This window comes from Mustela nigripes, chromosome 16 (genome assembly GCF_022355385.1).
Source record: "Mustela nigripes isolate SB6536 chromosome 16, MUSNIG.SB6536, whole genome shotgun sequence".
In the NCBI taxonomy this organism is placed as follows: domain Eukaryota; kingdom Metazoa; phylum Chordata; class Mammalia; order Carnivora; family Mustelidae; genus Mustela; species Mustela nigripes.
The window spans coordinates 10565888-10710066 of record NC_081572.1 but is presented as its reverse complement, the minus strand read 5'-3'; the positions used below and the strand labels follow the sequence as shown (position 1 = coordinate 10710066).

General features: G+C 36.4%; 1 protein-coding gene across 4 annotated transcripts; it reads right to left on the bottom strand.

Annotated features, from left to right (window-relative positions):
* Window positions 1-65306: 65306 nt before the first annotated feature.
* Window positions 65307-135116, bottom strand: ABCA5 (ATP binding cassette subfamily A member 5). 4 transcript variants are annotated; one of them, XM_059380340.1, is made up of 40 exons: window positions 134907-135116; window positions 124107-124207; window positions 121877-121993; window positions 120628-120832; window positions 118582-118743; window positions 117639-117727; window positions 115605-115834; window positions 113801-113942; window positions 112671-112859; window positions 111058-111205; window positions 108762-108930; window positions 107207-107265; window positions 100669-100779; window positions 99279-99454; window positions 98630-98749; window positions 97377-97515; window positions 96273-96363; window positions 95949-96088; window positions 94904-95023; window positions 92499-92700; window positions 90089-90258; window positions 87708-87835; window positions 87153-87290; window positions 85752-85865; window positions 82939-83109; window positions 81894-82007; window positions 81384-81518; window positions 79842-79916; window positions 79023-79114; window positions 76867-76993; window positions 76478-76595; window positions 76290-76381; window positions 71734-71906; window positions 71288-71363; window positions 71074-71168; window positions 70016-70135; window positions 68583-68732; window positions 68121-68200; window positions 66968-67023; window positions 65307-66283 (listed from the first exon to the last, which is right to left on the bottom strand). In XM_059380340.1, the coding sequence occupies exons 3-40, from the start codon at window positions 121976-121978 to the stop codon at window positions 66176-66178; spliced, it is 4926 nt and encodes a 1641-aa protein (XP_059236323.1). In that variant the 5' UTR covers window positions 121979-121993; window positions 124107-124207; window positions 134907-135116; the 3' UTR covers window positions 65307-66175. The 4 variants fall into 4 exon arrangements, with proteins under 4 accessions (XP_059236323.1, XP_059236322.1, XP_059236324.1 ...); XM_059380339.1 differs by having other exon boundaries at window positions 124107-124204; XM_059380341.1 differs by lacking the exon at window positions 124107-124207.
* Window positions 135117-144179: the final 9063 nt, after the last annotated feature.

Genomic DNA, 144179 nt, shown 5'->3' with positions numbered 1-144179 from the left:
GTTGAAAATAGAGCAACCCTATGACCCAGCAATCGTACTACTGGGTATTTACCCTAAAGATACAAATGTATCTGAAGGGGCATGTGCACCTGAATGTTTATAGCAGCAATGTCCACAATAGCCAAACTATGGAAAGAACCTAGATGTCCATCAACAAATGAATGGATAAAGAAGATGTGGTATATATATATACAATGGAATACTATGCAGCCATCAAAAGAAATGAAATCTTGCCATTTTGACAATGTGGATGGAACTAAAAGGTATTAATGCTAAGTGAAATATGTCTACCAGAGAAAGGCAATTATCATATGATCTCCCTGATATGATGAAGTTGAGAAGCAAAGTGGGGGACTTGGGGGGTAGGGAAGGAAAAAATGAAACAAGATGGGATCGGGAGGGAGACAAACCATAAGAGACTCTTAATCTCACAAAACAAACTGAGGGTTGCTGGGAGGTAGGGGGATAGGGAGAGGATGGTTGGGTTATGGACATTAGGGAAGGTATGTGCTATGGTGTGTGCTGTGAAGTGTGTAAGCCTGATGATTCACAGACCTGTACCCCTGGGGTTAATAATACATGATATGTTAATAAAAAATAAAAAATAAAAAAAATACAAATTCCCTTTGGAATTGTGGAATATCAACATGACGTCAAAAAATAGCACATTTTCACCTCTGTAGTTGATTTAGTATGATTCCCTTTAAAGATGAGGCAAGTGAACATTCGGACCCTTTTGACATCATGATTAACTATTTAATAGAATCTATAATGAGATTAGAGCAACAACGTAATTTATGTGTAAACATATTTTTCTTGAAGAGCGGTCCTGAGTGCATGAAACAATGAAATTCTAACTACTATAAAATCATCTTTCTCCTCTTCCTTCCCCCTCCCCCTCTACCCTCTCTTTCCCCCTCCCCTTCTCCTCTTACTTTGCAATCCCTGATGCTGTTCACGCCAAGGTAAGGAGAAATACAGTTTGCAAGGACCAACAGAAATATGGGTCCATTCAAAGAACCAGTGTCCACCATTAAGACATTCTGGAAGTTCAAAGCACATCTGTAAGCCGTTCAAAATTGTTACATGTCATACAGTCAAACATTAGATATATGTTTGTGAAATAGTGAAAAGTTCAGAATGGAAGTATATAGCAAACAAAGAGAGAAGGAACCATATTTTGTTACCCTTAATAGCAGGTCCCATTCCCAGGAACTACATGATATCAACAGAAACGTTTTAAAAATATCTGAATTTTATAGGCGTGTATTTAGAGCATGTGCAGGTTCTTTCATATTTGCATCAAGTAGTTGTTAAATGAAGACACATGCTTTTTGGAGCTGCACTGATGGTCTCAGAATCTGTCATTTGTTTCAGTTCCCTGTTTCCCAGTAGATGAATTATAGATAACAGCCTTTAAAATTCTAATAGTAATTGCCTTGAAGCTGTTCCTATGTTCTTCTCCCTAGCTATGAGATATAATTAGAGGAGAGCAAGTCTTTCCTGCATAAATAATTCCTCGACTTATAGAAATGTTTAGTCTTTAAGGCATGGAGAGGTCTTACTATAAATCTAAGTTGTTTCCCAGACACGGTAATTTATTACTGTTATAACAATAGGCTAAAAAAAAGAGCACAGAAATTGCCTTATTTCACGTGCAAAAAAATAGAGATGCCATTATATTAATTTCTTACTGTAAAAATTTCATACTGCAAATTCCATTCTCTCTCTCCACTATGCATATATAAATTTCCACAATTTGTCCTTTTTTTAATCTACCATAATTAAACACACCTGTTAGAAATTATCTGAAGGCTGAGAATGGTTATTAAGTTTAGATATGATCAAAAATCGCACTCTATTCCACAAGTAATAGAACATAAAAGAGCCAACACCCAAAAGAACACTTGAGAACTTAAAAAGATAGAGAAAATACTATAGAACTGTTACATAATCATAATATTAGAGTTGGGGCCATACATTCTCATAAATTTCACACACACTCTCCACACTGGCTTTAGTCGATGTATACCACATACTCTACAAATTCCCTAGGAAGATGTGATATACAACTAAGGATTTGCATTTGCAGTTTTGCTAGTGTTCTAGATTGCTAAGCAAATCCATTCATTCACTGATTTCAGCAAATATATATTGGGTAGCTAGGTTATGTGGGAAGAACTAGTTAAGATAGTGAGCCAAACAAAGCCCAAATTGTGGTTCTTTAATAGGTCTATTATTTTCCTCTATCATTTAAAAATTTTCAGTGTCCTTTCGGATCTTGGCCCTTCCCTTTTTTTTTAATATTTTATTTATTTATTTGACAGACAGAGATCACAAGTAGGCAGAGAGGCAGGCAGAGAGAGAGAGAGGAAGGGAAGCAGGCTCCCTGCTGAGCAGAGAGCCCGATGCGGGGCTCCATGCGGGGCTCTATCCCAGGACCCTGAGACCATGACCTGAGCCAAAGGCAGAGGCTTAACCCACTGAGCCACCCAGGCTCCCCGGATCTTGGCCTTTCCAATGTTCTATGTCTTGGGGAGCCATGTATCATTTCTAAAGACAAGAATTTAGACTAGAAGGATGAGGTCAGTGATTAAAACAAGTCTATAGTGTGGTATCAGGTGGTAATAAATGGAAAAATAGATCAGCAGGAAGGATAGAAAGTGATAAGTTATATTTAATTTACTAAGGCAAGACATTTTATTATGTGTTTGTTTTTTTCCATTAAAAATTTGAGATTAGACATAAAACCCCTTGAAAAGTGTCTTGATCTTTCAGTAATAGCAAATATAGACTAAATGCTAACCAACTCTCTTACAAGAATGTACGCTTCACAGAGTGGAACCTTTGTCTATTCTGTTCATACTTTATCCCCAGCCCCGAAAAGTTCCAGGTAGACAAGAAGTATTTGTAGAATGAATGAAAAATGTGTATGTCACGCTCTGTCCTAGGTACTTAGGAAACTGATTTAATCCTCACAACAACCATGTAATGTAGGTACAATTCTATTCCCCATTTTATAGATGCAGAGAGTGAAGCAAGGAATGGCTAAGAGACTTGCTAATAAATAGTAGAAGTGGGATTCAAACTCAGGTGGTAGGCTATAGAGTTCTTGCCCTTTGCCCCTTGCTAAATTATCTCTTACATAAGTCAGTACCATACTTACAAAAGGCAATGTGCTTTGCTCTGTTTTAATAAGTTCTGTAAAATTAAAAATTCCAAGAAGGGCATTGCTAACAATTCCCATAAGAACACGAAAACAATTCATTCTCTTGGTATTACATGCAACTGAAAATCTGTAATCCTTTAAACACAAACACACACATGCAAGTTCCAAATTCTTAAAGTAAATAACTTATTGTGTAATTTATAAATTACCAGAGTGGAATTTAGGGCGAGAGGGAGACTATTAATTTTTCTTTGACACTTCGGCCTTTTTGAATTGTCGAATTATTATAAGAATGTATTATTTTGGTAATCCAAACGACTTATTCTATAAATGACATGGATGAACATTCACTATCATGGGAAGATGTCAAAGATTTAGATCTTATGCGACAGAGAATTATAGGACCCTCTAATACAATTCCAATTCACACAATATATTTTCAAATATAAGATGGCTCTATAAATAGTGAGTTTGTGTTTTTATAAAGGAAAAGGGTGTAGGAAACATTTACCAAACGATTAACAGTTAGAAATATAATACGGAAAAAATAAGAAATAAAATTAGAGGGGTGCCTGGCTCAGTCTGTTAAGTGTCTGCCTTCCTCTCAGGTCATGATTTCAGGGTCCTGGGATCACCACCCTCTTACCCCACTGTCGGGCTTCCTGCTCCATGGACAGTCTGCTTCTCCATCTCTCTCTGCCCCTCGCCCTGCTTGTGCTCGCTCTCTCTCTCTCCCTCAAATAAATAAGTAAAAAAAAGTAGAAATAAATGAGATTAGAGAATTTTACCTTCTATATTACATATTCTAGTAATGTTTGAATTTCTCTATTACACATGTATTTTTTTCTGCTTTACTGAAGTATAACTGACAAACAAAACTATAACATACTTAGAATGAACATCATAATGATTTGACATACACATACATTGTGAAAAGGTTTCTCACATCTAGTTAACATACCCATCCCCTCACATGTATATGTATATGTGTGTGTGCATATTTGTGTATATATGAAAACATTTATGTTCTCCTCAGCAAATTTCAATTATACTATACAGTGTTATCAGCTATAGTCTCTGCATTAGGTCTTTATATTCATCTTATAGCTGAAAGTGCACACCCTTTTACCAGCCTAACCCTATTTCCCCTACCCCCTAGTCCCTGGAAACTACTTTTCTACTCTCTATTTCTAGGAGTTTGACTTTTTTTTTTTCCTTCTTATGAGCGATACCATGCAGTCTTTGCCTTTCTCTGTCTGGTTTATTTAACTAGCATCATGCCCTCAATCCACGTTGTTGCAAAACGTGCATTGCTTTTGCAACAAATAAAATCACTAATAAAAGATGATATCTTTAAGAGAAAACATGCCCTTCAAAAGATTAAAATTTCATACTTTACTCAAAAAGGACTCAAATTATGCTGATATAGAACAGTTGAGGTGCTTTCCTATAGATCTAAACTATCAGAAGGTAGCAAAAGACCATTCATGAGAAAAGAGTACATGGAAGCAAACATACCTTCCAGTCACCAGAAACTATGTTGATCCACTGTAGGAAGGGTCATCTGAGCCATTCCTATTTCTGAAGTCGTCCACTTCTAAATGTATATCCTGACACCTCAGCACCTGAACGAAGTCTTCAATATTTGATCCTCATGTAGTCAATGAAGGAAGGAGCATAACAGCAAGAAAATCAACAACAAAGCTTGAAAATAAGAATTATTTCTTTTCATGTTAAGGAATACGCAGAAGAACATGGTAAAGACCTTCAGTCTCTGAGAATAGGCTGAAATTACTTCCGATGCTGGGACAGGAAATCTGGTCTACCATCTTCAATGGAACAGACTCCTTTCAGAAATATGTTAATACATTTTATAATTCTTATAAGTTAAAGGGTTAGAAGGTTTATTGCAATACTTACAGAAATAAAACTTCTTAGTGATTTTTATGAACTCTGTCAGAATTCTGTTTGTAACTACAATGTTTGTAACTACAAATACTATCTACAAAATACATACCTCATAACCTGGGCTTGTCCTGCTGATACAAATCAGTCCTACTCATTATCTAAACTGCTATGTCTGGTTAACTTTCCAATGATATTTGCTGTCCCAGTAACCCATTCAAAAACCCATTCAAAACCCATTCAAAAACCCATTCAAAAAAACCCATTCAAGAATTTTATGAAATTAAGTTAATTTGATATTTTCCATGATGTTCATTGTTTTTTCTTTTTTTTTTTTTTAATTTATTTGACACACACAGAGAGAGATCACAAGTAGGCAGAGAGGCAGGCAGAGAGAGAGGAAGGGAAGCAGGCTCTCTGCTGAGCAGAGAGCCCAATGCAGGGCTCAATCCCAGGACCCTGAGATCATGACCCAAGCCGAAGGCAGAGGCTTAACCCACTGAGCCACCGTGGCACCTCTACATTATTTTCCTTGATTTGAAAATGTGCCCATCAATTTCCTTAATTTGAAAATGAAGCAAGCTGTGGAATACACACCACTTTCTCCCTCCTAGCATCTCAAGCCGTTTTTAATGTAGGGTTTTGCTGCTCAGGTTTTGTTTCAAAAGGTCTTTGATGATAAAAATCAAAGAGTAAATTGAGTCCCTATTTCTCACCTGTATTATTGATGACTGACAGACTGGTAAAAGGAGCCTGTGAGGATTGTTTCAGAGGAAGGAAATACACATTTGATGAAAACTTCCAACAATGAGTGTAATTAGACACCAGATGCACTATCTTCTTGAAAATGGTGGGGGCAAAAGGAATACCATATACCAGCAACCTAAGTAAAAGAAAATAAATATGCAGGTCTACAACATTTTTCCTCTAAGTCACAAACATGTTATATAAATGCCAACCTATGGAAATTCAACACACAAATATGGCCTTTAGGTACATAAAGTGAAAAATGTGATTAATCTGAAAATGGGCTTGAAATTTTCCATAAATCATTCTCACATTGCAAGATGTCCCAGGATAACAGAGGATCAAAAAGAGAAAGTGAGATCCAAGTGGGTTCTTCTGTGGGTGTGACGGTTGATAGGACAACGGTTTAATGATTTGATGGGAAACCAGGAGCCTCCAACAGCCTGTCTACGTGGTTTTAAAGGAAAAGAAGCCTGATTTCACACTGCCCTCAGATTTGTGATGTGCACAATTTCAAGTAAAATTTTAATTTTCATCGGCCGTTGTTTTTTTTTTAAGTATTTTATTCATTTATTTGACAGAGAGATCACAAGTAGGCAGAGAGGCAGGCAGAGAGAGAGAGAGAGAGAGAGAGAGAAGCAGACTCCCTGCCAAGCAGAGAGCCCAATGCGGGGCTCGATCCCAGGACCTTGGGATCATGACCTGAGCCAAAGGCAGAGGCTTTAACCCACTGAGCCACCCAGGCGCCCCATCAGCCGTTGTTTTATACATACTTTAATTTTCACGAAACTAGAGGACATATTTATGTACTATTTCAGATCTTAGAATTCATTTTTCCAGCTCAGACATGAGTAAAAGTCTTTCAAGTCATCTTTTTGTTTCTCTAATAAGGTTGTGAGTCTTGTCTTTTTGATGACTACTTTCTCATCAGACATCAGGCTCTATCTCCCTCTTCCTCACTCTCAGTCTATTTCACAGGGAAAAAATGAAGTCCATCAGATAGAAACTCCCTCTGTTCTTATCATCCCCGACAAAAACCCCAGAAAACATATCTATCCTATCAGTGTTTCTTTCTGTTGTAACAGATGCTGTCTCTGCTCCCTATCAAAGTCAGTTCTCAATATTGTTCTGGATCCAGACCCTTGTCACCCTCCCCATGACCTTGCTCAGTTAGCTCATCTTCAGTTATTTCGAGCATATCCCATCATCACTGAAGCATGTTCTAATGTCTCTCTTTCATTAAAAAAAAGAAAAAGAAAAAGAAACGTCCTCCTAATTTCAATCTCTCTTTGGCTATTACTGTTCTTTCTACTTCTTTCTGTAGTCAAGCAAAAGAGTTGTCTATTTTCAGAACTTTTCTTCTTAAAACCTTTCATGACTTCCCTTTTGCCAAATACAGTTGATGCTTTCTGCTCTACCCTGGTGTTCTCCCCCTCTTATTTCCTTGGCTCGAATGTGACCATTTCAATGAGGCCAACATTATAATGAACACTTAACTCCCACCAGACTTTCCCATCCCTTTACTCTATTGTGTGTAACTTACTATATAACTTATTTAGTTTTTATATTTGTTATCTGTTACCTTCTCCTCCCAACAGGAGGTAAACACCACAGCACCTAAACAATGCCTAACACATAACAAGCTTCAATAAAGATTTGTGATATAATGAACAATTAACATCTTTAACAATTTAACAATTAACATCTTTATTGGGTAATTATTTCACTGGTATTTTTCTTCCCCAGAAGATGTAAGTTGAAAGGCCTTGTCCACTCTGCTCACTACTGTAGGATAACACTTACAGGCACTACAAAAACTTTGTTAAATGGGTGAAGAAATTAATAGACATATTTCCTTCATATTTAAACATTTTTCCATGTATTGACGAGATTTAAAGTAGTCCGATATTTACAAGGACAAAAGAATTTCCCTTTCATGCCTCAACTGTAAGAAGTGAAGCCTTTCCATGGCCCATGCCTGTTGTTTCCAGAGACTCCCAGTACTGATGGTCTTTCTCAATCCAGACAGAGAACAAGGAGCCTGATGCATTTCAGATTAGTTGCTGTATCTCTTGTTTCATTGACTTTCTCCTGTTTCTGAATGCCAACATCTGCAACCATGTAATAAACCATTATAATGGACTATGTTATTTGCACTTTCTCTCAACAAACTTTGAAAAAAAAAAAAAAAACCAGACTGTTTGTTCTAACAAGTTAAGCTACTAATATCCATAACTCATATTCAAGTCCTTCAGATAACTCTAAATGCAATGAGTGAGTAAATTCATTTTTGAGAAAATACAGAGAAGGAAATGTAATTTACCCATGCGTAATGAATTTTTAGGTAGATATACATTCTTATACAAACATACACATGGTCCTAGTGATGCAAGAAATTTTAAATCTTATGAAAGAGAAAAGAGATGAAAAATAATTTAATTGATTTAAAGGACAAGAGAGCATGGAAATATTTTTATTAGATTATTGTGGCAGCTTTAATATGAAAATATGTTTAGATTTGTCTCTTCTGAGTAATCTTTAGGACTTTGTATTTTAGTGTACTTATTATCAATTTTAATTACATAATCTTATTACTGTCTGCTTTTTAGATCTTTACAGTGACCTTAAGAGGTGTACTGACCAGGGCATAATAAATTATGGTGTTTCCATGACAACTCTCAATGAAATCTTCGTGAACCTAGAAGGCAAATCAACAGTTGATGGGCCAGATATACTGATGTGTGTCTAGCAGACAATTAGAAAAAGAAAATAGAAAATAGAAAATGATGATGTATTAATTCATATTTTGTACATTCTTGTGTGGAACTCTGCCTAGAATGTTTATTAGATATAAAATAAGGTTGCCCACTTTTAAAAGTGTCATAATTGTTTTATATCTAACATAATCAGACCTCGTGCTAGGTAATAATTCTATTACAGCGCCCACTTCCCCATATCATCAATAGCTCTCTGCTAATGCCATGACTTCTGGCTTCCTCTGTTACTTGCCATTTCCTATAAAAATGTACTCTTACTTAGGCAGTAAATTAATTCTATTTGATGTATTCATAAAGAAAAGATCAATAAGATGATATCTTCCCTTAGTTTAGTTGGTAAAACTAATAATTACAAGAATGTAGGAGCTAACTAGGTACCAGTCATTGTGCTCAGCTGTTGGATTATGCGATTCTTAATTCCCATAATAACTTTATTAAGCAGAGAGAAAACTGAGATTTGAAAAAATTGAATGATTAGTCAGAACCATATCAGCTGCTGTGAGGCATATATGGGATTCAAATAGGAGGTCCTTCCTGGACTTTTTATTGTTTAAAACTAGTGTCTTGAAATAGTCACTGGAATGTCAGTCATCAGTGATGAACTAATCCTGTGGAGAAGTTGTGGAGGAAGTGGAGACCTTGTAGAAACTCAGCTGCCACAATAATCTAATAAAAATATTTCCATGCTCTCTTCATTTAATGCTGACATAGAGATCAAATCTGGGTTTTCCTGTGAAATACATTCATGGAAATTTTAGCTGCTATCACATTAAAACCAGGTATCTGATCATTGAAAAACAGGAGGCAGAGGTCCTAGGAATAAATAGTGGCAGGTGAGAAGCTTTAAAATCCAACTGATGGAAAACAGAAAATGCAGTCAGCCTATCATGGACACTTAGCTGTATTCTATGTGATCGTATGGTAAGTTACTGGAAATTTGTTTGTTCTTTCCAAGGGCAAAATATACACATGTTTTTCACTTTCTGCTGTTAAGGTAGCATCAGAAATGTGCTAATGAAGGATATAATTCTTTCTGGATTACACATTTCATTCCTGAAATGTAAACTAACATTTCAAAAAAAAGCATAAATCTTTTGAATTCATCTCCAACAGCACTGTTCATTAAAAGACAGTTTTTTTATTAAGTAATTTGTATTTGTTAGCAGCATCTCTTGTTAATTTCAGTAATCAGTTTCCTAAAAATAAGATGCTCTATTTCCAAGTGTTAAATGGGAGCCTTGTTTGAATTATTTTAAATGGGAAAAAATACAGTGCATTACATGTCAACCCCAAACCCCTAGGCAACTTCCTAAAATGTAACTAAAGTAAGTGGAAATTTCAGTATACATATTATATGGCTATATGGGTAGACAGATAGAGAGCAGTTTATCATGTAAAAACATATATCATGTAAAAACAGTTTATCATGTAAAAACATATATATATAGATAGATTATATATATATATATATATATATATATATATAATAGGATTTAAAGTACATGAAACATTTCTATTGCTTCTGGACCACTAAAAATTAACAAAATTTTTAATAAATGGTTGCTTTCTTGTGGCAAATGGCTTCTATTAATGCCAATAACTCTCCTGTTGATATGCCATGCTTTCTAAATTATCCCTTTTGATATTCTGACATCAGAGTTGATTCTGACATATAAAGTAGATTTGGAATACAATTTCAGAACTTTAGGGCCAATTGTTTTGTTAAAAATTATCAATTGCTTTTTTTTTTTTTTTTTTTTTTTTTTTTTAGAGAGAGAGAGAGAGGTCAAGAGTGGGGAGAGGGGAGGGGCAGAAGAAAAGGGAAAGAGTGAATCTAAAGCAAACTCCACACCCAGCACAGACCCCAAGATAGGACTCAATCTCGCTACCCTGATATCATGACCTGAGCCAAAATCAAGAGTCAGACTTTAAACCAGTGGAGCCACCCAGGCGCCCCATAAATTATCAATTGTTTTTTGTAAACATAATTGTAAATGTTTCTGATATATTAGCCAAAAAATGTTGTATTGAAAGATACACATTTAGAAAGCTACATGTTTAAAACCAAGAGATAAATATCAAGGCACATATTAATGAGGGAGATACCTTGTACCGCTTACTGTACATCAATTTCCACCAAATATTAAGTTGGCTTTCTTATATCTCCAGAGGATTACATGAAATGTCACCCCTTATATTGACATTCGTATTAAAAAGCTACTCCCAGGGGCACCTGCGTGGCTCAGTGGGTCAAAGCCTCTGCCTTCATCTCAGGTCATGATCTCTGGGTCTTGGGATCAAGCCCCGCATCGGGCTCCTTGCTCAGAGGGGACCCTGCTTCCTCCCTCTCTCTCTGCCTGTCTCTCTGCCTACTTGTGATCTCTGTCTATCAAATAAATAAATAAAATCTTTAAAAAAAAAAAAAAAGCTACTCCCAAAAATGAAGGGGTGGGGAATCAGAGGTGGGGGAAATGAACCCTAAGAGACTATGGATTCTGGGAAACAAACTGAGGATTTCAGAGAGGAAGGGGTTGGGGGGATGAGTGAGCCCAATGATGGATATTAAGGAGCACACGTGTTGCACAGAGCACTGGGTATTATACACATACACACACAAAATGAATCATGGAACACTACATCAAAACTAATGGTATGGTAATTAACATAACATTTAAAAAAAAAAAGCTACTCCCAGAATACATTACCTTAAAAGATATCCAATACCGCAATTTTGCTTCAGAAACAAAGATGACCCTGCCCCTTTCAGCTTCCTATAGACAGAAATGCTTTCCTATCTGAACAGAAAGGAAGAAAGAATAAATTATGTGAATTCTTTATATGGGTATATTCTCTGCTCTGGAGATCAAATCACTAAATGAGCTTCTCGGTGTGAATGTAGTCTTGATATAATTGAGTTCCTGGGTGCAGCGCCACCTCCTTTGAAGCAGGACTCAGAAAATCATTGCATCCCTCACAGCTTATCCAATGGCATAAAACATCTCAAGCCCAATTCTTCCCACTCTCCCTTTACCCACATACTTTGCTATGTAACTGCAGTGTTCTCTCACCAGGGGCAAGGAGACCTGCTTCACCCTTTGATATGTGCCTCTACCATATGAGGTCAATGCTTTGGTCAATGGCATGTTAGACAACTTTAGCAAGTAGAGGCTTGAAATGGGCTTATGCACTGGGGCTCAGTCTCTAGACCCTCAGTCATTGCCATGAGAATGTCTGGGCGGTCTGCTGGAAGATGAAATAGACCTAGGCTGTCACCTAACTGGACTTCCCGATGGTCACTCAACTACCAGACATGTAAGCAAATCCAGTCAAAGACATGAAAATCTTTCTAAGTGAATCCACCCTAAATTCCAACCCTCCAACTAATGCACTCAATATATAGTTATTGACTTAAAACATTAAGTTTGGAGATGGCGTTTCGTAGCTTTTGTAAGGCAGGAGGAAACGGACTCAGAGGGGAAGTGTCTTTTACGTCAGATTTCATGAAGGAAACTTAGAATAAGGTTATACAGCACATTAGACAGCAAAAATTTCTCTTCACTGAGTCCATTTCTGACTTCATTTTTTAAAGATTCTGCCATGCATCCATTCCTGACTTACTGAAACTCGTCTTCCCCAGCTGCCACTATATCCTACGCAGAACATATGTTTCATCTCTAATTCTCCAATCTTTCTTGTTCACATTCAACACGTTGCTTAATGAACAAAGGATCCTCCTAAGAGGACAACAAAGGATTTTAAATTTAAAAACAATTTTCCCAGCTTAAAAGTTTTTTCTATCTAACAATAAAAAAAACTATATATGAAATATTGGAGGGGGAACCTGGGTGGCTCAGTCGTTAAGCGTCTGCCTTCGGCTCAGGTTATGATGCCAGGGTCCTGGTATCAAGCCCCACATAGGGCCCTGCATTGGGTCCCACACTGGGCTCCCTGCTCAGCAGGAAGCATGCTTCTCTCTCTCCTACTCCCTCTGCTTATGTTCCCTCTCTCGCTGTGTCTCTCTCTGTCAAATAAGTAAAATCTAAAAAAAAAAAAAAAAAGAAAGAAATATTGGATTTTCAAAAAAATTTTAAATTTACTTGTGATTAATATAGACAGTGAAGAAAGTTACAGACAAGAAGATACATAAAGCATGGGCCTAAGAACTCACTGGGGAATCAGAATTCCTCCAAAGCAAATTTCATCTTTACAAGGCAGTCACTCAAATGGATTACAAACAAGATTCTCTATTTTTTAAAACAGATTATAGAGAATATCTCGAATATTCGATCCTTAAAAAACTATTAGAAGAAAGAAACCAAGAATCATCACCAACGATGTCAGCCTCATCCATGATCTGGGTACTAAGAAGGATTGTGCGGTTTGTTTTATGCTCTTTCAGGAAGGTCTGAACTTGATGCCTTGAAAAAGGATCCAATCCAGCAGTCAGTTCATCCAGTAGCAAAACCTACAGAGCAGGAAGAGTGTGAAAGCATCTTCCACTTCCAAGTAAGGATCTTTAGAAAGTTGCATGGAAGCCCATATGATTTCTAGATTCAAATACAACCCTCCAGTGGATTCCTCAGAGGCTTTCATGGTCCTGTGTTACAAATATTCCCTTATAATTTAGTAATTAGAGTTTGGACTTTAATAATAGCTTGATAGCTTTCAATACAAATTAATCTTAGGGCACCTCAGTAGCTCATCCAGTTAAGCGTCTGCCTTTAGATCAGGTCATGATCTCAAGGTCCTGGGATCAAGCCCTGCATTGTCTGCCTGCTCAACAGGTAGTCTGCTTATCCCTCTCCCGTTACCTCCCTACCTGCCCCTCCCTACTCATGCTCTCACACTCACTCCCTTTCAAGTAAGTAAAATCTTTTAAAATCTTTTTTTAAAAAAGTTAATCTCAAAAAATATTTTTTTCTCTTACCTGAGGATCTCCTAAATTGGCATTTCCAAATGTTAGTTTTCTCTTCTGTCCACCACTTAATTTTTTAGCAATAATATCTTAAATGTTTTGTATGTCCAATTCCATTATAACTCTTTTTATCTATTGAAAAAACTCTACATAATACAAAATATTTTGCTTTAATTAGCTCTTCTAATAATTAGATTCTAAGAACTTCATCTATTAAGCTTTGTTTATGAAAAAATGAAGTAATAGTTTAACAGAAACATGGTCAAGAGCAAAGTATATTATTTTCAAAGGCATGAGTTCTAATATCTTCACCTACCTCTTGTTCTACTTCCTCTGACTGAATCCCTTTTATTCTAGCAGATAGCCAGAGGTTTTCTCTCACAGTAAGAAAGTCAAATTGAATATTGAATTATGGACAAAATCCAAAGTTCTTTCTCATTTCCTCTGCATTAGTATTTCAGAGAGTTGAGTATTACAAATAATGGTTGATCCTGTAAATAGAAATTTTAAAGTATTCAACACCAGGATAGTAACTCTAGAAAGAGTGGTAAGAATAGGGTATTAACTGAAGAAACATCACATTTCATAATTGCATAATTAATACATTGAGAAATTCAGATTATTCTTAACATAAATATCAGGTTCCACAGCAATGCAAAGTGGACATGGAATGACAATAGCAGAGGGAGATACAAGCATTCTCATGAATTTATATAAATATGAAATAAGTAGTTCCTATTCTAAATTTGCTTTAGAGAAGTGTTTTTGTTTTACACAATCTGACTGAGGAACCTGCTTTATCAACCAACTCGCTTCTTTTCTTCTTTTTTTTTTAATGTTACATTAGTCACCATAAAATACATCATTAGTTTTTGATGTAGTTTCCATGATTCATTGTTTGTGTGTAACACCCAGTGCTTCATGCAGTGCGTGCCTTCCTTAATACCCATCACTGGGCTCACCCATCCTCCCACTCTACTCCCCTCTAAAACCCTCAGTTTGATTCCCAGAGTCCATAGTCTCTCATGGTTCATCTCCTCCTCTGATTCCCACCCCCTTTATCTTTCCCTTCCTTCTCCTAATGTTCTCCATGCTACTCCTTATGTTCCACATATAAATGAAACCATATGGTAATTGCCTTTCTCTGTTTCACTTATTTCACTTAGTATAATCCCCCCAGTTCCAACCATGTTGATGCAAATGGTGGATATTCACCCTTTCTGAAGGCTGAATAATATTCCATTGTATATATGGACCACATCTTCTTTATCCATTCATCTGTTGAAGGGCATCTCAGCTCCTTTCACAGTTTTGCTATTGTGGACATTGCTGCTCTGAACATTGGGGTGCATATGGCCCTTCTTTTCACTACATCTGTATCCTTGGAGTAAATACCCAGTAGTGCAATTGCTGGGTCATAGGGTAGCTCTATTGTTAACTTTTTGAGGAACCGTCACACTTTTTTCCAAAGTGGCGGCACCACCTTGCATTCCCACCAACTGTGTAAGAGGGTTCCCCTTTCTCCACAACCTCTCCAACATTTGCTGTTCCTTGTCAATTTTTGCCATTCTAACTGGGGTATAGTAGTATCTCAATGTGATTTTGATTTGAATTTCCCTGATGGTGAATGATGTTGAACATTTTTTCATATGTCTGTTAGCCATTTGTATGTCTTCTTGCTTCTAAAATTATTTTCTTACCTTCTGTAGAACCAGACAACCCACTCAGAATGTTTAGCAGTATCGATTTACCAGCTCTGCTGTGTCCCAGTATTACAGTGATCTGTCCTTCATATATGTCAAGATATAAGCCTGTTTAAGAATGAAATGTGAAAATTAGACTTTAGATTATATTCAGGTGGGATGGACCTTACAAAAGTTTGTAAGAGTCAAAGGTATCCCAGTGCTTCATTTATTGGTATTCTTTTATGTTCCCTCTAAAATTATATATTTGTGTCTATTTATGAAGATGACACTTTAATTTCTCTGGGGAAATTGGATCAAGACTGAGACTATAAATTTTCACCTTCCTCCCTACACAAATCCTATGAATATCAAAGAATATATTAATTGGATGTTAAAGAACAGAGCAAAGACTACAAGGAATAAAGCAGAGTGAGCAGAGTATTTGCTTTCTGAGCAAAGAAAAGCATTTTGCCTGAACAAACAGTCTCCCAGAATCTCCCAGAACTGAGACAGAAGGGCCAGGGATGGAGGCAAAGGGGTTTGTATCCTATATTTGGAGGGAGAGAGCACGGGTTAAGGAGAGGTTAGTAAAATTTCCCCTGGCACTGGTCATTGCTCTGTTTTGTATCACAAAAGTGTGAGCATGGTCTCCAGAGGGTTCTGGGGGACCCAGTACAGGTCACAGGCATTTTTCTATATGCGTGCTCAGGACTTGATCATTTATTTTTCTTGAATATTTGAAACATTATCTAACTCCATGGAGAAACAATAGAGTTCCATTAACAACCTAGAAATTTTAAGAGATTCTCTGAAGATAGACAACATGTGGAATTATATTGTTGGAGAATCAAAAACAAGACCACAGCCCAAAAGAGGTGATGAGAAGTCCTGTGAAAGTAGAACAATTCCAATAATATCACAAACTCAGTCTGACAAATCTACGTCAAAGATTATAAACCAGCATGAGCACTACAACCTTCTTTTTAAAAATGTTGATAATTATATTATCGATGACTCTCCCTCAGAGTAGAAATATGAGTTTTTAAAAATTTTTCTTTTTATCTAGACTCATTCTCTAATTTGCCACTCTGTCTGTAACATCAGAAAACAACCACAACAAAAATTTTTTTTAATTAAAAACAGCATCAAAGCAATGAAGTCTTCTCTTTACCTTGCAATACTTACACTTTTTCAGGATTTCCATCATACTTTTTTGTAACATTTCTGATTCTGAAAGACGATTAAGCAACTTTGAAGTAAGTACATTTTCTAGTAACACAGATTATGTTAACCATCAATATGACACCAATACGACAGTTTGTGATTAATGTTGAACCACACCGGGTAGGGTGTCACCCTCATAATGGGATCCAAGGAGGGCAGAGGTAAAATCTCACACCACTCCCAAAGAGACTTGCACAGACCAGCGCATACCCTTATCAAACCCGGCGTTTCATACATGCCAGCAATTCTTCTCAGTTGGCAAATGAAGAGAGAGCTACCATTGAAAGAAAGGAAGGAAAGAACAGGAAAGAGAGCGAAGGAGAGAGAGAGGCTTTCCCTCAGGTCTGCGCCCCCTCTCTAGCTCTTATTTAATTGTTCTTCTCCTCCACGGGCAACTTTATCAAAATATAGTCTCTCTACTCTCTGTTCCCAATTTTTTTAAGATTTTATTTATTTGTTTGAGAGAGAGTCCATGAGAAGGGGGAGGGGCAGAGGGAGAAGCAGACTCCCTACTGAGCAGAGAAGAAGCCCAAAGACACTGGGATCAATTCCAGGACCCTGGGATCAGGACCTGAGCCAAAGGCAGCCACTCAACCAAATGAGCCATCCAGGTAGCTTTATGTTTCCATTTCTTTATCTCACATTTATTTCCAACCTAAGGCAACATAGCTTCTGACCCTATAACTCCACTGAAGCTATCCTCAGTGAAGACACCAAAGACACTCTACAGAATCCATTGGACACTGACCCTTGCCGGTCATTGTTTAATAGACGCTGTATTAAACAATTGCTAGCTCCTTCCTTCTTGTGAGGCTATATTTCCTTAGCTTCTACCCTCTTTCTTTCTCTTATTATTCTGCTCAGCATACTTTATGGATTCCTTAAACTGGATTCCAAATTTAACCAACTATTTTTCTTCTTCTCAAATCTTTTTTTTTTTTTTTTTTTTGGTAGCAAATCTTTATTGTAAGAGTGCCATCACATAAATGAATTGCAATATAACTTGCACAGAACATTTCCTAGGGTTTATTCTGGGGCGGTATTTTACATATGGAAGCAGGAGGTCTCTGCCTGGGTTGGAAGCCCCTTGCCACAGAGCATCAGGAAAGAAAACCAATTCTTTGTATTTTGCACAAACGTATTAAAATTTATATTTGCTCTGAAATAAAAAGAGATATATTCACCCCATTTTTTAAGAGAAAAAAATTTATTTAATAGCAACACTTATGGTAAAAAGACACATTTTTTTCAGTGTTCCAAGATGCATTGTTTATGCACTACACCACTGCTCCATGCAATACACGCCCTCCTTAATACCCACCACCAGGCTCACCCCACCCCCTATCCTCCTCCCCTTCAAAACCCTCAGTTTGTTTCTCAGTCTTCACAGTCAAATCTTTGCCATATGATATTGCCCACTCTCACTGCTTCAACTCTAACTTAGATTCTAATGATTCCCAAATGTGTATCTTTAGGTTTTTCTTCAAAGTCTCAAATGTACATATTCAGCTTTTTTGCTCTGCATCTGTGAGTAGATACCACCCAGGTCATATTATTTCCCCCTCTAAACCAGTCCTACTTCTGTTCTCTATCTCAGTTGGTATTTTCAACATCTGCCCAGGAATGCCAACTAAATGCCTAAGAAACATTCTTGATCCTTTTCTCTCTCTCTCACCTCAACCTGTGGTCCACAAAATTACTATAATTTAACCTTATGGATTTGTGAATTTAACTTTATGAAATCTCTTTGAATTTATCCCTTTATCACTTGTCTATGACCTTCTAGTCCAGATTCTTATCATTTCTCACCTCAGCCTCTGAATCGGATGCTGTTTTCCCTGTCCATCAACCTAGCCCCTTGTCTCCTGCAATGCAGAGGACATACCAGGAATAAACTTCCCAGAAATCGTTCTCTGTATTGAACTTGGAGAGAACTTGGGCAAGATTTGGAAAGCAGAAGTGAAAAAAGGTCATTTTTCTCTGAAGGTCATGGGGGCAGACACATGCGCAGACTGTAGGTTTGTAGCAGTTTTTCAGATTTCTTGACAAGTCCTGCTTTGCTGCTGGAGATTAAGAAACCTGGTGGGAACTTTCCCAGGGGATCCCAGCAAACTTAGTGAGACCTACCTACTCCTGTGCGTCTGGATAGATTTTCTGGCTACAACTTTCTTGACCTTCCCTCTTGTATTCTTAGTACTTTTATAAATTACTAATTTCCATACCAAATCCCTTTACTTGTACAATATTTCCAGCAACTCACTTGTCCTGACCAAACCCAGACTGACACAACCTTTGGAATGTTGCCATTTCTCCAGTTGTATCTCCTTCAAATCCTTTCCAGAAAGCTATCCAAATGATCTGCCAAAGGACTCGCTGTCTACTTGGCCTCCCTAAAATCACTTGGTGATTCCCCCCACACTATACAGGACAGCCTGTCCTTCTTGGCAAACAAAACCCACATGATCTGATTTGGCCCATATCTCTTAATATTTACCTCTCCCCCCCTTCTAAGCCTTGTGCTTTGAGCTCAGAAATGTCAGCTTCTTGTCATTCTTCAGACATACACAGATTGTTTCTTGCTGTGCTATGCTGGCCACACTGCATTGTCTGTTTGGAGGAACCTTCACATGCCCATCACAATTTACGTGACTTTTTCCTTCCATAAGACTCACCTCAAGAGTCACCTGCTTCTGACCTTTCCTACCACTCTTAGGCTGGGCTGAATGATCCTTCCCTAGGTTTGGTTATTCTCTGCATCATCTCTACCACTCTTTTCACTAATAATCTATTAAAGTGCCTGTTGCCCCCCCACCTTGGCTCTGCCTGTCCTGAGGTTAAAGACTGTCATTCATCTTTGAATCCTAGTTCTGGCAGAGAGAGCCTAATGAATGATGAATAAATGAGGTAACTAATTTGCCAGCAGAAGCAGTCTGGTCCAGAATGGTCCAAGGATCTGGTTTGAGACATATTGGGGTAGCAAGCATAAAGAGGGACTGTCAAGGTAGAGGATAGAATATGCGGGTTTAGATAGGCTAGAGCTGTTCTGTGTCCCTGGGGATACACGCATTTCATGTTAAAGCATCAACAGCAAGTTGGATCTAAGACCACTGAATAGGACGGCTGGTGGCATTCACTTAGGAAAACTGAATGACCACACAACCATACTTGTCTTCATTGCCCAGTGGATGAACGTGAGTGAGGGTTAATGTACAGGCATTTATGGAACCATGTTGCTGAAGGGTGAAGATCTGGACTGACTAATGTGATTTAGTCCTGATTTAGCTTGTTAATTTAACTAAATTTTCTGGTGTCAACGTAGTTACTGTACGTTAATGGTAAGGAACATGGTAAACTGAAATAACTAAGTTGGTTTTTTTTTTTTGTTTTTTTTTTTTTTTTTAGATCTTATTTATTTGACAGAGAAATCAGAACTAGGCAGAGTAGCAGGCGGGTTGAGGGGGAGCAGGCTCCCTGCTGAGCAGGGAGCCCAATGTGGGGCTTGATCCCAGGTTCCTGAGATCATGACCTGAGCCAAAGGCAGAGGCTTAACCCACTGAGCCACCCAGGTGTCCCCTAAGTTTTCACATAGGAGTTAGGGTTTGAAAAACTACCAGAAATGGTAGAATTTGAGAAGTTCCAACTCCAGGGAATAGAGGGTTTCCGCTTATCTTTCTGTATCAGGTTATAGTTTTTTTCCTTCCTCTTTTGTCTCTCTGCTCATTTCCCCTTCTCCCAGATACATTTGCCCATCACATTTGACCTGTTTCAAAATAAGTGAACCGATTTAAGAATATCTGATGGAACTTACCTGGGCTATTCCTCATAGCAAAGAGTTGCTGAATGCCTATTATGGGCTAGGCACTATTCTAAAAGTTTTACTCAAGGTAGCTGATTTACTCATCTTAACAAATGTATTTCCAGTATCATGCTCATTTTTAAGACACAGAAACTGAGACATAGGCAAGTAACTTCGCTGGGATTATACAGTCAACAAGCAGTAAAGCCAGGATTCAAACCAGGTGGTTTAAATCCACAGAGGACATTGTAATCACTACGTTCCATTTTGTTCTCAGAATATACTTCACATAAATGGAATGTCATTTAGGAGTACTTCTCAATAATCTCCTTCAATAAAATAAGCAAACAAGAAGCATGCCCTAAATTATGATGATATTAAGAATTAGGCAGCCATTTTCTATACATCTTCCCGCTTTCCCATAAAACCTTTATCAATGCTTTTCTCTACATTATTTCTTACTTATACCCTTTCAATCAACCACACCCCTACAGATAAAGATTTTTAGAAAAGAAAAAAAAAAGATAACTAACATTTATCCAGTTCCTGTTACCTAACAGGCATATTTAATTATCTCACTGATTCTTTAAATTCCTCAAGAAGAAGTCACTGTACTGTTGAATTATGTTACACCTTTCTTAGAAATGAAGAAAATGATGTTTAGAGATCTCACATGGTTCAGCAAAATGTTACCAAGCTACTAAATAATAGAGAAATCTTTTGACTTCAAAACTTCAATCCATATACTCCCTAAAGGCAGATAATCAAAGAAACGTGTGTCTGTTTTGTATACTACACATGCTTATACTTACATATCATAAAATGTGTGTTTGTATGTATTAGAAGAGAATGCAGAGAGATTATACATGGTCAGGATAGAAAGTAAAAGATGAAGGACAAGAAAATGAATAGGGCTACTAAATTTTGCTGCTGACAATATCAAAAACACTTACTTTTAAAATGATGAACAAAGGGCACCTGGGTGGCTCAGTGAGTTAAGCCTTCAGCTTGGGTCATGATCTCGGGGTCCTGGGATCGAGTCCCACATCGGGCTCTCTGCTCAGCAGGAAGCCTGCTTCCTCCTCTCTCTCTGTCTGACTCTCTGCCTACTTGTGATCTCTGTCAAATAAATGAATAAAATCTTAAAAAAAAAAAAGATGAATGAAAGTTTAGAATGGTGGCAGAAACACCTGAAAGAAAGGAACTTTCAAAAAACACATCATCTATAACATTTGACCTGTGGCTGGCTCTGTTGTCCCTTAGTTTATTGAACTTTTACCTGTAAGTATTCACCATTTGTTAGTTGCCTTATAGCTTCTTTTCCATGGAACTCTGGAGGCCCTGGTTCAAAAGAGTCATCAGAGGAATGCTCAGGATTTATTTCTTCCTCAGAGACTTCATAATGAGTGTTTTGACATTGGGACCACAATGAAGACTTGAGGAAAAACAAGGGCCATCTACATCTGATCAACCAAGACACAGTTAGCTATTGAATCAATCATCTACATTGGTAAAGAATGATATCTGTCCTAGTGTAGCTTGATACCAATTTTTTCTACACAATAATGATTTATTTTTTCCAGTTTTATTCATAAATAATTGGCAACTATAACTGTATACATGGAAGACATGATGGTTTGATTTACATATATTGTAAAATGGTTACTATGATTGGTTCAGCTAACATCCATCATCTCAATAGAAACAATAAAATGAAAAGAATGGAAAGAAAAAAATGTACTCCTTGTGATAAAAACTCTTGGGATTTATGTTCTCAACCACTTTCCCATGTATCACACAGTGGTACTGACTATAGACCTCATGGTGAACATGATATCCTTAGTATTTCTTTACATTATAACTGGAAATCCTTCTTCCAATTCCCCCTTCCTCCAGCTGTAAGTCTGATCTCTTTTTCTATAAGCTTGTTGCTGTTTTTTTTCTGATTTTTTTTTTTTTTTTTTAGATTCTACATATAAGTGAGGTCATACAGTATTTGTCTTTCTTGGTTGGTATCAATTTTGAATTTAAGTTATTTAGTTGGGGAATTACATTTATCACATTAAAAGTCAAGTATTATAAGGATTTTAAAGTTAAGACTGTTTTGGTCTTTGGTGAATTTTCAGCTCTGGTTCATTAAAAAAAAAAAAAAAAGCTTATCAAAGAAGATAAAGTAGTAGCTGTTGGAAATCATACCAAACATTCTCAGGATTTCCAGGAACTTGGGTGGTTAAAAAAGAGAAGTTATACAAGCTGATTTCTGCCACAGTATATGAAGAAATATTATTTTGATAATATAGGAAAATGAACATTGAAAATAATGAGTGTATCAGTCACTATAAATCCAAAGTCAAATTTTTCAAAATCTTAAGGATAAAAGAAAAGCAGACAAAATAGTTATTAAGGACAGAAAGGCAGGCAAAAGACTGGATAAGTTCTGGCATATAGAAAAAGGGGAGAAAAGAAGAAAATTAAGGCTCAGAAGTGAAAGGATGGGACATATTAAAAACCCATTAGGAAAATGAAATAAATACAAATCAAATTGTTTCTGCCATGTCTTCATTTGTTTTATTTTATATAGTTTTTTCAACCAGATGGATTAATCTTTAAAGTTTGGAATGGCCTCATGAAATTATATAGGGATTTTCATCAAGGTAGTTGGCATCACTCCAAGGCCAAATGGGCTGATTAAATATATTAAATATTAAATATATTAAATATAACTGATTAAAAATTATCTAACATTTAAATGGACTTATAGTTTAATGGTAAGAAAGGAGAATACAGCGATAATTAATAGGAAGTTCAGCTGTGGGATCTAAAGAACCAAAGTAAATAAAATGAGATGGCATTTTAATAATGTCTCCACAAAAATGTGAATTTATTAGTGATCAGAGGAGGAAACTTAATAGATTTTTCAGAGAGTATAGGGTAATTTAAACAACTCAGAATCTTCATATGTGATGTCACATGACAAGCCATTGCTGTAGGCTAATAAAAGGGGATAAACTTGGTCCAAGTACCACAGCAAAAGGAGAGCTGAAGAGGAAGAGATACAACAACAGGTCACTTCTAGAAGTATGAAAACAGAAAGTGTTGGTGCCATAAAGAAAAACAGATGGAAAAGGTGTAGCTAGAAAATGAGTGTCTTTGAAAAGAGAAATGAAAAAGACCATGTATTATGGTCCTAGAGATATAATGTGGGAAAGCAGAAATGCTCAGAATGAAAATATGTAGAAACATCAACAGCTGAATTAGCCAGAAAAGGGAATCATACCGTAAAAAAGCAAAGGAAATTTCTTAAGAGAAAGGGTAATTAACACTGAGAAATAAATTCATTTTATTCCTAGAATTCATAGGATTTTTTAAAATATGTCAAAAATTGAATGAATTTTGGACATTCCTGTTTTGCTGCTACTGACCTAGTTAAGTGACATTTTCTCTACCCCCAGTCGCCAAGATCAGAAACAGAAACCATCCTCATCCCCTCTCCTTCTCTCTACCTCCATCTAATATATAACTAACCACCAGGTCACATTGTTTCTAGCTCCTAAGTACCTCCCGAGTCTGTCCTCCCCTCTGTAGTACACTGGTCCTCACTCTGGTCCCCTCCCCTCTCTAACACAGATTATGATGTCAACCTGCGTGGAGCCCATCCTCTAAACAGCTCTCAGAGTGATCTTCCTAACATAAATCTCACCAATGAAAAGTCCTGTATAGATTACATCAATCTGTCTCTCTTTCCTGCACCCATGGTTCTAAGGTTCTTCAATTTCGTGGATGAATAATACTTTTTTAAAATAAATATACTGTGTTCTTTAAGGACAATTAAAAAAAAACCTCCCATCTTGCTATGATCACTACTGCGAAAGAGAGAAAATATTTTCCCAACGAACGTATAGATATGTAAAGGCTATAATCTCACAATATGAAAGACAATTTCCAATGAAAGAATTAAGGTATTTAAGTTTCACATTGTTTTTCTCATTTCAACAAAAACCAGAGAAACCCTTGTCAGGGATCACCACCAATACTGGAACTGACTAGGGGAGAGAATCCCAAATTCTTCACGTGATCCATCAGTGGAGTCAGCAAGTGCAGGCACTTGCAGAGGGACTTAACTGGAGGTGAACCACAGCCCCCTGGGATCTTTACATGCTATATTTCCCTGTACATAGCTGTGCATGATGTGTATTTGGAAAAAAATTTCCCCTTTTAATTTCTTGTTAGCTGCTTATTAATTCCTACATTAGAACCACATCTGACACCCAAACTAGGCACTAGCTCTACCTAATACCTTTTCATTTCCCCTACACTACAGCTGTTTCCCATTACTCGGCACACATGCTATTCCTTTTGACCATAAAATTTTTCGTGCATTCTTGTCCACCAGGTTAACTATTTTTATACTTTAAATGCAGCTGAAATTCTTTCCTTCCACCAACCCAAGGACTTACACTATCATAGAACCTTGTGGTATCTTCTCCTATCACACTTCCTACACTACATTTAATTACTGATTTCTGAAGTGTCTCCAATGCTAATCCTGAAAGCCTTGAAGACACAGACCATTGACCCACATAAATTTAATCAGCAAAGTAATGTATTAGATACATAGATGAAATCTGATATCTAATTGGTATCAATTTTATGGGAAATTTTGATCCAGAAGAAGAATGATAAATGTAAACACATTTAAATATAACCTACTCTTGGGGGGCCTGGGTGGCTCAGTGGGTTAAAGCCTCTGCCTTCGGCTCAGGTCATGATCCCAGGGTCCTGGGATTGGGCCCTGCATGAAGGTCTCTGCTCAGCGGGGAGCCTGCTTCCTCCTCTCTCTCTGCCTACTTGTGATCTCTGTCAAATAAATAAAATCTTTTAAAAAAATAAATAAATATAAGCTACTCTAAAAATGTGGATTTGAAAGATGTTTATAAAAATTTGGGTTAAAGAGTACATATTGTGCCCAAGTAAGGGGAAGTGAGACTTAATCAAACTTGTGGGAAAAAGAAAAAAAGAAAAAAAAAAAACAAGGAGGAAGAGAAGGAGGAGGCAGAGGAAAAAGAGAAGGGGGAGGAGAAGAAGAAGGAAAAGAAGAAATAGATTTTTTTATTTGAAGCTGAGGGAAAAGAAGAGGACATTCTTGTATTCCTTCATCAAATATTTGAGAGCTTCTTTGAGCCAGGTGGTGTCTAGACTGAAAACACATTATATATCCGGAAGAAAGTTCAAATAAGAAAACAAATATATGCATTTATGTAATTCATCAGGAATTTGTTGAGCACCTACTATGTGACAAAGATTGCTCTGGATGCTTGGAGATATCAGTGTAATAAAACACAAGCATCTCTTCCTCAGGGGGACTTACATTCTAGAGACAAAAGACAAGACATAAATAATAAATATAATGAATATCGAATTCAGTGGGGGAAAAAAAACCCAAAAGGGGAGTACTAAGTCAGTTTCAAAGTTTTCACCCAAATTCTGTTAACTGTTCTTAGGCTACTCATATAACCTCTCAGACCACTGCTTTGGCATCTCTAAAATGTGAGGTTTGTACAAAATGCTGAACTAAATACTCATTGGTAAAATTTTCTGATCATATGACTACATAGAAACAGAAAAAAAATTGAATTCCACTTTCCCGGAAATAAATATTATTTACTGTGCCTTCCCGTAGTCGAGGGTGGGAGTTAGGGTAGTATTTGAAAAGTAAGCTAATTATGAATGAATAGAGAACTTAGAAGAAAAAGTGGCTATTTAATCTATTAAAGTACAAATTAAATTTTAGATGGAAATATTGGGAAAAAATGTTAATGCAGAAAAAAACAAAACTTTATAAGAGGGCAAATAGGCAATATAGCACAGAGTTATGACAGGGGAAGATTAATTTTGGAACATTAACTATGCCTTTCTCTACTCCCAAGAAGGAATTTCAGTTTTATCTACTAGATTCTGGGGCCTGATGGGCTAAAACCAAACTGACTTGATTTATATACAAAGGATTATAAACAATGGGTAAAAGAGAAAATAAGAAATTCCAAAAGGAAAAAGATGATGAAAAAGTAGAGAAGACCCTAGCCTCAGTTTAGCTGGGGACACTTTAAAGGGTTCAGCAAAAGGGAACTTTTAAGACTTTTGCTATGTATGTGAACAAGAGAGTGAGCGCATACATCAGGAGATCAGATCTGGGATTTTACTTTCCATTTTGCAGGTTTAAGATGAAAGTAAAATTTTCTAATCAGTTGGACACTAGAGTGCTGATTCTTGTCTATGACCCGTGCCAAGGCATACACATTAACTTGGATTCAGAGGTTACATGTATTATATGCTACTTTTTGTTGAAATAAAAAATTTCATTTAATTTTAAGAAGTTGTTTATTCATGAGAATAATTTTGCAAAGTAATGTTGAAGGCAATTTGCTAAGTGCATAAGAAATGCAATATTTCAGAATGATAGACTATGAAGTTTTAAAATGAAATCATATTAACGGAACGAGTAAGAGGCATAGGGGATAAAATTCTAAAATAACAGTGTAATGGAGATGAAGAACATGAAACAAATAAAGATCTTTAAAAAACTATACATGCTTTAAAAATAGAATACTTGAATTAGAAAACGTTTAAGGAAAGACACCAAAATAATAGGGTTTGAAAAGGACAGACCTATTCAGATTCTGATGCAGGAGAAAGAATTATGTATGAGTACAATTTGTGGATTTTATGTGAGCAGAAAGGAATATAAGTGTATTAGTTCCTGGGACGACATATGCATTCTATATAGGAATTTAACAATAAAACCACTTTTAACTGATTTTATGTAATTTAATGAGTTTATTTTACTAATTTTTATGACACTCTCTAAAACACTCTTGTTAGGCTGATCATCCCATAAAAAGAAAGAGAAGAGGTCATCCATTAACTTTATACTGGTCCCTTCTTCATATTCTTGAGATGCAGAAGAACAAGTTTCCTAGAGCATTTAAATCAAACCTACTCTGCAAAAGAGAGAAAATATTTTCACAACAAGCTGTTTAATGAGCTATTTTGATGTTCATAAGTTCCATTCAAATACTAAAAAGCATCATCGTGTTCAATAGTTGTTAGAGTTGTTTCCTTCTCTCTCCCCACCTGCAACCAACACACACACACACACCCCAGACCTTTATAAAAAATAAAAACCAAAAGAACTACAAGTTATTTTTGTCTAAATTGTTTTTACCAAATAATTCTGGTTAGACCATTAAATAATGAGATGAAAATGCAGAGGTTTTATTAATCTTGAAAACTTTTCCTTTCCTCTGCCACCAGAAATGCTTCTTCAAGGACAAGCAAACAAATAGCAAGCTATTACCTCATAAGAAGCAGAAGGTCTTTAAATTCAACTGCAGCCACACTATGACTTACCAGGCAAAACTCGCTCAAAATATAACGTTAATATCAAATAGGGAAGAGGATCAACTGCCAGGATGAAGAAAGTAATCATCGTTATGTATGACTCTCCAGATGGATTGGGGGAAAATAACGCCAATCAAGGAATAATCCATGAGTAAAATCTGAGATTAAAAAGAATAAAATAACAGAAGATGAACCTATAAGGCTAAAGGTTTTTTTTTTTTTTATTAACTGGTGCTGCTAGACAAATATAGCTCATATTTTAATAGCTTCTTCTTCAAACATTCACAGGGAAGTTGTTAGTAGTAGTGCTGCTTTTCACAAATAAAAATATTGCCGCCGCAAAAATGGGAAATGCTATCTGAGAAAGTAAAAGAATTGAAGAATATAAATTTAAGTGACTAATTGATTACCACATACGTTTTAAAGAAGGGGATTTAGAGAAGTGGTCAAGGAGCCAAAAATAACACTGTAGGAAGAGAAACTCAGAGCAGGCAGTGAAACTAGGAGGACGTGTAAAGGAAATATAAAAATGTTAAGGGTACGATATGGCAGAAACACTCAACTATTAAATAAGTATTGAAGACTTGAAGAGATTCATTTTAAAGATAAGAAAGACAAGAGTTCACATTCCTATAGCATGTGTCAGGAACTGCCCTGGCATTACGGTTACAGAATAACACGGTCAGCCCTCCCATTGACTCCCACTGAGGAGATTCCTACTGCCTTCCCCTTTCTGCAGAAGAAGAAAGGAAGGCGACAGAAATCAAGTGACTTGCCCAAGGCTACCCAGCTGGTACGTGGGCAGAGCGGAGACGGATTCGTGCGTTGTAATTTATTCACTATTACTCGTACCTCCACATTTTACTGCTTCTTTAAATGGAGACATAAATCAGACAAACTGAGGGGTTAGATAATGGACAATTATTTTTCTTCTTTAAATTGTCTAGGCTTTTACAAATGATTTATCTTCTTTGCTTATTACTTTGATGAGAATGCAACCGAACTTCTTAAAATACAAGGTGACTGATCACTAAGTTTCATGAAGTTACCAAACTCTAACTAACTAAATATGAAATGGAAATATAATAACCTCACCTTTAAACTCCCTTATACTAAATTGAAATATCTTCAATAACTTTGAAAATCTACTAAATAAAATTATAAAATCACTGTGTGGAACGCCGGGGTGGCTCAGTGGGTTAAGCCTCTGTCTTTGGCTCAGGTCATGATCTCGGGGTCCTGGGATGGAGCCCCACATCGGGCTCTCTACTCAGTAGGGAGTCTGCTTCCCTCTCTCTCTGCCTGCCTCTCTGCCTATCTGTGACCTCTGTCTGTCAAATAAATAATAAAATAAAATCTTTTAAAAATGAGAGGCTATGGACTCTGAAAAACAATCTGAGGGGTTTGAAGTGGCGGGGGGGTGGGAGGTTGGAGGGTATTATAGAGGGCACGGATTGCATAGAGCACTGGGTGTGGTAAAAAAATAATGAATACTGTTATGCTGAAAATAAGTAAAAAATAAATTAAAAAAAAAATAAAATCACTGTGCTCTTTTCCTGGGTCACTCCAGCAATGAAGACAAAGGGGCTAAAAGACCTAATGTCCATCCCAAAGATGAAGGAAGTTGTCTGTACAATACAGTGACTCCCAGACGTCCCCAAAATATAGTGAGGAGAAACCCAACCAAACTGGTAAGGATAGGTTTCTTTATCAGCACACTCAGGAGGAAAGCCAATGCTATCTGAAGGAAGAAAGAAGAGTTCCAATTGGTATATTTGTTCCTTTCAGAAGCATTTTTAGCAATATTAATCAATTCCTCACACTGTCAAAAACTTTCTCAAAACATATAAAAAACTAGATACCAAATTAATGCCTATGCCATTGCAATATCCTGAAGAAACATCATCTACTCATAGATCTGAGATGTAAAACAAATTAAGAGATATCTTTGTCTAACACACCAAAGACAGGCCATATGGTACAAAGAGTGTGAATATCATCAAGAAGCCAACAATTACTACAGTTTGGATAGATGTTATGATCAGAACCATAACAATGGACAGGATAAATACAAAACCAGCAGGCATTAATCCCCAGGAGAGCCAATGGTGGAAACAAGGTGTTACTTCAGAATGTCACACACAGGTAAATGTCTGGAGAGGCCATATGCAAAAACCGTTAGGAGTACAAGTTCTGAAACAAACAGACCAGAGTCAAATTTACTATAAGACTGTGGCTTTGCACTTTCTAGTCATGCAGTCATAGATAGGACTTTTCCATTCTCACCCTCGTCTGTGAATTGGAATTAATTGACAGTTGTTTTGTTTTAAGATACTGTGTATGAACTCTTTAGCTGAGCTGCTCTTAGAATTACTTTACAATTGTTGAATGAATTTAAAAATTCATATAACTACACATAATCTGATTCTTTCAGTCAAGTGACTAACTAAATATGAAATGGAAATATAATAACCTCACCTTTAAACTCCCTTATACAAAATTGAAATATCTCTGATTAAAACCCTAATTCAAAAACATGTATGTGCCTCCCATGATTATTGCAGCATTATTTACAATAACCAAGACATGGAAGCAACTTATGTCTCTATCAGTGTGAAAGGAAAACAAAAGTGATATAGATATATACACAATGAAATATTACTCAGCCACAGAAAAAAGAAGGAAATTTTGTTATTTGCAATAAAAAGGATTGAGGCCATTATGGGAAGTTAAAACTGACAAAGATTAACACCATATAATCTCACTTATATATAGAATCTAAAGCAAACAAACAAACTCATAGATACGGAGAACAGATTGGTGGTAGCCACAGGTGGGGGTAGGGAGCAGGCAAAATGGGTGAAGGTGATTAAAAAGCACACAAACAAGTTATAAAATAAATCATGAGAATGAAATACTCATCACAGTGAATGTAGTTATAATACTGTATCATCTTTTTGAAAGTTGCTAAGAGAGTAGATCTTAAAAGTTCTCATCACAAGAAAAAAAGTGGTAAACCTGTGTGGATTTATGGTGGTGATCATGTCACAATATATACAAATATTGAATCATTATGTTTTTTACCTGAAACTAATATAATATTATATATCCATTATATTCCAATTTAAAAAAGATTGTAGTTTTCCTCACGCTCTCATTATTCAATTTGAAATTCAAAAAATCTTCTACAAAACTAAATACCTAACAATCTTACTCAGTTAAGTTTTTAAAGATCGGGTAAGTCCTTCATATATAAAAACATCTGCTCCTAATAATAATGGTTTTTCAGAAGAGCTGGTCACAGATTGGACTAAAGAGAGCATGAAATATGAAGATCGGTTAAAGGAGAAGAAAAGAAGAAAAATGGACAATGCTATTCATTGAATTACACAATACTGTGTTCAATGAATTAATAAGAATATTAGACAAATATAAACTCCAATATATGTATGAAAGCATAAACCAAGTCAAATACAATTATTTTTTATGCTTTTGCCACTTATACGTTGGGAATATAAAATGGTATGTCTACTCTGGAAAACAGTTAAGCAGTTTCTTATTAAATTAAACTGCCGTACAACCCAGAAATTATACCATTGGGTATTTTACCTCAGAGAATTGAAAAATTACGCTCATAAAAATACCTGGACATCAATGTTCACAGCAGCTTTATTTGTATTTTATATATTTGTATATTTGCATATTTATATATTTGTATTTATATTGTATTTTATTTGTAATTCTCCCAAACTGGGAACAACCCCTACCCCTTTGAAAGACTGAACAACTAACCAAACAGAGATATTGCTACCATGGATAGTTTCAGCAATAAAAAGGAGCAAACTATTGATAAATACAACTTGTAAGAAGGGCCAGGAAATTATAATTAGTGGGAAAAAAAAAACCCCAAAGGTTATGAACTATGTGATTGCATTCATAGAGCATTCTTAAAGTGTCAAAATTATAGAAATGGTGAAGAGCTTGGTGTTTGGCAGGGGTTAGGGATACGGGATAAGGAAGAGAGTTGACTATGGCTATAATGACGGAACAATGGAACTGTTCTGTATCTTAACTGTATCAATGTCCACAATGAGACTGTGATATCATGACAGTTTACATGACGTTATGATTGGGGGAAACCAGGTAAAAAGTACATGCAATCTATTTCTTAAAACTGAGTATGTATCTACCTCAAATAAAAATGTTTGATTTAAAAAAATTATAGTTACTTGCAGGACTAAGACTAAATGATGTTTTAAAAAGGAGAAAGAAATGGTTTGTACCACATCAGTATAGACTCACTAAACTATAAACAGTTGAGGGGATTGGGAGAGCATGTGGGAAAAAAGCACTTTAACTGCTTTCAGTTACATTGAAGTAATACTAATAATTGAATACTAATGTATTGTAAGACATATTATATGTATAATTGTACTATATTTGAATTGTAAGTATCAGTGTGAATTCATAAGGCATTTATCTTTAATATGTATATGTTATGCTATGTACAAAATGTAGAAAATACATCATGATTTTATCTCTGCTATTGAAAAAGCCTAGAAACAAGGGTGCCTGGATGGCTCAGTGGGTTGGGCCTCTACCTTCGGTTCAGGTCATGATCCCAGTGTCCTGGAATCCAGCCCCACATCGGGCTCTCTGTTCAGCGGGGAGCCTGCTTCCTCCTCTCTCTCTGCCTGCCTCTCTGTCTACTTGTGATCTCTCTGTCTGTCAAATAAATAAAGAAAATCTTTAAAAAAAAAAAAAACCTAGAAACAATGACCAATCCAATAGCAAAAGATATTTCTAGTATGCAGTGCTCCTGAAATACTTTTTCTAACTAAAAGAAATTTTGCCACACAAAATAGCAAGGTACCTATTTCTTTCTTTCTTTCTTTCTATCTTTTTTTTTTTTCCAAAAACCCACTTAGAATCTTGTCAAAAAGAATCAGAAACCAACCTTCAGTTCCCTTTGACCAAAGATGGGACAATTTGAATTTCAATGGGAATAATTATTACAATGGCTTGAAACCTATTAGACATGTTTAGATCCATGAGTTTATAATGGTATTTTTAAAAATCAGTCATCTTTCAAGAATACCAGGCAAACAGCCAATTATCTAATAAAGGAAAAAGTTAATCAAAAACATTCTGTTTTCAATCATTTGTTTTACCTTTGTTTTCCTGTTGCACCCTTAAAAAAATTTGCTTCAATATGAGCTAACTATCATTCATGGATATTTAAACCAAATTCTCTTAACTGTTAATATAATTATGGCTCATAGAACTGAAATTGCTAGACTTTCATAGAACAGAAATGTACAGTTAGAAAGGGATTACTGTAAATAATTCTCATGATCTAGTCATGAGGTTTTGTGTAAGAAATTACTCTTGAGATCCTTTGAAAATTCATTCTTTTTTTATTGTTGAAAACTGAAAATTCTTTCTTGTTGAGCCTTTTTTGGGTTAAGTAGATCGTAGCAAAATTTGTGAGCAATCAGGAAGAAAGCGGAAGAGGGTAAAATATACAATAACTTTGGGGACTTTTTGAGAAATATATCAGTTTTACCCCAATAACTGGGATGCTTTTTTTTTCTTTTAAGATTTTATTTGTTTATTTTGAGAGAGAGAGAGAGAGCATGAGATGGCAGAGGGTAAGAGGGAGAAGCAGACTCCCTGCTCAGAAGGAAGCCCAAGGTGAGACTCCACCCCAAGACTCCAGGATCAAGACCTGAGCCAAAGGCTGTCACTTAACCAACTGAACCACCCAGGAACCCCCCAGTAACGGGAATGCTTGACTGCATCTGGTAATGGTATTTTCTTCGAAGTTAAATGGTCAAATCCATACTTTTTTATACATGTTATTTCATTTTTAAAATCTCTTTTCCAGGGCACCTGAGTGGCTCAGTCATTAAGGGTCTATCTTTGGCTCAGGTCATGATCTCCAGATCCTGGGATTGAGGTCACGTTGGGATCCAAGCTCATCAGGGAGCCCACTTTCCCCTCTCCCTCTGCCTCTCCCCCTACTTATGCTCTTTCTCTCTCTCTCAAATGAATAAAATCTTTAAAATAAATAGGGACACCTGGGGGGCTCAGTTGTTAAGCATCTGCCTTCAGCTCAGGTCATGATCCCAGGGTCCTGGGATCGAGCCCCGCATTGGGATCCCTGTTCCTCGGGGAGGCTGCTTCTTCCTCTCCCACTCCCCCTGCTTGTGTTCCCTCTCTTGCTGTGTCTCTCTGTCATATAAACAAATAAAATCTTTATTTAAAAAAATTAAAAATCTCTTCCTTGTGTTTGAAGACAACAGCATATTTACACACTCTCTCCAGTAGCATGTAATATTAACTAATTTTTAAAAATCTCTAGCCAATGTAAACCATGCCAACTTGGACAGTTCTCTATCAGGAAAACTTTTGAGCTGCGTTTCTCTTCAGTTTGAGGCACTTAGCAAATTGGATCCAAATGTACTGAAGACAATATGGAATGGATTTCTGTTGGCATATTTCACAAACCACTTTCTCTATCAAGGGAAAAAATCACCTTGTCACTAATTTCATTTTATTCATCTTTTTGAGTTATGTAGCACAGTGGTTAAAAAAAAAGGGGGGTTTTTTGGGGTTCCTGGGTGGCTCAGTCTTCAAGCAGCTGCCTTTGTCTGGGGTCATGATCCTAAGGTCCTGGAATCGGGCTCCCTGCTTGGTGGGGAGTCTGCTTCTCCCTCTCCCACTTCCCCTGCTTGTGTTCCCTCTCTCACTGTGTCTCTCTCTGTCAAATAAATAAAATTAAACAAAAAAAAAAAAAAAAGAAGGAAGGAAGGTTTCTTAGTCAAAAATCTTGACTTTTCCGTGCCTTGGTTTTCTTGTGAACTAATAGCACTAAAAACTGTGAGTGGTCCTTGGAATACAGTAGGTTCAAAGTTCAATGTTTGCTACTCTTACTTCATTATTGTATACTATCCCAAAGTCTATGGGGAAAGGGACAATAGACAAATGAAGAGAGACAGAGAGAGAGAGACTCATTTGACTCTGTGCCTTCTGCCTTACAGGAGCAGCACTGTGCTAAGTGGTTTAGAGATACTTTCTCATCTAAACCTTAGTCTGACCCGAAGAACATCTTTATTGACCAACTGCATTAACTAGCTTTGATAACCTCATGGTAAATCAGTTTAATGTTCAAACTTTTCAACCCCTTCTTCCCTTCTTCACTTCCATGAAGGGATAGTTACCCATATCACTGATCCTGGGCTTGGGTCTTTGACTTGCTTTGGCTTTATGGCGGGCAGAACATACTTTTTCGCCCCTTGACTTTGGATTTGTCCACATGACTTGCTGTAACCAGTGGGATTTTATCAAATAGGACTTGAGGAGGAGCTTGAAATATGTGGGGCACTGAGACTTGCTCTCTTGCATTTCTGTGACTGAAGGAGAAGAGTTATGTCCAGCTGTGCTGCTGAACCACGGAGGAGGAGAGCCACATGGGGCAGACTCGATGCCACCTGTAACTTGGATCCAAGCCCAGCCAAGCCCAGAATGGATCTGCCAGACTCTGGTCATGACACAGACAAATGAAAAGAAATAAATCAGTGTTGTTTGACATTAACGGGTTTTAGGGTGGTGTTTTATGCAGCATCTTTTTAGCAATAGCTAAGAGATACAAGCACCATATTTCTATTCTTCAACTCAGGGAAGCATAAGCATAATTCTTATTTCAGTCTTGATGACTTCTGGTATTAGTAATGTTGACATTATTTATAAGAGTCATTTTATTTTTTTTTAAATTTCATTTATTTATTTGACAGAGAGATCACAAGTAGGCAGAGAGGCAGGCAAAGCCAGGCTCCCCACTGAGCATAGAGCCCAATGTGGGGCTTGATCCCCAGACCCTGAGATCATGACCTGAGCAGAAGGCAGAGGCTCAACCCACTGAGCCACCCAGGGGCCCCAAGAGTCATTTTAAAAATTATTAGAGGTCTATCATGCCCAGTATACTGGGATGGGCGGTGGAAAGAGAGAGCCAATCCGTAGGAACATTCCTTACTCTTCCTGGAGCTCTACATTTCACGGTGGGGCAGAGAAGGAAGGCGAGGCATCAAACAGCCCATTGCACAATCAATAGTTTGATTATAATTGAGCAACAACACTAAAGGAGAAGTAGTGGGTGTTCTGAGAACAAAAACAGGGAAGGCTTCTCTGAATAAATGACATTTATTTATACAGTGGTCTTACCTAAACAAAGCTTGGACAGGGAGCGAAGTCGAGGATAGAGAAGAAAAATTTGAGCAGAGGAAACAGCATTTGCAAAAGAAGGAAGGGGTACAGTGCATTGGAGACACGGGGAAGAGGTCCTTAAAGCAAAACTAACAGTGGGGGAGGGAGGGAGAAAGATGAGACGAGAGAAATAAACTACTCCCACAGTTCAGGCAAAAGGTGGTAATGGCTTGGACTAGTGCTGGTGGCAGAGTTGAGAAGTACATGGATTTCAGTTTAGAATTAGCAGGGCTGATAAAAGATCAGAGGTAATGGGTAAGGCCGAGGAAATTTTCTCTGATAATTCCCTAGTTTCTAATGGGTCACCTAGGGGGGTAGTCTTGCATTCACTAAGATGGAAAAATTTTTAAAAGATTCAGCCACGTGAAGAGAAAAATACCCACATTTGGTTTTGAACATATTCGTTTAAATCGTTTAGGAAGCATCAAAGTAGAGATATTCGGCAAACAGTCAGATACATGGAACTAGAGCACAAGTTAGGTCACTACGGTCCATGGACCAACTCTGGTCTACCTCCTGCTTTGTAAATAAAGTTTTTATTGGAATGGAGCCATACTCATTTCTTTATGTACTGTTTATGATTTCTTTCATGTTACAACAGTTGAGCTGAATAGGTATTATAGAAAAACTTTGGCCCCCGGAGCCTACAAAATTTATTACTGGTCCACTTACAGAACAAGTTTGCTGGTCTACACGTTGAAGTAGGGTTCTCAGAGTTATCAGCATGTAAATTACAATTAAAGTTATGGAAGTAAATAACCTTTTTTGGAGAACGTTGGTAGGATGGGGAAAGATGTCTAGGTTAGAACCTTGTTGAACTATAGATTTAAAAAAGCACGAATCTGGGGCGCCTGGGTGGCTCAGTGGGTTAAATCCCTTGCCTTCGGCTCAGGTCATGATCTCAGGGTCCTGGGATTGAGCCCCGCATTGGGCTCTCTGCTCAGCGGGGAGCCTGCTTCCCCTCTCTCTTTCTGCCTGCCTCTCTGCCTACTTGTGATCTCTGTCAACTAAATAAATAAAATCTTCAAAAAAAAAAAAAAGAGGCATAAGTCTGAAGCTGGATAAGGTGGCAAGAAGGCTGAGAAGGAAAGGCATGAAAAGTGCATGAAAATCAGGGGAAGGCTATGTTCCTCAGTTAAAAGATCAAGTGAAATAGGGAATGAAAAATGTCCATTTTTAATTAACAGTTGTTACTGACCTCAGAAAAACCCATCCGGGTGGTGTGATTGGGCACAGAAATCGTTGTGAGTTGAGGGGAGCCTCGGTGAAGGCAACACGTTCAAAAAATTTAGCTGTTAAGAGGAGGGAGCTAACGTACTTGCCTGAGGAAAAAATAAGGAAAGGTCCTGATAATATGTGAAGAAATCAATACTTTCCAATCCCAAAGAGAAGAATCTAGTTGAGAGGGGGAAGTTGAAGAAGGAGGAGACAGAAGGGCGGATCCGTGGTGCCGCCTTCCTGATGATGATGACGGAAGGAACAGGATCCAGCCTGGGAACTGATGAAGGACGTCAGAGATGAGGCAGAAGGAAAAGGATGGGTGTAGGGAGTGGTAGGTCTGTAGTTCAGCAGGGTGTGTGTCCCGTCAGTTTCTTTTTCCTCTGAGAATAAGAGGCAGAGCACAATCTCCTAAGAGTTGTAGGGCAAAGTAGAGGAGGAAGTGCAGAGAGAACACAAGGAGAAAATATAAAATATTTTTATATTTTATATATTTTATATTTTACAGAAGTAAGTTAGGCACTTACTTCTGTAATTGCAGCGATAATTGCCATCTGAAAAGCCACTAACCCATTTTGACAGTCTCTTGTTGGGTGACAAATAACTTCATCATCAGAATCCTAGCAGTGTTCTTTAAGGAAGGAGACAAACATGCCCGTCATTATGCAGTGAAAACAATCATTGGAATTAAAACCTTAACTTTGGCTCTGAAGTGGAAATATCTACATGCCTGTTCAGAGCCCATGATTATACAATTTAGAGCATTTTTTTTAAAGGTTTTATTTATTTATTTGACAGACAGAGGTCACAAGGAGGCAGAGAGGCAGACAGAGAGAGGCAGAGAGATCCCAGGACCGTGAGATCTTGACCTTAGTCAAAGGCAGACACTTAATGACTGAGACACCCAGGTGCCCCAACTGGGGGCTTTTTAAATCACACACCTCTCTCATCCTTGAAATCTATGCTCTTGTGAGTCATTACTATTATATGATATATAATCCAAAAAGTAAGGTTGGAATAGGAAAAAAAAAAATTTGGACTCTATTCTAAATGATTTTCTGTTTTCTGTTTTGTGATTCTTCATTGCAGCTTCTGGATCTCTGACTTCTGCCTGTCTCCCTTACCCTCATTGGCCATGTGCTCTGACTGACCAGCGTTCAGTCTACCCTGAGTTGGTTTCCCATGCCTCTCCCATTTGATCATTTACCACATGTCTTTTTCAACCCAGGAAGCATTGACAAAAGCCACAGGGACTGATCTCCCTGCCTACACAGTGCATACTCTCTGCTGCTTTCTATCCTTGGGGTCACATGGCTCATGGGAGTCTATCCTTGAATGTGGCACCTGCCGTGCCAGCCTTTCCCAGTCAAGCTCCTCTCCTGCTGTATCATTCTACATTTATCTGACTCAGGCTGCCCAACCCAAATACTCGTGTTTTTCCCTTGACAATATTTGTATACTGCCAGAGAAAATCAGTGAAATTAGCATTGTCCTCATAAAAATTTGCAGCCTTATTCCATGTTTGGAAGGATGAATAATTTTGAAAGATGTGGCTACACTTTGAAAACAAATACCTTTTCCTTTTTCATGTAGACCTTGTCCTGAGTGAGATATAAATACTGTGTTAAAATCAGTAAAAATATTAGAACATAATACATGAAATCATTTTTTAAAAAGTTTAAAAAAGGAGGTCTGTATTGGACTTCAGAGGTTTCCAAGGTTTTCATTTGTAATGGATCAATTAACCACTTATTGGGTGGATTCCTTCTGAAGATTATGAGCTCATCCATGATGAATGTTTTGAACTCAATTCTAAGGAGTGTTCTTGACTCCAAAGTAGGTAGACGGTAATTTTACTTGCGACTTTTATACTCTGATTACTTGCATTAATTTATTTCTACCAGTGTAGTACTTTCATGGGATAGAAATTAGTCCTCTTGGCGGGAAAAGAAAAACCCTACCCAATTCTCAAGTATTTCCATTGATTATTTTAAATATTTTTTCTTTTAAATTTCTAATTACTTTAATCACCAAGGTAATATGCCACCCTAAATAAAGCTAAAGCAATAAAAACTGAAGAAAAAAGAAAATCCTAACCACAACTTCCCTCCTTTCCATACCTCCCATTTAAATCTGTGGGTCTCTTTTTAGGATAATATGTACACACACACACACCTGTTCACATATATAGATGAATATTCATGTATGTATATAGGGACACAGATTCAGTTTCTTTACTAAAATGGGACCACATTTTTAAAATGCTACAAATTTTTTAAAAGAATTACTTATTTTTTTATTTTAGAGCAGGGGAGGGGCAGAGGGAGAGACAGAACCTCAAGCAGACTCCCCACGAGAACACAGGGCCCAAGGCAGGGCTTGATCTCACGACCCTGAGATCATGCACCTGAGCTGAAACCAAGAGTCGGATGCTCAACTAACTGAGCCACCCAGGGGCCCCTGCAAATGGTTTTTAAAAGACATGTCATTTATATCTTTACACATATTTACGTTGAGCCTAATACAATAGAAACGACTTACAGTACCTAAATTAGAGACACCAGTAAACCTAAATAATTACAACTTGGTTTTGTGTTCTCTAGGGATGAGTTGATATGATTATTGTTTTTGGTTTTTTTTCCATACACGGCAGGAAGGATAATCATGAGGATTGCTGTTACAGAAATGATGGCTACGGCACTTTCAGAAAACTATAATGAAATGGTGGGAATTGTGTTTCATGATTTTTTCATATCAGCTGAAGTTTAGTTGGGGATATGAAGTCCCAAAGATGGAAGAAAACTCGGATTATGCAGGTAACTATATAAGAACTGATTGAATCTTTTTTGCTGCTTCATCAAATCCCCAGCTGGGAAGGACTGACAGAAATGTTAATAAAATCAAGAAAAGAAGTAATATACTTTTTATTCCTGAACTTAGCGATCAGTCTTTACTACAGAATTATTCTGTCTACCATTCAATAATATGCTTCTTTATTCCTGTTTTGCAGAATGCTTTAAAAGTGCATTGGGGCATTTTTAAATTGGGGCACCTGGGTGGCTCAGTGAGTTAAAGCCTCTCCCTTCAGCTCAGGTCGTGATATCAGGGTCCTGGGATCAAGCCCTGCATCGGGCTCTCTGCTCAGCCGAAGCCTGCTTCCCCTTCTCCTACTCCCCCTGCTTGTGTTCCCTCTCTTGCTGTGTCTTTCTCTGTCAAATAAATAAATAAAATCTTAAAATAAAATAAGTCTATATTACTTTTCACCCACCTACCCTCACCTGTAGCCCCACACCAACCCCTAGGTGGCCTGTGGAGTAAGGGTCCTTGTTCCAGTTGAGAACAACCAAACATAGCCTCAGCAAATAAACTCAATTTGCAAAATAAACTTCAAGCTAAACATGTGCAGGTTGTATAATAATAATGAAACATTGATGACTGGGAAACACACCTTTCATAAAGGAAGCCAAAGCCATCTTCTCCATTAACCTCTGTACCGTGTTAGTGAACTGGGGTATGCACCACAGCAGATCAGAGTTGTTAAATTCATCCATACATCCCAGGACATGAGAAGGCTGTTTGGGAAGATGGGTTGCTCTGAAGCGTTCTGAAAAGAAACACAAATATAGCCCTAGAAGCAATATTACTGTCCATTCCCTCAACACACAAAAGAAAAATGGACCAAGTTATAAAGTGGTTCAGATATCAAACACATTTTGAGAAAGAAAGTATTGTCATTGAACATTGAGCTTCATTTTGCCCTGATTTTTTGCCTTCCTCAAATACTGCCTATCCTTTAAAGAAAACACCATTTCAAAAACATACAACTTTAAATGCATCCATTGATTTTAACTCACTAATACAGCAACCCGAATAGTGAACCATTATTGAATGCGTGCCTTCATATGTAATGTAATACAGAACCTAGCATCAAATATGAGATATTCCTGCCAAAAATGTTCAACCTGAAGTTAATGCTGTTTTTCAATCTATTTTTCTGTTTAAAGAAACGTAAGAAGGCAAAAGAATGAATTAAATGACAGCATGAAGAAGGAATCAAACAAATACAGAATATGAATATTCAACAAGATATGAGATAGTCTCATTGGTTGTGGGCTTATCAAAACTAACTTTAAAAAAAATTTTCAGGGACACCTGGGTGGTGCAGCTGGTTAAGCATCTTACACTTGGTTTTGGCTCAGGTTGTGATCTTAGTGTTGTGAGTTCAAACCCATGTGGGGCTCTGCGTTCAGGAGAGACTGGTGGAGATTCTCCCTCCCTCTCCCATTGTCCCTCCAACTCATGCTCACTCTCATTCTCTCTCTCTCAAATAAGTAAGTAAATCTTTAAAAAAAAATTCTTAATTTCTTAAAATTTCTTAAAAGAAATTTTCAGGAAATTTAGGTAATTGAACTTGAAATGAGATGATGATATGCAATTTTTGCTAATTTTTTGAAATGTATTAGTGGTTATAGAGAATTGGTGTTTAAATTTTGTAGATTCTAGCTGAAGTATGACAGTAAAGTGTCATATATCTTGAAAGAGGAGAGAGACACAGAGATGAAGCAAAGATTAAGTTCTTTTAAAATTGTAGTGAGTGATTAGGGGCACCTGGGTGGCTCAGTGGGTTAAAGCCTCTGCCTTTGGCTCGGGTCATGATCTCAGGGTCCTGGGATCAAGCCCCACATCAGGCTCTCTGCTCCGCAGGGAGCCTGCTTCCCCCTCTCTCTCTCTGCCTGCCTCTCTGTCTACTTGTGATCTCTATCAAATAAATAAAATCTTTAAAAAAAAAAAAGTTCTAGTGGGTGATCATTATAAATGTACTCCCCATCAACATAGCAGCTTAAATAGTCTAACTGAATGCTTTAAGAGTTATTGCACAAAATTGGGAGGAGTCAAGATAGCGGTGAAGTAGCAGGCTGAGACTACTTCAGCTAGTAGGAGATCAGCTAGATAGCTTATCTAAAGATTGCAAACACCTGAAAATCCATCGGCAGATCGAAGAGAAGAAGAACAGCAATTCTGGAAACAGAAAAACAACCACTTTCTGAAAGGTAGGACCGGCGGAGAAGTGAATCCAAAGCAATGGGAAGATAGACCCCGGGGGGAGGGGCCGGCTCCCGGCAAGCGGCGAAGCAACCGCGCACAAAATCAGGACTTTTAAAAGTCTGTTCAGCTGAGGGACATCGCTCCAGAGGCTAAACCGGGGCAAAGCCCACGCGGGGTCAGCGTGGCCTCAGGTCCCGCAGGGTCACAGAAGGATCGGGAGTGTCTGAGTGTCGCAGAGCTTGCGGGTATTGGAACGGGAAAGCCGGCTACAGAGACAGAGCCGACAGTAAGCTCACAGCTCGGCGTTACCTTGAACCGGTCGCAGGCTCGGTGAGCTCGGAGCGCGGCCGGAGGTCAGGCAGACGGGAGTGACTGGGCGCTGTTCTCTGAGGGCGCACTGAGGAGTGGGGCCCTGGGCTCTCGGCTCCTCCGGGCCGGAGACCAGGAGGCCGCCATTTGTATTCCCATCTTCCGGAACTCTACGGAAAGCGCTCAGGGAACAAAAGCTCCTGAAAGCAAACCCGAGCGGATTACTCACCCTGGCCCCAGGTAAGGGCGGTGTAATTCCGCCTGGGGCAAAGACACTTGAGAATCACTACAACAGGCCCCTCCCCCAGAAGATCAACAAGAAATCCAGCCGAGGCCAAGTTCACCTACCAAGGAGTGCGGTTTCAATACCAAGGAGAGCAGCAGAATTCCAGAGGAGGAGAAAGCCAAGCACGGAACTCATGGCTTTTTCCCTGTGATTTTTTTTAGTCTTGCAGTTAATTTAATTTTTTTCTTTTTCATTTTTTGTTTTTTTTCTCGCCTTCGGGTAAAAATTTTTTTTAACTGTTACCTTTTTCTTTTTTAATGATTTTTTACTAGTTTATCTAATATATATATTTTTTCTTTTTTACATTTTTCTTAGGTGTTTTCTTTTTTTTAATTCTTTTCTTTTCTTTTTTTTTTTTTCTTTCTTCCTTTTTGAACCTCTTTTTATCCCCTTACTCCCCCCTCACAATTTTGGATCTCTTCTAATTTGGTTAAAGCACATTTTCCTGGGGTTGTTGCCACCCTTTTAGTATTTTACTTGCCCCTTCATATACTCTTATCTGGACAAAATGACAAGACGGAAAAATTCAACACAAAAAAAAGAACAAGAGGCAGTACCGAAGGCTAGGGACCTAATCAATACAGACACTGGTAATATGTCAGATCTAGAGTTCAGAATGACAATTCTCAAGGTTCTAGCCGGGCTCGAAAAAGGCATGGAAGATATTAGAGAAACCCTCTCGAGAGATATAAAAGCCCTTTCTGGAGAAATAAAAAAACTAAAATCTAACCAAGTTGAAATCAAAAAAGCTATTAATGAAGTGCAATCAAAAATGGAGGCTCTCACTGCTAGGATAAATGAGGCAGAAGAAAGAATTAGTGATATAGAAGACCAAATGACAGAGAATAAAGAAGCTGAGCAAAAGAGGGACAAACAGCTACTGGACCACGAGGGGAGAATTCGAGAGATAAGTGACACCATAAGACGAAACAACATTAGAATAATTGGGATTCCAGAAGAAGAAGAAAGAGAGAGGGGAGCAGAAGGTATACTGGAGAGAATTATTGGGGAGAATTTCCCTAATATGGCAAAGGGAACGAGCATCAAAATTCAGGAGGTTCAGAGAACGCCCCTCAAAATCAATAAGAATAGGCCCACACCCTGTCACCTAATAGTAAAATTCACAAGTCTCAGTGACAAAGAGAAAATCCTGAAAGCAGCCCGGGAAAAGAAGTCTGTAACATACAATGGTAAAAATATTAGATTGGCAGCTGACTTATCCACAGAGACCTGGCAGGCCAGAAAGAGCTGGCATGATATTTTCAGAGCACTAAACGAGAAAAACATGCAGCCAAGAATACTATATCCAGCTAGGCTATCATTGAAAATAGAAGGAGAGATTAAAAGCTTCCAGGACAAACAAAAACTGAAAGAATTTGCAAATACCAAACCAGCTCTACAGGAAATATTGAAAGGGGTCCTCTAAGCAAAGAGAGAGCCTACAAGTGGTAGATCAGAAAGGAACAGAGACCATATACAGTAACAGTCACCTTATAGGCAATACAATGGCACTAAATTCATATCTCTCAATAGTTACCCTGAATGTTAATGGGCTAAATGCCCTGTCAAAAGACACAGGGTATCAGAATGGATAAAAAAACAAAACCAATCTATATGTTGCCTCCAAGAAACTCATTTTAAGCCCGAAGACACCTCCAGATTTAAAGTGAGGGGGTGGAAAAGAATTTACCATGCTAATGGACATCAGAAGAAAGCAGGAGTGGCAATCCTTATATCAGATCAATTAGATTTTAAGCCAAAGACTATAATAAGAGATGAGGAAGGACACTATATCATACTCAAAGGGTCTGTCCAACAAGAAGATTTAACAATTTTAAATATCTATGCCCCCAACGTGGGAGCAGCCAACTATATAAACCAATTAATAACAAAATCAAAGAAATACATCAACAATAATACAATAATAGTAGGGGACTTTAACACTCCCCTCACTAAAATGGACAGATAATCCAAGCAAAAGATCAGCAAGGAAATAAAGGCCTTAAACGACACATTGGACCAGATGGACATCACAGATATATTCAGAATATTTCATCCCAAAGCAACAGAATACACATTCTTCTCTAGTGCACATGGAACATTCTCCAGAATAGATCATATCCTCGGTCCTAAATCAGGACTCAACCGGTATCAAAAGATTGGGATCATTCCCTGCATATTTTCAGACCACAATGCTCTAAAGCTAGAACTCAACCACAAAAGGAAGTTTGGAAAGAACCCAAATACATGGAGACTAAACAGCATCCTTCTAAAGAATGAATGGGTCAACCGGGAAATTAAAGAAGAATTGAAAAAAATCATGGAAACAAATGATAATGAAAATACAATGGTTCAAAATCTGTGGGACACAACAAAGGCAGTCCTGAGAGGAAAATATATAGCGGTACAGGCCTTTCTCAAGAAACAAGAAAGGTCTCAGGTACACAACCTAACCCTACGCCTAAAGGAGCTGGAGAAAGAACAAGAAAGAAACCCTAAGCCCAGCAGGAGAAGAGAAATCATAAAGATCAGAGCAGAAATCAATGAAATAGAAACCAAAAAAACAATAGAACAAATCAACGAAAGTAGGAGCTGGTTCTTTGAAAGAATTAATAAAATTGATAAACCCCTGGCCCGACTTATCAAAAAGAAAAGAGAAAGGACCCAAATAAATAAAATCATGAATGAAAGAGGAGAGATCACAACTAACACCAAAGAAATACAAACTATTATAAGAACATACTATGAGCAACTCTACGGCAATAAATTTGACAATCTGGAAGAAATGGATGCATTCCTAGAAACATATAAACTACCACAACTGAACCAGGAAGAAATAGAAAGCCTGAACAGACCCATAACCAGTAAGGAGATTGAAACAGTCATTAAAAATCTCCAAACAAACAAAAGCCCAGGGCCAGACGGCTTCCCGGGGGAATTCTACCAAACATTTAAAGAAGAACTAATTCCTATTCTCCTGAAACTGTTCCAAAAAATAGAAATGGAAGGAAAACTTCCAAACTCATTTTATGAGGCCAGCATCACCTTGATCCCAAAACCAGACAAGGATCCCACCAAAAAAGAGAGCTATAGACCGATATCCTTGATGAACACAGATGCGAAAATACTCAACAAAATACTAGCCAATAGGATTCAACAGTACATTAAAAAGATTATTCACCACGACCAAGTGGGATTTATTCCAGGGCTGCAAGGTTGGTTCAACATCCGCAAATCAGTCAATGTGATACAACACATCAATAAAAGAAAGAACAAGAACCATATGATACTCTCAATAGATGCTGAAAAAGCATTTGACAAAGTACAGCATCCCTTCCTGATCAAAACTCTTCAAAGTGTAGGGATAGAGGGCACATACCTCAATATCATCAAAGCCATCTATGAAAAACCCACCGCAAATATCATTCTCAATGGAGAAAAACTGAAAGCTTTTCCGCTAAGGTCAGGAACACGGCAGGGATGTCCATTATCACCACTGCTATTCAACATCGTACTAGAGGTCCTAGCCTCAGCAATCAGACAACAAAAGGAAATTAAAGGCATCCAAATCGGCAAAGAAGAAGTCAAATTATCACTCTTCGCAGATGATATGATACTATATGTGGAAAACCCAAAAGACTCCACTCCAAAACTGCTAGAACTTATACAGGAATTCAGTAAAGTGTCAGGATATAAAATAAATGCACAGAAATCAGTTGCATTTCTCTACACCAACAGCAAGACAGAAGAAAGAGAAATTAAGGAATCAATCCCATTTACAATTGCATCCAAAACCATAAGATACCTAGGAATAAACCTAACCAAAGAGACACAGAATCTATACTCAGAAAACTATAAAGTACTCATGAAAGAAATTGAGGAAGACACAAAGAAATGGAAAAATGTTCCATGCTCCTGGATTGGAAAAATAAATATTGTGAAAATGTCTATGCTACCTAAAGCAATCTACACATTTAATGCAATTCCTATCAAAGTACCATCCATCTTTTTCAAAGAAATGGAACAAATAATTCTAAAATTTATATAGAACCAGAAAAGACCTCGAATAGCCAAAGGGATATTGAAAAAGAAAGCCAACATTGGTGGCATCACAATTCCGGACTTCAAGCTCTATTACAAAGCTGTCATCATTAAGACAGCATGGTACTGGCACAAAAACAGACACATAGATCAATGGAACAGAATAGAGAGCCCAGAAATAGACCCTCAACTCTATGGCCAACTAATCTTCGACAAAGCAGGAAGGAATGTCCAATGGAAAAAAGACAGCCTCTTCAATAAATGGTGCTGGGAAAATTGGACAGCCACATGCAGAAAATGAAATTGGATCATTTCCTTACACCACACACAAAAATAGACTCAAAATGGATCAAGGACCTCAATGTGCGAAAGGAATCCATCAAAATCCTTGAGGAGAACACAGGCAGCAACCTCTTCGACCTCTGCTGCAGCAACATCTTCCTAGGAACAACGCAAAAGGCAAGGGAAGCAAGGGAAAAAATGAACTATTGGGATTTCATCAAGATCAAAAGCTTTTGGACAGCAAAGGAAACAGTTAACAAAATCAAAAGACAACTGACAGAATGGGAGAAGATATTTGCAAACGACATATCAGATAAAGGACTAGTGTCCAGAATCTATAAAGAACTTAGCAAACTCAACACCCAAAGAACAAATAATCCAATCAAGAAATGGGCAGAGGACATGAACAGACATTTCTGCAAAGAAGACATCCAGATGGCCAACAGACACATGAAAAAGTGCTCCATATCACTCGGCATCAGGGAAATACAAATCAAAACCACAATGAGATATCACCTCACACCAGTCAGAATGGCTAAAATCAACAAGTCAGGAAATGACAGATGCTGGCGAGGATGCGGAGAAAGGGGAACCCTCCTACACTGTTGGTGGGAATGCAAGCTGGTGCAGCCACTCTGGAAAACAGCATGGAGGTTCCTCAAAATGTTGAAAATAGAACTGCCCTATGACCCAGCAATTGCACTATTGGGTATTTACCCTAAAGATACAAACGTAGTGATCCAAAGGGGCACGTGCACCCGAATGTTTATAGCAGCAATGTCCACAATAGCCAAACTATGGAAAGAACCTAGATTTCCATCAACAGATGAATGGATCAAGAAGATGTGGTATATATACACAATGGAATACTATGCAGCCATCAAAAGAAATGAAATCTTGCCATTTGCGACAATATGGATGGAACTAGAGCGTATCATGCTTAGCGAAATAAGTCAAGCAGAGAAAGACAACTGTCATATGATCTCCCTGATATGAGGAAGTGGTGATGCAACATGGAGGCTTAAGTGGGTAGGAGAAGAATCAATGAAACAAGATGGGATTGGAAGGGAGACAAACCATAAGTGATTCTTAATCTCACAAAACAAACTGAGGGTTGCTGGGGGGAGGGGGTTTGGGAGAAGGGGGTGGGATTATGGACATTGGGGAGGGTATGTGCTTTGGTGAGTGCTGTGAAGTGTGTAAACCTGGTGATTCACAGACCTGTATCCCTGGGGATAAAAATATATGTTAATAAAAAATAAAAAATTAATAAAGACAAAAAAAAAAGAGTTATTGCACTGAATTGAAAGAACATGTGAACTTTGCTAGCTCCCAGGGAAATGTTACTATTTTTAAACAGAATACAGTCTCAATGTAGCCAAGGCAGCCCCAAATACATTCTCAAGGAAACAAAGCAAATCTCTTTGACCTAATGCCCATGTCCTTGTGCTAGGAACTCAACAGAATGCAAAGATATTGACAATCAGAAATCTGGCTCCCTAAACCACTCTATGTTTACAAAAAAGCATAGCCTTGAAAAGAGATCCCAAAAAATGTTCCCTAATTTTTCCTCATAGAATGTTTTCCCCTAGCCCTCCCAACTAGTAGAATCTTAATCAAAATGTCCCTAGTACAGTGCTACCATTTACTCACTTAAAATCTATTTCATTTTTTTCTCCCTAACTCTAAAGTTGCCTCCAAATAAATCAAAATGACTCCATAAGACCCAAAGGGAGTAATTATTTGGAGAATGGTTCCTTCTAAGTCAATAAAATGTTACTTTGCTTTTCAGGAGCAATCCTAGGAGTTCTTTAGTTGCTCTCATTAATTTGCCATAAATATTATCCTTTTCTGCAATGTATCTCATTCCACAATATTTGCAAAATATTGTATCTAGAATTCCCAATCAACTAACCTGTGGAATTTGTGACTATAAAAAAGCAATAAAAATAGCACAATACTAAAGGATGGATTTTCATATGGAAAAATGGATATTGTGAACCAAACCAATACACTCTTTTTTCATTCTCCACTGTTTAAGAAAATTCTTGTATAAAAGGGCCTGAGTTTGTTGATAGGTGCTTCTCTCTCTTTTAATCATTTTCTCCTGTTCATGGAGAGGGTAAAGTAAATATTGTACAGCAATAACTAGAAGAAAGAAAAGACCCAAAAAAGTCCAGTTACAAAAAAGCTTTCAAACACTTTGAAAATGTTGCTTCAAATGCACTGACTTGATACCTTATTCGACACTGCAGATACATATTCAGGAGGGGTTTTTGTGAGAGGAAAGGTATTAATGAATGTAAACTATCTTGTCAGTCAGTATTTCTTTGCAGGCTCTTGTGGCTATGGGTAATGAGGGTGGTGCTGTAGGAGGTCTTTCCTCTCTTGTCTCAAAAGTGACTTTCTTCCTCTCCCAAATCTTCACATTACTACAATCTAAAGTAAATAAGGGAGTAAAATGTTAGCAATGCTTGGAATTCAAAAAACACTTTGCCCTTCACTTGGTTTAAGAAAAGACATATAGAGGCACGGATTGCATGGAGCACCGGGTGTGGTGCAAAAATAAAGAATACTGTTATGCTGAAAATAAAGAATAGATTTAAAAAAAGAAAAGAAGTATAACAGGGGCACCCGGGTGGCTCAGTCTGTTAAGCACCTGCCTTTGGTTCTGGTCGTGATCTTGGGGTCCAGGGATTGAACCCTGCATTGGGCTTCCTGCTCAGTGGGGGTCTGCTTGTCCCTCTCCCTCTGCCCACCCACCCACCCCCTGCTTCTCTCTATTTCAAATAAATAGAATCTTTTTTAAAAAGGCATAACAAAAATAAAACATATCCAGTTATTTTGTCAGAGAATTGCCCACGAGCAGTCTATACTTTGAATGGAACACTTTTGCATGCTTATTTAATACCTAGGTAACCACTGAGTAAGGCAAAGTCAAATAATATCAAAGTCATTCTTAGAATCCCAAAGAGCTAATTTCTTCTATTTAATCCATGGGTCCTCCTTTTGAACTAAGGTTATAAGACAGACGCAGATGAAAACCAAAAACATGGTAGTGGGTATGACTGAGGTCATTGATTTGTAGGTCATCATGATGTTTACAGGGATCTTTCTGTTTTCACTTAGAAATTCCAGAGATGATTTGGTATCACAACTCTGGTTACTTAAATTCATTTAAATAAATGTTGATGTCATACACAAATTCAATTTCAGAGAATTTGCTTTTTTTTCTTTTTTGATAAAAGAAAAGGTAAAGCAACCAAATATCAAAATAATCTCTAAATTTAATTTGAGAAAACATCTACGTCAAAACATTCATCTTCACCTTATGGCTATACAGGTCTGTCTGAAGCTCAGGAAGCTATCCACAAAGACATTTTAAAAGAAAAAAAAAAAAAAGCCAGAGAAAAGTAACTTGTCCTAATGCCTATACTTGTCTTACAGATTCTCAAAAGATTACCCAGGAAGTATAAATCTGACCAAAAGAAATTAGTTATACTTGTACATACTTCTGAGTATCTTCTACACTTTACTACTATACTAAAATACTATATAACTGAGCTTAAAAAATTAAATCACTCATTAGGTCTACAACATAAAACATACATTAATTTAAAAATATCAGAACGATAGAATAGCTTTAACACTATCAATCAATATGTTTGGCGTTGGCTATATGTCCTTTATGTCTTACTCACCTTGTGCAAAGTGGAAGGTAAAAACAAGGTGGACTCTCAGGAATATGAGTGAGGAACTGAGAAGTATCTCTGATTCATTGTTTTCTTTGTTTCTAGGAGAACACCTAAGATTCCTTCAAGGGCTCTTCTGCAAATGTTTGCCTCACTTAAAACTGTTTTTATTCAGTTTGGCATCTGAAAACAGGACATAGTCTGTGTGTAAACAGTCTGTCAAATGTTCTTTACTTGATAAGCTGGTTTGAGTTTGTTTGTTTGTTTGTTTTCCCAGGTCTTTCTTGTGCAATGACTCTGCAGGGACCATGTAGTTGTGGATGGTTGTGCTAAGCGTGACACATGGTAATTATTGTTCTGTCTTTCTGGCATTCATAAAAAGCAATCAGATTCCAAAAGGAAGGAAAAAAACCCCACGGTGTTGGGTAAGTCTTTATTAGCCTTTCATGATTAAAAATTAGACAGCCAAGTCAGAAAAAGAGATTAAAAAGAAAGGGAGTTGAGCAGAGAGAGGGAAAATGAGGCACAATCTTCTCAGAAATCAGAAAAATACACGCAAGTAGCCTTCACCTAAGACTTAACTGCAATTCCGTTACGTGGTTCCTCGTGCTGATGGAATCCTGTGTGCTAGAAAGTACACGGAAGGGTTTATAACGAATTTCCTTGTTTACTAATGAAAGCAAACCTAAAATTGGTGCTATAGTCACAACTGTGCTATAGATTCAAAAAGTGAGGCTTATAGGTGGAAGTTATCTGCAGATGTTCAAATAACAGCAGAACCCACATGCGAGTCCACAACCGCATTTGGACTCCAAGCCCCTCACTCTCAACGACCACTATGAAAATTATACTAATCAAAACAGTATCTAATACCCATTTTCATAGTTTAATAGTTTAGGTGAGATGGTGGAACTTTCATGATTGTGTTGCTTTTATTTTTCAGCAAATATATGAGACATTCTCAGAATTGTAAGTTATCCCTGCTTATCAATCCTGAAAATTTCATTCCATGATTTTTTACTGTAATTAGTACATGTCCTAGATGTATACATGAGTTGATAACCATTCATGAAAGAGGACAGAAACACCAGTAAGACAATTTCAGGGACTACCATTTTTATCAAGAAAATGGATATAAACATGGTCTTTGACTCTAATTGTATCCTTCCTTTGTTAGTGCTCACATTTCTCTTCTTGTTTTGCCAGTCATTACTCAAAGTAAATGTCCATGAACTAAACAACACCAAATATTTAACCTGGTTCCAATCCCAGACATTAATGACGAGATTTATTTTATATGGGTGGGGAAAAAAAACAATAAAAAATCATATTGTAGGGATGCCTGGGTGGTTCAGTCATTAAGTGTCTGCCTTTGGCTCAGGTCATGATCCCAGGGTCCTGGGATTGAGCCCCACATCAGGCTCCCTGCTCTGCAGGAAGCCTGCTTCTCCCTCTCCTACTCCCTCTGATTGTGTTCCCTCTCTCAATGTCTGTCAAATAAATAAAACCTTTTTTTTTTTTAATCGTATTGTAATACATACACACACCTTTCTTAGTGACTAAATTTAAAAGCAAGTTTATTTTTGTAGTTTTGGGGGATTTTACTATCCTGGAGGATGCAGAGAAGTGCTTACAAGATACAAGGTTAAAAGTCTGAGACCTACATTCCAAACCTCTCACTCATCGGCAGAATTCCCAGACCTCTGTTCCACATGGATTAGGGGGTGCTGGACCTTTTCTGTTCTGAGCCTCTGCACACTGACACCTGGGTATTACTGCTTCTGGGTCCCAATGCTGAGCTCCTCCAAACTTGGATTTGTGGAGGCTCATGTTGCATCAAGCCACGCCTCCTCAGCACACTTCACAGAACTTCTAATCTACTCCTTTGTCTTCCTACTCTCCCTGGGTCCTCAGCCCTACTTCTGCTGAACTTCTGCTTCAGTGCATGAGTGTCCTGTTTTACTGAAATCTCAGAGACCACTGGGTGGAGGGTTCCCTCCCACCATCTCTACTCTGTGTGAACTTCCCAGAAGAAACTGGGCCGGTCTTCACTAAACTCAATCCCACTGTTCAATCTCTCAACCCAGTTTTACAACCTACTCTAAAATCCAGCTTCCTCTTTATGACTTCTAATATAGTATTTTCTCTCCTCCCCACTTTTCTCAGACATGCCTAATCATTAAACGTGGGGAAATATTTTCCACTGGCTGCTGTCCCCTTTCTTAAGCTACTTAATCCTATAAACTTCATATACTCGCCCATCTCACGTTCACCGCACAAACTCCCATGGTATTAGATTTTCAGCAGCGCTATAACAAGCTGCCACAAGCGGGGTGTATTAAAACAAACAGAAGTTTATTCTTTCACAGTTTCAGAGGCTGGAAGTCTGAAATCAAGGTGTCAACCTCGGGGCCATGCTCTCTCCTGGCTCCCAGAGCTTACCAATCATCCTTCATATGCCTTGTCCTTGCTCTGCCCCCATCATCACGTGGTGGTCCCCTCTGCGTCTCTGTTGTCCACTCTTCTTACACAAGGAGACTAGTCATATTGGATTAAGGGCCCATCCTACACCAGTATGAGATTATGTCCACTGAAGACCCTATTTTCCAAGTAAAATCATTTACAGGTATGGGGTTGGGGCTTCTACAGATCTTTTTGAGGCATACAATTTAACCCATAACAAACACAGAAGGCAATATATAGTAAACACCTCAATTTTTACATCTGATGGTCATTCGACGTGACCCTTACCCTTGTATCCATGACGATGAAACTAAGCTCTCAAAGCCTGCCGACAGCTTCCGACATCTTCCGTAGCCTTCTCTTACCTTTTTTTTTTTTTTTTTTTTTTTTTAAGCCTTTCTGCAGCAACTGACCCACTGCTAGGAACTCTGTGTTACAATCTACTCTTTTCTTTCCTGAATTTTCTTTTTCTAAAATCCTCAGTTTATTTATGCCCTTTGGCACTTTTTATTTCAAGTTCTGACCTCTCCTTTAATAAATATATCCACCCTTTCAGCTTTATCCTAGATGTATGTTTCTAGCCATGACCTCCCTATACTGGATCTATCTACCCCATTTCAACACATCAAAACCCAAGTTGATGACGTATCTTCCTAATACACTTGGCACACTCTTTCTTTTCATTTCTCTTACTAGACACCCAGTTCAGAATTTTAGCGCTTGTTGAATTGGATAAAGAGGCGCTGTAAATAGGCATCAAAAAGAATGAAATCTTGCCATTTGCAATGACATGGATGGAACTAGAAGATGTTAGGCTGAGCGATGTAAGTCAGTCAGAGAAAGACAAATATTGTATGACTTCACTCATAGGTGGATTCAAGAAACAAAACAGATGGATATTGGGGAAGGGAAGGAAAAAAATAAGATAAGATGAAAACAGAGGTGGGGGTAAACCATAAGAGACTCTTAACTCTAGGAAATAAACTGAGGGTTGCTGGAGGGGATGGGGTGGTGAGAAGTGGTAACTGGGTGATGGACATTATGGAGGGCACATGATGGAATGAGCACTGGATATTATATTGCCTATAACACTACATTCTATCCCTGAATCCAATAATATATTATATTTTAACTATATTGAATTTATTTTCTAAGATTTCGTTTATTTATTTGAGAGAGAGAGAGAGGTAATGAGAATAGGAACATAACAGGGGGAGTGGGAGAGGGAGAAGCAGGCTTCCCCGATGAGCAGGGAGCCTGACATGGGGCTTGATCACAGGACTCTGGGATCATGACCTGAGCAGAAGGCAGACGCTTAATGACTGAGCCACCCAAGTGCCATAACTATATTGAATTTATATTAACACTTTTAAAACAAAAGAATTCTAAATTTGTTATCTCTCAAAATATTTTTGCATTTATAGTTTAAGAAAGTTCACTTCTTCATAATGTTGATTTTCCCTCCCCCACAACGTGATGAAACTCTGTTTATTTGGGTCACTTCTACATCCTTTAAAAAACTCTGTATGTGGGGCGCCTGGGTGGCTCAGTCTGTTAGGCGACTGCCTTCGGCTTGGGTCATGATCCCAGGGTCCTGGGATCGAGCCCCGCATCGGACTCCCTGCTCAGCGGGGAGTCTGCTTCTCCCTTTGCCTACTGCTCTGCCTACTTGTATTCTCTATCTGTCAAATAAATAAATTAATTAAAAAAAAAAAACTCTGTATGTTTTACTTTAATAGTCTTCCATGTCTTTTGCAAGGTTTTTTTTGCCATAGCAAAGAATTTCCATTACAACTTAATAGGATTTATTTTTAAATATATTTTTGACTTAATTTTTGCTGTATATAGAAGCACTATTAACTTTGTATGTTAATTTAAACTTTGCTGAACTCTTATTTATTCTAATTGTAAACTTTTAAAATTTTCCAAACAATCAATGCATCTGCAGAAAATGAGTTTAAAATATCTGTTTTCTAACAATTCTTACAAATTCTCTGAAGTTGAATTCCCAGCATAAAACCCACTTGTTCCTAATGTAGTCTCGGGCGCCTGGGTGGCTCAGTGGGTTGAGCTGCTGCCTTCGGCTCGGGTCATGATCTCGGGGTCCTGGGATCGAGTCCCGCATTGGGCTCTCTGCTCAGCAGGGAGCCTGCTTCCTCCTCTCTCTCCTCTCTGCCTGCCTCTCTGCCTACTTGTGATCTCTATCTGTCAAATAAATTAAAAAAAAAAATCTAAAACCTAATGTAGTCTCATCCTCTGACTTTTCTTTTTTATAGCACCCTGCTTCTTTTTATGGTGCTGCATTAAATCTCTCATAGCTCATATTTCCTTATATAGCCTATCTCCAAATTGCCTTTTGTACTCTTTTATTTGGTCATTAATTTTAAAAGCACACAACTAAGCTACACTCAGTTTCCTGACCTCCAGACACTGTGAGTTGATGAATGTTATATTTTAAGATGCTAAGTTTGGGGGTGATTTGTTGCATAGCAATAGATAACTAACACACATCTATTTCTTTGTATCTCCTAATATACCAGAAGCACTTTAAAGTCAGGACTGTATTGCTTACCTTGTATCTGCAGCTCCTAACCTAGTGTTTGGGCCACTGCAAGAATTTAAAAACAGAAGACGTTGAATTGAATCACTGAATACTACGTGTGTGACCAAAGTCAGTCTAGTCTGGGGTGGCTTGCTATGCCCCAGGCCCCCTTTCCCAACACACACACACACACACACACATCTTAGAATACAAAACTCCTGTGCCATAACAAGTCAGTCTGCCAATTATGCTTTTCAGAGATTTATCTTTTCTAATCTAAATGACTTAATAGGTTTAGAGTGAAAATCAGGTAGGGTTAATTTTCAGAAGACCCTCAGGGAAAGATGCTAAACCCTCCAGTCTTCTCCTGAACTGTCTCCTTCTTTAGAGCATCCACAACTTTTGTCCAGACCCCTCAGGTTTCACTGTATTCAGGATTTCTCAAAGCAGGCGATACAGATGCCCACTGAAGTTTGAAAACCACTGTTCAGCTAATGCAAATTCTCATTTCTCTAGGCTTTTCACAACTGACCACTTTTGACTGATTATCCTCAAGTGACATTGCAGGAAGACAAGACAAATAAAATTCCGGTCACTACCAGCCACCTTGAGCAACACACACTCTCATATGTGTGTGGAGGTGTGTGCACACCCAGAGCGATCTAACCTATCACACATATTGCTTTAAATGAGTGAATTCAATATGTTGTAAGAGCCATAGGACAGAAGCCATTCCCATGAAAGGCTTAGTGGCACTCCCTCTAAAAGGAAGATCTCCAGAATAAAGTTCTGAAGTCAAACCCCAGCTGTGCTACTTAGGGACTCAGTGTCACTAGGCAAATCATTTAACTTCTCTGACCTCAGATTTTCCAGCTATCAAATGGACGGTGACAATAAAGATCCTTATTTCTTAGGGTTATTGTATGGATTAAATACAATAGTCAACACCAGTGAATACAAGCTCCAATGTTAGCAAGAATCAGGATCACCTGGAGAGTTTACTGTAATTACACAGGTGGCTGGACCCCACTCCTGGAGTTTCTGATTCGGTAGCTCTGGGGTGGCCTGATTCGGTGGCTCTGGTTTACACCGTAACAATCCCCAGCAGATTCTGATGTGGCTGGTCACAGAACCACTGATCTATAAAAAATGCACAGAGCGATCCCCTGCACAGAGTAAGCCCTCAATAAATGTTAGCAATTACTATTTTTAAAGCTTAGTTCTCAACATATCAAATCTCTTTTGGGGGGAATTGACTTACCTTTAAGATACTCCAATAAGAGGACAGGTTTTTGTTTTTGTTTTTTTTTTTTTAAACTCATCTTGATACTTTTGCTACCTGAGAACCATCATGAAAATCCTTAAGTAAATGCTTACATAGAGGGAAAAAAAACCAAAAAACAAACAAAAAAACCCCCTGAATTTTCTCAACTGTGTATCACTGGTTTTACTATTTAAAACAAAGTAAGAAGTAAAAATCAGATTAGAGACTGTAGTTATCTTTAGTAACCTTGCTACCCTAAAGCATCTTTTCTGGCAGTTTCTTTTTACCATCTGGCAGTTTCTTTTTACCATCTCTGCCCATCTCCCTCCCAATTACCCCAGTTATCAATAAAATTTACTTCCCAGATAAAAGATAACATAGGATTCCCTGTCCATCTTTTAGAGAGTACCTGAAAAGTTTTGGATTTTGTGGCTCCTTAAAATGAACAGAAGGAGGGATTTAAAAATCCACCCTGAATCTCTGTCTACCACACACTTCCTGTCCTTTCTAACCTCTGGCTGTTCTATCCTTAGTAGGATAATCACAACTGTCTTCTGGCTCATCCTTCATTTCTTGTTTTGTCCAGAAATCGTGAACCCTGCTGTCTCCTCACTACTTCCCAAATGAACTAGCACAAGGATGACCATTTGACTCCGTAGAGTTCAGCCTCAGGCTTCCCAGGCTGCCTTGCTGGGTCCAACTTAAGCTCTTCTCTGGCTCTTGCTCAGAGGGTCCTGCTCCACCCCTTTCTGGTCCTGGGAAAATGCCCTTTAAACATAGTCCTCTGCTGCCATCTGGTGGTTAAAGGGGTTCACATTTTACTGCGTCTCTCCTAGGCATCTGCTTGTCACCTCCAGGATTGTCATGGTCTCTGAAGTGAAGCAGAGAGCGAGGAGGGGGCTGGGAGACCCAACCTTAACGTAAAGTCTGAGATAAAATGTTTTGGAATAAAAAACCTGCAATGTGAGATTCATTCTCTCCCAGCATAGAACTCTGCATTTAAATTGTAAATCGTTAGTTACTCTAAATTTTCTTGACTTTCAGTTAGACTAAAATGACCAAGAAACTGCCAGTGGCTTTTTTATGCAACTCAGTTCTCATCTTTTTTTCCTCAGTGACTAGTTGGATAGGCTTTGTATCTCCAACTGCATGGGAGGCCATGCAACCCCATGAGGGCCAAGACAAGAATCTGGGTTTACATCCTGTAATAACAATGTTTATGAGAGTAAGAGCCATACATCAGATAGCATCTGTAGAATTTCTTTAAAGGTTCTTTCCTTGAACTTCAAAATGTAAGCAAACCTATACCAGCATGTGGATCTGCCATACTGTTTTCATATTTATGTTCATCTCAGGAACTCATTTCTAATATTCATAATGCAGGCTTGAAAATATGTTTGCCTCCTCCCCCAAAAGAAACAGTCCTAAACTGGGAACCTCATTAAGAAATGGGTTAAGAATAACAGAACAAACAACATGTAATAAGGAAAATCACAAAATAATCAAAATCTAAGAGTAACTCAAAATAGTAGTGAACTTCATTATACACACAAAGATCTTCAGAGTAAGTTTGTAGTCTATCAAACCGTGAATGTTTATTTTAAAAACTAGACTTTAACACCTGAAAATAATATCACATTGCATGTCAACTAGAAGAAGAGAAAAAAATTAGAATTGAAAAGATGTGTCTATTAACTCGATCTGAGTGAACCATAACCAGGAACCCGCCACTGTATGCTTCATTTCATGAACATACATTTCCTGTGTATGGAAAAAACACAGGATAGTGTTAAAGACAACCTTTTCAATGAAAATTTGGGGTAAATGACTTGAATCTACTTTCAACCCAACTCTATGCATTAAATCAATGTTCTCAAAGAGGAAGGTCTTGCCTTTAAGGTGACATTTGACAAAATAGAAGCATTTTTTTTCATTGTCCACTGGCATCTAATAAGAAGAGGTCAGGGATGCTGCTCAACATCCTACAAAGCACAAGGCAGCCTCCCACCCTTCCCCCAAGGCACACAACAGAGAAGGATCCAGCCCAAATCAATATGGCCAAGGTCGAGATACTTGGCATTAAACAATCATAAATCATCTTTGTGCAAAACTGGTAACAAAAAAATCCAGTATACTTTGGACAGTAAAGGGAAAATGAGGAAATGTTATTCTCCAGTAGAGCATTATTTGTGTTGCATTTTGCTGTATCACCTCTGAAGCACAACATCTCACTGGGGCCTCCAATAATACTAACCACTTCTTGCTCATCTAGTCTGATGTCAAGAGTAGACAGTGCCACGTTCTTTGGGATATCCAGTTCATCCAAATCTCTTGGGAATATGAGGGTGGGAGAACTCTCGCTTAGCCTTAGGGCAAGGCTGAAATGTACACTTTCGAAAACCCCGTATTAATGCAAAATCTTCCTGATTCTCTTTCTGATTGGAATAGAAAAAGCGTTCATCTAATAAATCAGTGATTGAACTACATACAACAGAAGCTGTTCTTAATCTTGGAAAACAGTATTATTTGGCTAGGGTGCAAAACAAGAGCCACTGTTTGGTTGAATTTGCAGTAGATTGTCATCCAGAATCGGTTTTTTGCAGGCACAAGATTAGTATATTAAAACGGAGATGTAATAAAGTCCACTTCTACCTCCATCTCTAGTTTCTTCCGTTCTCTCTCCATTCCTTACTTCCAGAATTAAATAGTTTTTATTTCCTATGCTGGCTGAGAAGAAGACACTTTTAGAGGCTTCCATTTGGTTTTCCCCACTGTACTAGGTTGAATAATGTCCCCTTCCCCTCAAAATTCCTCTTTCCTGACATGTATTGCTCAATAGGGTCTTTGCAGATGCAGCCAGTTAAGGTGAGGTCATATTGGAGCAGGTTGAGCCTTCAATCTGAAAAGACTGGTGCCCTTAGAAGGGAACACACACCACGACATATTCATAAGGAAGATGGCCATGTGACAAGACTGGAGTTTTGCAACTGTTAGCTAGGGAACTCCAAGGACTTTGGGCAACTACCATAAGCTAGAAAAGAGGCATGGAACTGACTCTCCCTCTGAGACCCCAAGAAGGATCCAACCCTACCAACACCTTGAATGTGGACTTCTGGCCTCCAGAACTCTGAGAATAAAATTTGTTATCTTAAGCCACTCAATTTGTGGCATCTTGTTATGGCAGCCTTAGGAAGCAAATCACCTATCTTAACAGTACTTATCCAAGCCAAGGAAACACATGCAAGTTATGCCAACTCTCATGTCTATTCCAAGTATATATTCAGAGACTAGACATGAACACCAAATGGATCTACAGACTAGTAGACAATGAACTGGATCTAGGCCAAGATCTTATTTCTTACCTGGCCCTCAAATGCCCCAGCTGTGACACAGGGGCCATGATGATGCCTTAGGTCTCTGTATCAACTTCTATCCTGTGTCCAACAGACCTTAAAATGTTTGGGCATTTCCCTTTTCCCACTGTGTAATTACCTGGGTTAATGGCCAGGGATCCCACTGGAGGAGGTCTGTGGGAATAGATACCATGTACACCTGCCATGATATTGCTATTTGTGTGCCTGCTAACGTAATGACTGCAAACCATCAGCTCAAAGGACATGTTGGTGATGTTGGTGTGCCCCTCACTAGCATATTCCTTGTTGCTTTTAACTTATCCTTTATCGTGTTCTCCAGTCTCATAGTAAACCTCATGCATGCCTAATTTTCTGAACCTTTTCACTCCTTTTACATCATGTACCAGGGCTTTTTTTTGCCTTTGTGACAATGTATGGGCCACCGCTTTTGCATGCTTCTAGCAGCTATCTTAGCAGCATGTTCACATCTCTTGGGGTTCTTACCAGGGTATTAAAAATCCTGTATTCCCAGAGAGTGCTATTGAATATTCTTTCTTATCTAATTTCATGTTTGGCCCCACTTCACCAAGTACCCTCGGAATCCAATCCTGTGTATACTGTCCTAGCTCCTGTGGGTAGATGTGTTGAGGTCCTGCAGCTCCTGCAAAGAACAGCCCCTTTCTTCCCTCAGCAAACCCCACATAACTTTGGCCAAGTTATTTTATGACTTAACCCTTGTTGGATGAGTTAACAAAAAACACATATCAACTACGTAATAATTACACAATAAGAATAATGTGGTGAAAAAAACTACCAGCCAAAACATAAACAAGAAAATAGCTTTCTAAGGATCTTCTCCTACAACCATGTGACAGACTTTATATTAAGAGGTAACGATTAGATAAACTGGTCCAAAGCAATGATGTCATTCTGTTAGTAAAATGCCATAGAATTCTAGTTAATGCACATATAAGAACTACAAAACAGAAAGGAAAACAAAATTGCAACCCAAGTGAGGGATTCATTTAGCTAGTCTTCAATTGAGAAAGGTATGCTATAGTTACAATGTTGAACTTGAAAACCATATTATCAAAGATTTCAATGAAAACTAACACAAAACTTAAGTGCTATCTTGTCTTAGAGAAAAACATTGGGTTGCAAAAACCTGGAACTTAGTTAAGGCACAGCTGAGAGCTCAGAGTCAAAGCTTAAACATAAAAGAAGGGCCACTTGGACAGCTGCCAGTTAACCCATAATCCAGGTTTTATGCTCATATTAGCATTTAGTTTATTTCATAGATAGTTCCTGATTCATTTCAATCATTAATTGAACAAACTAACCACCATCCAGGTCTCAATTTCCAGTTATCAAGAGGTAAACTTTGGTGACCTGAGATAGCCCTTTTATTAGTAAATGTGTAACCCTGGGCAGATATATGTGTAGAGATGGTGAAAAAAAAATTACTTCAAATTATTATATTTGACACTTTTTTTTAATCCTGCATTTATGCATGTGTGGAACAAACCTTTAAATCATGTAGTTTTGTGCATGTTTGAAATTAAGTTTATTTGCTTAATTTGAAAAGGTGATTAGATTTGCAAACGTGTCTTAGGTTCGTGGGAAGAATTTGTCCATTAAATTTAAAAATCTTGTCCAAGTGTTTGGGACAATCAAAGTTATTCAAAAATTCTAAGGAAACTGATAAATATATAAGTAGTGTTAAACATTTGGGAATAATTTAATCTCTTAAATGTAATAAAATATACATAGAAGTGATTGTTTTATATTTTCACAAAATAGAATTGAGATAAAAAGAGCTACAAGAATACCCTGTTTGGAGCATCTGGGTGGCTCAGCTGGGCGTCTGCCTTCGGATCAGGTCATGATCCCAGGGTCCTGGGATCGAGTCCTACGATCAGGCGCCTTGCTCGGCAGGGAGCCTGCTTCTCCCTCTCCCTCTGCCTGCTGCTCCCCCTGCTGGTGCTCTTTTTCTCGCTCACAAATAAATAAAATCTTAAAAAAAAAAAAAAAAAGAATACCCTATTTAAGCTTAAATTATAAATATGAATTAAAACACAAGTACTATCAATATTCCCTCTGTACTTGGAAATTCCCAACAGGTACTAAAAAAAAAAAAATTACTAACAATTTAAGTGCCAGGTTTTTTTCTTCATTTTTAATGAGTCACTCATTATTCATTTATCAACACTAAATAACAAACAAATCCATTTTAGTATATAAAATGAAAGGCTATCTTAAACGTTTAGTTCTTAAACTTACTACTAATAATATTTTTCTTAAAGAGTAGCATTGAGAATTACTTATGTATAACACATTATGATTAAAAAATAAGTAAACTTTTACCTTAGAAGAATAGCTGATATAAAAACTATTCACCTGAGAAATAATTCTTTCATTGTATGTAATATGTTCTTTCAGGAGAGAAAATGAAAAATAGATGTTAGCAATATTAAAAATACATTAAGGATAAGCATTCCTATTTTTCAAGAAAATAATGCCTATTTATGTGTTATATGAAAATACAGAATGGTATTTCATCAAACTCATAGTACAATCAGAATGAAATTTATGACCAATAGAACAACGATGAAAACAAGGACACATCTACCCTAAGTAGAATTAATTGTGCTCCAGTAAAAGTGTTAGCGCCACCAGCAAAGCATTTATACCATTATAGTTATGTAAGTATTGATCTTTCTCCTCCTAGATTGTAAGATCTTACAGGGCCAAATAGGATAGTCCTCTTTCTACCCAAAGAACCCATTACTTAAAAGATTGTCACTAAAACAGTCTGTCGAATTAAATTACTCTAAAAATATTTTAATGATTAAAATCAAAATATTGATTTAAGGTAGTTTCTGTCAATTTAAAAGAAAAATGTTTTTAAAGAAAACCTACAGCCTTTTCTTGTTCCCTACTGAAAATGAACTTGAAAAAAAAAAATTAAGAGCCCACAAAGTGAAGTGTAAAGTACCCTCACAGAGCATTTTCATTGCTACCATCTGCTTGGTTCCTAACAGCTACAGAAAGAGGTTCGCCTTATCAGTCAGTGACCAGAGTCACTCAGTAGTAATCCAAGCTTTACTTTTAGAAAAATTTGATCCTACACAGAAAGTATAAATGAGGTGGTGCTACTTTTTCCAACTTTGGCCTAATATGTGTGTTTATATTTATTATCAGTATAGAAAATTTAAGATCAGTAATTTAAGACATTTTGAAATAAAATGTGTCCAAAAAACATGAACCGTCCACTGTAAATAAAGATAAACTTCCTATTTGACTCTGTTTCCTTTTCTTCACTTCAATTTACCCTTGCTTTCCTAAGTATTAGTTAAATTATACTTCTGGAATTTAAATAAGAACTCTAATAACTTAAACTTTGGAAAAGGAAAGATTTTGCTACTGTGAAAAAGGGACTATTCATACATATAATTTAACTCATGATCAAAATATAGTCACTCTATGTAAAAACAAAAAAATATTCAAGTGTCTTTTTTTTTAATTGCTTACAAGAGCACAATAATCGAGTAACTGAAGAAACATAATGGATAAGAACATGATTACAACTACTCAGCACAACCTCAACTTTCACTTCCCTTTACGTTGGTCACACTTTCAGAGATGTACAGTGAATCAATGTGCGGAAGCAGGTAATGTTCTCAATTAGCCACGCTCTATTTAAATTAACACATTTTCCTCAATGTGGTCAGGTCCTAAGAAACTACATTTTCAGTGACTGTCCTAGCATAACTAGAGATTGCTTTGTTTCTTACAAAGTTTAAGTGCTCCAGGCAATATATGGCTATGAAAACATACCCTAAAAAAGAAGCCCCTGGGTATTTATATGAATACTAGACTGAAAGGTATCTCCTTAAATTTACAGCACCATTTAGCTGTGACTTGCCTTAGAAAATGCAATGTGCTATTTAATTATCTACAAAGGTAAAGATTTTCTTTCAAATGCATCAAGTTGTACTCATTATGCAGTACTAAAATTCAGTAAAAGTTACAACTTTTACTAAAGATGTAAAAGTGAGATTCTCAGGTGAAAAGTCCAAAAACTTGATATTATGAGGCAAGTGGCTGTTAGTTGTTGACAGAACATTAAAAACTGTGCCAAGTAAATCTTACACGGAGAAATAACTTATTAGACTGTGGGTTGTAAAATCAAAGCCAACCATAAAACAGCTCATTTAGATGAGTGACAGATTAGATCAGATGGTCTCTGACTGACAATCTATCAGAGGTAGCTGGAAAAGTAGGTATCTTTAGGAATATGTACAGCAGTTGCCAAAACAATGGGAGACATATCAGTCATAGGCTGTGGACTCAGAAAGGAATGCTATTTTATATCAGCCGCTAGAGCCTAAAACCACAGATGTTTTATTACACAGTAGTGTTAAACGTTCATTAAGTTTACCTAAGTTGAAGAGTTAACAGTATTTCAGTAAAGGATATGGCTATTTAAAGTCAACTCAATACCAAATTCTTCTGTTGTTGCTGTTGGTATTTTTTTGTTTGTTTGTTCTGACTCTTAAAATGCAATAATTACACTTCCAAAATATTTGTCTTTGCAAGTTAATAACTTTCATCCACCTGGTTGAAAGAGAATGTCAGCTGGTACTATTTGTATTACATTCTACCTATAGTCCACACATGGGTCCTACAAGGAAGTACTTCCAAGATTACATTAACCATAACCTTACTTCAATTTTGACAGTAAAATTCTGTTTCTCAGTAAAGTGAATTATGTATAGTTTACTTCTAATCCTTAACTTAATCCCCAAAGGTTTATTTATCTCCCACCATGTTCCAAAGTGAATCTGAGGTGAGTTACTAAGTAAATCTACACAGATAAACTTTCAATTTTATAGAGGAGAGATTTAAATAATAAAGTTTACCAACAAAAATGATCACCAAATTATTTTATTCTATAACAAAATATAATGTGCCTTTGGGAGAAAGACGATAAAAAAAATTTATATATTCCATGAGGGGTACAGGAAAAGGTGCGGCCGATTCTTCCAATTGTGTAGATGATGTCATTCTAACCGCAATCAGGCTATTACATAATAAGACTCTACACAAAGTCTTCCTTTAATTGTATTATAATTTAAAAGCCTGTGAATTTTAGTGTAAGCAAAAGAAATGTTTTTTCAAAGACCTAAATCATCTTTGTCTAACATCACCTGATAGAATAAGGTCTCATTTCATTTATTATGATGAATGACTGCCGCCTAGCGGATGTCACTGCCTGCAAATCTCTACCTGCACAGATTATCTGGTCTTTATTGCTTTCTGGGATGCCAACTTCCACTCAGTTTCTTTGGAAATTAAAAAGGAGAAGCAAGGAAGTTTTGCTTTATATTTCTTTTCTATATATTATTCATGTTTTAGTTCTTTTTATTTAGACTGGGATATCACATACTTATGTTAAGATAGCACAAATTTAAAAATAAAGATAACCATTAAAGATAAAATTATTCTATCACTATTTCTTTAAATCATAAATTTAAAAGCACTGTTTTTGAGAAGTAAAAAAGTAAGTATTCGACCTCACATACAGACTGAAGTTCAATATACTTCATGTACAAACATGCAGTTTCAATTATTTATACACAAGTTTTATTTAAAGAAAAGCAAAACACAAAACCACAGCATTTCAGTCAAGGAAATTAGGAAAATCCCAAGTGCTTTCATGGTTCTTCAGTCACCATCGAAATAATACACCTTTTAAACCAGAGTTAAAATAAATTCAGTAAGCAGACTGAACTGCTTCAGAACACTACTCTGTCTTCCTGTGTTCTTTCCCACCAAAGCGTGCTGTTTAAGGTTCCACAACTGTTATCTTCTTCCTCTTGTTCTTTAGTGAGTTCTACAAAAACCTAAATGAAAGTAAATAAATTAATACAGTATTCCAGTATGGCAATTATCTCAAAGAATGTTTAAATCAGAAACAGTGTAAGACTCTATCTAAATACATTAACCATTCAACTATCAAGAGATACGTTGGCATTAATATTACTTAAACAGAATAACCTCCTTAATCATAAAGTTGAATGCTATGAGGATTAACAGATTGTTTCTTGATAAACATATAAGTAGCAGTCATAAAAAGATGATTTATAAATATTTCAGCAATGTAACTTCAGATATATGAAATAACAACACCCATTTTATTTACTAAAGAATAATACTGAGCCTTTCAAAATAAGTAGATGGAGAGCCTAAAATTGTTTAAGATTATACAAAGTTTAGGCATATTGTGTAACAATTTGTCTCTGGTTCATAAACATCATCCCTCTCCAATATAAGCCAAATGATTAGGGGAACCTGGGGTGGCTCAGTCGGTTAAGCTTCCAACTCTTGGTTTTCAGCTCAGGTCATGGTGAAGCCGCATGTGGCTCCACGCTTACTGGAGAGTCTGCTTTCCCTCTCCCTATGCACCTCCCCTTACACACATTCTCTCTCTCAAATAAATAAATCTTTAAAAACCAATAAATAAATCTAAACAATTAGATAACACTTACTTATATAAAAGAATTTTTAAAAATTTAACTTTAGAGTACCTGTTCCAATGTTGCTTGAGAAAAGCTGTATTCTTCAATGGCAAAAGTATGTTTAGCTATTAAAATATGAAAACAATATTTTACTTATTAATATTTCTAAGGAAAAATGGCAGAATAAAAATAAATAAAAATATTTCTAAGAAATAAAAATTTCTAAAGAATAAAAATTCTTCATTTCTAAAGAATAAAAAAAATAACTACTAAGTGGTTAAAAACCTATTTTAAAAAAAATTCTGTAATTAATTCACTTAAATTTGAAACTGCCAAAAAATGTTACTTTCCTCTATCTTGGTTCCCTGAGGCACGCTACCAGCAACATTACTTGCCTCATCTCGCCCCTTTACCCTCCCTGTCTTCCTTACTGTGGCTTTTCTCATGACTTCTTTGGCTCCCTGTTCCCTATCTCTCATTCCACAATTTCCATTACAGCCTGTTCTGAACTTCTTGAATTAGATTCTGGATACAGTTCCTATGGCCATATACTTTTTTGTATTTATTTCAGATCCTGTTGCAATCTAATCTAACATAAAATTTTCTGGCTTTCTATTCATTCCTGGAGTGAAATTCTCCCCAAGCTTTATTAAGTTGTTGCATAGTTTACAAATTCCATAAAACAACCTGTGTGAGAATACCTGTTCCATCCAGGAGTTTACCTCTTACCACTTGCTGGCAGGGTATCTTTATCCTACCAATCATTTATTTTTAAAAACACATCACATTTCAATAAGCTTTTTTAAGCTTTCAGGAATGTCCATATCCCTACACTATGGATTTTCCTCTCCTCTCTTCTGCTGCCACTGGTTTTGCTTCCACTGCTATTTCTAGGGCCTGATACAAAGTGAGGGCTCTGGAAACTCAATGCTCTCACTTCTGGAATGAACCACTGTGTGCTAAGTAAACTGAACTTTCTCGCAGATGCAATGTGAAAAACCACAGTGATGTCAACTAAAATAGTAAAAGGTTTACGCTACAATATACCTGACCTACCAAACCTCTACGATGTTAGTGTTTAACCTATATCTTACATTAAATTAATAAAAGGTTATCTTTTTATTTACAATAGCTTCCATAATAAACAGTCCTAATTTCTAAATTTTTTTAAAAAATTCTTTCATAAATTGAAAGCTACCTTACAATCTTTTTCAAATCTTACCTTCTTCCAGCTTAGAAAAAGATTGTGAAAGGGATGGAACATCTTCCTTAGGAATCTTATAAGCCAAAATAGAAGAAAAACTGGAAACAGATAAAATATTAGAAAAATTTAAAAATGGCTGCTAATATGTTCTAAAACTAAAGTTCAAATTTTATTTAAGGTTCAAAATTAAACTCCAACAACTTATTTTGATACATACTTAGAAAAAAATTGTTTTAAATCTTAAAATATTTCCATGTGAAATTCTCTCATTACTACTGGTATGAGAACTTTTAAAAATTTAAATACTATTGAATATTGCAAGATCTAATACTAAGTTGGATATAAAACCCCAGTTATCAGACTATATTAGTCCAATACTGGTGATATAAGCAGAACTTCTTTTTTCCTAATCCTTAAAGCAATAACCACCTTTACAACTATTGCTCTACAAAAAAAAAACTACATTTTTAAAATCTTTACCTCTCTTGACGGCTTGCATTTGGGAAAATATACTGTATTTCTCTTTGAAGGCGGTCTACTTCTAGGTTTTCTATCCAGTCCTTTAACTTTATTTCCAAAAAGTAGCCTTTTCCAAATTTACTCTTCAGATGCTGGACAGTCCCAATACATCTGTAGTGATTTTAAAAGAAAGCTCAGATATAAAATGACTGGACAGTTTCAAAGAATGATTTCTCAAAGGATGAGTTAAATTACATGTATGATGGGATATTTTTAAATGTATAGAGAAGTTGCAAATATAATACAGCGCATCTCTATATACCCCCACCCAGTTTCAGTTTCCCTATCATTATGATCTCATATAACCACGGTACATTTGTCAAAATTAAGAAACCAACACTGATATATAACTATTAACTTTATATTGGACTTTATTTGGTTTTCACCAGTTTTTCACTAAAGTCCTTTTTCTGTTCCAGGATCTATCTAGGATACACACTCCACTTAGTCCCCACAGGTCTGTGACAGTTTCTCACTCTTTCCTCCTTTTTTTGCCTTTGACAGTTTTAGGAATTGGTCAAGTGTTTAGGTAGAATGTCTCTCAATGTGGAATAGTCTGACATTTTTCTCTTTAGACCAGGGTTAGAAGTTTTGGAGGAAATGCCACAGAGCTGAAGTACCTTTCCTATCAGGGGTACATGATGTCTACATGAAATCGCTCTTCTGTGAACTTACTATTGCCCTCTTTCCATACGTTAGAAGAGACTGGCTAAATTCAGACTACACTTAGGAGGTGGAGGATTACCTTCCCCTCCCAGAGGGAGCAGTATCTACATATACTGTTTAGAATCTTTCCCGTAAGGAAAATCTGCTCTCCTCCCACATTTATTGTATTTATTCAACCATTTATTTACAAGAGTATGAACCTGAATTACGAATATATTTATTTTATATTTTGGATTATAACCCAATAAAATGCCTAGCAATTTTTTAAAATAACAAATATCGGGCTCCTGGGTGGCTCAGTGGGTTAAAGCCTCTGCCTTCTGCTCAGGTCATGATCCCAGGGTCCTCTGCTCAGCAGGGAGCTTGCTTGCTTCCTCCTCGCTCTCTGCCTGCCTCTCTGCCTACTTGTGATCTGTCTGTCAAATAAATAAATAAAATATTTAAAAAATCTTAAAAAAAATAAAATCTTTAAAGAAAAAATAATAAATACCATGCATGAAAAACAACATTCCAAGTTATTGAACCATTAAACTAATACACAAATGCAAAGCAGCTAGCAAAATTTCTTAGAAATAAACTATATTTCCAAGTAATTCTACAGAAAGCTAATAGCCAAACATTCAAGTAAGGACACTTTTTTTGGCATTTAAATTTATTACTATAAGTTTTGGAAATGATTACTCAGCACCCCCAGCCCCCGCCACCACCAAACAGCATCAGACATTTACCTTAACTGCCCAGATACCATGATGGCCACCCGGTCACAGACAGCCTCTGCTTCCTCCATATAATGAGTGGTCAGAATAGCAGCCCGCTTTTTATTTTTAAATGCAGTTCGAATTGCTCGCCTATAAAAGATAAGTAAAATAAACAGAGTAAAGCATCTCAATGTTAATGAAAATCCAACTATTTGGTTAACTAAAATTTATTAGTATCTATTGCTATAGTTATTACAATCTGCCCAACTATGATTCTTCTAATTTCTTTTCCTTTATTTTGGAAAGTTTGTCAAATAAACAGAAATTCCATGATTTCAAATGTTTTATGCATTAAAAATAAATGATAAAATTTGATGCTTTTTCATGTTGTAACTAAAATAGCCATAAAATCATAGGGAAAATGTAATATGTTTCTGTCCTACACCTCACACTTTAAAGACAATGGAAATATAGGTTCAAAGAGTTGGGTCAACCAACTAGCACCATGAATTCCTAGGCATTCCAACATAAACTCAAGCCAATATTATTACAAGAATTAGAACTTAAGTTAAATGACTTGGAAAAAATCTTTTAAAAGCTATTCAGACAGCAGTACTCTTTATCGTAATAATTAACCATATATTTATTTTTATTCTTAAATAAATATTATTAATATTTTATGAAAGTATAAATCCTGATAAAGTTTAAAAGTTTATGGCAGGGGTTCCTGGGTGACTCAGTTAAGCATCTGCCTTTGGCTCAGGTCATGATCTTCAGGTCCTGGAATCGACCCTATGTCGGGCTCCCTGCTCAGTGGGGAGCCCATTTCTCCCTTTCCCTCTGCTTCTCCCCACTGCTCGTGCTCTGTCTCTCAAATAAATAAAATCTTAAAAACAAATAAGTAAAAGTTTATGGTGTTCTCTAGAAATCAAAATATTTAATTACTATTTTGTCATTTGTGTAAGATTTTAAATCAATATGCAATATAACTAATATAAAACCATTAGTTATAATAAAACAAACTATTCTTTTATTTTAAAGTATGATCTAGTATAATGTGTCTCAAGCATCTTTCACGTCATACTCACCACATGTGCTGTTTCGCTTTAGGATCCATACCTGTAGATGGCTCATCTAACAGGGTAATGTGAGGATTCCCCAGCATACTCAGGGCAAAACACAACTAGATAGAAAGAAAATGGGGAGGGGACTAATATTTGCATAAGAAATTTTATCAAGACAGTATTAGGCTCTAAACTATAAATAAACCATACACACATCTGTTGTTTAAAAAAAAAGTACCTTTCGCTTGATTCCTGCAGGTAGTTTCTTTATAGTTTTCTGAAGGTGTTCTTTTAAATCAAGTGCATTTGTTATCCTGCAAAATAGGTAATACAAAATGACTATATGATCACTCACTGTTTGTAATCATTGACAGTCTTCTTTCCAGAACACTCAGTTGGAGCTTACTATAAATTAGACCTTCAATCTACATAATCTTAAACAAATCACTATCTTGACAAAAAGGTTTACTTTAAGTTTGTCATTTATAGGTATATTTATTCTGTAATTAAAAATAGAAAAATTATTTTTTATTTTTATAACTATCATAATTATGTAAAGAATTTATGAAAAAGTAATGACCGTTTTCTATGAACAGTATGATCCACAAAAATTGTTTTTAAAAATTAAACTTATAAATGTAAAATGTAAACCTTTCTCTGGGTAACAAAAAGTTTTAATTTTACCGAGTTATGACTTCTTTCATGTCACTTGAGCTCATTCCTTTCACAGCTCCATAAATTTCAAAATGTTCCTGCAATGTAATATCCGGCCACAGTGGGTTTATCTGAGGACAGTATCCCATATACTTAACGGAATCATCACCATCAGTTGGCTCTGAATAATCTCCAAGAAATACCTACAGAAAAACAAACCAATTTTAAATAACTTTTGGCTTAATTTACACTGTGAAGAAGTGGTAAGTGAATTAATTCAAACTCTTCTCTAGAACCAAGTAATAGTAAGTCAAAATTTTATTCCTTTTGGTGAAGAAAGGACATACATAGCTAAGTCAGAGTCCAGTGACATGGCCCAAAAGGGCGATAAGGAATGTAGGTTGACTGAAAAGATAAATTAGGATGATCAAGGGACCTCACTGGAAGGTGTTATTTGTGCCATGGAGGTAAAACAAATTAAATCATTTAGATTTCTACAGGGTAAGGAACACTAAATATAAGGATTAGTTAAGGCAAAAACCCAGAAGAGTATGCCTGGCATTTTCCAGGAAATCAATGGACCAGTGTGGTTGGTGTAAAGTAAGAAAGGGGGAGAGGAGCAGAAGACAGGATCAGAGCAGTTCTGTGAAGTTTCCACAAAGTGGTGATATGCTTACAATCAAAGGATAATTAATGGCAGGGTCAATATTAGTTCCTATATCTCCTTAAGTTAATAAGACTGTCTTCCACAGATCAGGCTGGCAGCAGGTCTGTCCACAGAAACCTGGCAGGCCAGAAAGGAGTGGAAGGAAATATTCAACATGCTGAATGGGGAAAATAGGCAGCCAAGAATTCTTTTTCCAGGTTGTCATTCAGAATAGAAGGACAGATAAAGAGTCTCCCAGAGAGGGGCACCTGGGTGACTCAGTCATTTGAGTGTCTGACTCTTGTTTTTGGCTTAGGTCATAATCTCATGGGTCATGTTATCAAGCTCCCCCTCCAAATGGGGCTCCACATGTGGTGGGGAGACTGCTTGGTGGTTCTCTCCCTCTACCTCTCCCTGACTCACTCTATCTCTGTCTCTGTCTCTCTCTGAAATAAATAAATAAACCTTAAAAAAAAAAAAAAGGAGTTTCCCAGACAAACAAAAATTATTTTTATTAGTTTGTGACCACAAAGCAGCCCTGCAAGAAATTTTAAGGTGAACTCTTCAAGCGAAGGAAAAATAAAGGCCAAAAGCAGCAAGGCTAGAAAGAACCAGAGAACATCACCAGAAACACCATTTTTACAGGTAAAAATTTTACAATGGCACTAAATTCCTATCTTTCAGTAATCACTCTGAATGTAAATAGACTAAATGCTCCAATTTTAAGACACAGGGTACCAGAATGGATTAAAAAACAAGACCCATCTATATGCTGCCTATAAGAGATTCATTTTAGACCTAAAGCTGAAGTAGTCATACTTCCATCAGACAAACAAGATTTTAAAACAAAGACTGTAAAAAGAGTTGAAGAAGAGCATTATATCTTAATTAAGGGGTCTATCCATCAAGAAGATCCAACAACTGTAAATATTTATGCCTCCAACTTGGGAGCACCCAAATATACAATTCAATTAATAATAAACATTAAAAACTTAATGATAATAATATAATATAATAAGGGGACTTTAAAGCCCCACTTACAGCAATGGACAGATCATGTAAGCAGAAAATCAGTAAGGAAACAATAGCTTTCAGTGATATACTGGACCAGATGGACTTAACAGATATATTTTGAACATTTCATCCTAAAGCAGAAAAATATGCATTCTTTTCAAGTACACATGGAACATTCTCCAGAACAGATCACATACTGGATCCACAAATCATCCCTCAACAAGTACAAAAAGACTGAGATCACACTATGTGTATTTTTAGACCACAGTGCTATGAAACTTGAAGTCAACAACAAGAAAAAATTTGGTAAGACCACAAATATATGGAGGTTAAAGAACATCCTAAGTTAACCAGGAAATTAAAAGAAGAAAAAAAAATACACAGAAGAAAATGAAAATGAAAACAGGAGAGTCCAAAACCTTTGGGATACAGCAAAGAGGGAAATATATTACAATACAAGTCCACCTCAAGAAGCAAGAAAAGTCTCAAATACACAAGCTAACCTCATAGCTAAGGGAGCTAGAAAAGGAATAGCAAATAAAGCCTAAAGCCAGCAGAATATAAATAATAAAGATTAGAGCATAAATACACAATATAGAAACAAACAAACAAAAACAGTAGAACAGATTAACAATACTAAGAGCTGGTTCTTCAAAAGAATTAGTAAAATTGATAAACCTCTAGCCAGACTTATCAAAAAGAAAAGAGAAAGGGCCCAAATAGATAAATCATGAATGAAAGAAGAGAGATCACAACCAAAACCACAGAAATACAAATAATTACCAGACAATGCTATGAAAATTATATACCAACAAACTCGGCAACCTGGAAGAAATGGACAAATTCCTAGATACCTACAAACTAACAAAGCCAAAACTGAAACAGTAAGAAAGAGAATTTTGAACAGACCCAAAACTAGCAAAGAAACTGAATCAGTAACCAAAAATCTCTCAACAAACAAAAGTCCAGGGTTGGATGAATTCCCAGATATTTTAAAAAGAGTTAATGCCTAGTCTCCTCATACTATTCCAAAATATAGAAATGGAAGGAAAACTTTCAAACTCATTCTATGAAATCAGCATTACCTTGATTCCAAAACCAAAGATCCCACTAAAAAGGAGAATTCCAGGCCAATATCCTTGATGAACATGGATGCAAAAATTCTCAATAAAATACCAGTGAATCAAATTCAACAGTACATTAAAAAAATTATTCACCATGATCAAGTTGGGTTTATTCCTAGGTTGCTGGAGTGGTTGAACATTCGCAAACCAATCAATGTGATGATACACCACATTAATAAAAGGAGAAGTACCATATGATCCTGTCAATAGATGAAGAAAAAGCATTTGACAAAAAAACAGATCTTTTCTTAATAAAAACCCTCAAAAGGTAGGAATAGATGGAACATACCTCAATATGGCCTTTGCATAAAGGCCATATACAAAAGACGCACAGCTCACCCTTGATGGTGAACAAGACTAGGATGCCCAGTCTCACTGTTACTATTTAACATAAGACTTACCTTAGCAATCAGACAACAAAAAGAAATCAAAGGTAGCCAAATTGGCAAGGAAGAATTCAAACTTTCACTTTTTGTAAATGACATGATACTTTATGTAGAAAACCTGAAAGATTCAACCAAAACATTGCAAGAACTCATACATGAATTTAGCAAAGTTGCAGGATATAAAATCAATGTGCAAAAATCTGTTGCATTTCTATACACCCATAATGAAGCAGCAGAAAAATAAATCAAAAAATCGATCCCATTTGCAATCAGACCAATAACAGTTAAAATACCTAAACATAGCTAAAGATATAAATGGTCTGTACTCTGAAAACTATGGAAGATGCTGAACTTATCACTCACCATCAGGGAAACACAAATCAAAACCACAATGAGATGCCACCTCACACCTGTAAGAATGGCTGAAATTCACAATGAGAAACAACAGGTGTTCGCATAGATGCTGAGAAAGGGGAACTCTCTTGCACTGTTGGTGGAAATGCAAACCATTGCAGCCACTCTGGGGAACAGTCTAGAGGTTCCTCAGAGTAAAAAACAGAACTATCCTATAATCCAGCAATTGTACTACTAAGTATTTACCCAAAGGATACAAAAATACAGATTCAAAGGTGTGCATGCACCCTGATGTTTATAGCAGCATCATCAGCAATAGCCAAACAATGGAGAGAGCCCAAAATGTCCATTGACTGATGAATGGATAAATGATACATACACACACACACACACACACACACACACACACACACACTGGAGTATTACTCAGCCATCAAAAAAGAATGAAATCTTGCCATTTGCAATGATGTGGATGGAGCTAGAGCATATTATGCTAAGTGAAATAAGTCAGAGAAAGACAAATACTGGATGATCTCACTCATATGTGGAATTCAGGAAAACAGATGAACATATGGGAAGAGGAAAAAGAAAAAAAGGAGACAGGGAAACAAGCTTAATGATAGAGAACAAACTGAGGGTTAATGGAGGGAAGCCGGTGGGGGATGGGCTAGACAGGGGATGGATATTAAAGAGAGCACTTGTGATGAGCTCCAGGTGTTATATGTATATAATGAATCACTGAATTCTACTCCAGAAACTAATATGCACTGTATGTTAACTAACAAAATTTTTAAAAATACAAAGATTGTCTTCCATTAAGTAGGTAGACAAATCACCCATGCATGTAATAATTATAAAAGCAAAAACATTGTCTATGTGTGCATCTGCATGTGTGTAAATTTTATTGTGTACATTATTTTCAAAGATAACCAAAAAGATAATTTGATTAAGCTATACTAAAAAATGAATACTATGAACATAAAATCCTAATCTGCTGTTAAATTTATTTTAACTAAAAATGTAAATCACAGTCAGCATCTTCCATACCCTTATATATCATACCTGGCCTGAAGTTGGTTCAATATCACCAACCAGAATATTGATAATTGTGCTTTTGCCTGCACCATTTGGACCCAGTAGCCCCAAGATCTCTCCTAAAAAAGTTGAAAGAAAAATCATCATATGTAAATCAAATTAAAAATGGAAATTACTCTTTTGGAAAAATTATTTAAGAAAAAGCAAATACCAGCCTTTTTTCACACAGAAAGAGACATATTTAGTTGCCACTTTCTTTACTTTTCTTGTAAGAAGAAAATCTTTCTTGTCATCATATTCTTTATGCAAATTGCTGACCATAATGGCTGGCTTCTAATAAGGGAAATAGGATTTAAAAAGAGAATAATAAATCAGATACACCTATCATGGAATGACAGGCTGCCCACAATTCATGTCCATATATCATAAGAACTATATTTACTAATAAGAAATATTATGTAAATAAAGATTCATTTATGACTGAAATAATGTCTTATTCAAAAGTAGACAAATGCATTTTTTCAAAGAAAAGACTTTTTTCCATATTAATTCCTATACATGATGACTGCACATTTAATAAGACTTATGATAAAGACTAAATTACCTCCTCACAACACTGGCAACTCATTAGCTCTTTGACCTTTAGTCTTTCAGCTTTGACATCTTCATCTTCATCCTCATTGCTTGGTGGTTCTGGATACTTCCTATTTTTGGACTTTGTTGAAAGAGTCCTATATATTAAAGATAATAGATTTTCAAATAATTAATAGAGTAAGAAATTCAGCACTTCATGGGGAAAAGACCAAAAAAATATACCAATCTGAGATCTGTGATCTTCTTTCTGAAAGGTGGAATTAGCTATTTTTCACTTATGAATCCATTTGGATGATGTTATCAAAATTCATTCATTTTTCATTCATATATGACTGGTATGTGTCATGTACTATTTCATACAAACATAAAAAGATTTTAAAAAGCATTTAGCCATCCCTCAAAGAATTTACTGTGTGGGTATACATGATTGTCCTGGGCCAAGTGGATATAAAGGGCTGAACTCAGAACTCACAGGAACACTAAAAAAGTAGGCAGAGAAAAAAAAAGCAAAGTGCTTCAAAAGGAAATTTTGAAGTATAAGAGAGGTAAAGGGATAAAACAGGAGTTGACATTATGGACAAAAAAGGAACAAGAGAAAAGTATAAATAAGGAGGAAGAAGTCAATCATAGGAAAGTAGCAGTTGAGATGAGTAAGCAGAGCCTACTTGATGAGCAACAGGAAATCATTAGTCACTTTACTGAAAATAGCATCAGCAGAGAAGCAAGTGCAGAAACCAGATTGCAGGGAGTTAAGGAATGAACGGGAGGTGAGAACTGGAAGTAGAAGCTTCTTGCTATGAAAGAAAAGACAAATACAGGACAAAAGCTAGAGGGATTCAAGTTTAAATGAGATTTAGGAGTTCTGATTTCTATTAGTTTGTTTTATGTAAGAAAGGTAACTCCCTCCCCAGAGAAAAATATCCTATTTAGATCCAAAAGGGAAAGATACAGAAAGAGAAAATAAAAGTAACAGAGTAACATCCTTAAGTAGACAGAATAAATGAAGACATGGATAACAGGAGGGGTGCCTCTCCCTCCGGAACTAGGAAAAGGCATAAATGATGAAAGAGGTGGATAAGTGTGTAAAGATTTCTAGTTAAGTGCTTCTGTTTTCAGAGATGGCAAGATCTTCTATTGAGAAGTAGAAAATGAGGGAGGTGACTGGAGAAGTTGAGGAACACAAAGAAGGCTTGGGATAACTATCGAAAAGAGACAGGAAGAAAATGGGGTAACAAATGTTAACACAAAGCTGAATTTATACAGGATAAACCCATTGTATTAGAAAACTGCAGTGTTAGGTTAATTTTCTCTACCCTGTAATCAGACTTACCAAAATTATGATTTTTAGCAGATAAGTGAAAGAAATACCGAAGTTGAATACAGGGTGCTGAAAGGGATGAAAGTGATGAATCACATGAGTGAAGCTGAACGGAGAAATGGTGAAAACAGTGATTAGTAGATACATCTGAAGAACAAAGTCAGGGGTAGAAACCATAGGAGAAAAGTCCAATAAGACTAATAAAATAAGAAAGCTGGAAAGATGAAATGTGACTGGTAGCATGGGACACAGATGAAGTGAACAGCAGTGATGGCCCGGCTCTGACCCAAATCAACACATGAGTGCAGAGAAAATCAGACACTGAGGGATAGGGTGTTAGAAAGGTTATCTCAGTGGATGCTGATTCTCCCCCAAGATGACTGCAGGAGAAAGACGGAGAGCCAGAGGCTAAGTCCTCAGTGGATAATAAATATGTTCACAGCAGCATTATACATAATGGCCAAAAATAGAAACAACTTAAATGTCCAACAACTGATGAACAGGTAAGTCAAGTGTTACCATATGACTTATCTGCAGAAGAAAAGAAAAAAGTAATGAAGTATTGCTACATCATGAACCTTCAAAACATTATGGTAAGTAAAAGCAGCCAGACACAAAAAGACTATATATTATATATTTCTATTTATATGTATGTTTATTATTGGCAGATCTATAGCAACTAGATTAGTAAATTAGTGGTTATACAGGGCTGGGCGCATGCACAAGGTGGGGGGCACTGATGACTCTAAGGGGTTTTTTTGAGAGTGAAGGAAATTACCTAAAAGTAGAGTATATACTATGTAAATATACTTAAAAAAAAATTAAAACTTATAAAAAAATTAACTGACCTGAAAAAAGGATCCTTTCTTATTGACCTGCCTCCGTATTTTTTCTCATAGTACTGTAAGAGGAAAATCCAGAGTACACACTGCAGGTAAGGCTACAAGAAGAACACAGAAGATGTCATGACTCAATCTTTTTTCCCCCATATCAATAGAACAAAGACCACATGCATCAGGTTCCTTACCATCACACCAAAATAATCATTATTTTCTTCACATGTCATATGTGTTAAGATTGTTAATGCAAACCAATGTAGATTTTTAGTAAAATAATCCTTCACATATTTTTCTACCTCTATCAAGTTCATCGGTTGTCAGCTTCATAAAATATAATCACAGGAAAAGTTATTTGTACTTCTGAGGAAGCCAGGATTATAATTAAATAGAATAACATATGAGAGCCAAATATATTTAAAATGGACATAGTCAATAAAGGCATTACCAACAAAATGCATATTGGATGGCACTAACTAACCCACTTGACTTTTTTTTTTTTTAAAGATTTTTTTTTTTATTTATTTATTGACAGAGAGAAATCACAAGTAGATGGAGAGGCAGGCAGAGAGAGAGAGAGAGAGAGGGAAGCAGGCTCCCTAATGAGCAGAGAGCCCGATGCGGGACTCAATCCCAGGATCCCGAGATCATGACCTGAGCCGAAGGCAGCAGCGGCTTAACCCACCGAGCCACCCAGGCGCCCCCCCACTTGACTTTTTGAGGCACCTTCATTCTTATGCAACACGGTAAAAACTAAAAGAGAGTTAAAATCATACAACCAAACTGCTCTGAAGGTAGCATGCTAAGGCCAAAATTTTTGTTATTTCTTACCGATACAACAGCCACCAAAAGCCTATCCCATGGATTATAGGTGTCTTCATTTTTTCGAATATTCTTCCAAGAAATCTAAGACAAAAATTTTTTAAATTGACATGCTGCTATGATAAGATGATATAATGGTATTTGGTCTTAGACCCAGTCCCCAGGACACAGGGACAGAGGTGAAAGGAGCATCTTTTGTTATTTAAAATAAGCCCCAATCAACCAAAACAGTTCATTCTACAGAGGTGACTCTTGGAGGAAGGTGCTGTTTGACACCAACCAAGTGCTTAGAAGATGGAAACTACCGGCCTCATCCACTGATCAAAAGGGGAGAGGGACTGATTATCTCATTATGCCTCAGTAAGAAAACCTCCATAAAATTCTCCGTGTTAAGCACAGGGTTTGGAGAGTTTCCAGGATGGTGAACACATCCACAGGCTGGGAGGGTGACACGCTCAAAACTCCACAGGGTCAAAAGCTCCGGTACTTGGGACCTTTCTGGACTTTGCCTTCCCTATCTCTGATTCTACTTACTTGCATATCCAATATAATAAACTGGTAAAAGTACATAAAGTGTTTCCCTAAATTCTATAAGCCATTATAACAAATTAGTGACTATGTCAAGGAGTCATAGGTACCGTGGATTTGTAGCCACCTCAGACACAAGCATGGGTTACCTGCAGACCCACTACTTGGATCCGGCATCTGAAATGAAGGGGGCAGTTTTGTGGGGCTGCATGCTTAACCCAGAACATAGCCCTGAGTCTGCATTAACTCCAAGTAGTTCGGTGTCAGAACTGCTTTATGTGAGTGAAAAACCCATACACATTTCGTGTCAGAAGTGTTGCGAGTAGTAGTTTTCTTATAGCTGCAATGTGCAGGACTACTTCAATTAAAATGCATTTGTTCAGCAAAGATGTATTCTCTATACATAAGTTAGCTATTAGTATTAATAGCTATTTCTACTTAGGTTAAAATCTTCCCCACACCATTTCTATCTGGGGATGTATAAATTAAACATATTAAACTGAAGAAAAAAGAAAGCCGGGGAGGGGAAAAGGGAGGGCGGTACGTAAAATTAAGTCAGCAACTCATTCTAAATCACTAATTCATTATTTAATTTTTTTCTAATCACATGCAATTTTTTTCAGTTATCCAGGCTTAATAAAACTAATGTTTTATTTTTTATTTGAAAAAAAGTCTCTTACACTTTATTTTCTCTCATCCCTCTGTAGTACAATACATTATTTCATCCCTGAAAAAGTCCCCCAAAACAAACACTGACCAAAGTCAGTTCATACTTGGAATTTATGTGCATCCTTTTGGGAATCAAAGAACAGTTAACAGACGTACTCCTCTGAGATTTTACGGCTTAAAGATATGCTTGAAAAGATTTCACAGTAATCTTAAACTGCTGCTTAATAACATTCAAATCAAGTAAAGAGCAGCTAAGCTCTTTTTTTTTTTAACTATATTCAGTATAAGAACTAAGATCTCAAAGATTAGGCAGTATTTATGCTTTACAAATATCAAAGCGTATAAAAGACCTACCTTTATGAAACAAATCAGACAACCTAGAAGTGGATAGATTGGAATGACTATGGAAAAGGTATAATGAAGAACAGCCGTAACTGTGTATCCCATAAAGAACGTTATTTCGGTGATTGCAATGCAAGCCAATGCTGTCTAAAGAGAAAAAATGAGAAAACAAGTGAAAAAGTGTTTAGCAGTTTTTACAAACCCACTTCTAAGTCTGTGCCTTGGTATTTACTGTTTTTAATCCTCTAATGAAACACGGAACCAGAGGTGATACTTAGCCAGGAGGGGCCAGGCCCCGCTGTTTGCCCCCCGGTATCCTTGCCATGTAATTCTTATGTGCCTTCAGTACCACCCCTTGGTGGAATGGGTGATGCATTAGACAGAGATGCTGTCAGATAGCTACCTAAGTTCTGTACTCAGAAAAGACACAATAACATTTTGAACATAAGCCTGCAAGAATTCATGATGTACAAGTAAGCTACTATGAAATGCTGGGGTGAAATAATATAAAACATGACTTACCACAGAATAGATAAATGACCAAAACTCTTTGGTATTCAAAATTTTTTTAAAAGTGAAGGAGATAACATAGGTAAACAGAATGACTGATGGAACATAACCAATAAGGCAAAAAACCTGTAAAACAGAAATGTGCACATTTATGTAAAAGTATGAACAGCTAACAATACATATGACATAAAACACCAGTTGTATCAAAATATTAAGGAATGATTATTTTTCAAATTTTATGTCTCAAGTAAACACTTGAATTGTAGTTACTTGAGATATTACCATGCACATTTTTCCTAAATCAGTAAAACTCATACCTGTCAACACAATCCTGAATAAATAATCTACACTGAACACTTTTCTAGTTCTTTTTTATGCCAACCAAAATGCTATCTCTACCCATGTTATAAAAACAAGTATACTACCTGTTTTACCCTTCTCAACCAACTATTAGCTACTATTTCAATATACAGCATTCAATACATTTGGCAAATATTTAAGAAAAAATTATTAATTTATAAACCAGAAATTCATATGTAAAGTCAGTATTATCTCTGGCAAAATGATAAAATTGCTTTCAGAAACCCCAAACTCACCTAGTTCTATTTTTCCCTTTTTCCTAATACAAGTTATTCACATGAAGGGTCATATACAGATGAACATGAATGTAAGCCATACTCTTCCTTAGTATTTTCAGCGATATTTTAAATTATGGAATAAAAGAGCTTCTTTTGAAATTATTTTCAGGCATAGGGACAGGAAGGACTGCTTAATTATTCCTGATTATACACAAGTATTGTAGTCTGCAGAAAGACCATCTCAGTCTCAAAGAATTATTTTATAATGATGGCTAGTTGCTGTTTTTTAAAAAATCACTTATAGTAATATAAGTTGCATTATAAGTATCATATACAATGATTAAAATAGATACTGGTTCTACTTTCTATTAAAAAAATTAATATCCAAATTACTTGACAAACCACTTGTCATGTTTATAAATACTTAGTTTTTTTAAATGACATTTCATTTATAAATAACATAAGTAATATTAACTTACCACAGAAAGGAACTTTATAGCATAAAAATATAATCCATAATGAAACGCAAATAAACTTCCTAGCATCAAAATAAGAACAAGAAAAAATAAGGGGATATCAACAATAGCTTGTCCAATCCAATACGCAGATGGCAAAAGTCCTGAAAGTTTAAGCTGGGTATAAGCTTTGATCTACAAAACAAAAAAGAGCGAGGAGGGAAAACTGATTATAACTGTAAACAATTTTACACAAAAAAATTAGCAAATTATTGTGGAACTCTAAATTTTACATCAACAAAACAAGACATTCCAGGTCTCTAGGTAATAAAAACCCTCCTACAATTAAATATAAATTCCATAAAGTCTTTAATTTGGCTCGGTCTTGAGATGTAACAATTTTGACAAAGGTTTTCAGAATCAGAATACAGCAGAGTTAAGAAACACAAAACTAAAATGAAGCAAAAGATGTCATGGGGATTATAGCTGTGCAAACAATAAGTAGCCAAAACAATGTCACTTTTATAACTCTGTGGAAGTAGATGAAAGATATGTTTAAACAAAAAAAAATTCTCATTTTTAAAAATTAAGCTTTCATGAAAAACTAATAAACTGCTAAGTGTCTTCAGGATTTACATAAGGTTTTCAGCTAAAGAGTGAAACTCTGTACTGATAATTCATTTTAGCCCTTTATATACTTCTTTGTAGTATAAGTTGTTATTACTATAAGTAATTAGCATTTTCATGTATACAAACAGTAAACTTAAATGATCTGAGTTTTCCTCTCTCATCTTCTCATAATTTGAAATTTCAAAAAATATTTTATAAATCCCAATACCTAACAATTTTACTCAGTTCATTTTTGGCTTCTTTAAAAACATACTCCTAATAATTAAATATATTATATGAAGGAGCTAGCCATAGAGATAACAGATGCATGGAATATAAAGACTTGTTAAGAAGAGGATAAGTGATAAAAATGTACAACTTTATGTTCAATGAATTACAAGAACAAAAATATAACAATATAAGTATGAAAACATAGAGTTACTCTGGCTCATCCATGCTTTTGTCACTCATACAATGCTGGTGGGAATGTAAAACAGAATATCCACCCTGGAAAACTGTTTGACAACTTCTTACAAAACTAAACACGGAATCACCATATGACACAGCATTTGTACTCTTGGGCATTTATCACAGAGAAGTGAAAACTTACATTCACACAAAAACCTCTACACAAATGTTCACAGCAGCTTTATTCACAATAGTCAAAAACTGGAAACAATCCAGATCCACACCATGGACTACTATGCAGCAATAAAAAACAATAGACTACTGATACAATTTAAACAAACTAAATGAATCTCCAGGGAACTATCCTAAGTGAAAAAATCTAACCCCTCCCAAAAATACGTTATGATTCCATATATATACTCTTGAAATATCAAAATTACAGAAATAGAGAATAGATTAGTGGTTACCAGAGGTCAGGGAGGGGGTAGGTGTGTGGGCTTGAAAAGGGCAATAGGAGGAATCTCTGTGGTGAAGCTGCTCTATCCTGACTGTACCAATGTCAATATCCTGGGATTTTACTATTATACCACAATTTTATGAGCTATTATTGAGGCGAAGTGAGTAGGATACAGAGGATTTCACTGTATTGTTTCTTAACACCTAATATGAATCTACAATTATCTCTAAATAAAAATTTGAATTAAAAACATTTAAGTTGAAACAAAAGAGAAAAATGCAATTGTCTAGAAAGTTTTACTGTGAGTTGTGGGTGTTACGGATATTTCTTAATTCTCTTATGCTTTCCTACCTTTTTTTTGAAAATTATTTGATAGAGAGCAAGCGCACGAGTCAGGGTGGGGAGGGGTAGAGGCAGAGAGAGAAGCAGACTCCCTGCTGAGCAGGGAGTGCTACCCGGGGCTTGATTCCAGGACCCTGAGATCATAACCTGAGCTGAAGGCAGATGCTTAACTGACTAAGCCACCCAGGCGCCCCTTTCCTACATTTTCTAAATTAGAACAATGAATATATATATTTATAACAGAAAAAAATGAATATATTTTTAAAATACATCCTGAGACTCATGTATCACTTTCCACTAGAGAAAATTGTTAAAATATATAATTGTCTGCTCTGAGACTTCATTATTTGTCACATGGGTAAATTAATTTAGACTATCTGCTTACACTGAACTAAGAAGACATACGGAGAATGAGAATTTTGATTAGAGGAGCAAGAGAGGGACAACATCCGCAGGGTAAGAGAGTGGAAGGCTTTGAACAGTCAAGAGACCTTGCAAGAGCATCATGTGCCTGAGGAAGAAGAGAAAGGAGCAGAAAAGAAAGTGAAGGATACAGAACAACTCTATACACACAGCAATTTGTCCTGGGCTCTGGTGGTCACAATCATGATCTACCTGCTTTTTCATTTCGCAAAAATTAAGTATCTTGTACATTCAACACATTCCATTAAGGGTTAAGGGAGAGAGAAAGGTTAGTGTACCTATTAAGAACATAAGGATCCACTACTTAAACAAGATGAGACAACACCGGCACATGATATGACCACTCCCATCCCCACTTCCTGACCTATAAATAAAGTCGGTAACATAAAACTTACATCACAGTGTTGTAAAGATTAAAGGATGTAACTTTTGAAGCATGTGACAGGGACTCAAGTAATAAATGATAGTTAGTTATTGTTATTACTATATTAAATATGTTTATTCTCCATTTACTTACTCCTAAATTATGTCTTGCACTCATGCAAAGCAGGTAATTGTTTTGTATAAACTTTACCTGTAATTTTAACTCAATTATTACCTTATGATTCTCTGCATTTTCCATGGCAAAGTAAGGCGGCATTGCAGTAACAATGATTCCCAGAAGAGCTGCTTGAAAATACAGCTCAATTTTAAAAACTATATCTGTAATTTCCTGAAAAACAATCACAGAGTAAGAAATGAAACTGAGAATAACTTTATATCATCTTAGTACTTTCTCAATAAAAGACTATCAAAACCTCTGAAGAAACACATTAGGATATCTATTCTAGGCATACAGTCTGTATGAAAAAACAGGTGGCAGAATTAAGAGGCAGTGAGTTACAGGACCAGCTCTGCCACTTAATAAGTAGCTACACAATCCTGAGCAGATCAACATATTTCCTTTTCTTAACTACAACATAGAATAATAGGACATTTAAATTAAGCTTTACCATTTAATTAAAAATAACAATGTACATGAAAAAGCGGGTAACATGTTCACCAGTAGTCCTATGCAATGAACAAGACCATGTCAGACTGATGCATTTGTCGGTTGCTGGGACTGTGAGCCATTTGGATCTCGGGGCCCTATTCCCTTTTGAAAAAGCTGTACTTTGGAACAAGCTCAGCCTCCTATTGGAACAGGAGTTTCTTCTCCCTGGCAGCGGGGGCTATAACTCCCACAGACCTCAATGGTCCCTAGCTGCCCCAAAGACTCAAGTACAGAAGGAAACTTCCAGAAAACTAAACAGCTGGTGCCCCAAATACAAACTACCCAGAACCAAATGCATTGTATTACTGCTGCCCTCAACAGGTACAAGGGTCTTCTGGAAGGTGAGAGAGATAATGAAATCTAGAACTGATGTAATGATGGATGCAGAACTCTATGAACATAATAAAACCATTGGATTGAAACGAGTTAATAGCATATGAAGTAGATCTCAAAAAAACTGTTAAAAAAGTACAGCAATAGAAAGTAAAAAATGCTATTACAGAAAAATATTTGTCCATTTATTTTTCATATGTGAAAAATAAAACATAAGGATGAGAGAAAAATGTTGATTATTTTTCTGAAGACTTATTTTCACATTTATAATCCAATAGTCCTATCTAGAGGAAAAATGACTGCATGAGAGCAACTTCTCAAGTTTCTTTCAATACCCCAGTAAGAGATCTTAGATAAATAATATTTTTAAATTATCTTAATTTTTCTTGTATGATTAATACAAAAAATACTTATGCTTTATAAAAATATCAGTACCAAGAGAAAACTTCCTTGATCCTGAAGCAAACTAATACTGGGCACTCCTAATCCCAGATGTAAAGCATCCTCAACTCAAGTTTTAGTAAGACTAAGAACATCTACAGATTTCCTTTGTATTGGGTCTTAGCTTTTATTACACACATGTGTACATACACACTTTTTTTTTTATATACACACTTTTTAAAGTTTGCTTACTTGAAAGAATGGGGTATTCCAGACCTGGATGCTTTCAGTCACATTTAAATGATAAAGATAATAATTACTGATAATATTCATCAATACAGGTAAAGAACAAACCATAGTACTGTTGAAAACAGCTGTAAAAACATAGTCCTATGATTTAAAAAGAAAAAGAGAGAGTGTTATTACATACCACAATAAATACATTGTTACTATGTACTAAGCTTTTCTCCCAGACTAAGGCACTCTTCACTAACTAAAAATTGATTGAACAAATTATAGAAATAATATTCAATAGATAAAGACAGATGGATAAACATAACCTGGTGTGGAGTCTACATATATTTTGGTATTTTAAGCAAAAATAGAACACAAAGATTAAATTTCTTATAGTTCTTTATATTGGTCATCCACCAAATCATAAAATACATTATAAACGCTAGTAATGTCCAAAAGCAAATTCTAACTTCCAACAAATGAAGTCAATTCAGCAAACGATTAACTTTAGAGAAAATACCTTAATGTTCTATAACTTTCCAATAGGTATTCATTCACATATATCACTCTTACCTTTTCAGAATACATCACATTTAAAGCTGCACTATGGGGAGCAGCAGACACATAGTCACTGTCATTAAACATTGTCACCATTATGTTCTGGCTTGTGAAAAAGCTGGTAAGATCACTGATATCAGAGTCTGGTATGAGAAAATAAGCAAATAATAAAGAATCAGTTTAAAAAAGAAACAGACCCAGACTTTTAATAACATTGGGAAGAACTTTTTTAAAAAAAGATTATCTTTGTTAGACAAGACATCATTAAAAACACTGGCAGTGGAGGCAGTCAGCCTGGATTCAAATCCAAGTCAATATATACAGGCTTTAAAAACAGAAACTGGCTTTAAAAACAGAACCTGGAACAGTAACTGTACAAATGTTAGCTCCTGCTGCTGCTACTACTGTTACACTGAAAGTTTGCCTATAATACTCACTTGAAATTTGGCTAAATTGTGAGAATAAAAATCGAACAATTTTATGGAATAAGAGAACCTGCTAGGCTCGGAAAGGTAGAAAGAGGCAGGATGTGAAGTCAGGTAACATCACTCCTTAGAGGGTTTCTGTGTGCTTAGAACAGACAAATTTTATCAATGTCAATTGCCTCAACTGCCTTAAAATATTAAACCACATAATCAGGTCTCCATCTACATTCCTTAAATTGCCTGGAGCTAACGGAAAGATGATGGATCCTGTCTTAGGTTTAAGTCTATACCAACAAAAGCCAGAAAGAACAAATGTGACTTTGAGAGAAATCAAAACTAAGCAAAGGAAACCACTATCAGTACTTAAAAATAGTATGGCAGGTAGATCAGACTCCATAGCAAGCCTGAGTGTCAGAGGGAATGGTGCTTTTAGGGCTCTCGCTGGAGCTTTTTTAGATCCTATATTTACTCCTTATCTAGTACCTCAAATGACCTCTTTTCTCTAGTTTGCCACAGAAGAGAGCTACACTGTAACTGAAGGAACTATATCACCCTTGATACAAAAAGCTTTCCTAGGAGGATCAGATACAATCCAATATAGACATACAGAGACCAGTAATTTCCAGAGGAAACATGGCTTTATTTAGGATCAAAAAGGCCTAGGAAGATATAGGGTACATAAGTAAGCAATTCTAGAAATACTAAAAAATAACAAAAGGGACAAAACCTTGAAAATATTAGTATTTCTGCAGATCAGTGAGAGTGAACTCAAACCAAAATGATTTTAGATACATATACAATTTCCCAAACACACAAAAAATGTCCCTATAAAAGTATAAGGCTTTATAAAGCACTGTATTTTAACAACATGAAATGTGTATTAAAATCAAAACAAAAATTCTAACAAAAGAAATACATTATAAAGCATCAATTTTCTACTCAAGAGTAGTTTTCTATCATGAAATATATTTTCTCCAAAAGAATATATAATAAACTAAGAGTCACATTTTAAAAGTGATGATTTTAAGAGTAATTTATAATAATCCCTATCTATGATTGTTATCTAACACTGGTCAAAACTCTTCAGTTAATAGTGAATCAAAAAGGAAAGATACTAGAACATGTGTTAGTGTTGGAAAATACTAAACTCTGAAGATTTTGTGAGTTATATAAATGATTATATTAAATGCAATTTTCTAACCTATTTCAGCACGACAAGCAAATAAAGTTGCCTCTGTTCTTCTGTAAATCTGCCAGAGTTAGATAACTGTGATTTACTCTTCAAGAACCTTAGGACTATATCTATGCAGATGAGAGATTTTGCAGGAACAACTGTTCAAAATTCTGTTATAGGTTTTATTATTTTTGAAAAGCAGAAACCGATGTCAGTTTTTTTTTTTTTTTTTACTTGTTCTGAGCCTTGCTCAAGACCATGGTTCTTAATTTTTTTCATATTTGACAATTATGTAATTAAAATAAGAAACAGCAAAATCAAAAATATTCATTACCAATTTAATATATTTGATTATATTAATATCTAATGAGTTTTTAATTCTTATTTTTTACAGTCCTTGAAAAATTATTTAAACATTTCTATTGAGATATATAACTGCATAAATATTATATACTATAACTCTTTCTAAAGGTGTTTCAACTTCTGAAGTTTATTTTGCTTGTAATAAACGTTAATATGAAACACACTACTCAGAATATGTTGCTACCATTAAAAAATGAAATCTTAATATCATAAACAGTACAATGTTAGTTTTAAAAACTATAATCTACACTTAACCAAAATTTCATTTCTGTAATATATTACTCAGCATCAGTAAATAGTTTTTTAAAACTTAAATCTATACACACAAACCATGCCTTTACCTTGGATCTATTTCTAAAATCCCAACCTCTAACCTATATCCCAGACCCCATGCTCCAACCAACACACATTCACAGACCTTCACACACTCTCACCAGTAGAATTTTGAAGAAGCAGACTTGTTCTGTATTTATGAGGTTTATCTCCAGGTTTTAGGAAATATAAGTCTGGAACAAGTTTGATGGGAACCACAGCATTTTTAAAAGAGCGGTGCACCAAAAACATAAAAATCTGAATTGCAAAAAAAATTAAAAGCAGAAGCAACCTGAAAGGAAAAAAATAAAACAGCACAGGGTACATTAATATGTAAATCTATTTTTTAAAATCCTCCTTCAAATAACAGTTAAAAGAACACATGTTAAAAGAGAGAGAGAGAGAGAAAAGAAAAACCTGAAAAAAATAGTGTTCCGGAATAGAATTTCTATTCTCCAAAACAATGTCATGACACAACTGGACAGAAAGCCAGTACTCAATGACAAAATTAAAACTTATGAAACTAAGATCAAGTCATCCTGAAACTTTTGTGGGTATATAAACTTGTGCTTATAGCTTTTTAAGAACCAGACATTATGCCACATTTACACATCCACTGTCCTGAGGGAACTTTTATTTCCTGCCCTATACTTAACTATTTACTCTCCTATGCTTTAGAAAAGATATAATACAAAAATATATAAAATATAGAGAAGGAAACAAAAATACAGGGAGCCTTTCTTTTGTTTTTAAATATAGTGAAACTGTGAATGACTGCTATCTTTGAAATGTCATCCATACCATATTAATTTCCATTGTTCCTCTAGAGAGAGGCAAAGCAAGACATACTACGGTCAGTTATAAGGATCATTATTTGCTATTTGTCAAGTACATAATTCTATTACCTATTCAAAGTGCCCTTCTATCTGGAAGGCAGATATCCTTCTGTCTTGTCCTACAAAATATTTGCTACATTTTATATAATAGGTATAACAGCAAGTGTGTAGAGAGAGCTTAGATTATCAGTTTAGCATTTTATAATTTTCAGAAACCCTCTAATTTTTAAAAAATCATTCTTATAAATTGCTGTAAGTATACCTGAGTCAGCATTTCCAAAAGCATACTGCATTAAATTCTATCAGTTAATAGGTGTTTTACGTTAAAAAATTCATGATTAAACAGAATTTGGAAACTCTGGATTTAACAAAATTGAAGCAATTTCTTTACCACAGAACCTCTCATGTGTTTTCATATGCTAATAAACAAGTCTTTCAGACAGGAAATATAAGATACAGCATTTCCTAAATGCACAGATGGTCAAATGCAAATTTGGAATACTTTTTTTGTTAGGAATTGAATATTTGTGTCATCCTCCCCCCCAAATTCATACTCTGAAGCCCTAATCCCCATTGTGATAGTATTAGGAATAAGGCCTTTGGGAGGCAATCAGGATTAGATGAGGTCATGGGCATTGGGCCCTTAAGATAGGAATAGTGCCCTTCTAAGAGACATCAGAGAGCTTGTTCTCATCTCCTATGCATCCACAAAGAAAGTCATATGAGCACACAGCAAGATAATGGCCCATCTCTGCAAGCCAGAAAGAGTGCCCTCAGGACCAATTTTGTACCCTAATCTGATTTCCACTCTCTAAAACCATGATAAAATAAATTTCGTTGTTCAAGCAACCGAGTCTATGTTATTTTGTTATCACAGACTGAACTAAGATTTTTATTGTTTTTCAGGGAATATTTTAGGAGAGTAATGTTTAATAAACTGAAACATGCTGATTTAAGTAAATATTTTTCTTTTAGTAATGCTGAGACTGGAATATATAAGACAGTTGACTGACATTTCTTTGATACTGACTAACCTAGGGCAAAAAAGCAAATGAATTCAGCATATCTCAAGCACATAACAATATTTTCACTTATTAAATTTTTTTCTACTGCTGTTTTGGATCAAACAAAATCGGAGTGTGTTATATGAAAATAATTAATGTTATGTCTCAATAAATGAAAGTCTAGCACCCATGGGAACCTGAAAGAGGTAAAGCAAAGTTGAAAAGATATCATTTTAATCCCAGTTCTACAAGCTATAAAGCCTTCTTTATATTTCCATTTCTTTAACCAATACAGAGATAAAACTTACTCTTCCTACTGCTTACAAAAGCAGTTATACATAATAGTAATACATACAAAACAATTGCGTAAAATATAATTGCAAAATAAAATTTTGCGACAATAATTCAAAAATTTGTGACAATAATTCAAAAATTACACAATTAAAGAATATAATGACAGTTCCTCATTTAGATGAGAAAAAATGCTAGTCTAAAAAAAGAGTGAAAGCTCTAGTGGTATTAAAAGAAATCGTTAAATGCGTAATTATTTTCTCTGACATTGTGAAGTTATAGTCTTAATCTTACAAAACTACACAAATTTACATACATCTACATTTAAAAAAATTAAGATGACAAATTGAATTTGTAGCCTTAAAAAACAACTCATCAGGCAGGAAAGTGATCATACTTACACTGATCTTACTGATTTACTTTCCCTTTTCAAGGTCAGCAAATGAAACTTTGCTATTGTATACACCTGTTGTTTCCAAAGGCTCATGGTGCTCATAAGAGAAGCCTTGGTTTCAGAAAGAATAAGTAAGCTCTGCTCCATTTCATCAAAAGATTTTGAATCCATTTCTTCCTCTGGTGGCTGCTGAGTAAATACACTATAATCTATTTGTCAAAACAAAATAAAGACAGAAAAGTATGGGATATTCCTTAAAAGAATGAATGAAAATCTTTCTGAGGCATATAAATTTTGAAGAAGCACACATCTAGTAGTTAGGTAGGACAAACAAAACTCTCATATACTTTGGCAATATTATTAAAAATGAACACATGCATACCGAGAAAATTCTCCACTAAGTATAAATGCAAGGAAGATACATACATAGATCCACCGAAACACATATACAAGAAAATTCTTAGCTAGTGACCTGTCAAGAATAGCCATTAAACTTGGGCGCCTGGGTGGCTCAGTGGGTTAAAGCCTCTGCCTTCGGCTCAGGTCATGATCCCAGGGTCTTGGGATCGAGCCCCACATTGGGCTCCCTGCTCAGCAAGGAGCCTGCTTTCTCTCTCTCTCTCTCTCTCTCTCTCTCTGCCTGCCTCTCTCCCTACTTGTGGTCTCTGTCTGTCAAATAAATAAATAAAATCTTAAAAAAAAAAAAAAGAATAGCCATTAACTAGGAAGAATCTAAATGCCTACCAACAGGTGAGCACATAAGTAGTGAAATAATCCTGTAAGAGAATAGTTTAAAACAATGAAACTGAATAAACTACTATACAACCACAGTAAGTTTAAACCCTACAAACATATAAAGGTAAAGGAAACGAGACATAAAAGACATAGTATATGATTTTATAAAAGATTTTATTTATTTGACAGAGAGAGGTTGAGAGAGAGCAAGAGTGTGGAGGAGGAGGAGAGGGAGAAGCAGGCTCCCTGCTGAGCTTGGAGCCCAAGCAGGGTTCCATCCCAGAACCCTGGGATCATAACCTGACCTGAAGGCAGATGTGTAACCGACTAAGCCATCCAGGCGCCCCCATACTATATGATTTATTCCATGAGACCAAACACAGATAAAATTAATCAATGAGAATAGGAAAAAGGATAGGTTATTTTTATAGGTGATTCGATTTTTAAAAACTGAAAAATAATGAAGAGATGAAAATTGGTTTCAGTATGAGGAGAGCCACAAAGAAGGATTTCTCTGACTTATGTTAAATTTTAAAAAATGAGTAAACACTAAAAACTTTAAGAGAGAATGGAATAATGCATAAAATTATAATGAACCACAGCCTGGTTATTCTGGGACCTTAGCAACTCAACTGTTTAGATGAATGACTTACTTCGTAAGATGAACCAAACTAAACCCTCTCTTCCCCTGATACAATGGACTAAATCAAACTAAATATTAGGGCTAAAATATTGTATATCACAATTATGGTATTCAGTGAGCACCAATCTACCTTCTATAGAACTTGATATTTTTAACCTTTGAAAAATAAAACATTTAAAATCAGCCAACTGAAAGCAAGCCAATATTATTAGTATATTTATTCTGCATGCTGGACTTAAAGATATACAAAATATAGCCAGTAATACCTACACTGCACATAGCCTTCTCATCTTTATCCCACTATCCAACTCTACAGACTACTCATTCAATACCTCAAGTATTTAGCATCACAGATACAAGCATCTTCTCCATCTAATTCTCTTTCTTCACCTGAAGGACTATAAACATACTCACTGATAATGTGCCCTACATTCTAACCCCAACTTCCTCTATTTCTCCCATTTCCTCACCTTTATCTACTCAATCTCATCAAACTGAACACATGTTCAAATCTGACATCTTGTTCTCTCTCCAATTATGTAAGATCTAAAACTTTTAGGTGAACTTTCTCTGACTACAGTCTTATATCACAACCTTATTATAAGCCTGACTTTTGTCCTTTCTCCATGTTCGAGAGAAACCTCTTGTTTCCTTCACCCTCCTGCCCCACTACCACCACCACCATCTTGCTAACTTTCAATAGTAAGAAAAGTATCCTCAATTTGCATTCTCACCTTAAACCTCACAGAACTAACTCTAACCTTTACCACACCACTGAAATGGCTACTGTCAAGGTCACCACTGACTTCCACACTACCAAAGCCCTTAGCGTCTTCCCTGTTACCAAAACCATCTTTTTTGTTCTTATCTTATTCTTCACAGCAATCAGCTAATAAGTGATCATATTTCTATCTACTGTTTCCATCTACTGTTTCTTCCTCTAAAAACGTATTTCACCTGTTTATGTAATTATTCATCTCGCTTACCATCTCTCTGGTTAATTGCCCAAAATTTTTTGTTAGTTTTATTTTTACCTGCTTGGTCAATTTCTGCTTCAACTTCCAGCTTTAAGAACACATCTTCCAAAGTCGTCATTGAAACACCGTAAGAAATTACACCCAAATTTGAATGAGTGTCTAGAGCAGAAAATAAACCTAAAAGAAAAAAAATGATAGAATGTTGTGTTGTTAAGCATATCATCATGAATTTCTCTAAAATACTCTTTTTAAAATGGGATAGCACTAAATTTACTCTGCTACCACACTAGTTCTCAAACATTTTGGTCTCAGAACGCCATTAGCATTCCTAAAAATTGCTAAGGACCCCAAGGAATGTTTGCTTATAGAGATATATCTAATAGATATTTATCATATTATAAACTAAACCTAAGAAGTATTTTTACAGACAGAATGATAGGCAGGGTACATTAAAGTTGGCTTATGTAGTTCACTCTAGTTAATGAAGGATTCTTTTTTTCCCTAGGGGAAAAAAAATCAATTAAATTAAATAGAAAATCTCTATCTAAATGAGATAAGTGTTATGGGAATTCCACGCAATATATCTACATCAATAATATCCTTTCGGTTATTGAGAGATTCCCTGAACAGATAAGTAGACTGAGTATGAGTTCCTCATTACAATGCAGAAAAATAATGCCAGAATTAAAATAATTCAAGGGTTTACCATATTATTACGTTCTTCATTATGGAATCATGAAACTAGAAAAGAACTTGATAACACATACAAACAACTGTGTGTGTGTGTGTGTGTGTGTGTGTGTGTATACATATTCCCAGGAGGCTTCTGAGCAAATGGAGCAATCTTTCTTGACAACAAAGCAAATACCTTTACTGAACATATTAGTTTCCTGCATAGGGTTTGTAAAAAATGGGGGGGTGGGGAACACATTAGCTTGTAGTTTCTGATTTTCAAAAGTAAAGTAAAGTAGAAATGTAAGAGTAAAGTAAAGCCACCCAGGAACATGTAAATATTACACAAAAATATACAACAAAGTAAATCAAGAAAACCTATTCTTAATGCAAGAGCCTGGTTCAACAATCAGGAAACTGAAAGTAATACCTGCAAATTTGTCCATGTCCTTAAAAGGTAAACTATACACAAGTTGTTGGTCATTCTGTTGTAATAAGGTAGCTCCAGGTATATGTTGTTTAACCAGGGAAGAAAGAGATTCAGTGGCACAGTATCGGTCTATGCACATGCTAGAGAAAACCAAAAGTCATTGTTTTTTAAATAATTAATGAACAACCAAAAGTAAATTCTAAATGCTGGAAGTAAAGTTAGTGCCATAAAAATTGGCCACAGTACATTATAGCAAATCTGAAATATAGTATCAGTAGATCAAGAATACTATAAAGAATGAAGTCAATCAAGAATGAATGATACCTTAGGCGGTAGCCAATCCCCCATTTACTTTTGAGAAAAATTGAAGAACCAACACATTTCAACATTCCTTGTGATATGACAGCTTTCCTATCTGAAAACAGAAATTTACATTTCAATGTTTAGGTTAGTAACAGCATCTGCATTTCAAAGTTTTTAAGTCAGTTGGCATTTGTATTTTGTGAACTACCATGTAAGACACCAGTATCATCATTAAATATCATTAAATACTCACAACTTTATTAGAAAGAAACCAGATTATCACTTCCTGGTTTTTAAATGAGAACACTGAGGCACTAAGAAAACATCATTTGGCCATATTTCACATAGCTATTAAGTGATAAACCCAGACATTGTACCCACACAGGTCCAACTCTGGAGTCTACCTTCTTAATACTGTTCCAAATATCTCAGACTCTTCCTAAAAGGCTCACTCTTACTAGCATGTTCACAATTTCCTTTATAATCAAATGTAAATACAACAAAAAGCAACCCCCCAAAAAAGTCAGTTTGTTGGGTTTTCAAAATACATTAAAAAAAAAAAAAAAACAAAGATACTACTGAAAAAATGAATCTACAATGCAGATGGTACTGAACATTTTGCTTCCTTCTGGAAGGTGGAGTTTTCATACATGGTAGTCAGGAGGTGCCTCTATGACCAGCACCCAGTAAAAACCTTGGGCACAGAGTCTCCTAATGAGCTTTCCTGGTAGATAACATTTCACATATGTTGTTAACAACTCCTTGCTAGAGAAATTAAGCATATTCTGTTTGACTCCATTGGGAGCAGATTTTTGGAAGCTCGTGTCTGGTTTCTTCCACGTCCCATAAGCCTTTTCATTTTGCTGATTTTGCTTTATCCTTTCAGTCTTGTGGTAAGAACCTGTAAGTTTAACTGTATGCTGAGTCCTACTACTTCTCCTAGCAAATTACTGAATCTGAGATGGTCTGTAGGACTCCCAAACACAAAAATATGTAATTTTTAAAAAGCTTAAAACATGCAGCTGTGAAAATCAGTTTCTTTATTCCTCAGGATTTAGTATGTCTATGTCCGTCTCCTATTTGGGCCCAAGACCTTATCTTTCAAAAATAAAGTTAAAATCTCACCAGCAAGAATATCAGCTTCATCCATGAAATGAGTACTAAACACTGTTACCCGATTAGATTTTCCATATTTCAGAAGATTCCAAACAATATGACGAGAACAGGGGTCCATTCCAGCTGTTGGTTCATCTAGCAACAATATCTACATGAAAAAGAGCAGGGAACAGCAGAGAATCCTCAAAAAAACTAAAATACATAAGATTTATGGACACTGAGAAACTTTCCCATTTCTAAATTATTATTTCTAACAAGAAGTATACTAAGTCCGGACTTTTTGTTCTTATATGAGCTAACATAAAATTTTTAAACTGTTTGGCAAGCGAATATTTTCCTTGTTTCAATTTTAAAAGACTAATATCAGTAACATGTAAGACATAAATGCAATAACAATCAAATACATAAACTAAAAAATAAAACACTGGTGGGGGTTGAGAGAAAGATAAATTAACATAAAGCCAGGGGCACCTGGGTGGCTCAGTCATTAAGTGTCTGCCTTCAGCTCAGGTCATGATCCCAGGGTCCTGGGATGGAGCCCCCCTGCATTGGGCTCAGTGGAGAGCCTGCTTCTCTCTCTCCCACCTCCCTGCTTGTATTCCGTCTTTTGCTGTCTCTCTCTCTGTCAAAAATAAATAAATAAAATCTTCAAAAGCAAAACAAAGCAAAATAAAAAAACATAAAGCCAGAACCCAGAGTCAACCCAAGCTATAGCAGCAAGGAGACATGTAGCAGGATAGCAGGCATCAAGAGGGCTCAGGCTGCAGCTTTCCAGCCCAATGCAAAGCACTGTAACAGATGGTTCTGTTTATACAGGACAAAGAGCACAGAACAGACACATACAAAATAAAATCAGCAGAACAGTGAGAAACTGAACTATTCCTTTGGTTTTGTCTTTTTAAATTTTATTCTGAGCTATTACAAACATATAGAAAACTAAAGAGAATTAGAACAATACCGTTAAAGCCTCCACACCAGTGAAATGCAACAAATGCCATTTTTTAGGCCATATTTTCGCAGATCTCTTTTTAAAGAAATAAAACATTGCAAATATAACTAAAATCCAACCTTCCAGTACCCTTTCTAGAAGTAACCACTATCATAAATATGTTTTATCTTTATAACTCACGTTTCAAACCTTATTACTATAAATCACATCCATAATAATGTATAGCATTTTATGTATATTGAAACTTTACATAATGTATTATTGTATGTAAATATACATTATATTTGTGTATAATACATTAATAATTATTTACCTTTGGATTCCCAAGAACAGCAATTCCTAAAGACAGTTTTCTTTTTTGACCACCACTTAACTTTTTAGCTTGATTATCTTTGATAGCCTGCATGTCTAAATCCAGTAAAACCTTCTGCACCTATAAAGTGAGAACAATGTTATTTTTTAAATTATATTATTTGCATAACTATCAATACCAATTTTTAAGTGTCCTGATTTTAATATCAATTTAAGAATGCTCTTTTAGTACAGACTTTAATTTTGCCATTTACTCATATCTAATTTTGAAATAATAGATAAAAAGATTCCTGATTGATAGGTCTGTTTTACTTCTATGACTTCCTCGGTAGTGGTGAAGGGTCAGTTGAAAAGCTCCATACGGCGGGGGGTAGGCGGTGAGAGGAAAGGAGGCAGATGTGAAAGGCAAGGAAAGTTTGGAAGAAAAGAAAAACCTAGATTGAGAAGCTAGAATCCTCCAGATGAAATAAGGACGATTTTATAGGTGCTAAAATATTTACTCCAAACTCCATCCAATTCTTCATAATAAATGTGTTTATTGGCTCAGAACAGGTTTTTATTTAGAGTTCCATGCATTTTTTTACAACAGTTATTACAAAAAATTAGTAATTCATAAGGAACAAAGAAATATTTCTATATGAATGACATACCTCTTGGATTATATTATTGGCTGGTATTCCTTTGATTGAAGCCAAAATGGATAAGTTTTCTTCTACTGTCAAAACATCAAAATGTATATCTAACTGTGGACAAATGCCAATCATTTTTCTTGCTTCGAACATCTCATCTATTTCTGAGACTCTGTGTCCATATATAGATGCAAATCCTAAAAGCAAGATACATATTTAAATTTACACTAACTATATTAAGTATTAAAAAGTATATATGCCCTAATATGCACTAATAATTTAGTTACTTGTAAGTAGTAAATATATAAGGTATGAGCTACAACAAACCCTCATTTCCATATGATTGGTGATCTGCTTCCACCTTATTTCCAACTTCATTTTCCTTCATTTTCAGGTGATAATCACATAGTGAAAAGAACAAGGAATCAGAGCTTGACACTAAACATAATTGTGTACTGGTACATTATTTACACTTATATTCCAGTAGCAATTTGCCTTCATTTCCAGGCATTATTCAATAGTGGAAAGAGGAAAGAAATGAATAAGTTTCCCCTAACAGGTGTGTGGTGCTGAGAAAATCAGTCAGAATTCCAGCTTTTCTCTTCTATAACCTAAATACCAATATATCCTACTTAAATTTAAGAACAATTAAACCAATATGACAATATATGAAGAATTATAACAAAATCATAAATTCCTATTAAATGTAAGCTCTTACTACCATCACTAAAAAGTGACACAATTAGGGATAAGCAATAAAACAAAACTAATTTCAGAAGTTAAACCACATTTTAAGAAATGCAGTTTCCATACACGGAAATTCAGCCTTTCTTAAAGTCCAGTATTTACTGTACTGCCACTCTATTAGGTTACTGTGGAAATAGAGTTACCATATTAAATTCTCACCTACGGGGCAATCACATACAACAATTATATGTTACAGTATTGCTCTTATAATTCTATTTTAGGAGATGGTGTTGATATTTTTCATTCTTTCCTTTTGAACTGTTGTTGCATATTTAGAAATCTATACCTACAATGTAAAATATCTATAGGTCTCATTTAATCTCCAATTAATCAGTGACTTATCCTTCTTTGAAAATGAAAAATACACACAAATATCTGATAAAATAGGTAACAAAATAAGATCCTTTTATTTTATTAAACATTTAAATCATTGTTATTTTCTACTGAAAAATAAGTAAAATAGAAAAATAATAAAACACATTTACAGACACTAAGGTTGATCTCAATTCATTGAAAAAAATCAGCATATGTTTAGATAAATCAAGGATAAATAATAAATGACATATATTTATATAAGTCAAGGATAAATAATTATTTTGTGGTACCTTGGTTAATAACACTAATAAACCGAAGCAAGAGATTTTTTAAGTTGGAAAACTCTCACCATCAGAAGGCGGGCATAGTCCACAAAGAATATTCATCAATGTACTCTTTCCTGTTCCACTGTGGCCAAGTAATGCAGTAATCTGACCCTCGTATATGTCAAATGACAAATCTAATTCAGAAAATAAAAAGACTCAAATGTGATTTTTATTTCTATTGAGCTATACAAACTAATACAAAATACTTGAATAATCTTGAAGTAATCAGTAAGTTTAGTGATAGATTTAAAGTTATTAGCACATTTAACAGCATAATACTTGAATACACAAAACATTGGGGAAGGTTTCTATGAACCCACTCTTGAGACTAAGATAATTAAATAAGGGACAAACAAAAATTTGTTCCCAAGGGTATTAACAAGGTTAAACATTGCAAAAACCTAGAAACTAGCCAATAGAATGGGAATGGCTGAGTAAGTGCTTGAGAAATTCAATTTAAATAAAAGAAACATGGGGAACCCAGGTGGTTCCGTTGGTTGGGCATCTCACTCTTGATTTTGGCACAGGTCATGATCTCAGGGTTGTAAGACAGAGCCCCACATCCCGCTCTATACTCAGTGGGGAGCCTGCTTGAGATTTTCTCTCTCTCCCTCTGCCCCTCACCCACTTCTCACTCTCTCCTCAAAGAAATTAAATAAATAAAATGAAGAAATATCACTCGATGGATGTGTCAAAGATTAAAGGATAAAAGAAAAGGATCTGAAATCCCAGCTTTAAATCACTGTAGATCCTGCTTTTTTTGTTTGTTTGCTTTTGTTTTTGTTTTGTTTTGTTTTTTGTAGACCCTGCTTTGATGATGATGCTTTGGGATTCTGAGTTATCCCTAGAGCTTCAGGCTGAAAGCAAAAATAAACCCTCTCTGGAAGAAGATCACATCATCCAGAGCATCAAGCAATCTCTAGAATTCTCATATGCAATACACAGCACTCAGTCAAAAACAACAAGATAGGAAATAGCAAGATCAAAACCCAACAGAAAAGGCAGTGACAGAAACAGACCCAGAGGAGACTTAAATATTGACACCATAAGATTCTAAAACAACCATGCTATCATGCTCTCAAGAGAATGTTGGCGAAGAACTAAAAACTACATAAAAGAACCAAGTGACAAGACAAAAACTGGAAAGGGTAAGTGAAAAATATTTCCATACGTATTTAATCAGGTTAGGCGGAACTACAGAAAATTAGTAAATGACAAGAAATGTCACAAGAAAATACCTAGATTAACACACGGAGAGAGACAAAACAAGAAAAAATTCAGAAAAGAGAATAAAAGGCAACTGGGATAAAATGAAAAGTCATAAACCTGTAATAATAAACCTAAAGGGGGAGAAAAGAGAGAACAGGACAGAAGCAATACTGAATTAAAGAAATGGCTGAGAATATTTTTAAACAGAAGAAAGACATCAAGTCAGAGAGACAAGAAGCATTTATATACCCCAAGTGGAATAAATGTAAAACAAATAAACACCACCAAGGCAAGTGGTAGTAAAACTCTTGAAAACTAAAAAAAAAAAAAAGATCTTTAAAAACAGCCAGGGTAAACATATATACCAACAACAAAGAAATAATAAAACTAACAGCTGTCTCTGCAGCCCAACAGAGGAAATAAGAAGACAAGAGATTACATTTTAAACTGCTGAAAAAGAATAACCGTCAAACTAAAATTATGCATTCAGAGAAACAGCCTTCAAAACTAAAGGTGAAAGAAAGATATTTGCAAACAAAAACTGTGAAAATATATCATTGGTAGACCTGCATTAAAGGAAGAAGCAAAAACATCTTTTTCATACACACAGAAAATTATCCTAGATAGAAGATCAGAAATGCAGGAAGTAACAAAGATAAATGATGTGGTAAATATACAGGTATTTATAAATATAAATGGAACGGTCTTTTAAAAAACAATGCTAATAACATTATCTCTGGTTTAAAATGTATGTAGAATTAAAATACATGATAACAACAGCATATAAGTTGGAATAGGGATAATCGGGATAAGTAAGGATAAAAGTAAGGACTGGACTTCCTATTCTTGCTTTACTATTCTACAAATACTATAAATAAGTAAAGCACTAATTTATAAGAACATATGTCATAATATCAAGAGTAATTTCTAAAAAACGCATGTATAACTAAGAAGACAACATAGGGAAAATGAGAAATCGCACAATAAAAAAATACTCAATTGCTGCCAGTTCAACTAGTCTACTGAAGGATGAGAGACCATAAAAAAAAGGCAAATTATGTCATCTACAGTCCACTGGACCAACCAGCCTATTAGCCAATTATGTGCCCAGATCACCATCCAATCCCAGATAATCCATGAACTGAATGAAGAACTGGAGATTATTTAGCCATAGTAAAATAATGGTTGACTTCAGCCACTGAGCATTAGGATTAGAGCAGAAATAGGTAACTGATTCAATAACGAGAAGCTAGGAGAAGTAGAATAAATTAAACCCAAAGAAAGTAGTAATAGAGAAATAACAAAGACAATGACACAGCTCAGTAAACTACAAAACAAATATATGATACAGAAAACTAACAAAATCAAGTGCACCTCGGTAGCTCAGTCATTTACTTGTCTGACTCCTGGTTTTGGCTCAGAGTTGTGAGATCAAGCCCCGTGATGGGCTCTGTGCTTAGTGCAGAGTCTGTGTGGATTCTCTCCCTCTCCCCCTTTAGCCACCATTCATGTTCTCTCTCTCGCTCGCTCTCTTTCACTCTCTCAAATAAATAATAACTAAAATCTTAAAAAAAAAGAAAAAAAAAGAAAAACTTCAACGTCAAAAGTTGATTCCTTAAAAGATTAATAAAATTGACAAACCCACTGCAAAGCAAATGAAATAATCACAAATTACTAAATGAAGAGGGAACATCATTACAGACTCTACACACATTAAAAAGATGAGATTATTATGAACAACCTGTAACAATCAATTTGGCAATTTAAATGAAATGAACAAATCCCTTGAAAATAACTCACCAAAACAGACACATGCTAAAAACTTGTAAACTGATTCCAATGTATTTCCATGTAATTCTTTACATGAGAATGCAAAGTGCCCAAAATATAATATTTAAAGTTATCAAGACTAACTATAAATAAAGCTACAATAGTTAAAACAGAACCAAGCATAGATAAATAGACCGGGGAACAAAAGAGTTTCAGAAGTTAAACCATACATTTATAATCAATTGATTTCATTTTTTTTTTTTTTTTTTTTTAGGAGAGGGTGGTGGGCAGAGGGAGACAATCTAAAGCAGGCTCCACATGCAGAGCAGAGCCCAAAGCGGGGCTCAATCTTACAACTCAGAGTCACTTGATTTAATTTTTAAAAATAACACTACTGAGATATGGTTGACAAGTAATAAACTGTACCTATATCAAACAATCTTCTAAATCTTCTAAATTTGACATGTGTATATAACCATAAAACCATTACCACTATCAAGATAACGAACATACCTATCTCCACAAAAAGTGCTACTTTAAATGTCTCCACCTCTTGCCTGTTCTACCCACCTCCTCCCACCTCCAGATAATCACTGATCTGCTTTTTTTTCACTAAAGACTAGTTCTGCCTCTTCTAGAATTTTATACAAATTTAATTATACACTATTTCTATTTTGTTTCTGGCTTCTTTCACTTAACATTATTATTTTGAGTTTCATCCATGTTATAGCATGTATTAAGATTTCATTCCTTTTTTTGCTGAATAGCATTCCCTTGTATGGGTATACCACTGTTGGTTTGTGTATTCACCTACTGATAGGCATTTAGGTTGCTCTCAGTTTTTGTCTAATAAATAAGGTATGGTAAATATTCATAAGTCTTTATATAAAGTTATGTTCCTGGCCAAATACCTAAAAGTAAAATGGCTAGATCACATTATAGGGTATATTTAACTTTTTCAAAAGCTATCAAACTATTTTCCAAAATAGTTGTGTCACCTCACATTCCCTCCAGCAGTGCATGAGTTCTAGCTGCACATCTGCACCAACACTTGGTATGATTCAATTTTAATCACTCTACAGTGTTGGGGACAGAGGGTAGCTACACTTGTAGTAAGCACAGCATAACATATAGAAAATAGTAATTTTAATCATTGTACTAATTATGTAGTGGTATCTTAACAGTTTTCATTTGCATTTCCCTAACAAGTAATAATGTTGGACATCTTTTTTTTTTAATTTATTTCTTTGAGAGAAGATCAAAAGTAGGCAGAGAGGCAGGCGGTGGGGGGCGGGGGGGGGAGCAGGCTCCCCGCTGAGCAGAAAGCCCAATGTGGGGCTCTATCTCAGGACCTGAGCCGAAGGCAGAGGCTTTAACCCACTGAGCCACCCAGGCGCCCCATGTTGGACATCTTTTCATGTGCTTATTTTCTATTCTTATATCTTCTTTGGCAAAGAGTTATTCAAATATTCTACCCATTAATTGGGTTGTTTCCTTATTACCAAGTTTTGAGAAACCTTTATATATTCTGGATTGAAGTCTTTGATCAGATACATGATTTCTATTTCTCCCAGGTCTGTATTTTGTCTTTTCATTCCCTTACCAGGGTCTTACAAAGAACAGAACTCTCTTTACTTTTTATAGACCAGTTTATCAATTAGTTATTTTACGGTTTATACTTCTGATGCCATATCTGGGAAATTTTCATCGAACTCAAGGTTCTAAAGCATTTCTCCAATGTTTGCTCCTTTTGAGTTTTATTGTTTCAGGTTTTACAGTTAGGTGTATGACCCATTTTTTGTTAGTTTTTGTATATGGTGGCCAGCACAGACCAATGCTCACTTTACCTAACTATTTCAACAGCAATTTGTTTAAAAGTCCATCTTTTCTCTAGGAAGTTCTCTTTGTACCTCTGCTGAAAATCAGCTATATGGGCCTGTTTCTGTGCTCTCTATTCTGTTTCACTGATCTATTTTTCTGTCATTTTATACCAAAATTACACTGTCTGGATAACTGGAACATTTATATGAAGTCTTGAAATAAGGTAAGACGAGTTTTCCAACTTTGTTCTTTTTCAAAGAGGTTTTGAGTAGTCAAGCTTATTTGCATTTTCATGTAAAGTTTAGAGTCAGTTCGTCAAAATATACAAGAAAGAGTCTAATAGGATTTTTAATTGTGTCTGACTGTACTTAAATTTGAGTAAAGCTGATATCTAACATTGAGTCTTCTCACCCATGAACATTGTTTACATATTAAATTTATTTCAGCGATGTTTTTTATTTTTTAGGGTACCAATCTGTTACATCTTTGTCAGATTTAACTACAGATACATTTTCTGATACTACAATATATTCTATTTTTAATTTTGTAATAGTATATAGAAATATAATTGATTTTTCCATATTTATCTTATATCCTGTCACCCTTGCTAAATTCACATTTTAGTTCCACTGACTTTTTTGTAAATCTACTCAGATTTTTTAAATGGACACTCATATCAACTACAAATAGTTTCCTTGCTTCCTTTCCAATTTGGATGCCTCCATAATACTGGTGAGCCATATCTTCTCAGCTGAAGGCCTACAGAGCAAAAACAGGTTTTCCCTAAAAAGACAGAATTCTTCCTCAAGAGTGCAGCATAGATTTCCTAAGTCTCCAGCTTGACAGCCTATCCTAAGAATTTCAGACTCAAGACTGCAGCTTCAGCTCTTGCCTCAGTTTCCAAGCTGCCATTCTGGCCTACAGATTTCAGACCTGCAAGGTCCCACAATCATGTGAACCAATTTCGTAAAAATAACTTCTTCATTCCATCCTTCTCCTATCCCTCCAGGTCACCTGCTCTCTGTAGGTATGTGTTCCTGTGTCTACGTGTATAGAAGTTCTATTCCTTCTGAAGAATCCTGACACATTGTTAAACATTCTACAAATCTCACGTGTATATAAGTTCTATTCCTTCTGAAGAATCCTGACACATTGTTAAACATTCTACAAATCTCAGGACAGTTTCCACAGCAAGTAATTTTCAGACTCAAAATTTAAGTAGTACTGTACTGAGACTGAGAAACCCTGTACTAGGTCAAAAGGGGAAAAAAATAAAACAAAAAAGGACATATACTTGCTCAGATAGTTGAACACTGTTCTTTCTTTTTTCTGTGTGGTTTTTATTATATATATATTTTTAAGATTTTAGTCATGAGAGAGCGAGCGAGCACAAGCAAAGGGATTGGAAGAGGGAGAGTGAAAGTAGGCTGCCTGCCGAGCAGGGAGCCTGATGTGGGACTGGATCCTAGGACACTAGGATTACAACCTGAGTTGAAGGCAGATGCTTAACAAACTGAGCCACTCAGGCATCCCAATAGGTGAATATTTTTCATCTTTAACAGATAGTACTTTTTCCTTTTACCACTTTGATGCTGTTAATTTTATTATGAAAATTAATCATAAATAAATGAAAGTAGCCCTAAAAGAAAGAGAAAATTGTGGTAAAGAAGTTTAAATTTCCCACAAACTAAAAAAAACTATGCAAATTATTTTCCGATTTGTACTTTACAATTATGGACTGAATAAAGAAAAGCTACTTACTTCTCAAAGCCTCCACATTTTCACCTTTCTTTCTGTAAGTCTTCTGAATACCACTGATTCTGAAAAACACCATTTTCTACTTAAGTATTTAAAGCATAAGGATGTGTGTTGCCATACATAGTATTTTTATCAAAGCTGTCATATTTAATAGGAATTATAATAAAGTACCTTTCTACTAAAACAATAAACCTAAGAGAGCTGACAGTAATTATAAAATCACTTTAAAGAAACCACAGAAGTATATACTCCTCTCCATTTTAAGTGTCATTCATTCATTTTTCTTAACAAACCAACTTCTAAAAATAAAGCACTTCACTCAAGGAATTTATAGATTTCTTTTCATTTTTGATTCTTTCCTATTTATAATTTATCAAATACTTGTTACATCAGTTAAGGGAGATTAAAAACCAAATGCTATATTTCACATCAGCACACATTTCAAACTATCTGTAATGTGAAGTGGTTCTCTCACTCTACTTTAAACTTCTTAAATCACTTTTTAAAGAATGAATTGTTTCGTTAACCAGTTCAAAATTTGCCCTTGAGAAAGCAGACCATTAGCCCACTTTTATATCCTAAGTATTTGGTTCTTCCTTGCTTTTATCTTTCTCAAATTTGAAAAACACTGTTTTTTCTATTTTTCTTTTTATTTCTTTTCTCTTTCTTCTTCCTGTTATTTTTTAAATTTGGTTTTGATTCATCTAGCAAGGTACAGTAGTGAATTTCTTTGGTTCATAGAAATTTCTTTTGGTTCATAATTACCTTGTAATACCCAAAGATCTATGAAATTAACAAAGGACAATATACAATGTAGCCTGAATAAAATTATAAAGTTAATATTTATTGTTTAAATCTACATAATGGAACAAATCTGAAAACAGCTTAATTGTGAAATACTAGGTTTCATTACTTTTAAAAATTTCCATTGAAACATAAAATCTCAAACCTAGCACATTACTCTAAATGATTACAAAGAAAATAAGAACTTAAAAGAGAAGTAGCCCACATTAATACTGTGTTTTAAAAATCATGAGATCTGTACCAACTCTCTTAAGATATAATACATGAATTTTTTTTAAGATTTTATTTATTTATTTGACAGACAGAGATCACAAGTAGGCAGAGAGGCAGGCAGAGAGAGAGAGAGAGAGAGGAGGAATTAGGGAATTAGGCTCCCCGCAGAGCAGAGAGCCTGGCGTGGGGCTCGATCTCAGGACCCTGGGATCATGACCTAAGCCGAAGGCTGAGGCTTTTTTTTTTTTTTTAACAATTTTTTTTCTTTTTTTAAGATTTTATTTACTTATTTGACAGAAATCACAAGTAGACAGAGAGGCAGGCAGAGAGAGAGGAAGGGAAGCAGGCTCCCCGCTGAGCAGAGAGCCCAATGTGGGACTCGATCCCAGGACCCTGAGATCATGACCCAAGCCGAAGGCGGCGGCCTAACCCACTGAGCCACCCAGGTGCCCCTTACAAACATTTTTTTAAAAACAGGATTTGAATATAGCAGTTTCCATCAATACTTCTTATACCTAAATTGCCAATGATTAAATGATACCTTATGGCTTCTTTCCCCATAAATTCTGAAGAAACAGGCTCAACAATTTCACTAAAACTAATATTCCCATTAACATTGCCTTCTGATAGCTCCTTATAATTTCTTTTGCTCTTTGACCAATATGATGGCTTTAGAAAATAAAAAGATGATCTCCGTAAGCCAAATTCCCCTGAAAAATAAAAAAAAACTTTTCATAACAAATTATTTCTAAAAACCATGTTTTAAATCATAAAAGCAATATGTGAAACATAAGACTTAGATCTAAAGTTTACATATAAAGTATTAAATCATCATTGTGTGAGAAGTGTTTTACTGAGAAATAATTCTAGTCCATAAACAGTTTGAGATACTTACAGTGCATGAGAATATAAAGATGCATGAAATACATTTTCCATTCTAAAGGAATTTGTGTCTTTATGGGTACACTATAACAAGTGGTTAGAACACAATGCAGAATATGAAGCATGTCATGCATGGTACTATAAGAGTTCAAAAAAGGAAAAGTTTATACCTAGATAGGGAACATATCCTGAAGGCTTAAATGTGTCTCATCTTAGAGAGTCAATGAAAACAGCTAATATTTAATACTTAGAAAAGTGGATGTTGTTCATGGAGAAGACATTTTTTTTTTAAGATTCTATTTATTTATTTGACAGAGAGATAGAGAGCACAAGTAGGCAGAGCCGCACACAGAGAGAGAGGGAAAAGCAGGCTCCCCACTGAGCAGGGAGCCCGATGCAGGGCTCGATCCCAAGATCCAGGGATCGTGACCTGAGCTGAAGCAGCCACTTAACTGACTAAGCCACCCAGGTGCTCCATGATAGAGAAGCCTTTTTAAAATCAGGAGAGTAACGAAGCAATAGGAGAGGTATAGAAGACTTAGACATGGTAGACAGTGATGGTTGCTCACACAGTATATATCCATTTTCACCTCTTTCCCCACAAAAACCGATACTTCCCATTTTTTAAAATATCCACTCTTGTAGATGACCACACCTGATCTGATCCCAACTACAGAGAAGATCTAACTGATCTAATCAGCATGTGGCATGCTCTGGTGACTGTTACTGCTCCAACAATAGGCATGTAACCAATTAGACAAAAGCAAAGGTTTTAGGTGGATAGGGGAAAGATTCATTCTCCCTCTTCCCCTGGACATGAACAAAGAAGCATTCCACGGCAGCCATGAAGAGAGCAAATGTGCCAGACTCAGATACACGTGGCCAAAGCATGGAGAGAGTGGGTCCCTGATGACACAGTTGAGCAAAACAACCAACTCGGAGTCTATCCTATCTCTCTGGACTTCCTTTTAAGTGAAACAGCCAATTTTCCTTCTTGTTTAAGTCAACCAAAATGGTTTTCTAACTAAAAACAAACTAACTTATATACTGGAGCTGTGTTTAAATAGGTAAATAGGATGAGTATAGAATACAGTAAGGAGGGAGAGTAAAAAGGGATTAAATATATAAAAGTATTGTGAAGGACATTAATACATAAAGAGTTTCTATTTAATTCACTAGAAATGCCTAGCGAGGTGATTTCAGAGCATATGATTATTGATTAAAGGGAATGGTGAAGCTTTAGACAGACTGAAGGCAGGAAATGAGATGAGAGGTATTACAATGCTGTAGACTAGTGCTGGCCAGCCTAGCAGGGATGGAACTGTCCTCTATCTATACAATATGGTAACAGCTACTGAGCAGTTGGAAGGTGACTTGTGCTATCGAGGATATGGACTGCTAATTTAATTAACTTTAATTAATTTTAATTTTATAAGCCACTCGTGTCTAGTAGTAATCATATAAGTGCAGGTCTAGAACACAGACAAAAGTATAATGAGGAACTCAAAGGGGAAAGTCAAGGGAGTGTTAAATATTTTAATAATATTTTGAATCTATAGAAGTTGGCTAGAAATACATGATAGATAAAGAGAATTAAATGAACTACATAAGGTGAAAACTATGAAGTTACAAGATTACTTCACAGTTTTGTACCTTAGAGGGTAAAAGAGTCAAATACTTCAGCCAAGGAAGACTGACACAGGGAAGGACAGAGATAGATTCAGTTAAGGATTTAATGTTTTCAAAAGCAAACTCTTCTTTTTAACAGAATCTCCTTATGTTTACTAGTGGTTAAGACGCAGGTACAAAATATATTTATTTAAAATTAAGTTAAAAGCCTGGACAACAAATATGATGGGGTACTCTGGCTAGAAAAAAAATTTAAATTAAACTGATGCTATGTGAGCAAAAAAAGCAAAAATCTTTAAAGCAAAATCTAATAACTACCTGCATACCTGGAATGACTTGATCAAGATAGATAGCCAAGAGGACATAGAATACACTATTAAGTGATAGAATGACAATAGTAATAATTAGAGGATATGGGCCTTCAGCCAAATTAGAAAATAAAGCACCTTCATTAAAATCTTCTAAGTGCATGACCTGAAAAACAGAAACACAAACTTTATTATATAAAAATGATAAAACTAACTGAAAGCTAATACCAGAGTTACTCCATATATCCAGATTGGTGGTAACCAAACTGGGCCTTTTAACAGATTAAACAATCTACCAAATTAGTATGAATTTACAAGGAAAACAACAGAAACTTCACTAAAATATAAATTTATCACAACAATCTATTTCAATCTTTTTTAAAGTTATGTTTCTAAAACTTGTTAAAAGGAGTATACATCCACTCTTGGGGCTTTTAATTCTGATGCAATGACTATCAAAGGAAATAACAATAAAATATCCAATTAACACTAACTGATGCAAACAAATGGTCCATGTGGCAGTCAAGCAAATTGAGTATTAGAAGATAAAATTATGATCAGCATCCTTTCAATGCTGAAAATAGGAAGGTATTCTGATTTGATTAACACAACTATTATATTGTTCATAGTAGATATATACGAGAGAGCAGAAAGAAATATACTAGAGGCTGAGGCCTCATTTAGTCCTAGATCTGCCATTAAGTGAATAAACTTTAATCACACCACTCTGGATCTCAGTCTCCTCCTCCGTGAAATGGAAGATGGGTTAAATAAACATCAAAAGTCCCTCCCACAATCAACAAAACATATGAATCTCTAATTCTACCTCTCTAAGTTGAAGAAGAACTCAATGGACTCTTAAAATGTATAAACAACAGTTCTTAGGTCCAATGTAATTAAAACTTATTTAATGCAATGCTCATAAACAATCTATCTTAGATCTCACAAATCAGAATATTCTATCTAGTCAACATGAATCATCTCTTATATTAGTAATTATATTTTCTCTTTATACATTAAACAACTTTATGTTTTATTATATAAAGCAATTTCTCATAAGAATTTTTCCCTTAGAACCTGACTGCCCCTGTAAAGATTAATAAAAATCAAATAAACACTTTAAAAATAAATGAATATAAATATTATTTAGGTGAATGACAATCCCATGAACCCTAATGTAATAAAATCCACCAGGTCTACTTATTTCACTAATACAGTCATGAAAATTTGTTTTGCTCACACACAATTTTCTGCCAAGTACACATTTGAGATAAATTCACAAAAGGAGCAATGTAACCAGGCCACAGAGCAATCCAGATTACCTGATGCTTAAAACAACGACATCTAACAAACTGAATTATTGCAGTAAAATAGATTATTGAGACACACTAACACACTTTGAAGTAGAAAACTTATAAACAGATCATGTAAATGAAAAACTTAGAAATGAAGAAAATGTAAATAAAACCTAGTAAAATGTACTCTAGTATTCAAATAGGATTACTTTCTCATGTGGACATTTTAAAATAATTTCTTCACAAATCCAGGGTAATATGCATTGTAGTATAACAGGCTGCATGGAATTGGAGGAAAAAAATATTTAGTGAAAGCAAGATGACTATATTACCTACCTGTGCAATACCAATCAAAAAAGTACACTGACAGAAAGGACTGAAAAGCCACACTAATGATTTGGGAAAACTTTCCATGAAGACTATCAAAAGGCCAACAAATCCGAAAGCCACAGTGACTAAAAATTCAACTATTCCCACGTGTTTTGATTTTTTAAAAAGAGGTGTCAGCATTAAAGCAAAAAATATCTGTAAAATATAAATATTAAGATTAATGCATTGTTCATATACATAGGTATGAAAATAAAATTAATTTTGCTTGTAAAAGAACAAGTTATTTTCGTTGGGAAAATACATTCACTGAAATACTTTCTAAATGCTATCTATGGTAAAATATTTTATTTTCATGTAAATCATGATAAATACATAACAAAACTTAAGATGACAAACATTAAAAACTACAATTTACCTACATAAGGCAAACATGGTTACTTCTACACTATAGAAACCATAAACAGTCACATGTTTCTGCAGTTAGATATATATACGTGAACAAAACAATAAACCAACCAGCTTTTGAACAGAGAACCTATCTTTTAAACTCAATGTGTTAATAAGAAGCTAAATCAGTTAACTGTAAATAGAAGTCCGAGTTGTTTGTAAATCATCATGTTAAAAAGCAAGGTTGATCATCAAAAAATTTAACCAGTATGGCATTGGCACATAAGCCAATCAAAATGGACACTGGAACTACTGGAAACAACAGCTACATTCAGCAAATATACCAAATGAATATCAACACTGCCAAAGAGCTATATTTACAAAGGTACACCTTTATAAATCATCTCCCTATAACATAAATTAATTTGTAATAGTCAGGATTTCATGAAAACAAAGGGTTTGAAAAAACTCTAGTACTAGACAATCTTAACTATACATATAATTTGATTATATGAAGACAGTAAAAGACTTAGAAATTTGTATGTGAAATACATTATATGAAAACAAGTTAAATTTGAGACTATTTCATACCTTTCCTAAAAATCTGGAGATAAAATGATGCTATATACAATTCATTTATCAGTAACCTAGTAACAAATCAACTATAAATTAACCAAAGAATAATAATTCGCTATATTAATCAACTATTTTGACAGTTCTTTATTCCCATTTCAAGTTAAAATACTCACAGACGATAACCCATACAGGAAAAAAAGTAGAAATATCACAACACAGCTACTTTGAGGGAATAGCGAAGAAGCTGTTGCAATGACTGCCATAAGAAGGGACATAAGAAAAATCAAACTTGTATACAGAAGAACCCAGGAAAGCCTATAATGAGAATATAAACATATTTATGGTTACATGCATAGGCTTTAACAATTAAAAATCATTTCAAACAAAACTTCAGCTTTATTTTAGCAATTTTACTCTTAAAATTGTTTATTCTCTCCTATGTATGTTCATTTACTAAAAATTAATGCTCTTACAACTAATTAAAAATACATTAGTTAAGTTAAAGATAATAGTACAACCTGATATAGAGGTAAAATAGTGATTATCTTTTTAAGAGTCAAAAAAACTTCACAAATTAATAGCAGTTTATGACTAATTTAAATTTAATATTCTCAAAAGTTCAATAATGTACAACATTTCTGATTTTCTTAAAATACAGAAGAGTCTAATGAAAATTTTCTTATGCCCTGGTATATAATTAAACTTCTGACAGCTTTTGGTACTTTAAAACAACACTAACCAACTAATCAACACAATCACTAATGAACAACATACTTACTACATTTATACAGTGTAAGATAAAGATCAACAATGGACTCGCTATATTTACTCAAAATTTCTTCCCAAATCAGAGTTCAATGAAACTGCTACAGTATTTGGGTTTGTTTGTTCTTTTAATGTAAGCAGATCTTAATCTATGTGTGCTACCATAAAAGCAATGAAATAGGATTAAAAGATACCTACATTACCAAAACTGACTTCCCATCCTTTTACAGAGGCAAAACAGAGGCACTAAGAAATTGATTTGCCTAAATGCTTCCAACTACCGCTTCCTCACAAATCACTTTAATAATTTAATACATCTTAAAAACCAATCACTACTCAAATAACAGGAAAAAAAATGCAAAGACAATACATTACACACAATGACACCATTATGTAAAGTGATATTATTAAAGTGTTATAATTAATTGCTGCACTGGGCTAAATGGAATAAAATTTTATAAAATGGACTATAATAGCAACTCACATGCACAGTATTAACTTTTCCCCCAATGTGAGGTCAAAATAAATTTTCCTACTACACAGTGGGAAAAGTAAGGAAATTTCACTCAGAATTATTTATAAAAAGTCACACCTCTATAACATCATCATTATATAAAATTGCTGACCCATAAAAGCTCACTTGTGAAAACACTTTTCAAATTTGCTTCTCTATAAACTATCTTGTATATTTTCATCTTAATTCATGCAAATAACTTTTTTCCCAGGGGGAAAATCCCACATACGACATAAGCAAACTTCAATCATTTTAATTAAATTTTTAATAAATGCATATGCTATGATATTGGGGGAAGACAATAACACAATTAATTTCTAACTTTCCAAAATCTTTCATGTTCTAGACACTGAAATACAAAGAACACACCTCATCAATTAAGACAAAATGTGAAATAAAATTTAAAGTTATATCAACATCAGTTTTTCAAATCCCATTTACCTTATGGTTAAAAAAAAAAAGAAGAAGCCAATATATTGTTAAAGCTTATTATTGCCTTAGTCTCACATTCCAAGACAAAGGCAATCATTGTAAGTAAAAAGGATCAGCACCTCAACTTGAGCAAAAAACAAAATTACAATCTGACGATCTACAATCTACAATCAGCACCCCAACTTGAGAGAAAAACAAAATTACAACCTGACGATCTTTACAATTAATTATTAATCACACTAAACAATAAACTTGTAATAACATACCAAAAGGCAGTGTCATGAAGTCCCATTATCTTTAAAAACTCCTTTAACTTTTTCTCTTTTTCTGCTACGATATGAATTGCCAAAAAGTATCCAAAAGGTGAAAATGCTATAACTAGGTATATTAAAATCACTCCTCGGGGAAATGTATCTATCTCAACCACAGAAGTTTCTCCCATAATGACAGCTCTAGTTGACTCCAGTTCCTTCCAAAAAGAAACATTGGTCTTCAGCTAGAATTGGAAAATGAAAATATAATCAGTGAATTTAATGCAGGTAGTGGCCCCCAATAAAATGTGACAATTACACTCCCAAATTTGGTACAAACCTATTACAAATACAATTCTCAAAAACCACACCGGAAATAAAGTAACTGACTACAATATCATGATATAGCATACATTATTGCTTTTATTCATTCTGGAAGTATACCATAAAGTCTGTAGTAAGGAAGTCTATAAATTTTGATGAAATAAATTGTCAAAGAAAATAAAATTTAACAATTATCTTCTTAACCAGACAATATATACATCTTAACAAAAATACGCATTTATAAAATTGAGAATTAAGGAATGATTATAGTACCATGAAGACTCTCTTTTAAAAAATTTTTTAAATGGTATGTTCTATTGTTTTAAGATCTATATATGCAGCATGTATAGACAGAATTATAAAATTTTATGCCATATGATACTTCTACCTTGTCTAAAATAATATGTGCTCTGCTTTTCCATCCGGTGTGGTCTAGGCTGTGAATGGCTAAGGTCTTTGGCCAAAATACAAAAAAGTAGTATAAAAGTGTTACACTACTTTTATGCGATAGATCCTATATTTCACTGTCTTTACCTTAAACTTCTATATTATTGAATTTGGATAATATTAATAATTATACCATCTTGTAAGAGTTTATAAGACAATCCTATACCTATCAGTTGGTTCTTACAACAACCTTGTCAAATGAAGTATTATGATTGTAGTCAGTTTACTATATAGCAGTCTAACAACTAACAGAGATAGGTGTCCTATTCAAGGTCTCCTGTTCTTTTATACTAAAATGTGAGGCACTCGATAAGGTCTAAATGTCTTTAGATTATAATTGTAACAATCCTAGTCCTAGTGGCAGTACAGTATTCAAACACAAAGTTGGGAGGCAAAAAGCCAGAGTTTGAATTAGCTTTGCCACTAATTAACTGAATTTGGGAAAGTCACTTAATCTCCCTGGGCTTCAGTTTCATTTTTAAAATGGAGAGAGTAATGGCACAAATCTCATATGGCTGCTACAGTTAAATGGGTTCATATTAGTATATCACTTAGAAGCAATGCTTGGCAGGCGTCTGGGTGGCTTAGTCAGTTAAGTGTCTGCCTTCAGCTTAGGTCATGATCCCAGTGTCCTGAAATCAGGCCCCACATCAGGCTCCCTACTCGACAGGGTGCATGCTTCTCCCTCTGGTACAGCCTCTCTCTGTCTTTCATGAATAAATAAATAAAATCTTAAAAAAAAAAAATAAGAAAGAAAATCTTTAAAAAAAAAAAAAGAAAGAAAGAAAAGAAATGATGCTTGGCAAATAAGTGATAAATTTTTATTACATAAAAAATGAAATCTACTACTATGATTAACATAATAAAAATACTCACTTTCTTTAACTTGTTTTTATTCAAGGGAAAAGTCTGTAAATATACATCTTTCATAAGTATTATCTATGGTCAACACAGATACAACAATACAGATTCATGGAATGCTAAGTTCACGGGCTTAGAAACCATCAAATGATATATAAAAATATATAAAAATATTTGAAAAATATTTAATCAGAAAACATGCTTCTTCCTTAACCTTTTTTTCTTAAAGAATCTGTAATATGTATTCTGTATATTTGACAGTAGATAAACAAATTCCTAACTATAAAGACTTAGGGCATAATTGTCAAAATATGCTTTGGTTTTCTCTCTCTCTCAAATAAATCAAATCTTTAAAATATATATATATATATATATATATATGGCTTGGCTTTATTTTACCTCCTTCATCATAGTTACCTGTATAATGGCTGCATCTATGGATGCTTGTAAAACTGTGAACCCTGAGGTCCAGTACTGAGCAGCCTCACACGATGTTGAACAGCCAGCTATGGGGACAAAATGTGAAAAAGAAATATTTGCACAACATGTAAGTGCTTTCTTTTATATGGAGGGTTGCTAAAGCAATATAATTAATTAATCTCCATAGGACCGAAGAAAATAAGGAGTTGTCCTTTGAAGGCAGAGAATAGCACATGTTATTTAAAATAAGTCACTTTTCTGTTTCAAAGTAAGTCATTCTATAGTGACTTAATCAGATTCAAAGCACACCCAGATGCCAGGACAAGTCCAGGTTAAGAGGACAGGAAAAAAAAATTTTTTTCTAAGTGCCTTTTGGAATCAAGTCACAAATTCAACACTCAGCATAAGGGACTTCAACATTGTTCAATAAATGTTTGTGGTTGAAGCATTGAAGGTTGTTTTCCATGATAGAAACATAAAACTAATAAAGTTCATTGGTCCAAGACCTTGAAATTTTGAAGACATGTAGCACACCACATGTGAAAAACAATTACATGGAGGAAAAAATGCTGATTCAGAAAGTCATACAATTCAAGATAAAATTTTGCTGTTACTGTAATGAAGATATATATAAATGTATTATATATTTTATATAATATTATATATACTATATAATATATATGTATTAATATAAATGATGATATATAAATGTATTAACATTAAAATAGATGTTATATAAATTATATTTCATATTACATGTAGATGTAGACAGATATTTGTTTATACATATATATTTATGCTACACTTGACTGTTTTCTTCTCTGAACAAGAAAGTACAGTTGAAAATGCCAATGTTGGACCCCATCAAATTTTGCATATGAACTAAAACCAGAAAGACATGCATTTTACTTGATTTACAAGATCGTTTAGGGCTATTTACCTCTTGAATCCATATAAATAGAAGACACTGGAATCATATCAGGAAAAAAACGAAGTTCATAGGACATGAAGTCTTTGAAAACCACACCCACAAAGTTGTTGGGTTTAGAAAGACTGGATACTAACAATTCTTTTTCATTTGCATATTCTTCAGTAATTATGACTGTAAAATATTATAACAATAATGTTATCTCACAAATTAAAAGTTTACTATCAAACAACAGGCCAAATTTAGCATGATATTTGGTGAATATAGTATTTTATAAGCACTTCTGTTTTATTCTCTTTCAAGAAAATAGAGCCATTCTAAAAATATACATGATAATTAATAACAGTACAATTTCAGACACTATTTCTCAGCTGTCATCTAAGTACATAAATTATATGTCTGTGTAACACATAAAAGTTATTAATATGATGAAGTCCAGCATATACTTTATTATGTAGTATTTGCAGTTCACTTATCTATTTCAAAGTAAACCATACAGGTAACTCCTTGGTAAGTGAGTGGATATTTTATTTTCAAATATTTCTTCTAAAGAAGAAAATTCCATTATCCTTCTCAGAAACTAAATATGTACTCTGGTAACTAAGACACAACTCTCCTTTGAATAAAAAATTGCCATTTCAACCCCATACATAGAGATGTATGGAGAAAACAATCTCTACTGAGATTCCTTTCACATCAAATAATCCCAGTTTTTAAATATTTTCTTAGAGTTTTATTTACAAGCAACTAGTGTTCACTACAGAAGCTTCAGGACATGTGGTGAAATGGAAGAACACAGGATTATGTGCTTAACTATGTTACTTACTAACTGTGTGAGCAGAGATAAGCAAACGAATTCTCCGAACTCCAGCATCCTCATCCTTAATACCTAGCTGATTATACTGGTTGTTAAGAACAAACGCAATTACAAAGATAAAAATGCTCTGTAAATTATAAAGTATTACCTCAGTGTTAATTGTCATGATTTTCTGGACCTTAAAGGTGAACACAGATTGATCTGACTAAAGAGGGTGTTAGTTCAACATCTTACCAGTCATGTTGCCATATCTGGATGCGTGTACCACTTTCACACAGTTCTGTTGTTAAAAAGACAGAACTTTTTAAAAGTATCTGTATATATTTCTACTATTTTAGCATCTAAGTTAACACACACTGACTTGGGTTTCTCTGGTGTATATGCTTTCCTCTAAGTCAGACCTACCAAAGAATTTTGTTCTCAACATTTCTGATCAGTTTTTTGAGGTGACATGATAAATGCTTATGGCTATCCATGCTACTTATGCTCAGGTAAACCAACAAACATACCAATAAGATATTAAATAGTAGTAAGTCAAGAAGAAACCAATAGGAGAAAGTTATCTGGCTCCTGATTGTATAAGCATTGTCTATTCAGTGATGCATTATCCAGGACTATGACGATACATACTAGAAGTTAATTAAAACTATCTGATTATATAAGACAACATGTAAATCTGTTATTTTCAACAATTTAGTATTTCATTAAATTAATCATCATAGTATAAATTGTCACTTCCTCTAGTTCTTGTCTTGTATTCTCTCACAGACAACTTTAGGCTCATTAGTATCACATCATATACACTGTTCTCCAGTTAATTTCTTGTGAGAAGTACAAACTGAGACAAATAGACTTGGGTACCTAGCCACAATCATCGTCTCCAAAGGTAAGCACCACTTCTGTTTACACCATATTTCTCCATAAATAACCATGGCAGTCTGAAATGATTACTGCTTTCTAATCTTTATACCTCCAGCTTATTATATGGGTCAGAATCAAAAGGAAATATGCCTTCAAATCTTTTATCCTGTATAAAGACGCTTATTTTATAAATGGTCTGAGAAATATAAAATGTTAAGACCTATAAAACGTGCTTCAGCAGGATTGAATGATTTAATCATTTTTATTAAACTACATTTCGGTGAGGGGACATATCTTTAAGTGTTAAGAGTGTAATTTACTCAGTAAATCAAGCAGAAAAATACTGTTACAGATAGAATCCATATATAAGTTCACAATACCCTCAGGAAGGTGGTCAGTAGAAACTTTTTGCATGATGTTTCTTGTAGTATTAGTCACTGGAGTATATCCCAGAATTAGGTTAGACAGAATAGATTTGTCCATAGGGTTAAGTTCTATGTCAGGCACTTCTTCGTATTTCTTATTCGGATGCATCATACTAATTAATATTAACCAAAATAAAAAAAATAATGGAAAAAGAATTTCCTATAATAAAGGAGACAAACAAGATGGTTAACAAAATATACCACTGGCACCAAACATAATCAAGATATCTATGCAAACAATGTAATACCAAGGACAAAACAGGAGGAATCTGGATATCCTTTCTTAAGCACAAAAAGTAAAAGCAATTCTATCCTGAAAGAAATATTACATTGAGCATCTCACCTAACCCAACAGCAATATTAGATAATTTTTCCTTTATATTCAGTTTCACTGTAATATTTTAAAATTCAAGTCACATAATAAATTAAAATGACATAAACACTAATATTTAAAGTTCTCAGATGACTAAATGTAAAATATAATAATAAATTTACTTACATATAACATTATTTAAATTAACTTACCAAACAGCCCTATTAAGGCTCACCATAAAAATATCTTTATTCAAATATAATTTAAAACTCATGCTTTAATTATACCTAAATGTCTACTATTAAAACTATATTCTGTTAAGCTGAATAATCAGTTTTAATAGGGATGAACTATTTACTGTTTCACCTGTTTAATTGTTTTACTGGTTTCAGAAAAGGAACAATATATTTTCAGCCTTTAGAATTATTAACTGGTTAGCCAGAGTTATTACTTTCTTTTATCTTTTAAAGAAATGTATATTGTTGAAAACAAATACATGACATAATTTTAGTAATCTTGGGTAATTCAGTCCAGAGTTCAAATGATGGGAAGTCACTGGGAATAAACTGTGGAAAAGTTCCAAAGTTTCCTGTGGAATTATTTTTTAACTCCATAAAACCTGGGAAATGCATGTCTAAAGTTCAAACTTAAACACTGATATCAGAAATCAACTAAATTTAGAAATCATTATTAAAATTTTTAACATTCAGAAAGCTTTAGGAAATGTAGGTACTTCACTGTGCTGACACAAGTTTTATTTCTTAAGCATATTAGAGAGACCTAATGATATCAAAATATAATAAAAATGTACCCAGAAAAATAAATCTTCTTAAAGATGAAATATGTCAGTACAAAAATGGCAATAAAGCATAAGAAAGTTATTTAATTTACCTGAACACTACTTTTTTTAGTCCTGCATTTGATTAGGTAATTCTTCAGCAGGAGTGTTCTGGTCTGTCTCCAAACTCCCACCTCCCTAATTGCAGTAGCCATGTTTTCTGAATCAGTCTGTTAAAAGAGTAGATGAAAAAAACTGAAACCACACATAAAGCGCATGTCATTTAATAGCAAAACAGATAGCTTTTTCAGTCTCAGGTTAGATGGAATTAAGCATACTCCAACCTGTCTCTCCTATCTGGACAGAATGCATGCAACATCAATTTGAAGACCTTGAAAACTAAACAGCAGCATGTGAAACAAGAGGTAACTAGAATTCAAAATCCCCACAATAGTGAGCTCACCACTTTTTCTTTTTTCATACCCCAAACTAAATGCACTGGAAGTAGGCACTGGGGCAGAGAAACCAAGCTCCGAAAGCTCTCTAGTTCTGGCTTGAGAACTCAGAAAGGAAAGTTTGTTCACAGAGAATGTGAAACTACCCAACTTTCTTTCTTTCCTACATTCTCTTATGCCCTTTTCTCCAAGCAATCACATGATAGCAGTGTCAGACTGCAGTAATCAAAGTTTAATGCAGCCCCAACTCTGAAGCAAGGAAACCTTCCTCACCAGTAAGTGGCACTATACCTCAAATAGGGTGCAGCCAAATCCCAAGGTGTTCTCCTGCCCCTGGGCTCTGGATGTCCTGGATGCAGTTGCACAAGTGTATAGCCCAATGGGGCAAATAAGCTCTAGCATTCTGGCTGTATGATGGAAATGAAAAGCCATAGGGAATTCGAAAGTAGTAGGGAGTGCAAATCAAAAGAAGAGCTTAGGAAAGCAACATAATAAAGTTGTTCATTAACTCCTAGACTAAGTAACCCCAAAGCCAGGCACACATGGATCTAATCCTATTCTGTGTACCAAAGACCTGAGGAACTGAACTAAAAGACAGCCTACTTACTGCCCAGATCCAGACTGATTATAAGATGGCATACACAGGACAGATCCAAACGGCACTACAAGGGCTTTTGAAAAGTAAACCAAAATTAGAAACACAGCTCAAAGAATGCAGCTGAAATCTGTGACCTGAACCTAACCAGGTTGACAGCATGCTAGAATTAAGTATCAACACTTTCCATACAATCAAAACAAAACCCAGTCTCACACAATCCAAAATAACTCAGCAGAAGTAGTGGGTGGAAAATAGCAACTCTATTAAGAAAAGAAAAATCAACAGATGCCAATGCCAAGATGACAAATTTTGGAATATTCAAACAAAAACTTAAAAATAGATATTTAAAAAGTGTTCCAGCAAACAACAGCAAGCATTCTTGAAAACAATGAAAAATTTAAAAACCTCAGCAAAGAAATAAGACATAGAGTAGCACCGGGGTGCCTGGGTGGCTCGGTGGATTGGGCTGCTGCCTTCGGCTCGGGTCATGATCTCAGGGTCCTGGGATCGAGCCCCGCATAGGGCTCTCTGCTCAGCAGGGAGCCTGCTTCCCCCTCTGTCTCTGCCTGCCTCTCTGCCTACTTGTGATCTCTCTCTCTGTCAAATAAAATAAATAAAATCTTTAAAAAAAAAAAAAAGACATAGAGTAGCACCGAAGAGAAACTTCAGAACAGGGGTTCTTGGGCAGCTCAGTCAGTTAAGCATCTGCCTTTGGCTCATGTCATGATACCAGGGTCCTGGAATCTAGCTAGCCCTACATGGGGCTCCCTGCTCAACAGAGAGTCTGCTTCTCCTTTTCCCTCTGCTGCTCTGCCTGCTCATTTTCTCTCTCTCTCTCTCTCTCTCTCAAGTAAATAAATAAATCTTTAAAAAAAAAAAAGGAACTTTCGAATTGGAAAACACAATGACAAATAACTAAAACCCATGGAATGGGCTCAACTGTAGAACAGAGATAATAGAAAAAGTCAGTGAACTTCACAGACTGAAAGGTGCTATCCATCCAGTCTGAACCACAGAAAGAAAATGGGTTTTCAAAAAATTAACAGTGCCTTAGAGAACTATGGACATTAACAAAGGTCTGACATTCAAATTATCAGAGTTCCAGAAAGGAGAGAAGAGTGTTAATGATAAAAAATATTTGGGGCAAGAAATAAAAATCTACAAGTTCTAAGAAGTGAATCCCAAAGAGTATAAATCAAAGGAAATCCATATCCATACACACCATAATCAAACCATTAAAAATTAAAGACAGTGAAAAATCTTGAAAGCAGTCACAGAACCATGCATTACCTATAGTGGAATAATGACTTGAAGGAGAGCAGATTTCTCATAAGAAACTCAGTGGTTAAACTGGAAACTCTTACACTGCTGGTGGAGTGCTGGTTCAACTGCTGAGGAAAACAATCTGTCAGCTCCCCAGAAAGTTAAACATAGAACTACCATATCTCCCCACTATTCCATTTCTAGATATATACCCAAAAGAACCCCCAAATACTGAAAACTGGGAATCAAACAAGTGCATGTTCACACTGGTTCATAACAGCGCTATTCATATTTGTCAAAGGTAGAAACAGCCCAAATGTCCATAAACAGATGAATGGATAAACAAATTGTGATATATACACACAATTAAATATCCAATCATAAAAAGGAATTAAATACTGACATATGCTACAACAAGGATGAACCTCCAAAACATTATGCTAAGTGAAAGAAGCCAGACACAAAGATCAAATATTATAGGATTCGGTTTATATGGAATTTCTAGAATGTATAAAGCCATAAAAATGAAATCAAATGGATATTAATGGTTGCCAGAGGCTGGGGAGAGAATAAAGAGAAACTGCTTACTGAGTAAGGGGTTTTACTTTGAAGTGATGGGAACAAATTTTGCGTTAAATTTTTTTTTTTTTAACAGTATGACTAAAGGGTACCTGAGTGGCTCAGGTACCTGACTTCAGCTCCAGTCATGACCTCAGGGTCCTAGGACTGAGCCCCAAGGTTGGCTCCTTGCTCAATGCACAGTGTGCCTGACCCTCTGCCCCTTCCCTAGTTCATGCTCTCCCTCAAATAAATAAAATCTTTAAAAGCAAAAAGAAAAATAGTATGACCTAAATCACTGTCACAGGTCCAGTATCCCTCTTCCAGCCTAACTGTACTCTTTGAAGGTCCTTGGAGCTCCTTCTGCAAGTGGACCTCTGTTGGAGCTATCTCAATTTTTCAAAGAGGTTATATTAAAGCTGAACTCAAGAGAAGTGGCCAGAGTTTCAACCGCAATCTCTGTGGTTTCATTTGCTTACTCCAATAACCTAAAATTTCTACACACCAAAGGGTACTGAGAGGGCAGCTTGAAAGCGACAACAAAAAAGTCCTGTTAGGCCATCTTCTAGAACATTAATTGTTGCCTTATTGTATCTAAAACCTATTTGATGGGGGCCACTGGTGTGATTTCCCTCCAAAACAAGAACAATCCATTCCAAGTTGGCTGACCATCTCCTCCTAGATAAAAAAAGCAGACAACTTTTTAGAGACAGTTCATCTTACTCAAAAAGGTAAATATAAATTAAGTTTTGATTAAGTAAGTATCCTCTTTATGTGCACAAAGAGAGGTTTTTTAAACAATGGAACTGTAGACAACTTTTACTTTCTTTGTGCTTTTTTTCCATTTTCTCAATTTTCCTGTCAATATGTGTTACTCACATACTAAAAAAATTACAGCGGTACCTGGCTGGCTCAGTCAGAAAAACATGCAACTCTTGATCTCAAGGTTGGTAGTCCAAGCCCTACCCTCAGTGTAGAGATTACTTAAAAATAAATAAAAAGTCTTTTAAAAAATTGTACAATTAGACATAATCTAAAAAATATTAAATAAGTAAATTAAAGGGGCGCCTGGGTGGCTCAGTGGGTTAAGCCGCTGCCTTCGGCTCAGGTCATGATCTCAGGGTCCTGGGATCGAGTCCCGCATCGGGCTCTCTGCTCAGCAGGGAGCCTGCTTCCTTCTCTCTCTCTCTGCCTGCCTCTCAGTGTACTTGTAATTTCTCTCTGTCAAATAAATAAATAAAATCTTTAAAAAAAAATAAGTAAATTAAAAACAGAACTAGTAAAGCAGTCAAGAATAGAGGATATGTTAAAAATAAATTCTTCCAACAGTCTCAATGTTATATTAGATTCTGTAAATAACTGATAATCATCTCTAGGCCAAAAAGAAGAAACAAACAAAAAAAGAAAAAATACACTCATTCAAGGATGATTTACTACAACATAAACAGAAACATTAACAAGTACAACAAGAACATTCTCATTATCTGCCAAAACACATTGATTTAGTGAGCACCAATGAATTATTCATTCAAATTGAATGCTGCATGCTTAAGTAAGTCTTCATTTTTAGAAAACAGGCTCCTGATATAGTTGCTGATGGACTCACAAATATTTTTCTTCCTTGAGAACTGCTCCCTGAACTCAGCGTTTTGTCTTTAACAGGCTTGTCTGACGTTTGTGAACACTTGGACCTACCTCACCACTAATCAGGGCTTTTTACAGCAAAACTTACTTCTACCCTCTATGTGGAGAAAAAAAGGCAGAAGGAAATGTAGATAAAATTAAATGTCCTTATAACCTGCAGCCCACTGACAAACAACTTGAGGCAGGCAGAGCATAATGTTCCTCCAGAAAGCTCCCAACTATCTTAACATCAATGCCTTGGTAGAGGGAAAAACTACCTCAGATTAACAACAGCCACGCCTCCACTATCCTGAGAGTCTTCTTTAGCACCGGAAAATCCTTTTGAAACTTCCCTCTGTCTTTACTTCCCTCAACCCCAAAGTATATAATCAGTTGTCCCTTATGATCTCAGGGCTGCAGGTCCCCCCCAGAGGTCCTGTCCCCATGCTTTAACAGAACCACGTTTTGCATTGAACACATCTCAAGAATTCTTTCTTGGCCATCAGCTCTGGACCCCAACACTACTCCAAAAACACATCACCCTCTATCTTCCCACCATGCCAAGAGACACACAAACCATAGCCATCCCCGCCACTACCACTTCTACGGCTACCCCTGATCTGTAATCAATTTTCTCCTGGAAGTATGGAATTTTTAACTAAGATCCGGAGACTGAGAGTCATGTAAACAGTTACATTAATGGAAACAAGTAAGAAAGAAAATTCAGGGGCACCTGGTTGCTCAGTGGGATGAGCCCCTGTTAGGCCTAGAGCTTACTTGAAAGGGAAAAAAAAAGAAAAGAGAAGAAAGTTCATGCACTCTTGGTACTATGCTTTCCATTAAAGTATGACACCTCCTGTGCCAAAACTTGGTTTTTCTTTCTTACGGTACGTGAAATGCCCTATTATCCACCCAATATATTTTATTTTCACATAAGCTAGCAAGAATCAGATTCTGTTCTTCACAACCAAAACCACTTAACTAATATAACAGTATAATGTTATAAATTTATAATGTTATAAAGTCCTTAACTCCATAGTTGGAATACTCATAAGGTCAAGAGTGATTTTCAAAGTGAGTATGGTAAGGGGAATGTTAAAAACCTGTCTACCTCCCCTCCCTACTAAGTAAAGAATTCCACAGATACTATTGGGAGTGCCTAAGGGCAGATAAAAAGTTGAGAACCACTGAATGATGTAGAGTTCTTCAAGTTACTTTAAAATAATATTAACAGGGTAATGTCTCTATAGAAGAGAACACACAGTAATTTGGTATCTATCCAACTCTCGGTTTTATGTCCTTTCCTCCAAAGCACAAAATCCCTATAAGCAAAATGTGCTTTCATGCTGTTTCCCTTCTGCTCCTGATTTCTCTATTCCTTTAGGTAGATTTTTGGGTCCTTGTCCTTTTCCTTAGTCCAATCGTCCTGCATTACGTTGTACCTAGGTCTCTCAGGGAATATGTCCTACTTATTGCCTAGAAAATCTCATCAATATGAAGCTAAGTTGATTCATTTATCATCTGTCCTCCCTCTCCACCAAAAAAGATTCAAAACCAATGCAAACATAAACGGAGCTAACTACTGTTTTAATATTTACAGAAAGGAAATACTCCATCTACATTTGACTTCAACACTTTAAAAAGATTTCTATTTTGAATTAAAATAATGCCTTTTTAAGAAGAGGTTAACTTATCAGGTAAAAATCCCAATCTTACCTCTTCATCTATTTCCCTTTGGAAGAGTATATGTTTCTATTTAAACTGAGAGGCAGTGAAGGCCTTACTTAGGTGGCTGCTAACTTTCAGCAGGCTGCTACTATTCTCTCCTGCCCCAGCACACACACAATGAAAAAATAATGGGCCACAGTAAATCCAAGCAGAATCTTGACACATGCTGAAATAAACTGGAATCAGTAATCATTTACATAAAAACAATACCAACAAGAGGAGACAACAAAGTCTACAATCCCAACAACTAATAATGCAGCATAAGTGTGACCTCTGGAGGCAAACCAATAAAAATATGAACCCAGCCTCTGCCACTTACTAGCCTTGAGACTTTGGGCAAGCTATTTAACTTTTCTGTGTTTAAGTCTTCTCATTTGTAAGTGAAATAATAATGGTATCCACTTCATTGACTTATAAGAATGACTAAAAGAATAAATACATGTAATTAAAAACATGAAAATGGTGTCTGGTCCCTGGCAAGTTGAAATACATGTTGAAGGGGCACCTGGGTGGCTCAGTGGGTTAAGCCTCTGCCTTTGGCTCAGGTCAAAGGATCAAGCCCTGCATCACGGCTCTCTGCTCAGCAGGGAGCCTGCTTCCCCCTCTCTCTGCCTACTTGTGATCTCTCTCTGTGTCAAATAAATAAGTAAAATCTTAAAAAAAAAAAAAAAGAAAAGAAAGAAATACATGTTGAAAATCAGTATAACTAATATCCTCAAAAGGATAACAAAGAATATCATATCCATGAAACAAAAACAAGGCAATTTTTTAAAAAAGCTACATGGAACCTGGAAAGGAAGCAGACTGATAGAAATAAAATTCTCAGTAGATGGGGTGAACAACATCTGAAGCAAATCAGTGAGTTAGAAAGAACGCCGAGTAAGGAAATCTTCCAGAATGGATGGTAAAAGTGCAAAGAACCAAAAACGATTATGAAATCTGTTATAAAATTATAAAGATGGATCAGTATGACGGACTGTAGAGAGCAAGATGGAGTCACCTATGTCATGCCGGGCCTGTGTCAAACAAGACACAATCAATTAAGGGTAATGCACCAGAAGCAGAGGAGGTCTGCAGGGCCCTAGACTGATTAAATCCCTTTAAGAAGGGAGGATTTTTGCAGCAAATCGTCAGACTCTTCAGACTTGACTCCTCTATGTCTGACCACTTGAAGCTGCTGCCAAAGGCTCTGTCCCACTATCTCTGACAGGAACTGAGATTCTTCACTGCTCAAACACGGTAGGTAGTAAGTACTGAGAGCTGACCAGGACAACGGATGCCTTATCTCAACTGTGAGCCTACCTACTGACTTCATGTTTGGTTCATTAACTTCCTAATCTCTGTGTTATCCTGTTTGCTGTGTGACTTGTCCTATGTTTCTGCTTTGTGTGCTGAGTAAGAAGCCAAGTCAATCACATGGTTAAATGTCATTGAGTTTGGAAACCTGTAACTGCTTTATAATAATGTTAACCTCGTTTTATGACTGAATAAAGCTGACATTGTGGAAAGACACAACTAGGTATGTGCATCTTCATAGTGCGCTCATGACATTGGCCTAAACAAAGTCATGTTTCTTCTATTCACAAGCTATAGTCTAATCATGTGAAAATGTTAAATTTCAATAACCTTGAACCTCTATCTAGTCAAATTAGTAAAACATCTTAAAGATGTTTTAAGAAGAAAATCCAATTGGCTGCTTGTCATGTAACAACTGGTTTGGCTGTTTAAAAAAAAAAAAAAAACAACTGAAACATTCTTAACATCGAATCTTCACAAACTTTTTAATTTAATGTCTATCTAAACAGTAATTTCAAAGCTATAGTCACATTTTTGTAAACAGACACAACACTGGACCTGTATGTCCTCACCCTCACAACCCACAGTGCCTAAGCAGGCCTGAATGAAAGGGGCCATGGGGATAAACAGGCAACGTCTGCTCTGCACAATAATGCGAAGCACTGACTCTACTGTAAAAGATTCCCTGCAAATTATGGGTGTTTGGGAAAATATTTTGCTTCCTCTTCCAGTATCCAGACATATTGGCTCTGAGAATGTTTGCCCCTTGGGAAGAAGACAGAAAAATAAAAGAAGGGCATCTGCAACTCACACTGGTAGGGTAATCACAAAAGTCCCTTCTCACCCTCACCCCCCACACTCTTCTGCAGGGTTTCCAATGGGAAATTGGAGTGGAGGAAAGATGTGGGAAGGCAGTGTTTTCTATAATGAAGCCAAAGATAAAGAGATGATATCTGAGATGAGACGAACTCCTATGGGTGGGTGAATGAGTTTTCCTGAAAGGAAGGTGGAGTAGATCCATCAACAGAGGCGACATGAAAGTGGTGCTTCTGACAGAAGGAACTGAAACAAGACTGCAAAGTTAGAAATGAGGTGTGGCCAGCAAGGGGACATCTGTGAAGAGTTTAAGTTGCCAGGTGCCTTTCCCCTAAACCATAAGAAAAGCCATATTTAGCACAGGGCTCTAAATGTCATCTTTTTCACTCTAATTTTCTTTAATTATCTCAACTTTATGGCTTTGTAAAGGCATTCAAAAGAACAAAAGGAAAAGGCAAGAAAAGATGCTTAGCCAGCCCCACATTTGACACTGTCTGTAAGTGGGAACAGGATCTCACACTCAGGAGTTCACTCAGTAGTGATGGAGTTCATGAAAACCAAGGCAGAGCTGTAAACGGTAGAGAGGACTACACAGCAGCAAAAGGAGCTTTCTGAGGAGACAACACCTAAGACCCTCTCTTTTGCAGCATATACTGGAAGAGAATCCTTGAAAGCATAGGCTAACAACTGAAATACAATAAAACTTTGAATGTCTCATTTTCAACAAATCATACTTTTTAGAAAACTTAAAATACCTGATATAGTTCCAGCACAAAGTTGTACCAGACCAGCATCCTTAAAACTGTCTAACAAAGCCAATTCTTAAAACAATACTAAAAGCAATGGCCGACACACAGCAATAAGAATACACAATGATTCTAAACATTTTAAATTACTTTCCATTTCTCCACAGCATACCTGGGGAATGCATTAAGTTTGTTGTAGAGCTTTTAAATAATTAGGTAAGTTTTAAACACCTAGTATCACTAAAGTTTCAATCAAATATTTACCTTTCCTAGATAAAATGATTTGCACCAAATCCATAAATTGCAAGAAAATTCAAAGCCCACTAAAGCTCATCTTCCTTTTCTAATGTATTGATAAACGACTTAAGACTAGATGTAATATAATCCAGTATTCAATATTAAATATTCATTTATTAAAGAAATATTGGCTACTACATTACACCTGCTGTGAAATATATTTTACCTTTCTCAAAGCAATAAAAAACATGCAGAACTATTAGAAAAAAATGTTATGAATTACTAGAATGTATTAGTTTTACTTCTGAGAGAAACGAATCAAGATTATATCCTGTAAAATAAAGAAATTGAGCTGTCCTGGTAAGAGATGTGATCAGTCACCTTTTTAGCAAGCTTCAAAGATTTTTGGAAAGGCTCTTTGCTGAAAATGTTCCCCATCTCCAACAGATAACTGTTAGAGGTTACTCCTAGTCCAAGCAAAAATGATTATCACTACTGTCTTCCACTTCCATATCCAATAAATAAACTAAGTGCCATTACCATACTGTGTCCTCATCATTATTTGTTTACATGTCTTAATCTTGAACCTGACCATGAGATTCTTGACCAAAAAGACTGATTTATCTTTTCTTCTCCACCACCAATGGTAATCTTATAACCAATAACTTCTTACTGCAAATTCCTTTATCAGGGCTTAAGAGTCCTTATAGATCAAAGGTCTGCCAACTACAATGAAGGAGGTAGGAGCTAAATTCTGTTTTGTACAGCCCATGAACTAAGAGTGTTTTTCACATGTGTTATCCTAACACAGCCATCCTCACTCATTTCTGCATTGTCTAGGATTGCTTTTGTGCTACAAGGGCAGAGTTAATTGATACAGAGACCATATAGTCCACAACACCTAAGATATTTACTATCTGGCTCTTTACAGAAAGTCTGGTGACCACTGTTACAGACTGAAGGAGAGAGAAAGAAGAAAAGTGGCACACTCATTTAACACTTACTAAGAAATTTATGCATCAAACATAATGGGAAAAAACAGACACTGTCAATGACTTTGCAGATAGATAAAATTTAATATAATGTAGTAAGTCCAATTGGGGAAAGAATGGAATGGAAATTTCAGGAAAAGAGAAAAGAAGGGGAAAGCTATAATCCCCAAAGGGCTTGACTTATATAAGGAACAGGGATTCCTGCGGCATGACTGAGGCATGGACAAAGTGAACTATGGCCAAGGGTGCAGGGGTATTGCTCTAGAGGACACTGAAAAGTCAGGCCCTGGAGATGGATGGTGAAACACCCAGTACGCAAAATTAGATTAGACATCTTTACCTTATGCACCCAAATATAGCACTCTCTGTTTCCTCTACTTTGTTTTTCATGCCTAAGAATAATTGTTTAATTGCCCGGCAATCATGTATTTCACTAGTCCGTTCACTCTCCCAAACCCCAGACCTCCACTTACTTCTACTTCTATCACACTCAGATTAAAACCTTGATTTCTACTTCCCTGAAAAAACTGAAGCAATAGGAAGAAACTTCCACCTCCCACTCTGCCTATGGTAATGCTAAATATTTAAGCAATATTCCATTTCTGGCTAACATGATAACTCTGTTTTCGTTAAAACTCTGAACCATAAAGGACTAAACAGAATCTGGTAGTTAAGGTTTATATTTTGGAAGAAGAGGTTAAGACTATATCGGGCAGATGAAAGAAATTCCTGCCAAATTACATCATGGGTTTCTCAACGAATAAAAGCACCATAAAATTTAATTTATGGGGGGGGTGGTAAGTCAAAAATACTCTCTTTTCTCATGTTTAAGATTTATTGAAGGTAATGTAATAATAAAACAAAACACTGACGACATGATTTAACCTGAATTTTATGACTATTTTTTTGTTGAACTGGAAAACAACAATATAATGGTGCCCACATAACCAGCTTTCCCATCTTTTTTTTTTTTAAAGATGTATTTAATTATTTAAGATGTATTTATTTATTTGACAGAGAGAGAGAGAGCACAAGCAGGCAGAATAGCAGGGAGAGGGAGAGGCAGAAGCAATCTCCCCACTGAGCGGGGAGCCTGACCAGAGGCTAGATCCCAGCACCCTGGGATCACGACCTGAGCCCAAGGCAGCCTCTAAAGAACTGAGCCACCCAGAGGTCCCTCCTGCCCCTCTTCTTAGATATAAGAGGTTCCTAAACGTTTGAGCTCATGACTATTTTAATCCAATTAATTCGCATGCCGGTAAAGATTAGGATTTATTTATAATTCAGGCTTGTGTATCTTCATTATTTATGATTATTTATCATTTATGATTATTTATAAGAATATTGCCAAGTTATTTTACAGGATCATCCTCTCCACCCAAGGGCAGAGATTATAAAAAACCCTGCTCATCTTGGTCCTCTCCCCACCTCGTACCAGGAATACGGAAGACACTCAGATAAATGATGGATAATATTCACAAATTTGCTTCGACCCGCACTGCAAGATTTCTGATACCGAACCCCGTTGAGAGGGAAACGGACTCGAACAGCACACAGGCAAGGCTGATGGCCTCGTTCGTTTGATTTCTTTTTTTTTTTTTTAAGATTTTATTTATTTATTTGCCAGACAGAGATCACAAGCAGGCAGAGAGGCAGGCAGAGAGAGAGGAGGAAGCAGGCTCCCCGCCGAGCAGAGAGCCCGATGCAGAGAGCCCGATGCGGGACTCGATCCCAGGACCCTGAGATCATGACCTGAGCCGAAGGCAGAGGTTTTACCCCACTGAGCCACCCAGGCGCCCCGTTAGTTTGATTTCTCCTCGAACCTCCCAAGAGCCTTAACTGCCCTACCAGCGATCTCCGGCGCGGAGTCCTCCCCGAAGGCACCCATCCCGTCCTCTTGGGCAGACACCCAACATGGTGGGTAGAGAAAGCACCAGAATTTGGAGTCCGGCATCCCTCCTGGGTTAGCATCTTCGCTCTACCTTTCTGGCTGGCGGAGATCTCCCTACGTGACTTAACCTCTTTGGGACCCATTCCCCCCCCCCCCCCCGAGCCCAACCTCCATGGGATCCTGTCGGGACGCAACGGGACTAACACGGAGCCTGGCTCGCGGCTGGGAGCCCAACCCACCTCCCCCCCCCCCCCCCCCCCGCCCTCCTGTTCCCTCAGAACGTCCTCGACAAGAAAGCACACGATCCTCTACAGTCCTTCTGACTTATGTGTCCAGAAAGGAGCAGGTCAGCCCCAGGAGCACAGGAGAAACCCCAACCCCAACCCCCGCTCCGAGCCGCGAGCGCCTCTCAACCCCATACACGGATGCCTCCCGCCCACCCAGCTTTTGGGGACGCGGGAATCCTTCGGTGCCCGGGCTCTGCCCAGCATTTCTCAGGAATCAGGGCAGTTCCCCCCAAGCCCTGTCACGAGACCTGCGCCTTCTCCTCTCACCCCAACTCTCCGCCTAACACCCAGCGCGGGCAGCGGCGCGAGAGTCCCCGGGAGTGCCCCGCGCCCCGCGCCTCAGGCGCTTGGAGGGAAACGGACTCGCACAACATTTCCTCTCTCTCTCTCTCTCTCGTCGCCCCGCGAGGGCCCCGCACCCGCGCGCGACCCCCGCAAACCGCGCTTCCGCCCACCTGGGGGCTCCTCCCGCCCCCCTCAGCTCGCGGGCTGGGCCGCCACGGAGGCCCGCTGCACCCCGCCCCTCGGCCCCCTCCCCGCCACCCCCCTCCCTCGCCCGCCCCCCCCTTCCCAAGAGGCGGCGCCCCCCGCCCCCCCCGCCCCCCCACGCCGGGGCGAGCCGCCGGCGCCGCGGCCCTCCAAGCCCCCCTCACCTCAGGGCCGAGCCGCAGCGCGGTCAGGCAGGGACAAGCTCCGCCAGGGGAGACACTCCGCGCGGGTGACGGAGCTCGGAAATGGGAGTGTGTGTGTGTGTGTGTGTGTGTGTGTGTGTGTGTGTGAGGGAGAGAGCGCGGCCCCGCGCGCGCGCCCCTGCCGCTCGGCCCCGTGCGTCCCAGAGCCGCAGGGCCGGCAGCGCGCCTGCCGCGGGAGCGCGCGGCGCGGGAAGCCTCGCTCCGCCTCCTGCCGACAGCACCTGGGGGCGGGGCTCCCGGAGGACCGGGATCTGCGGACACGCGCGTTCCCGGCGCTTGGCCCCGCACGTCGCCTCGCGGGCTGTGGAGCTGACGCGCGTGCGAGGCCTGCGCACCTGGGGGCGGGGCTACCAGGGGGCGGGGCTCCGAGGGGGCGGGGCGAGCGGGGCGAACCAGGCGCGCTGAGGTCGGGGCACGCGCGCGCGCGCGCCCAGCCGCAGAGCTGGAGTGTCTCTGGCGCCGACCCTGGAGCTTGGGATCCGTATGGTCTGCGGAGACCTGGGCTTGCTCTCCCACGAGGCGCAGGCAAAACAACGGGCCTGCAGCCAGCTGCTTGCGTTTGACTCCAGACGCCGCCGCCTCCTAGCGTTTGACCTTGACCTGCAGCCCTTCCATCCGCCTCCCCGGTGGCATCTAGTTTTAGGATCCCTTTCTTATATGGTTCCCGGCTTTTAAGGGGCCCTCTCCCAGGACTGCATTTCGATTCACTGCGCTGCCCCTTGTCCTCCCCGCTGCAGTGTCTGGGTTGCAGTGTCCTCATTTGTCTCCTACCTTCTGCCTCCTTCCCCCATCAGACCTGAGACATCTGGACACTGAGGATGCTTTTAGTTTCTAAGTGTCCTCAGGAGAGTCTGGGAATGGCGCGAATCCTGAATTTTCCAAATGGCCTGATGCACAGGCATCTGTGGGAGATTCTAAACCGCACTTGTTTTTGCTAAAAATATAAACCGATGTTTTGAGTTTTATTGCCCAAAGTTGGCCCAGATGGTAGTCAAAAGTTATTGTAAAGGAAAGAAAAGCTCAATGCCCAGCTTGACAGACTTTCCTCTCCAGACTTCTGTATGGTCACATTTCTTGCACAGTTCTTTACTTGGGGGGATTTAACTATTTAAAGCCTTTTTAGAAAATTCTGTTAATCCTGTATACACCAAGTTTCTCAAATTTAAACCAAATCTCTCCAACTGTCACTGCCAAATCCTACCCCCCCCCCCCGCCAAATATCAAGGAATCGCGTTTTGTTTCTCCTACCCAACATGGATTAAATGAGAAATTCAAAGAGGGTTGGCAGAATCCATGATGCTTAAAAATCTGGCAGTCAGAGTGCAGGAGGGGAAATAGAATGTCCTAGAAACGATGCAGGAAACTGAAGAAGGCAGGTAATAAAAACTATTCAACCATGTATTTTTTTTTTTCTCTTTTGAAAAAACGTGTAAGACACGTTAGCTACAAATTCAGAGGAGTGAAGTCCTGATGGCCTAGGATTTGTGGGCAAGTATGTCGATGGAAGTCAACCATAAATCAACTTGGTAAAAAGGGGTTACTGAAACACATATTCATAGCAACTCTACAATTATACCTCTCACTAGTAGTCTCAACCTGCTCTAACTTCAGAGTTCTCCTCTTTTATGGCGCTATAGGGGGAATTTATTTCCGGAGCTTCCTGCTTTTATAAGGTTCTCTGTCATCCATTCTGCTTGCTGGTGTTTCTCCTCTTGTTTCAAGACCAAAACCCAGTTCCCGGAAACTCTTCTCACCTCAGGCAAAATGATCCCACTGTCCTCTCAACAGCACACATGCTCCTGTCTTGTTCACCATCATTTTACATATGTACTGTCTCTTTAATTAAATTATAAGTGGTCTGGGATTAAGATTTCTTTCTTACATCAATCCGGATTTCCAGGTCTTATGCATCGTAGTGTGAGGTACCTCGGGATGAAAAAAGCACGTGTGCAACAGGATGTGAATCTTACTGTCATTATTATCCCCACAAAATAGCACTAGTCCCTCAACAAAATCTACCTAATAAAAGAAAGGGAAGATATTAAATTCTTCTTATACAATGGATCACAAAATTAGGATGAGAATATGGTTTGGGGAATTATAGAGAGAGAACACCAAGACCTTTACATAACAAGACTGCCACCAAAAAATATATTGACCATAACATATTTTCTCTCTCTCTCTCTCTTTTATCTGTTTTCGTGTACCTTGTAAACAAGTTAGCTACAGAATCTCAAACTAAATCTCCATAGTTACCAGGTCCCAGAACTAAATAAGCATCTGCAGGAGGATATTCCTTTCCGAGCTTCTGTATCTAGGAGATCGCAAACAAGCCGTACTGTGGGTTGTCATGACGGCAACCCGAATCCCCATATCTCATTAATAGATTTTTAGACAAATAAATCACATGGGAATAAGTAGATCATAGAAGTCACAGACTGAGATTTAACAAGTTGCCTAGCTGAACGAAATAAATGGTAAACCAGAATTTTGGCAGTCTTTAATGTAGAAAAGAGAATTAAGCTTGCTACCCTTTTCCCAATGTTACATCAGTAGCTTATTCTGCATGATTATTGATGCACTGAAAATTATATATAACATTTTCAAATTAGTACTATTAAGCACTCTTTATAATTTCTTGTTTTTAAACATTTACCAATTCTCCAAGCTAAAAAATCGTGCCCAGAGAAGGGATGTGGTTTCTAAATTCAGGGTTTAAATTAGGTATAATTTAGAAGTTTCAAATTAGAATCTTTTTCTAGAATAAGGCCAGACAAATAAAGAAACACAGCCTTGACTGGCAAAGCAGAAAGAGAGTCTTGCCTCTTTAGCAATAGAATTCCAAACTGCCATCTCAAATGTAGCTGAGATTGTTATTAAATAGCTTAAAGACATGATTAATTAGTAATCGGTAGAAGGTTGGAGACCAGAACCACTTCTAAAGGTAGTTGTGCTTGGCTTTTATTACAAGAAAATCAGTCAAAGAGATTAATATGTGAAAAATATCTATCCAAATTTGATATTTAAGAAACTCAAATAACCTACAATATATATTCAGTACCTGGCATTCTTGCTTAGGAAGAACCCCAGCTTTGCAGGTAAATTTAAAAAAGGCAAAGAAATCAACCGTTATTCTGAGAGACAACAAAATAAATAATTAAAGAGCCTCAAGTGGAAGGTGATACTTTTTCCACCATTAAACGATGTCATGTAAACTATAAAGGGCCATGAAGAAAACATTGAGGGCTGGAGTTACCTGGTACCTTCGAGAAGAAAAGGTGGAAAGATGTGCTTACAGTAGCACGGGCTACGATAGAGGGCTCAAAGACATAATTACGTCTGCCTAGATTTTCATAAACACAGAATTATCAATTTACAGAAGAGAATAACATAGAGGCTAAACTGGAGAGTTGACTCGATCCATGTGCTTTTTCTTCAGTAAGGAAAATGGACTTGAAGGTGGTGAAGGTGAAACTGAGTAGAGAAAGAAGTGAAACTCGAGAGAGGTGAGGGGCGAGCGATCATACCTATCTGTTTCAAATAAGTTCATGTTTCCAGGCACAAATTACATCCCACAGCTATTCACGGACAACCTAAGCCCCGTGACTGGGAAGTTCAGAGAAACTGTAAAAAATGAAAAAAAAAAAAAAAAAAAAGATGACAAATCACCTGCTTTCGAAAAACTGGCTTAAAGACAGACACTAAAAGCTTTAGAACAAAAAAGTAACATTCCAGAATTCACAGATTTGCGAACATTTAGAAGAGGGTTTGCTGGTTACTGAGAACCAGACTACCTAAAGAGAAGTCCTCCTAGCCTTCTTTTTTTGTTTGATCTTTGAGTTAAAATGGGAATTGTATAGTCATGATAGAAATTAATTTCAACAAAGCATTTAATCCAGTCTTTCATAATACTTGTGGGTGAGACTCCTAAATAATGGCTTGATTATAATCAACATAATTATAATATAAGTATAATCAATTATAATTATAATTATAATTAGATAAACTCAAAATAAGTTGGATAATTGTAGCCAAAGTTCTGTTTCTGAAGACAGGACCAGGAAACAAAATTAGATTAACAACTTGAACCCCAGGCACCTCGGTGGCTCAGTGGATTAAAGATTCTGCCTTAGGCTCAGGTCATGATCTCAGGGTCCTGGGATCGAGTCCTGAATCCAGCTCTCTGCTCAGCAGGGAGCCTGCTTCCCCCTCTCTCTCTGCCTGCCTCTCTACCTACTTGTGATCTCTCTCTCTCTCTGTCAAATAAATAAATAAAATCTTTGGGGGAAAAAACAAAACAAAACACTTGAACCCTGCACTGAAATATAAAGATAAAATTTAACAGGAATATATGAGAGTCCCTACATCGGTTTAAATAGAAAAATAAAAGCACAAAGGAAGTACAAAACAAGATTCTGGTTTAGCCCTGTGAACATCATCAAGAGGTTTCCTTGTCTGCCAAAATCAATGTGAGTTAATAATATATGTCCGATAGCTTGCAGCGATGCCTCTAACATTTCCATTTGAAAACATTGTGCCCACAAAGCACTTGCCCCTTCCTTTAATCCTTGGGGGATCCCTTGCCCAGTATTTGCTTTAGGATTCCCTAGCCCTTTGGAATAGGCAGAATATGGCCTGTAATCTGCCCGAAGATGTCCACATCCTGATCCCTGGAAACTGGGAATATGTTACTTTACAGGGAAAAAGAAGATTAGGTTTGTTAATCAGCTGACCTTAAAATAGGGAGATCATCCTGGATTATCCGGGGAGACTCGGTGTAATCACAAAGGTCTTTAAAAGTGAAGAAGGAGGGGTGCCTGGGTGGCTCAGTGGGTTAAAGCCTCTGCCTTTGGCTATAGTCATGATCCCAGGGTCCTGGGATCGAGCCCTGTGTTGGGCTCTCTGCTCAGCAGGGAGCCTGCTTCCTCCTCTCTCTCTGCCTGCCTCTCTGCCTACTTGTGATCTCTGTCTGTAAAATAAATAAGTAAAATCTTAAAAAAAAAAAGTAGAAGAAGGAAACAGAGGAATAGGTCAGCGTGACAGAGTGAGGACTCAACCTACCACACTGGCCTTGAAGCTGGATGAAAGAATGCAGGTGGCCTCTAGGAGCCGGAAAAACCAAGGCACACTCTCCTGAGAACCTCCAGAAAGAAATGCAACCCTTCCAACCCCTTGATTTCTATTGCAGAGCTAATCCTGTGTTCTAAGCCACAGAACAATCAGATAATAAATTTGTGGTGTTGAAGTCACTAAGACTGTGGTTATTTCTTAGAGCGGCCTTAGAAAAATAATACACCTCTTACAACTCGCTTTCATTCTCTGCCTTATAGTCCTTTTATTATTTAGCATCCAAATGTCCTTTCTTTCCTTCTCTCCGTCTAAGTGAGCAACATAATGCCATAGAAAGGACAATGAATTATTACTTAGATATTGTGGATTCATAAACTTAATAACTCATGTGACTCCATAATCATAGATGGATGCACCGCTAGCCTGTATGATCACTAGTTTTCCAACTTATAAAGGAGGATAGAACATATGTACCATCTTTGAGTCTCTGGGTTGCTTCAGAGAGTTTTTGAGAGGAGGTGAGTGAAATCATAAAAGCCAACTATTAAGCACGTAATATGTGCTCCACGCTGCTGTATATGCCTCACATGTAGTCGTTTATTTAATCTCTACAAGGACAATGTGAGCTATAGACTACTATGTTTCCCCCACCAAGGCAGAGAGAAATATTTTGAAAGTTATAAAACGCCAGAGATTACAAATAAATGGACATCATGGAGGGAATCGGTATACAGTAAAAAAAAAAAAAAAAAAAAAAAAAAAAGCTTTTTCCTACTAGTAATATTCCTCAAAAACTTTTTTTTCATTTAAACTTTACTGTTATTTGGGGTGCCTGGATGGCTCAGTCGTTAAGTGTCTGCCTTCAGCCCAGGTCATGATCCCAGAGTCCTGGGATCAAGCCCCGCATCGCATCGGGCTCCCTGCTCAGCAGGGAGTCTGCTTCTTTCTCTCTCTCTCTTTGCCTGCTTCTCGGCCTACTTGTGATCTCTGTCTGTCAAATAAATAAATAAAATCTTTTTTTAAAAAAATGGAAGTGACATAACAGTGTGGTCAGTAGCATGATGGGTATAGTTGTCAGTAGGAGGAGGTAAGCGATTCACCTAATACACACCTGAGAGGTGAAGAAACATGGTTTCCAGAAGTCATATTAGGGTCTGAAGGCTGAATAGACTTACGCAAAGGAAAAGAACAGAAAACTTTAGGATTGTACTGTAACCTGCAGTCGCTCAGGTCCTTCCTCACTTACTGGCTTTCTTATTCTCAGCTCTCTCTACAAACTCAGATAGATCCTGCTTTAAGGTTCATCCCGAAATACAATTTGATGTTAAGCCTCAGATAGGAAATGTTCACGTTTCATACTGAGGAAGGCTTTGGTGACTAATCCATTTGTATCTGATTCCACATTCTCTTAATCCAATGATCAAGTAATACTGTTTTAGACCACTTTATTTCCTTATCCAGTCAGACTCGGCCCCCTTTAATTAGCTAATCATACTATAAATAACAAGTGAAAAATAAACAAATATCTCTATAGAGAGGAATTGTGATTCCCTGTGATTACTTGCTGTGCCCACTAGATGGCGCACGTATGCCTGAGAGACAAACCTGCTGATTCAGTTTCCCTCTTTTCCTGGGAACTAGAGAAAGGAACCAAGTAGAAGATTGGGACGTGGGGAAGAAGAAACTCCCCAAACTAAATTTTTAAGTGATCCTGGTTCTTACATGTATCCTCAACAAAATAAACCCAACATCTTTCTTTCTTTCCTTTTGGATAAATTTAAAATTTAATTACCTTTAAGTACATCCCCATACCCACTCATGCTTTATTTCCATTGCTTTTATTTTTACTTACTTTTTAAAAATACTTTTCTTTTTAAAAGTTTTATTTTTTTTAAATTTTTACTTTCTAATAAGACTATCATTCCAGTCAAATTAGACTACCTATTCCCTATTACATGCTCTCTACTGCTCCATCTCCTAATCCAAGCTTCTGAATTTCCCTCTGTTTGAAAGAGCCACTCTCACTGGTCAAATATACTTCTGCTGCCATTATTATTCCCTTTAGAATTCCCACTCATTCTTCAAGACACCTTTCAACTACCACCTCTACCATGACATTTTTTCTATTACTACCGCTAGAAAATAACTTTCAGTTCTCTTTTCCTTGTATAAACAAGTTTTGTATTTTGTTTAATAATAAATATAGCATGCCTGGTTCCAAAGCTGTACGCATCTCTGTAGCACTTAAAGACTTCCTGCCTCACAATTATTTATGAACATTTCATAATCTCCCTGCTATATAATGTTTGCGTTTTGAGCACAGAAACCTCCTTAGTCATCTTTATACGTCCTGAAGCTTTTAGCACTATATTATTTATTGAGTTGATTTGAATGGTAGTCTCTATAAGATTGTTGCCAAAAACTCTATGAATCAAAAATGAAATGATGGGGACACCTGGGTGGCTCAGTGGGTTAAAACCTCTGCCTCCAGCTTGGGTCATGATCCCAGAGTCCTGGGATCAAGCCCTGCATCAGGCTCTCTGCTCAGCAGGGAGCCTGTTTCCTCCTCTCTCTCTCTGCTTGCCTCTCTGTCTACTTATGATCTCTGTCTGTCAAATAAATAAATAAAAATCTTTAAAAAAAAAAAAAGAGATGATGACTCTTAGTGATAGTCTGTAAGATAATTTGGATGAAATTCATTAGCAAGGGGCGCCTGGGTGGCTCAGTGGGTTAAGCCGCTGCCTTCAGCTCAGGTCATGATCTCAGGGTCCTCGGATCGAGCCCCGCATCGGGCTGTCTGCTCAGCAGGGAGCCTGCTTCCCTCTCTCTCTGCCTGCCTCTCCATCTACTTGTGATTTCTCTCTGTCAAATAAATAAATAAAATCTTTAAAAAAAAAAAAAAGAAAGAAAGAAATTCATTAGCAAGATGGGGGGAACTAAATCATCTTTCCAAGTAGAAATCACAGCCATGGCATGCAACTCACCTCCTTTAAATTTATAGAAATAATGGATAGAATATATCTATTTTAAACTATAAAGCTGAGTTCAAATTTGAGAGTACTCAAAATTTCAGATACCAGAAATGAAGAAGAAATTCAAAGTCATGGTAATCAGAGCCAAGAGTTAAGGTTTAACTTCTTGCAGGGCCCTAGAGTTACTTAATGAGGCTGGAACTAAAAGTCCTACATAAGTTAGGACCTTAAAGGTTCTCACTTTTCAAAGCCTAAGGAAGTTGCCAAGAAGCTTAACTTCTACCCAATAGCCTAGGTGGAATAGAGGTGAGGGGGTCACAGTTCCCATGAAAATGGAAAGTCCTAGTCTATGGAAATCCGGTTTTACATTTGAAAATAGAAGCCCAAGCTTAGAAACAGAGAAACTGCCAATGCACTAGAGAAACAAGTATAAAAATGTGTAGTAAGGACACTTGCACAACTCAGGGCACAGAAGAATCCCACAGAATGAACTACCTTCACTGAAGATAAGTTCTCAATAAATTGTGTACACATTGTCCTTGTACACAAGGGAATGATCCTCCACAAAAGAGAGTCAGCAAATACACCAAATTAGAAAAAAAAAAAAAATCTGTGCCCATTTAACTTGTTAATAAAACAACTTTAAATGACTACCAAAGAATAAAATGATTAAAAATGTAAAAGAAAGAATGTAAAATAAAAATAAAGTGAAAGAACAAGATTAAAAATAGAAATATTTGAACAAAGAAATATTTGAAAAAGTTGGACTTTATTGATTCATTAGTTCTTTCAACAACTATTTATTGAACAGTCATTCTTTGAGGTGCTGGAGATAAAATGGTGACCAAGATAGACAAATTCCCTACTACCATAGAGCTTATATTCTATTAAGAATAAAACACTCAACAGATGGGTTTAACAGAAACAGCAGAAGAGATGATTATTCAACTAGAAATAAACCTTAGAAAATTACCCATAGTATAGCACAGAGGATTAAAACAAAATAATGAATATGAAAGTGAAGTTAAGAGATACAGAGAATAGGGATGCCTGGGTGGCTCAATTGTTTGAATGTCCAACTCTTGGTTTCAGCTCAGATAGTGATCTTGTGGTTCCAATCTCTTCCTGAGATTGAGCCCCACCTTGGTCTCTGCACTCACTGGGGAGCCAGCGTGAGGTTCTCTCTCCTTCT

Excerpts from the sequence above, each read along its gene's own strand:
- ABCA5 (XM_059380338.1), bottom strand. The coding sequence starts at position 134,046 with ATGCTAACCCAGGAGGGATGCCGGACTCCAAATTCTGGTGCTTTCTCT. Across the intron at positions 107,266-108,761 it reads ATGGGGAAAGAAGCCATAAG|AATCAGTGGTATTCAGAAGA; the intron begins GTATCATTTAAT and ends GGTGTTTTTCAG. Across the intron at positions 68,201-68,582 it reads AATGCAAGCCGTCAAGAGAG|TTTTTCTTCTATTTTGGCTT; the intron begins GTAAAGATTTTA and ends ATCTGTTTCCAG.